This window comes from Eleutherodactylus coqui, chromosome 2 (genome assembly GCF_035609145.1).
Source record: "Eleutherodactylus coqui strain aEleCoq1 chromosome 2, aEleCoq1.hap1, whole genome shotgun sequence".
NCBI lineage: Eukaryota > Metazoa > Chordata > Amphibia > Anura > Eleutherodactylidae > Eleutherodactylus > Eleutherodactylus coqui.
In genome coordinates, this window is record NC_089838.1 from 333,957,010 (window position 1) to 334,073,741 (window position 116,732).

General features: G+C 45.6%; 2 protein-coding genes across 2 annotated transcripts; one reads left to right on the forward strand and one right to left on the reverse strand.

The window, feature by feature from the left end:
- Positions 1 to 48,893: 48,893 nt before the first annotated feature.
- Positions 48,894 to 65,154, reverse strand: LOC136610375 (olfactory receptor 1468-like). The gene is made up of 3 exons (XM_066589606.1): positions 65,092 to 65,154; positions 49,861 to 50,611; positions 48,894 to 48,931 (listed from the first exon to the last, which is right to left on the reverse strand). The coding sequence occupies exons 1-3, from the start codon at positions 65,152 to 65,154 to the stop codon at positions 48,894 to 48,896; spliced, it is 852 nt and encodes a 283-aa protein (XP_066445703.1).
- Positions 65,155 to 78,854: 13,700 nt separating this feature from the next.
- On the forward strand, positions 78,855 to 94,285 carry LOC136610376 (olfactory receptor 1468-like). Its single transcript, XM_066589607.1, has 2 exons — positions 78,855 to 79,205; positions 93,353 to 94,285. The coding sequence occupies exons 1-2, from the start codon at positions 78,855 to 78,857 to the stop codon at positions 94,283 to 94,285; spliced, it is 1,284 nt and encodes a 427-aa protein (XP_066445704.1).
- Positions 94,286 to 116,732: the final 22,447 nt, after the last annotated feature.

Below are 116,732 nucleotides of genomic sequence, written 5' to 3' on the forward strand. Positions count from 1 at the left end.
TTCATATCAAAGTCCAAGTTTATATCAAAGTCCAAGTTTATATCAAAGTCCAAGTTTAGTCAAAGTCCAAAGTTATTGTCAAATTCTTCTTTTCTTCTTTCTTCCACGGCTTAAGGGCCGCTGCTTTTGCTGTGTGGTCTGTGATGGCGTTGCTTCTTGCGTCTCCGGTGTAGGAATTGGTGTGAGCTTTCCACCTTGTCAGGTAGAAGTAGGGCCTCCATGAGACTGCACCGCTGCATCATTCTTAATTGGCTGTCCTGCTGAGGTAAAAAACTGTCTGGCCTGTGGCCACTCTACACGCCTCCGTGAGTGCTTTTAGTTCCGCTTCTTGTACTGCGACATGCGGAGGCATTCTGCTTTTACCATGTCATGTTGTGTTACGACTGCATAACCGGAGTGGAGTTGTCAATCACCCTGGGTACCATCTATAAAAAACAACTCAAAATATGCATTATTAACAAGGGCTTTCAGTAACTTTTTAAAACTTAAATTTTCTTGTTGCATCAATGCTAGACAATCAGGCTGATATTTTATTTGAAATAGATTAGAACCTTGTTTCAAAAAAATTAAAAAATTAAAAAATGACTTGCAAAAAATTTTTCTTTTTTTTTTTTTTTTAAATGGCTGACTTGCAAAAAATAAAAAATGGCTGATTTGCAATAAATTTAAAAATGGCTGATTTGCAATACTTAGATCACCTATGCCTTCTCCTCCCCCCCTTTAAACCAGGGTACTCAATTGGAAGAATAGTAGCCGGGTTTAAGTTAGTACAACATTGTAAAAAGATTTGATGGATGCAGATAAGGCCTGTAAGATGTTAGCACCAATAGCAGAAACATGAGTTACATCGGGGCAGAATAATCTACAAAACATCTATTAATATTTGAAATGTGATATCCCTTTAAGTGAATTCATTATTAGTCTGTTCCTGCCTGCAATTTCTTATCAAATCTAAGACAGGAGAAAAAAAACAAAACAAAAAACTTTTACTAGCTGCTCAAGCTCCTCACCCCCTCCCTCGTCGAGAAGAGGGATGAAACATTACTACGTACTATTACATCATCTAGCTCCACCCCCTCGATATTGGCACATTGCGTCCGTCTTCTCAGCTCAATTTCAGCTTAACAGTCCACACGTCCACATCTCAACCAAGCAAAGTCCCATGCATGGGGAGGACTTTTATCCCCAGTCATTACCTGCATCACACATTCCACACTCACCGCAGCTTGAACACGGGTCACTAACTCTCATCCATCCATGCTCTCAAGTCTGCTCCGTCACCCCCTATGAAGGTGTACCAGTACATACAGATGCACAGACAAAAAAAGTTTGACAAACATACATACATCAGTTGAAAAACACTGAGGTAAGTGCTATCTTCTTATAAAGTACATAATTCTATTGAGATGAGATTGTGAATGAGCGCTATTTATGACAAATTATGTGAAAAAAGTTTTGCTGAGTGACTAAGACATTCTATATTTCTTATTTACTGAAGCTATTATATGCTGTATTAAACGCTGAAGTATTTAGTTTCTGTGACCCTGAATTTGGAGTGAATTCTGAAAGCCCCCACCTTTTCAAAATAAATCTCTGAATATGCATTCACTGACTGAACAGCCCTGCATTTGAACTCATAAATACAGCACAACATGTTCTTCATTTTCAACCCCTGTATAAGTAAGAATATAAATTGCTATATTTCCTGCCTAGTAAGACAGTATAATTAATTAAATTCATTTCAAGCCTTCATTCCTTTACAGCAAGCAGAGATATTATCCAGGGTTATTATTGCATTCTCTCTCGCTTCGTTATCTTCTGACCTTGGAAAGCTTACACAGACTCTGCAGCTACATGTCAACAATCTTTCTCATCTAAAAGCAAGCTCAGTTAACTATTTGCACATACAGTATATATATATATATATATATATATATATATATATATATATATATATATATCCATATCTAGTATGGATTATACATATTATCTATTATCTATCTTGTATTATACACATTTTCATCTCTCTTTGCCAACAAATCACATGCATTGTAACTTTCTTATCGACTTTTGCTTCTTCCCCATACTTCTCTCCCCTACCTAACTGCCAATATAACCTTCAATAGACACTCTCCTGACGCCCTCTTGATCACTTACTGTACTTTTCAACATTTCACTTACGGATACTTTCTTAAACAAATAATGTGTATATACTTAACTTACTCTGACTGTCTCTCTCTCACTCTCCAGCACTTTCTAGAAAACCTTGATCTTCCAAGGCACCTCTCGGTCCTAAAGACCTCCCTCCCAGACACCATTTTGTAATCTGCCGTGCGGGTCGGTGTCACACATTTTCATAAGTTTTCTTACAGTTTACAGATTGGAACTTTCCTCCACCAATTGATCCGCACGGCGGCAGCCCTTGAGGGGCTCTGTCTTCTTTAATAAGATCTTACGCATATTACAACAACAATAATAATAATAATATTAACACGCTCCATAGAATGCATCCCTCTTAATTCCAAATTGTCAGCCCCTTATATACCGGCAAGACAACCGAGGGTCCCTTCTCCTTATGGAACCAGCCCCATAAAATGCATCTCTCTGAAATCAAATCGCTAGCCCCATATATAAGGCAAACCGACCGAGAGTCCCTTCTCTTATGAAGCCTGTCTCACAAAATGCATCCCTCTCTGCTAAACCATTAACAACTAACTAAACTAAACTGAGGGTCCCTTCTCTTGTGAGACTAAATGAAAAGAAAGAGAAAAAAAAAACTTCTGCAGATACAACAATCTCCACTATTATTAAAACGTTCAAACTTCAAAGTACAAATAAACTACAGACTAGTTTCCGGGGTGACTGATTGGTGCGCATATCACGGTCAGTGGTCCATGACGGCAAACCCGGAGCCCACACGAGTTACCGTGTAGAACTCTTAACCCAACCCGTCCGGTCACAAACCACAGATAGTCAGTCCCGCTGCAAGACTCGCAGTGTAAAACACAACATAAATATATGCTGGCCTTACCTGGAGTTCTAAGTGAGTTGATCAGGCTCGGTTTGCAGCAGGACGGCTTCTCAGTGGCGTGGATCCGGGTGGAATGCGTTGTAGGCTCTGGCTTTGTCGCCCCAGTTGTTTGCGCCATTTATCAGGGTAATATTCTCTAAGTACAGCACCAATCAGGCCCACCCCACTTGCCCCGTTGCCGGCGGTAAGAATAGACACCACACAGAGGTCTAGTATAGTTTCTCACACGGGACATGGCTCTCGGCTGACGTCGACGACGTGCTTTATTACAGATTACATGAGATCTTATACCCTTTGTCCCATCATCAGCATGGGGTGATGGGCTCATAACCATATATGGGAAGTCCGGATTTGCGGACTGAGACAGTGAAAATCATATAACAGTCATTATCTTGATACTGGCGCCTCTGGCTTACGTACAGAAAATCACGTATTCAATTAACTCCAGTGCAAAGAATCACCCACTCAATTCTAAGAAAACGGTCAAGCATGCATTCTCCATATATGGGAAGTCCGGATTTCCGGCCTGAGACCGTGAAAGTTCAGAAAATCTTGATATGGGCTTCTGGGAAAACGGCCAAGTACACGCGTCCTTGTGTCTGGTTCGGTATCTTCTCTGAATTTCTAGAACATCTCTTGCAAAGCCTTGGAATATCTGATGTAAGGCGACATATAAGTTTTTTCTCTCATTTGGAATTGAATAAAACTTGCATACAGGTATAAAAGCATAAAAAAAACATATGGCAATATATATATGTACCCTCACACAAGGGCCCGCTCATATACTTCCCACACAGGCTACAGTTGGTCCTGGTCCTGGTTTCTTGGCCATGTAAGGCAACCTCCTCCTCCTGCTTGGGGTCAGGGGATCAGCACTGGGTATCAAGTATTTTCTCTCGTGTTACCACAGTTATCAGAGAAACTCGTTTGGGACAAACAAGAGGAGCGATACAGCGCTAATGAGATTTTCACAGCTGCGCTAGCACCGGAGTCCGCTTCATGCCCGCGATTGTGAGGGTGTGGGTCGAGGCCTATGTCCCGGGGGAACTGCAACTGCGCCAGGTTGGGCCTTTGGAACTTTTTCCTGGCTAATCCAGTCTTTGGAGCAGTGAAAGAAAACGTAACTGATTTAATGAGACCTTCACAGGTGTACTAGCATCGAAGTCCGCTTCATGCCCGCGATTGCTGAGGGTGTGGGCCAAGGCCTATGTCCCGGGGGAACTGCAACTGCGCCAGTTTGTGCCTGTGGAACTTTTTTATGGCTAATCCAGTCTTTGGAGCGGTGAAAGAAAACGTAACTGATTTAATGAGACCTTCACAGGTGTACTAGCATCGGAGTCCGCTCTATGCCCGTGATTGCTGAGGATTTGTGCAGAGGCCTATGTACTCGGTGCAGTGAAAGTCTGCCATGTTTGGGCACTCTGATTTCTTCATGATTCATTTCTTGGGTTGCCTAGGACCCACATATGCTGTGGGTGCACACAGACTTCCCATAGCGGTGTTTGACCTGTCTGGCACAAAGACACTGACTGACTTGGGTAGGGGGCAGAGTGCAGATGGCTTTCCCCTTGCATTGTCGATGAGGTATCCAACACCCAAACACAATGAGTAGTGTGTGGACACATGGATTCCACATTGCTATGTCACTCGCAGCAACTTGGGTCACACAAGATGGAGGCTGGGACCGAGCCTGACCTTGGGCCTGCTCACATACTTCCCACACAGAGTGTTACTGCATTCTGGAGATGTGTAGAAGTGCTGGGCTGGCACCTGAGTCCCCTTTATGCCCACGTTTGCGGCTCATGACATTTTTGCGACAGAGGTTGCACAGGATTGGAATGATGATCGCACGTCAAATTATCAGCGATTCTCTACAGCATTGTGGGCTATCGCCCCCCCCCCTTTTGAAGAGGGTCGCTGCCTGGCCCTGCCAACCCTCAGCAGTGTGTGCCTCCGGTTCATCCTCATCGCAGACGCACAGAGAAATAGACATGAGGGTGGTGTAGCTATGAAGCGAGCGTGTGGCATGAGGGCAGCTGAAGTCTGTGCTGGGACACTTTTGTTTGCCCTGTGGACTAAGGGTCATGCGTGGGAGGGGAGGGGGTTGGGCAGCATGTAACCCAGGAAAAGAGGCAGCGGTGTGACCCGCTGGCAGGGATTGTGCTTGGTTGCAGGTAGTGTGGTGCTTAGCAAAGGTGTGCCTTGCTAATGAGGGTTTATCCGAAGAAAAAATTGTTAGGGGAGCAGACTCTAGCCCCTATTGTGGCTTAATAGTGAGACCTGGGAGCCTGAAATGCAGCCCTGCATGCTGCCCCTGCCCTCCCCTATCCGTTTCTGTGGTGTTTCCATGACTTTCGGATGTTTTCTGGTTTTTCACAAGTGAAGACCTATGCGGGCCATCGGTCATATACAAAAATGCTCGAGTCGCCCATTGACTCCAATAGGGTTATTTACTCGAAACGAGCTCTCGAGCATCGCGAAAAGTTCGACTCGAGCAACGAGCACCCGAGCATTTTGGTGTTCCCTCATCTCTAATCTTTATCTCTCCACAAAAAAACACCACATTTCGACCTATAGCGGAAGTCTTTATAGGTCTATGGATGGATTGGTTAGTAGTAGAACTTGGTATAAAAGAGAGGGGAGGAGTTAGAGGGTAGAGGTAGTCTGAGAAATTACCAAGGAGAGTCTAAGAGAGAGAAGTCTATGAGACAGAGTTCCAGAGTAGAAAAAAAGCTACTGACCAGTGCAGTGGGGAGGAGGACAGAAAGTGTGCATACTCAAAGTTGTGTAATGCTCACTAGGAAAGAAAAGAAAGAAAAGTAATTGATACACATCAGCAAGCTAGAGGAGGAAAAAGTCTAAAACCAGGAAAAACAGAGAGGAAAGAAGGAAATTGCGATGTACCAGTAAAAGAAGCTTGTAACTAAAGCAACCAAGGAAATATAATGCTTGAGAAAATAAAGGAAACAGAAAATAGAGAAAAGCAGGAGGGCAAAGCATGGAGGAGAGAAATAAATCCTGTGTTTATTTTCTATTAGAGAGAGCTCATAGTGTCAAGATCAAAATGTCTGCATTTATGCCTGCATATGTTTCCATCGTACTGAGAATGGTCTATAGAAAATGCACCTTAAAGTAACTCTGAACCTGCACTATGTAAGGTAACCCCGAACTTGCACTGAGAAAACTAAAGTCTGTTGTTGTTATAAGGAAATAAACTGTTCCATGTTTTTACTGTTGATTCTGCCTACTGGAGTCTCTTCCCACCATTTAACATCTGCACTGAGGGACCACAATACACTTCAGGGGAAAGGTAGGTTTTACTTTATTTTTCCCATTTTTGTATTACTATTTTGTCCGGCAAAGGCCTTGGCATGAATACGGACTGACGTCACAAACTGGACAACTATCATTTACCCCTGTGTATAACCACACGAGAACCACATATTTTCCTTGGAGAGGAGCAGCGGTGCCACCATGACCAGCTTCGTTTCCCCTGCTCCCCCTCCTAGGTCTGATCTGGCTCGCCGCAATTACAAAGCATTGATGTTGTGTTTCCACAACTAATTCTATGTGGATTTTTATATTACTGTATCTTAGCCTCTTAATGAACTGTGATATATATATATATATATATATATATATATATATATATATATATATATATATACACATCGTTCACTAGTAGAAGCTGGCTGTAATTGACAAAGTTACTGTGACACGTAAGAGATAAAAAAAAATGGGTGAGAGAACTCTTTTTTGTAACCAAATAGCACAATGCCTCTGCAGTTCCATTTAGTGAAAGGTAGCTTTCCTAAACGTCAATGCACGACCTTGTAAGATAACTGGGAATACAAAACAAACTAAAATCTTCAAGATTTGCAAACAATATGTATATATAGTACTGCTGTTTTGGGCTACTTGCTTATCATTAGTGTACAGTAGGTACAGTTGGTGAAGTGAGAGGCAGTATCAAAGGTCTCTCACCTAATCAACCAGAAACGTTTTGTACACTGATGAGCGCCAATTACCGCAATACACTTGTTTGTAACTTCTAACAGGTGGAGAGGTAAAAGCTTTATACCATCTCCCATTTGCATGCCAAATTTCCCAGAAGATCATTGAACAGCCTATAGGTCTTCAGATGACTACTAGTTGCTCTATGTAGACCTTTGCAGTAAAATAATGTTATATATTTATTAGTTTTATTATAGCCTTTCTTATCTCATTATTTCTTAGACTGTATATAAGGGGGTTGATGAAAGGAGTAAATACAGTATAGAGTAATGAGAGGAGCTTTTTAGTATTGAAGATTTGCTCTTGTGTTGGAAAAATGTAAGCACCGAGCAGAGTCCAGTAGAATATAAAGACCACAATGAGGTGGGAGCTACAGGTGGAGAAGGCTTTATGTCTACTAGTACTGGATCGAATCCTTAATATGGCGACAATAATCTTGACATAAGATGTAATTATTACTGTGGGTGGGATGATTATTATAGGGGAACCTAGTAACATGATTTGCAGGTGAAGAATGAAGGTATCAGAGCAGGCCAGGTCCAGTAGAGGACTTACGTCACAGTAAAAATGATCAATAACATTCAGTCCACAAAATTTTAACATTGCTGTTGTTACAGTAGTCATGATTGGATAGGAAAAACCAAAACACCAAGCGATGACGGCCATATTCATACAATATGTCCTTGTCATGATAGAAGAATAATGGAGGGGATTACAGATAGCCACATATCTGTCATAAGACATTACTGTGAGGAGAAAACATTCAAAAGCTTCTGACGCTGCAAAGAAATAAAATTGGGTAATGCAACCAATAAAAGTAATGGCCCTTCCATTATTCAGTAGGATGTGGAAATTGTTGGGCACAATATCTGAAGATAACAAGATGTCACTGATGGACAGTTGTGAGATGAAGAAGTACATTGGAGTGTGGAGGTCCTTGCTGGTGGACACTAGGGTGATGATCAGGAGGTTCCCACATATTGTGCCACAGTAAACCACCAGGAGGAGACAGAACAGGGAAATGCGTAACCATTTACTAGCTTGAAATCCTAGGAGGAAAAATTCTGTGACCGCTGTAAGATTCCTTCCCTGTGTTTAGAAGGAAGAAAAACCAATGAGAACATTCAGTATCTATCAACATCTAGTCATACAAATACAGTATACGGAATGCACCACTATATAGATGTTTGCTCTAACTGGCCAGGTAAGCTCTTTCCAGGATATAGATACAACCTGAGAGAACTGCTCATAAGAGGAGGACCATATATATGTGTAGAAATCTTTTGGTGTCACTAGAGAAAATCTGATGACCATTTGAGGTGGTGTGCCAAGATAGTCAAGATGTCCTGAATTAGTCAAGCTGAGAGATGTTACCAGCCCAGATATAGACCTGGGGGCAGGGTTGTACTTCATCTGCAAGATGGGGAAATTACTCAACATGTTGCAGGATAATTATGGGCCGTTATGTGGAAGATCCTACGAGACGTGAAGTTCATCTGCTAATTTCTAGCAATGCAGGGTTTGTTGCAATGTCACTTTTTAGGAAAATCTTAGTTATATTCTACCAGAACTGTCAAAATCAAACAGGCTGGGAGGACAAAAACATAAGTTTAAAAAGCAAATTTTCCCAATTTAGGAGCTGCACTACAGAATATAGACTAGGAATTATGTCAACAATTCATAATTGTACTACAAAATTCATCTCTATAGTCAACAAGTCAAACATCTAAAAGCTCAATGGCTTACAACTAGAGATGAGCGAACGTACTCGTTACGAGTACATACGCACCCGAGCACCGCCATTTTCGAATATACAGCAGTACTCGCGCGTAAAGATTCGGGGGGCGCCGTGGCGGCACGGGGGGTAGCAGTGGGGAGTGGGGGGGAGAGGGAGAGAGAGAGGGCTCCCCCCTGTTCCCCGCTGCTCCCCCCCGCACCGCCGCGCCTCTCCCCGCCCCACGGCGCACCCCGAATCTTTACGCGCGAGTACTGAAGTACTCGAAAATGGCGGTACTCGGGTGCGTAAGTACTCATTACGAGTACGTTCGCTCATCTCTACTTACAACTAGAGATGAGCGAACGTACTCGTTTCGAGTAATTACTCGATCGAGCACCGCGATTTTTGAGTACTTCAGTACTCGGGTGAAAAGATCCGGGGGGCGGGGGGAGGCGTGGCAGAGCGGGGGTAGCAGCGGGGAACAGGGGGGAGCCCTCCCTCTCTCCCTCTCCCCCCCACTCCCCGCTGCAACCCCCCACTCACCCACGGAGCCCCCCGAATCTTTTTGCCCGAGTATGGAAGTACTCGAAAATCGCGGTACTCGGGCGAAAAAGGGGCGTGGCCGAGTAGGTTCGCTCATCTCTACTTACAACTAATATTAAAAGGGCAATGCATGACAAAAAGGGCATGTAAGAAATATAAACCCGAGAAGTCAACTGTGGACTTTGAAACATACAAAAAACTTAATAGAATCTGTAAAAAGGGAATAACATCAGCTAAAATGCATAATAAAAGATAGGAGCCAAAGGAAGCAGAATAAATCACCCCAAATCCTTTAAGTATTGTGGCAATGTCTGCCTGGGGGTGGGAGTGAGCGAGGACACAGAGGCTCACTCAGTCCATGTAAAAGTACAAATTACTTTTATTTTCTTCAATATTCAGTGGTAGCAAGGATATCCAGAGAAAACACATCCGCCACTGGCAGCACATGAACTCAGTGCTGTGAAAAATAATAAAGGCTTGCCCTTCAAGGCGAAAATTAAATAGTAGTTCTCTCACTACTAACACAGTGTGCAAGCACCACTACACGCACCAAACAGGGTGTCAGTCTGGAGGCGTCCTTCGCTGTCAGACCTGTGGCCTGGTCTCATAGCCTGGTCCCCCACAGATGTCAGGCTTTCAGCCTCTCTCTCTTAAAGCCTGGCCAATGCTCTGACATTGAGCTCTGCTCTCTCAGCAGCAGCTCTGGCTTCGAGCTATCCAGTTTGCAACAAGGAAATAATTGTGTCTGGAGACTTTAGCTCCTCCAGACACACCTACACAGCTATCCCTGCTGATTAGCATGCCTTCAGTATACAAAAGGCCTGGTTACAGCCCCCTTGCAGGCCATTCTGTGCATAGTTTTGCCACAGTGTATACAACTACCGTGTAAACAAAAGGTAAGACTCAAATAATGCTGATGGGGAGTTGGTCATTGAGGAACAAGAAGGCAGCTACTAAATGCTTTTTATTGGTGCTATATATATAATAGAAGCAAGATGAACTAATGTATGCGGTGCAAGAATGGGGGAGATGGTGCATGCAATTTTAGTACCAAGGCGCTGATGTATGCATTGCAAGTACTGGTGATGTGATGCATGCGGTGCCAGTACTGAGGAGCTAACACATGCGTTGCAAGTACTGGTCAGGTGATGCATACGGTGCCAGTACTGAGGAGCTAATGCATGCATTGCGAGTACTGGTGAGGTGATGCATGCAGTGCCAGTACTGAGGAGCTGATGCATGTGTTGCTCGTACTGGGGAGGTAATGCATGTTGTGCCAGCACCAAGGAGCTGATATATGCAGTGCACGTACTGCAGAGTTGATGAATGCGGTGCTGGTGCACAGAAGCTTAAATATGCAGTGTCAGTACTGGAGAGTTGATGCCAATGCCAAGAAGCCGATGTATGCAATGCCAGTGATGGAGAATTGATGGATGTGGTGCAAAGGAACTGATGGATGTGGTACCAGTACCAAGAAGCTGATGCATGGGTTTCCAGTACTTCACAGCTGATGCATGCGGTGCTAGTACTGAGGCGATGCTGAGGCCTTAGTCAGACGGGCGTTTTTTCTCTCGCGATTTGCGGATCACATGACGGATGCGCATCCGCAAATCGCGTGACCGGTGCGCGCAAGTCGCCCGAAAATCTGCTCCTAGCCGCGTTTTATTAGAAACGGGCCGGAGCTGTCCAGCGCATTCCATTCAATGGAGACGGCAATAGAGCCGACTCCATTTAAAGCAATGCGCTGCGGGCGAGCCCGGGATGAATTGTCGGTAAGGGCTTAAATATATAAGCCCTTCCCTGCACTGCATCCTAAAATGTGTTAAAATAAAAAAAATTGTATACTCACCTTCTCCCGGCAGCCGGAGCTCCGCGCGGCCGTCCTGCAGTGGGTGTGAAGGGGGTGTGAGTCAGACCTGCCTCCTGATTGGCTCAGCGCTGAGCCAATCAGAGGCATGCCTCACTCACAGCCATTCATGAATTCATGAATGGATGTGAGTCAGACCTGCGCCTGATTGGCTCAGCGCTGAGAGGCAGCAGTCACTCACCCATTCATGAATTCATGAATGGGTGTGTGAGTGAAACCTGCCTCTGATTGGTCAGGGCTGTGACCAATCAGAGGCAGATCATTCAGCAGGTGGGGATTTTAAAGCCCCGCCGGCTGAATAGTGCCAAGAAGCAGTTCAGGAGAACTGACAACGGCCGCGGCTGGACTCCGGCTGCAGCGGAAAGGTGAGTATACAATTTTTTTTTATTTTAACACATTTTAGGATGAATTGCAGGGAAGGGTTTATATATTTAACCCCTTCCCGACAATTCACCCCACGCACGCCGGCAGCCCATTGCTTTCAATGGAGCGGCTGTATTGCCGCTCCATTGAATTCAATGGGCAAACATCGTTCTTCTCTGCCACAGCTGTTACAGCTGTGGCAGAGAAGAATGATTTGTCTTCTATATGTTCTCAATGGGGTCGGCGCTGCTGCCGCCGGCCCCATTGAGCGCATATAGAGAAGAGAACAGGAATCGCAGATCGCAGATAGGTGCGATCTGCGAATTTTTTGTTCTATAATTTATCGGACGAGCGCATAAAAAGCGCTCATGTGTCCGATACCATTGCAAAGCAATGGTTTTATAAAATCGCCGGACGCATGCGCATGCGCAAATCGCGGCTAAAAACGCCCGTCTGACTAAGGCCTAATGGTGTAAATAACATACTTAATTGGCTGAGGGTAGATTTGGTCCAAACCAAGTTATATAAAGTAAATCTGAACAAGGCTCAGGCCCGAGGTAGATTATGCAAAATAGTAATTAAAGAACTTCGTTCAGTTTTGGATATATACTTGTTCATAATATTTAGAAGTTCTCTAGTGACTGGCATCGTGACAAGGAACTGATGCAAAAGAATTGTGGTGTCCTTTTTCAAAGGGTTCTAGGTTTTCCCAGGTAATTTTTGATATACAACCATTGTGAAAAAAATAGTTTGAGTGGGTTTAGGGTTACATATACAGGGGTCTGTTTCAGAAAACAATATCTACAGCCACTCCTCTGGCTTGGCTCCCACTCACCGCTTCATGGAAACCAATAAGGTCAGTTTGACAATGTCTGTGTTTAGTAAAAGAATGTAGGCTATCATATATAATAGTATGGTCTGTCATATACACCTGTATACAACCCATTTTATTGTCCCTTAAATATTTCTTACCATTGAAGTATTACCAGCCCTGGCACTGCTTACATCAGATCCTTGGTCCTGCTAGCTTCTACATAAGTTCCTCAGTAGTGGTACTGTACCTACTACCAGAGGCGTAACTTAAAGCTCCTGGGCCCCAGTGCCAAATGTGTAGCAGTGCCCCTAATTATAATGTTTTATTAATAGTATCGGGCTCCCTATATGGAGAAGAGAGGCCTTATGGGCCCCCTAAAGCTCCTGGGCCCGGGTGCGACCGCTTCCCCTGCACCCATTATAGTTACGCCCCTGCCTACTCCATCAGCTCCTTGGTACTGTAACTGCTTTCATAAGCTCCCTGATACTGTTACCTCCTACATTAGCTTCTCAGTACTGGCACTGCCTACATCACCCCTTGGCACTTGTACTGCACATTTTATCAGCTGAGCAGTACTCATACCTCTTACACCAGCTCCTGGGTACTGGTATTTTCTACATGAGCTCCTCAGTACTGGTACTGTAGCTCTTACATCAGTAGTTCGGTACACATACCTCCTACATTAGCTCCTCCGTATTGGCACTGCCTACATCAGCACCTCCATACTGGTACTGTACCTCCTACATAAGTTGCTCATAACTGGTATCTCCTTCATCAGCTCATCCAGCCATGATCCAGCCACGATAAGTGCAGTGGGAACAAAGCTGTCCGTTCTCTACAGAAATGACTTAAGTACATGAGCACATCAATCCAGTGAACAGGTGATCAGTGGGGGCTCTGGGTAATGTTGATGAAATAAAGATGAAATAATCCTGTTTTATTAAAAATAATTGTGAATCGGAGCAGCTGATTCTGAATCTTATTGAAATCTATGGGGATAAAAATCAGCTTCACTAATATACATGTTTGTCTTTCGTGAATGAGGCTTAGTTGTTAGCACTGTTGCCTTTCAGTGCTGAGGTCCTAGGCTTTAATTAAGGATACCATCTGTGTGGACTTCAGGAAGAGGGATGAATTGCCAGCATCTTCACACAACTTCTTTCTTTATTATAAATTTATGCTCAGAACACAAGACACATAGATAAAACGCCCTGTCCGCAGCGACCCATTTCAACAGCGACTTCTGCCTTTCTCAAACCCGACTAAAACAAGGAAATACAATACTTTTAGAATAATAGCACACCTGAATGCCTTTAGTTCTTGACACTGAGCAGCCGTGTCAGTCACTTCCCTCTCCACAAGGAGACACCTCTTATGCATCAGCATCTACGTGACACAGCCTACAACCTGCTATATTCTTGAATAAGTATAGAAAGTTTATTTACCCTATTTAGAACAATGTAAGAAAGACATCATTGGTGTAAGAGGCTAGTCCACACAATCCTACCCCCATAAGGAGAAAATCAGATCATAATACCACTGCGAAAATGCAGCAAAAAATGTTGTTTTCTTCATTCTCTTCTCCCCTTTTCCCTCCCCCTTCTCTCCTTTCCTTTCCCCTCTCTCTTTTTTCCTCCTCCTTTCCTTTCTCTTTCTTTTTTCTTCCCCCCCCCCTCTTTTCCTTTCTTCTCCCCTTTATTCTCCTTTCTTCTTTAATATATACAATAGATCAGTTTTATAGTTCATTCCTCCAGGATACCTCGTGTCTAACTTGAGGATCCAGAATGCTTCTCTCTTTAGGACTTCCTTCTTCATATTACCTCCTCTGTTTATACCGTTCACTTCTTCTATGCCTTGGTACATGAATGAATCAAGATTACCATTATGGCAATCCAGAAAGTGTTTGACCACGCCCGAACTGTTATTAGTTTTATTATTGATATCCCTAATATGTTCCATAGTCCTGGTTTTTAGTTTCCTCGTGGTACAGCCTGTATTAACATTGGCGCTCAGCGTGCATACAATGTTGTAGACAACATTCTTAGTATCACAGATAATGAAGGAATTTATTTTATATTCCATTTTTCCATCTGTTCCAAAAAGCATTTTGTTTTGTTAGCAAACTTACATGCTCCGCACCGCCTCCCCCACCCCCAACTCTGAAGAAGCCCTTTTGTGATAGCCAGCACCGTGAGCTACTGGTCTTTTCTAAATGACTGTGTGACAGTTTATTTGCTAGATTATTATTACGCTGTGGTACGCATTGTACACCCCTTCCAAAATAGATTTCAATGACTTATCCTGTTTCAAGATGGGAAGGTATGAAAAAAAAAATGTTTTACATTTTACTGAACTCTCAGCTGTATGCCGTAGGAAAAAACTGTCTATTCTGCTATTGTTTATCAGCCAGTTTGTCCCTTAACAGATCGAGTCTATCTCACTAGCTCCTTTACAGGTATTGCTCTGATTGTTTGCCTGATATGGCAACTGTAGACGCGTAAGATGGTATTATCCAAATAGGCTTTTCCATATAGAGATATTATTTTATTCCCCATCCCTTTCTCCCCTTTCAATCTCAAGTCTAAAAATCAAATCTCACTATTATTTATGCTACTCAGAAAATGCTGAATATATTAGTTATCATTAAGATATGCAACAAAATTAGTTAATGACAATCTCATTAATATAGCATGCGTACTATACCAACTGATCCACATATTGATTGTCATGAGAAAAGATATATCTTTCTTCCCACAATGCCATAAACAAGTTAGCCAGGGAGGGTGAGAATTTAGACCCCATAGGGGCTCCAGTAATCTGTGGATGGACTTTGACAAACTCCATTCAAATGTTGCTCTTAGTCACACTTGAACTTACAGATTCAGCCCTGCTAAGAACTGAGCAACTGCACTTTTCTATTTTGCTTTAGAGAGGAAGAACAAGATTAAACACAAGAGAACATTAAAAACTCATCCAGATGTTGCCCTCGGACAGGTTTGGACCTACAGCTCCAGATCTGCAAATCAGCCGTTCTAACAAGTGAGCCACCACACTGGAAAAGAGCAGCAAGAGATTTCCTTCTTACGCCTCCTGCTTCTTCTACTCTGGAGGAGGAAAAGGAGAAAACGAAGTATAAGGGGAACAAGGAAAGATCTTCTTCTTCTCCTTCTTTTTCTTCCCTTTCTACTCCCCATTCTCCTACTTCTGCTTTTCAAACTTCCTCTCCTTTTCTTAATTCTTCTTCTCCTTTACATTCACTGTAGGAGGAAGAAGAAATTGGTAGAAGGAGAAAAAGGAAGAACAAGAATAGTGGCTCAGACGTTCACACTGTTTCCTTGCAGTGCTGGGTTCTAGGTTGAAATCTCTCCAAGGAAAACATCTGCATTGACTTTGTATGATTCTCTAGATAAAAATCACACCAACGGCACAGAAGTATCCCTGTAAGGGCAGGATCCAGTAAAAGATGCAGCAGCGCCACTGGGATCAAGACCAAATCCCTCACCGCAGACAATAATAAAGCTGCAGTGGCAGCATCAAGCTCGAGCTTGACAAAGACCTGTCAGTAGGTCGAAACGTCGTTATTTTTATATTTTCATGGGAGAATAAAACCATCTTGATCTTTGCACCAATTGATGCTGCCGCTTCATCTTTATTTTTGCATGATTCTCTGTCTTTTTCCCTCACAGAAAAGACCAAGCATGGCGGCTCAGTTGTTAGCACTGCTGCTTAGCTGTGCTGGAGTTATGATTTCAAATCTGACCAAGGGCAACATCTGGATAGGTTTTTTCAAAGTCCATGCAGATATTATGCTTAAGACCCCCGCAGTAAATGGCAACAGTACTAACAGCTGAGCCTCATTCATAGAAGAATTCACACCTCTTTTATTTGTAAAATGATTTTCTGGCGATTTTTCACGATTCAATTTTGCAAATATTGGCATGATTTTATCACAGGCCTAATCACAATGAACAGTACCAGTTCCAGGGAGACAGAGCTCCACTGATCTACTATTGATCACCTATCCACAGAATAGGCAATCAATAGTTTCCAACGGCACAACCCCTTTAAGATTCTTTTTGTATGCAGATCCCCGATGTGGCTGCTCGTTATCCTAATACATCACATTGCACATATTTACTAACAACATCTTTTATATATCTACAGTTACTAAGCCCAGTAATCGGCCTTAACTCCACTGAACTGAAGATATGGTAACTTAGACCCCTCTGCTCCGGCATCCCTGAACCTCTCAGCTCTTGTTTTACAATCTGTAAAGCTGAGCTGTTTAACCCTCTAGCTGCCTCAGTACACTAACTGAACATTCAGCCACAAGCTGAAGCACAACATACATGTCATAAAACATGAAACAGTGTTCATGCAAACTAAAACATACATTTAACAGCATTTCACATGTAATCAGGTGGGCTCAACTCTGGGGGACCAAATGCATGTTTCTGGGTTCCACGTGAATAGTTTGCTGTTAAGTGAAGGGTTTGCAGGTACTGAAGTAGTTTCAGGGATGAGCAAGAAATAGAGATTGCTGAAGAACATTTTTTGGTCTAATAATCAGCTGCACTTAGAAGTTTTCAGAAGGAGAAGCAGAAAATGTTGGGAGTTTTGGAATTCCCCTTCAGTTCACTTCTGGCACAATTTCAGTATAATGCTGATGACACTTAAGAGCTGCACTTACATGGAGCCGGACAGAAAAGACCAAGGGGTAACTGAGAATACTGACGATTGATGTCCTCAATGCCAGTAAGGGGCTGTGACAGTACTTACAGTTGATGCTTCCATGTATTTCTACTGATGAGAATCAACATACGTTGTTGTTGTTTTTTTTCTTAATCCATTTAGAATATAATGAAAATCTTCCCAAATGAATCAGCGTGTGAGATGATATGCAGATATCACCATATAATGCAGGATGAGCACCTCTATATATACACAGATAAATGGAGGCCACTTGAGGATATTTTTGCTTCTCACGTCTCCTGCGTCTCCCTCCACCGAGAAAATAAAGCAGAAATTATCTAATTGTCCCCTGGATCACTCGGGTGATTATCTCCAAGAAAACATAAAACAAGAGAGAAATTGCATAAGACTGACATCAGTGTAGGAAAAGAAGCTTAAAAGCTGTAAGAAAAAGTTGAGGACAAAGTTAAGTAAACTCTAAAATTACTTTTACGCTCTTAGGCTGGGTTCATATGGGGCGTAATTGCCGCAGAATTTCACTGCAGACTTTCTGCACCAAAATTCTGCCTGCAACTTTTTATCTCGGGATTAGCCAGCAAAATTGACGAGATTTGCAAAAATCTCATCCACACGCTGAGGCCGATCCGTTGCGGCCAAGCTGCGCTGAAATTGACATGCCGGGCAGAATTCAAAGACATGGCGTGTCAATACTTTCCCCGTGTCCACGGTGGCCTCTTTCGTCTCTATGGGGAGAGTTGGCTGCAGCGGAATACAGGCAGCAAAGCTGCTCCAAAACCCGCGACAAAAGGCCTGCAGAAATCTTGAGGTATTTCTGTGCGGTCATTCAGCGAGGTTTCCGTGGGATTTCGGTCTCGTGTAAACCCAGCCTTAGTGTTTTCAATAAGACCTTTTATAATTGCCCAAATTGCTAACTGCAGATACTGTATCTCACCTCAGAAGAAATGGAACAAAGCAAGATCCACAAACTGGTATCAAGAAAAATTACAGCTTGATCTGCAAAAAGTGAACAATTGTGAAATTGAAATTGTATCAATGAAAGTTGCTGCTTATTCTTCAAAAACAACCATTCATATAGCTATTAATGGGAAAAAATAATGTTATGGCTGTCACTGATCAGATTGACAAACACAGGAAGATGAAGAAAGTCTGGTACATCCATTCCATAAAAACTCCTTGCTTTAATACACCATGTTAAAATCTATACAAGAGAGGTGCCATGTTACAGTCATCAATGCTTAAGTGTTTTGGACCAACAGGGTCCTTGTTCACAGCATAAGTGACCATAGAAACAGTAAAATATTTTAAAACATAACTGACCAATCACAATGTAATTATTTACATATCAAACAAATGCATATTAATTAGCAAAGTATTTAGAATCTTGTTCTTAAATTGAGTATCCAAAATGCTTCACTACTGAAAGCATTTAACAATACAAAATTTAGTATAGTATGTAATTGGTTGGAAACAAAAGGCCGTGAGGGTGATACATGAGGTACAGGGCAGGGGATGGAGCAAGGAGGAACACAACAGTGTGAAGATAACTTGTAGTATACACTTTTCAGGAAAAAGACGAGGTGTGGGTAGTACAGGAGGTACTGGGCAGGAAATGTACATGAAAGGCAAAAGTGAAAGGCCATAGGGAGGGGGTAGGGGCATATTATGGAGGCGGGGGACTAGATCAGGAGATTTGGTATGCTTCTTTGAAGAGGTGAGGCTTTAAGGCGTGTCTGAAATTCCATGCATTAGGGATTGTTCGGGTGTCTGGGCAGAGTGTTCCTCATTATCAGTTCTGCTCGGATGAAGTCCTGGAGGCGAACATGTGAGGTTAATATTAAAGGGGCATTCAGTCTGAGTGTGTTAGCGGATCTGAGTGACATATGGACAGGAGGGAAGCAATGTATGGTAGCGTGATGTCATGGAGAGCTTTGTGGGTGAGGGTGATGAGTTTAAATTGTGTTATGTAATGGATGGGCCGCCAGTGTAGCTACTGACATAGTGCAGAGGCATCTGAGAAGTGGCTATATAGTAAGACTAGCTGATATACCTGGCTTTGCCCGAGTTAATTTGGTACTGGTGTTCATACAGTGTTCACACGGAAAATCTCATGAGGTCGTGGTTACTTTAGAGATACCGGAAAAACATAAGTTCACCATTTTGCATTGTTCTCTGCGTTACCCAGGAAACACCACGGGGAGGTAACCATGCGACGTTTCCTTTATATAAAAGGACATCAGGAAGTGAGAGAATTAGATTCTGTACGTAAAATTTGGACGCTAATTCTTTTGCACTTAGAAAATAATAAGCGAGTTGGGACCCATTAGCTTTTCCTATTTATGACATAATCAATGCCCGTGCCAAATTTCAAGTTTCTATGACATCGGGAAGTGAGAGAATTAGATTTCGTATGTAAAATGTGGACGCTAATTCTTTTGCGCTTAGAATTGAACAATCGAGGTGGGACCCATTACCTTTTCCTATTTATGACATAATCAATGCCCATTCCAAATTTCATGTTTCTATGACACCAAGAAGTGAGAGAATTAGATTCCGTGCGTAAAATTTGGACGCTAGTTCTTTTGCGCTAAAATTGAATAATCGAGTTGGGACCCATTAACTTTTCCTATTTATGACATATTCAATGCTTATGGCAAATTTCATGTTTCTATAACTTTGGGAAGTGAGAGATTTAGACTATGTACGTAAAATTTCGACGCGAATTCTTTTGCACATAGAATTGAATAATCGAGTTGGGACCCATTAGTTTTTCCTATTTATGACATAATCAATGCTCGTGCCAAATTTCATGTTTCCATGACATCGGGAAGTGAGAAAATTACATTCCGTATGTAAAATTTGGACGCTAATTCTTTTGCGCATAGAATTGAATAATCGAGTTGGGACCCATTAACTTTTTCTATTTATGACATAATCAATGCTCGTGCCAAATTTCATGTTTCCATGACATCGGGAAGTGAGAAAATTACATTCCGTACCTAAAATTTGGACGCTAATTCTTTTGTGCATAGAATTGAATAATCGAGTTGGGACCCATTAGCTTTTCCTATTTATGACATAATCAATGCTCGTGCCAAATTTCACGTTTCTATGACACCGGAAAGTGAGAAAATTACATTCCGTACCTAAAATTTGGACGCTAATTCTTTTGTGCATAGAATTAAATAATCGAGTTGGGACCCATTCGCTTTTCCTATTTATGACATAATCAATGCTCGTGCCAAATTTCACGTTTCTATGACACCGGAAAGTGAGAAAAAACATTCCGTACGTAAAATTTGGACGTTAATTCTTTTGCGCATAGAATTGAATAATCGAGTTGGGACCCATTAACTTTTCCTATTTATGACATATTCAATGCGCGTGCCAAATTTCCCGTTTCTATGACATTGGGAAGTGAGAGATTTAGATTATGTACGTTAAATTTCGACGCCAATTCTTTTGCGCTAGAATTGAATAATCGAGTTGGGACCCAATTACTTTTCCTATTTTGGAGATAATCTATGCTTGTGCCAAAATTCATGTTTCTATGACATCGGGAAGTTGGAGAACGTTTGGCGAGTCAGTCAGTCAGTGAGTTAGTCAGTCAGTGAATCAGTCAGTGAGTCAGTCAGTCAGTCAGTGAGTCAGTCAGTCAGTCAGTGAGTCAGTCAGTGAGTCAGTGAGTCAGTGAGTCAGTCAGTCAGTCAGTCAGTCAGTCAGTCAGTCAGTCAGTCAGTCAGTCAGTCAGTCAGTCAGTCAGTCAGTGAGGGCTTTCGTCTTTATATAAATAGATGTGACTACCCACTAGCGTTTTTTTTACTGCAAAATTCGCAGTGTTTTTTTTTTTCTGCAGGGGTCTTTGGGCTATGGGACATGTAAAGCTAAAATAGCGATCGCGCAAAATCGCGATTTTAACATTACAGGTCCCATAGACCCCCTGCAGAAAAAAAAATGCTGCGAATTTCGCAGTGAAAAAAAACGCTAGTGGGTAATCACCCTTAGAATGGATTGCAAAGGGAAGAGTCTTGTGCAGGGAAGGCCGATGAGCAGCGAGTTGCAGTAATCAAGTCGTGAGTGGATAAGGGCAACAACAAGTGTTTTTAGTGTGTCTGTGGTCAGGAATGGTCAGATTTTAGCCATGTTCCTGAGGTGCAGGTGGCATGTTTGGGCCAAAGATTGGATTTGAGGTTGGAGGAGAGGTCAGAATCCAGTGTGACCCCAAGGCAGCGGGCATGCTGTCTGGGGGTTATGGTGGTGCCAGATATTGATATGGAGATGTTGGGTGGATTTCGGCTGGCAGAGGGCGGAAAGATGAAAAGGTTAGTTTTTGAGAGTTTAAGTTTATAGCGGACAGACAGTTGGTGGTGCATTGGCGCAAAGCTGCAGACATGTCACAGGAAGAGGTGTATAGTTCAGTGTCGTCAGCGTAGAGGTGGTATTGTAAGCCAAATCTTCAGATGGTTTGTCTGATCGAAGCTGTGTGAATAGGTGTAGATCGGGAAGAGAAGGGGGCCAAGAACCAAGCCCTGGGGCACCCCAACAGCATGGGCGAGTAGAGAGGAGATAGAGCTAGCGAAGGAGACACTAAGTTAGCAGTCAGAGAGGTAGGAGGAGAACCATGAAAGAGCAGGTCCTTTAGGCCAATAGAGCAAACCATAGCAAGGAGAAGGTTATGATTGACAGTGTCAAATGCAGCAGAGAGGTCAAGGAGGATGATTAGGAAGTAGTCACCCCTCGACTTGGCCGCCACCAGATCATTTGATACTTTAATTAGGGCAGATTTGGTTGAATGTAAGGGGCTTTAGCCAGACTGAGGGGAGTTGAGAGGAGACTTATCAGAGAGAAATCGTGGGATTCAGGAATAAAGCAGGCATTCAAGTAGTTTGGAGATGAAGGGGAGGTTGGAAAATGGTCGGTAGTTGGCAGCGTTGGTCGGGTCAAGGGTCGGTTTCTTTAGCAGAGGGGGTATGATGGAATGTTTAAATGAGGAGGGGAAGATTCCAGAGGTTGACAGGTAATGACAGGCGAGGAGAGGGACCAGCGGGGATGTGAGAGGAGAGGGTCGCTGGTGCAGGTGGAGGGGCAAGCTGAGAAAAGCAGTCTAAAGACTTTTTCCTCTGTCATTGCTTCTGGTATGGATAGTGAGTGATTGGTGGATGCAGGGCTGAAGAGACCAGGATCAAGGCTAGCCATGCAGTGTTTGGAGATTTCTTTGCGGTCATTGTCAAATGTTTTCTTTGAACTGTGCGGCTATCTTTCCAGCGTGAGATCTGTCATGGGGGCCTGTTCTAAGGGCCTGAGGAGAGAGTGGAAGGTGTCGAAGAGTTTGGAGTTGTGGGATAGTGAGAAGACGAGGGAGGTGAAATAAACTTATTGGCATGGTGGGGGGCGAGGTTGTAGGTTTTGAGCATATATTTCTACTCCAATTACCTTCTCTTGATGTTTTTTTTTAACTATTTTTACATTCTGATTGGTCAGCCTTGTTTGTAAATGTTGTACTGTATTCAAGGTCATTTTATGCTGTGAAAAAGCACTCCGTTGGTCCGAAACATGTAAGCATTAATGACTGCACCATGGTACCTCTCTTGTACAGATTTTAACCTGGTATAATAAAGCAAAAAGTTTTTTATGCAGTTTTAGATGTGCCAGACATTCATCACCTAAAAGGGAAAGACATCTGGCACTGTTCTTCATAAGCTACTAATGGGTAAATTAGTATTGATTAGCTTAGAAAATATAATTTGTAATTGAATTGAAAACTGTGTGAAAGATCACATTTAGGGCGAGCACCCACTGGCGTTTTTTTACCTGCGTTTTGCGTTTTGCGTTTTTCCTGCAGAGACATAGAGATTAAAGGGGTTGTCCCGCGCCGAAACGGGTTTTTTTTTTTTTCAACCCCCCCCCCGTTCGGCGCGAGACATCCCCGATGCAGGGAAGCAAAGAAAGTTTACCGGAGCGCTTACCTTAATCCCCGCGCTCCGGTGACTTCAATACTTACCGCTGAAGATGGCCGCCGGGATCCTCTGTCTCCGTGGACCGCAGCTCTTCTGTGCGGTCCATTGCCGATTCCAGCCTCCTGATTGGCTGGAATCGGCACGTGACGGGGCGGAGCTACACGGAGCCGCTCTCTGGCACGAGCGGCTCCATAGAAGACTGCAGAAGACCCGGACTGCGCAAGCGCGGCTAATTTGGCCATCGGAGGGCGAAAATTAGTCGGCTCCATGGGAACGAGGACGCTAGCAACGGAGCAGGTAAGTAAAAAACTTTTTATAACTTCTGTATGGCTCATAATTAATGCACAATGTATATTACAAAGTGCATTATTATGGCCATACAGAAGAGTATAACCCCACTTGCTGCCGCGGGACAACCCCTTTAAGTGTGCTCATGTCCACTGGCGTTTTTAAAATCGCCCCGCCCCGCAAAATCGCCTCGCTGCTGTCCTTTCACTCTGGCTCCTTTTTTTAATCTAACTTCTCCCATGGTTTTCAATGCTCCCGGAAAAAACGCAACGCCACGCAATTCGCGCGCGTGGCGTGGCGTTTTTGCAGACAACAGTAATGAAGACTGTGGAAGGGCGGGCATTCTTCACAGGTGCTGTTGGGTGTGCCTGGTTCAGGGGATTTCCCAGCAGCGTGGAGGCGGGAAGGCACAGACACTTAAACAGGGTGTGTCATTCCAGGAGCAGCAGGCATTACAGCTTCATCTTCCCTGCAGCATGAGTGTACCCCTGATAGAGAAAGCACGTCTCATAGCCCTGGTGCAGGAGCACCCCTGCATCTGGGACACCAGAACGGAGGCATTTCATGTGCGCTCACTGCGGGACGATGCTTTGGACGAAATAGCCGAGGAAATTTTCGGGGTCCAGTGGCTACGCACTCGGGCCCAAGGACGGCTAAAAATGTGTAAGTGCCCATGTGTGTTTGTAATTCTTTTGCATGAATGTTTTGTATGTATAGTACCTTTCAGTCTTCACATTGTGCAGTGCTTGTGTAGCGTAGTGTGTGGAGGCGTGCGTCCTTGTTGCGCTGGGGTGTGTGCTGTTTGCGGTACACGGCTTGCCCTGTTTGTCTGCAATGCCTTTATGTTTGTGGTCGGCTTTTGTGGCTAGGGACCCCCACTGCCAAACTGCTGCTGAGTTCATTTTAAACGGTTGTTTGGCCATGCATCTTGCAAAACGGGCGCGGCTGCTAGGCATGCAGATATTGCCGCCACATTGCTTGCACATGTTTTTCCCTTTCTAACTTTTTGGGTCTTCTGGTATCATGTATTAGGACGTGCAGTGTTAGCCATGCGCAATGTCCTATTCATTTATTCTGTCCTTTCTTATTTTCCTTCATCACTAATGGGCCACATAGAGAGGTAATGTGTGTGTGTGTTTAGGCCCCCCTTGCTGTCCCTGTTATTTGTCCTCATAAAGCCCACCAACTTCTTCTAGGTGTGTTTTTCTGGCCAGCCCGTGTTTGAACAAGGGCCTTGTCATGGCTAGGAAAAACGTTGTCTACGATTTCATAGTCACATGTGCGATATTTGGTTTTCCAAAGACGCATTTCTTTGAGAATAGTGCATTACAGGCACGGCATGAGCGTCCGCAGATACGCTGTTTACCTACAAAGTAGACAGGGTCTTATATGATGTGTAGCCTGGTGAATGTATAAGTGACATGTATATCTGCCTACACGTCAGCACACATTAATGCAATCACTAACTGTAAGGGTTTGTTTAGCTTGGAGGGAAGCATTGTTTCCTTTTTTTATGTGCAATTAATAAGGCGTACGCCAGTCTGTGATGCTGGGTCATGTATGTAATGCACAATGCATGTATGTCTTTTCATATGTATGTCTAGGCTAAAGTTATAAAGTAGCTCTTGGAGACTGGGATGTTGTGTTTATTAAAACTACCACTGTCCTGCTGGAGCTGCATGCTGCCTTGGAGTTAGAGGGCAGCTGAAATAACGCTTGTCCCTGCAGTCAGTGGCAGAGCTGCCCATATAAAAGTAAGACACAGCAGTTCGGCTGTATGTTGGAACTTCGGCGGTGCACATGGCCACACCCCTCCCCCAATTGTGTGTAACTTGGCCAAGTGGATGTTGCTTTCTCTTTTCTGCCACAGGTCTCAAGCACTGATGTGTATGAGTCAACCAGATGCCATGAATGCTTAAATCGGGCTTGGGCTTATGTCTTCTTATCGGGGTCAACAGCACTCACAAACTGTTATTTCCTGCTTCCACCCACTAATAGATTCTCCCAAACAGCCTTTTATTAGCTCTGCAGCTATCACACTTTGCCTGCTGCTAGTAACGGCCACTACACACCTTGTAAACGAAATGCCAGTACGCCCACAAGAAACTGGTAAAGCGCCTTTGCATCACCATACAGGGTTTGCCCATAGCGTAAGATTTGAATGGTCACATTACACTGTCATGTTATGTGCTTACCTTGCCTGCTACTTTCATATGTTTCTCTTTTCCTTGTCATAGTACAAGAACTTCACAGGAAGTGGCGCAGTGTCCGGGACACGTACAGAAAAGAGGTGGGACAGCAACAGCCCAGCGGCTCCGCGCGGCGCCGCAAAAGGCCATACTATTTGGCCCCATCGCTCGCCTTCCTAAGGCCTATAATGGAACCCAGACCGTAAGTGGTTTAATTCTTACATGGCACTCAGGTTAGCGGTTGGGTGTGTAACAGCTCGTAAATTAATCAAACGAGGGCTGTAAAAACTGGCATATAGCCTTAGAAATGTGGCTGTTAAATATCTAGCTACACTGACCCAGACTCACAGCATTTTGTGTGCTGCTACCCATTGTAACATGGAGGCAACATGGCATCTTTCTGTTTTGTAGGAAAGGCCTGCCAAGTTATGGTTGGTTACCAATAATTGCCTGCAGATGTCAAGTGCATGTTGGACCGGGGTTTACCTGGCAAATTACTTTGAGACACCCTTGTAATGGTTTTCTAGGCTCTAACGTATTTAACATTATAATGTTACAGGAGATATGTTACATTGATGCACTTGTTAGTAATGTTTGCCTTCCCTTCCTTGAAACACCAGCCTTGACACTATTGTTGTACTCACTTGTTGCCCTCTCTTTTAGAACGGCCGATAATCTGGAGGAGGACCCGTCAGCAGATGACGGGAGTGACACAGAGGATAGCTCGCCAACGGTATCCCTGCATAGCCAGGAACCCGAAGCCCCTGAGCCACCACCTGCTCCGCCAGCTCGGGCCGAGGAGACTCCCCCACCAGCTGGGCCGAGGCAAACGAATGCTAGGGCCCGAGGCGGCCGAAGAGGCTACACCAGGCCACAGATGGCCTTTTCGGGGCGGCTCGTGGACGAGGAGGTTCTCGACTATTTGCGCCGGCAAAGGCGCCTGGACTGGGCCGACACCATGGGCCAGTGCATAGCAGCTTGTGGCAGGCGCATCGACCCAGATGTGCAAATAGAGCTACTGAGTGCTATAATTGCACTCATTAATGTGTCACAAGATGCTGTGCGCGGGAGGGCCCTGTTTGCGGGGATTTGGCAGTTTGCCACCACAAACACTTTCCCGCAAACAGGGTCCTCTGCCCCCAGGGCCCATACTCCTGAACCTCCTCGCCCACAGCCGCCGCACCACGCTGGGACCTGCGTGGGGGCACACCGCCATGGGCCCTACAGGCAGTTGTAGGAGTGTGAGGCAGGGCCCATGGATGTGCCTCCCGCAGGTCACAGGCAGTCTGCAGAACCAAGGGTCCCAGCAGAAGGCCCGTCAGTTTACAATGATCCCTGCGAAGGGACCTCGTCGGGCACGTGCCCGACGTATTGCCAGTTGTAACTGGGGCCGGAGCTCTGTGTTGTAACAGACGTTTGGCCAAGCATGTTGACTTCGTAAGTTGTTTCTTTAAAAAGATTGTGTGAGACACACATCCATACATGTTAGTTTACCGCAGAAGTATTGGGCAAAATGCCCCCCTTATTTGCCTCGTGTTCAAAGAGGCAGAGTTTTGTTTACCATGTTGCCTTGCCATGCAAGACGCCCTTTTTTCCTGAATAAATATTTTTGAGAGTTAAAAGTGTGGTGTGGTGAGAACATCTAGACCCTCATGCTATACAATTGAGTGCGGGTCGCTAGGGATTACGTGTGAAGCAGTATTTTCAAGCTGCTGCAACCCTTTTGCATGTAAACATTTACTCCACCAGCCTTAACATCACAGTAATAGATCTGACACGGTAACATATGAATTCCCACACACTGATAGGTAGGATGTGGTTTAGTCAGCGAGCAGCAACGTCACACTGTACCAGCTCGGCCACAATGGTTCCCTAAGGCCTAAGTGCCGAGCAAGGCGTCAAGCACTGGCGACGTTTGGCCCTGAGGGAACACTTGATAATGCTCACAAAGGGAGTTTGTGCGCTGGTTGGGTGCATACAGTCTTGGCCTCTATTAGTAAGAAAGACGTGTACGCTGCAGTGCGCACACATTACTAGGTTGCACCCTGTGTATGCCTAAACAGCACACAAGCGCTTTACATGCTTCAGCAACATGTGGCATTAACCCCATATTTGTGGACCACAGGACACGTTGGGTAAACACTTATGACCAGCCCCTACAAAAGATGTAGTCAAGTTGGTAAACATCGGGATGCCGCCGCAGGAGACCTACCATGGCCAATTGGATGGCCATTATGGCTCGCTTTAGGCCCCCAACTTTGACGTGTGCAAAATCCACACATTGGGCAGCTTGCCAAGGCAAAGGACGGTGGGTAAGCTGTTAACACAAGGGCCAAAGTACAGCTATTTCTAATGCTGATGGTATTTCACGACCTCACAACACTTTTTGCCCCAATGTGTGTGAGCGTAAAATGGGTTTGTGCCGCCATAAAGACTGCCTCACCGTACTTCTGTTTGCCCAATACAATGCTCTTTGTAATATACATTGGGCATTGTGACTTTGGCCCCCGGAAGTGATTGACCTCGCTTTTGGTGTTCCCCCCCCCCCCCCCCCCCCGGGTTGCTCCTAGTTTGCCATTGGTTCCCAAAAGTCGCTTGTCCCGATATAGTTGGGCCAGCTGCAGGTGTTCTCTGCCCGTGGACGAGCTTCTTCTACTGCGCACATGCGCCGTTGATCTGCGTCCCCCGCCAGCTTCTGGAAGCTATGGTCTGCCTGCAGGGGCCGCGCACCCAAGGGATCTTCAGTTGACACGTAAGGTGAGTGGAGGAGGGGGAGGGGAGTGGCCGCCTCTCATGCGGGAGGGGTGCTGCGAGCTGTCAGTAGTCGGGGGGGGGGGGATGTGTGGTGGTGACAGACCTGTCAGTCAGTAGTCACATGATGGGGGTGAGGGTGAAGGTGTGTGAGCTTATGGTCGGAGCTGTCAGCCAGTGGGGGGGGGGGGGGGGCTGGAGGGTGACGCTGGGGAGCATGTCTGTGTCAGCCGTGTGGAGGGCTCACAGTGTATGGAGACTGTCAGGGGGGTGTTTGTGTCTGTAGGGCCTGTTTGGGGCCACGAGAACTTTCCAGAGCAGAGGATCGTGATTGTCTGCTCTTCAAAGTTCTTTAAGAGCTCGCGATCTGCTCCTACAGGCCAGACAGCTGTAGCAGTAGATTCCTTCATCTCCTCAGCATGGCGCCGCCTTACTGGACACTGTTACTGGGCTGCCCCAGTGTCCAGTGATGATGGGACATGCTGAGGAGATGAAGGAATCTATTGCTACAGCTGTCACAGCTCGTGCAGCTGATCGCACTGCTCTTCCTGCCCTCTCATTGCTCTAAATGGGGCCGGCCGGTTGCTGGGTCCAGGCACCGCACTGTAGCGTGCGGCTGCATTAGGACGCTGGTACTCCAGCCTTGTCGCCGGGGTCATCTGCAGTGGCCACGCTAAGGAGAGCGAGGCTGCAGTGCATCATGCAAACTACACAGCAACACGATGTTTGCCTTACTCTTCAGCCAGGCATCATAAATGGGAGAAAAGGAATGAAAAGGTGAGCAGAGTAGTGTTTGTCATGCAAAAGCCTGTGGTGTGTGATGCTTCTACTCTACAGGGCAGTCATGTGTGAAAAAATACATCCGCCTAGCCGGCGGCAAAACCCTTTATAAACATTCTGACCACAAAACAGTAAAGTAACTCACAGGTATGTCCATGGGCAACCACATGATCCCACCACTTCCTCGGATGTATGAAGTATAACGCCCGCTTTGGTATGTACGGGTAATTCCCGGGCCAGAGCGGGTTCTGGGTTCAAGAGAGCCCCCGGATGGCATGACACCAACCCAATGCCGTTGTTTCAAAAGACCGGCAGATACTGCTAACCAGAATCCCCACGCTCCGGTGACTTGTTACTTACCTGGTGAAGATGGCCGCCGTGAGCGTCACCTTCGCTGCGCCGCAGGTCTTCTGTCCCTTCCATTGCCAATTCCAGCCTCCTGATTGGGTGTAATCGGCGCGTGACGGGGCAGAGGTACGAGGAGCCGCTCAGCGGCACGAGGGGCCCCATTCAGAAGGGAGAAGACTGGACTGCGCAAGCGCGTCTAATCCGACAAGGGGACGCTGCAAATTAGACTGCTCCATGGAGACGGTGACGCGAGCAAAGGAACATGTAAGTGAATAACTTCTGTCTGGGTCATAAGTAATGCACAATGTACATTACAAAGTGCATTAATATGGCCATACAGAAGTGCGGAACGCCACTTGCTGCCGCGAGACAACCCCAGGAATGCTGCGTCATATGCTGCAAGAGCCTATGCGGCTGAAGGTACACATTGAGAGAGCTAAAGCCTTTGATGGACACGTGATATGTGTATGGGAAAGGACGCTGGTGAAAATCGTGTACACAAAATGTTTGCCGAAGCATGGTGGAGTAGGATTTGCATCTGCCTCCAATTACAAGTACTTTCGCAGGCACAGACGCAGGGCTGGCTGGAATATCACAATGACCATTTTTAAAGACAGAGGTTGTTTAGTTTAGCCAAACGCCTAACTCTTTGTAGAGCATGAGACACCAGGGCTATCTGGTTTGTTCAGGGGCGGAATACTTGGGGTGAGATAGTGCTTAGCCAACACAAGCAGAAAGGCGGGAAATATACAGAAAGAGCAACCCAAAGGATGGCTAACAGCAGCAGCAGCAGCAGCGCTGAGACTCAATGGCTCATGTCTTCCCAAGGCGCCCATTGCAAGGGAAGGGGGTGATCTAAATACTATGTTTTCCTCTGCCGACAAATTAACACAACAACCAGATAGCTGAACACCGTACTTTATATCAGCACATTTCACTGTGCCCACCAAAACATCAAGGTCCAAAAAAAAAAGGACAAACAGGGTACATACAGATCACAACTCAAAATTGGCGCACGCCTTTACAACACTGGAATGTTTGGATGCCCTCTGCCCCTGACCCCAAAATTTTGGGACACACATGATGCAATAAATCTCTTACTGTGGGTCACGCCTTCTTAGTACGCTGTCTTGCCATGGTACAGAGCCCTGTGGGGTACTGAAATAATGTGTCAAATTGTCCCTAATGCGGACCCCAATTGTTTGGGGATGCGGGGGCTCATTACCAAAAGGCAAGGCATCAAGGTTGGGGACTAGACTTGTTAGCTCTTCAGACAGCGATCCCTCTTCATGGCGTACAAAATTGTGCAACACTACACAGGCCTTGATCACTCCAACAGCAGCATCTGGAGCGAAGGGAAGGGTCCGTTCTAACACGCGCCAACGTGAGACAAGGACACCAAAGGTGCATTCCACATATCGTCGCCCACGGGACAGGCGGTAGTTGAAGATCCGTCGCTCAGGTGTTAATTGGCTGCGGGCAAATGGTCGCATGATGTGTTTGTTTAGGGGAAATCCCTCATCAGCAATGAAACAATATGGCATTAGAGGGCCAGCTGTCCCCGGCAAGTTTCGGAGCGGGGGGAGATACAAAGTACCTTGATGCAGTCTCTGGCCAATGCGGGAGCAGGAAAAAGCTCGCGAATCAGCGGTACTTCCATATGCCCCAATGTCTACTAAAACAAACTTAAAGTCCGTGTCTGCTACTGCCAGAAGCAATACGGAAAAATAATGCTTATAATTAAAGTAGCGTGACCCCGAGTGGGGAGGCTTTCTTATACGCACATGTTTCCCATCTAATGCACCTACACATAATGGAAACTGTGCATTGGTGTTAAAACCATTTGCTATCGCAAGCCAATGTCCCACTGTTGGCTGGGGAAGATATAGGGGCTGCAGTCGGCGCCAAAGGACTTCACAGGTATGATGGATAATTCGGGTAGTCGTCGTTGCGCCCCAGAGAAATTGGAATTGTATGGTAGCAAAGGAATCACCGGTTGCCAGAAACCTGTGGTGGAAAATGGTGTTGAAGACATTATTATCTGTTGACACATAACAAACAAGCACAAACGGAGCTGACTACATGAGTCTACGTGCAGTGAAGTCATTCGGATAAAACAAACAACATATAAGCAAACCACGAACACTATCCTTGGACAAGGGTGGATTAGTTTTGGGAAGATGTGCAGTAGCACATTACAGCACTCGATGCACCAAAGTAGTACTTGTACGGAGGCTTGGCTAAAGGTAGTGGCAGATGTGGGGCTAATGCTACCATGGCTGACCAACGTGAGCCCAATGGTAATTCCAGAAAGAAAATGAGGTAATGCTGGGGCAGGCAAAGGCATTGGCCATTCACGGATGCTACTGGCGGTTGCATTAATTAGCGACCATCCCTGCAGAACTCCAAAATGGAGATTCACACACATAAAAGATGTAGATAAGCAGCTTTCACAAATAGCACAGACATTATTACAATCAACACTCCTAAAGGGAAGGGGGAGGAGGTGGTTGGCTTGTCAGCCATTTCCACCGTAATATTGCATTTATAGTAGCTAAAATGAAGCGCACATCCTCCTCAGAATATATACATGTTGTGCAACAGTAATAAAGGGTCCGACTGGGAGTGTATATAGATGCTGGCCAAAGGCTACATGGCCTTAAGCTTGCTAGAGGCTTGTAGAATGTTTGATTTTTAACACATCATCGCGTAAGTAATTAGTCACAATGCTGTTAGGCAGCAAGCGTGGAAAAAGGTGTGCAAAAGCATTGGGTATGCAATGAAAAATACATTCTGTCCGCTAAGTGACACTTTACACTAAATGGGGCATTGCCCACTAAGCTAGGCATCTAGACTGGCAAATAATTGCTTCTGGGAAGTTACACACATATAGGGGGGGGGGGGGGGCAAAGGTCCAAACCGGGAACTTGAGTTGGCAAACACGTGTATAGGGTACTTATACGTAATACAGTTGGTAAACATGAATCAAACAAACCTGAGCGTAGCTAACAAACGCTCCTCTGCACATATACACTTGCGCAATCGCGTGTCCTGGAATGTCAAGTCAGCCCGGAGAAGGGAAAGCAAAAGATCAAACATAGTGACCGACATTCTTGCGTATTCCTCAAATTTGTGAGGGTGGCGCCGAAGATCAGGGTACAGCACACGAAAGTGCCCTTTAAGTGGCCGCCATTGGAGGAGAGGGTGCACCCACATTCTTCTGGGCGTTAGCATGTCACTGCTCCAAATAAATCGTCGTTCCCCAAAACGCCGTGATATCAGCCAATTTATAAGGACGGCGTTGGTTGAAAACTCCATTGTAACAAGGCCAGCACAAAAGCTTTTTAGCGACAGACTCCTTCCAACTGCATAAACTGCCTCAACTCTGCTGTGCGCACTATGCACTAAGTAACGAGGGGGCAGGTCTACAGCAATTACAATTTGTATGCAGCACTTGTGCAGGGTGTGTTTGTATAGAAACGCTATGCAACGTTTTAGGATGAGACATTCGCCGCGTTTTGCGTTAAAAAAACGCTGCGAAAAACGCAAACGCGTAGATGCGAAAACGCTGCGTTTTTCACGCACTAGCAACGCAAACGCCAGTGGGTGCTCGCCCTTAGAGTTATGATTACTACTTGGAATGCTCCCTAGTAGTAAGCAGTGCCCCCCTCGGTACATTCTTGGGTTTTCTACTGTATCACTTTTTTTGAATGATATGGAAGATGAGATGAATTCCTATTTGGGCAGATGACACCATGCTGTGTAGCATAGTGCAGCCTATGGTAGGTGTTCATAAGTTACAAGGCCTCTAAGGTGACCTGAGGTTCCATATAGATAAATGTAAAGTTATGCATCTCCATAATAATAATATGTACATACTGTATGTATTAAGTGGAGTAAAACCAGGAGTGGCACATTTAGAGAAGGATTTGGGATACCAGTAAATCATAGACTAAGTAATAGCTTAATGCCAACCAGCTGCTTCTAAGGCCTGCAGGATTTTGTTGTATATTACAAGAAGCATGGACAGGAACACATTATTACTACTCTACAAAGTATTGGTACTGCATCACTTGTAATATGCAGTTCTGTTCTCGTCACCAGTTCACAGAAAGGATGCCTGGAGTTAGAAAAGATACAAAGAAGAGCAAATAAAATGACAAGAGTCAAGGAGGATCTTAAGGCCCTTTTCATTGAATTATATAATCATTCAAAATATTGTGTAGATGAACGAAAATGAACAATATCGTTCAGCATAATTGTGGCCAACAATTGAATAATGAATGGAGGTCCATTGTGAGTGGCCAAAAAGGAAAGTTAGCAATAGGAGCCTGGAGGCAGTTGAATAGTATGTGTCAATGGAGATGTTGAATCAACTCTCAGTTAAAAAGAAGTATAGGAGCCAGATAGCAAAACAGTCAACCAAGGTGGTTACAGAGAGGGAGAGTACATGTGAGTGTTCTTCCAAAAAAAGAAAGGTGAAGAAGGGCAGACGTAGAGTTGGGATGAAGATGCAGCTATTGATAAAAGAAGCTTGACTCCTATACCGTGTTTGTTGCCAGAGCAGGGAGTGTGGATAAATCGAAAGCAATCATAAGAAGGTGCTGCGGCGAAGGCTGTGTTGGAGGGGGTCAGACAGATTGTGAGAAATAAAAGGTTCATGAATGTAGGTACGTTTTTTGCAAACAGAATGTGCATTCCTCAATGCTTCAGAGATAGTGAATGGGCTTCGAGTCAAGTCAATGGTTTGGGGTTTAAAGGATTTCAAGAATTTGAAGTAGTTGGTCGGTAACATCTGTGTGATCCTGGAAAATTGGTGATGGGGCCCAGTATTGGGAGATATATCACCAGCGGTGAGGCGGAACTGACAGAGGGACAGGAGGTGTGAGTGGGGTAGGGTGGTTGTATGTGCTGTGTAGGACGTTTGTGATGTAGAAAAGAGGTTGGCAGAGGAAGTCAGATGAATTGGTAAAAGGGATGAAGAGGTCGTTGCTAGGTGGAGGGTGTTTTTTTGAGCAGTGAAGTAATTTCTGGTCTAATTAAGCAATTGTGATCAAAGAAATAACCATTTTACTTAAATAATCTAGTTAGAGGTTTTCAGAAGGAGAAAGCAGAGAATAATGTGCACTTTAATAGAGCTGGACAAAAAAGTCCAAGGTATTTGGCATTAAATGAAGCCGTTAAATAAAAAATATATATATTTTTACTCTGGGTCCCTATTTAGGGCCATAAAGCATTACCTGGTGACCTGAATGTTGAAAGCTGCCAAACTGTGACACCATCTTCCATTCAACAGTAATTTGCAAAAAATTGATCAACATTACAGGTTCAAAGATTTCATGGTCTGGGGAAATGGCGCCAGGGGCCAGTTTATCTACAGAACTGTGCAAAGTTTAAGGAAGAGCAGGAAAAATTGGTGCAAAGTGAGAATCCCATTAAGTAGTTTTTTGGTATAGAGGATGGGTAGTGATGAATCCATGCTCTATACACTAGGATTATTGTGACATTAATATCATTGCCACTACCTCTGTAATATTGATACCACTTATCTATTGTGGATCCAGACATCACGTTTATTGTCACTTTTATGATAATACTAGATTAGGCGTCGCCCATTGCTGTGAAGACATACATACATACATACATTCGTTTTTATATATATAGATAACAACCAATCACAGGTCAGCTTTCATGTTACCTCAGCTTTATAATATATAGCACCCAATCACAGTGCAGCTTTCATGTTACCTCAGCAGTATATTATATAACAACCAATCACAGCACAGCTTTAATTTAACCTCAGCAGTATAATATATAACAACTAGAGATAAGCGAGCACCAAAATGCTCGGGTGCTCGTTGCTCGAGTCGAACTTTCCGCTATGCTCGAGAATTAGTTTTGAGTAACGAACCCCATTGAAGTCAATGGGCGACTCGAGCATTTTTCTATATGACCGATGCTCCGCATAGGTTTTCACTTGTGAAAATCTGGAAAACCTAGGAAAGCGATGGAAACGCCACAGAAACCGATAGTTCAGGTGAGGGGCAGCATGCAGGGCTGCATCTCAGGCTCCAAGGTCTCACTATTCAGCCACAATAGCGGCAAGAGTGTCCCCCCACTAACAATTTTTACTTCGGACAAACCCTCATTAGTAAGGCACACCTTAGCTAAGCACCACACTACCTCCAACCAAGCACAATTGTTACGTGTGCTGCTGAGACATGTTGTACTATTGTGATTCCAGCAGCACAGCACTCTCAGGGTTAATGATTGAGCTGGCTGGGTGTGGTACTGTCTGCTAGCCAATCCCCTGGATCTGTGCTCACATATAAACCCAGCTCCTGGTCAGTCTGTATGGCCACTAAGGTGAGCAGTCATGAATGCTTGTCTGGTGAAGTTTGCAGTGTGACTTGGTTCATGTCCATTTGTACGTTTAAATTCTGTCAGTTTTGTGTTAGTTTGCTGTGTGTCCTGCAATCTGTGTTGTGTCCTGTTGCAGCGTGCAGTGTGAACTGTGTCCGGTTCTGCTGGACTCCTGGTTAGTGTAGGGACTAGCAGTATAACCAGGAGCCGTGAAGTGGCCTGCTAGCTTCCACATATTGTACAACATGTCAACCAATACCTAGTATTTATATTCAGCTTCCAATCTGTTACTAGTGGTTGCATGTTGTATGCAGTGTATTCTGGGTCTGTCATGTGGCATGTGAATGCATCCTGTTCTGGTGCGTGGCTCCTAGGATCAGCTAGGGCCCAGATCCGAAGACCGCTGGGCTGCCCTTATTGGGGCAATGTCCCCGCTCAGGTAGGGTCACTCTCATTCTTCCTTGTAGCACAGGGTCAGTTGCCTGAAACCGGTGTGAGTCCCGTGTGACCCTGGTGATACCCGTGTGCGTCCCCTTTGGTCATGGTCGTGTGGGTCCCGTGCTTTGCCTGCCCACACGATCGTAACAACAATCACTGCCTGCGGGACACACCGCTGCCTCTTCTCCTGGGTTACATGCTTCCCAACCCCTCCCCCCCCCCCCCCCCGCACGACCCTGCGTCCGCAGCGCACACAAAAGGGTCCCTGCGCAGCCTTCAGCTGCCCTTATGCCACACGCTCGCTTCATAGCCACACCACCCTCATGTCTATTTATAAGTGCGTCTGCCATGAGGAGGAACTGGAGGCACACACTGCAGAGGTTGGCAGGGCCAGGTAGCGACCTTCTTTAAAAGGGGGGCAATAGCCTACAATGCAGTTGAGAATCAATGAGAAATTGACGTTCGATCTTCATTCCAATAAAGTGCCAACCTCTGTCAGGAGCTGCAAACGTGGGCATGAGTTACATAGCTATGGGGAATCCATGTGCCCACACAGTATTCATTTTGTCTAGGTGTCGGATAGCTCAATCGACACCACAAGGGGAAAGCCATCTGCTCTCTGCCCCCTACCCAAGTCAATCAGTGTCTTTGTGCCAGACAGGTCAAACACCGCGATGGGAAGTCTGTGTGCACCCACAGCATAGGCGAGCAGAAGGAACTAAAAGAAAGTAATAAACATGAAGAAATTACAGTCCCCAAACATGGCAGACTTACACTGCGCCGAGGACATAGGCCTCGGCCAACAGGTTCAGCAATCGTAGGCATGAAGCGCACTTCGATGCTAGTACACCTCTGAAGGTCTCATTAAATCAGTTACGTTTTCTTTCACCGCGTCAAAGACTGGATTAGCCAGGAAAAAGTTCCACAGGCCCAACCTGGTGCAGTTGCTGTTCCCCCGGGACATTGCCCTCGGCCCACAGCCTCGGCAAACGCGGGCATGAAGCAGACTCCAATGCTGCTAGTACAGCAGTGAAAGTCTCATTAATGCAGTAACGCTCCGTCTTCTCCTTTGGCCCAAACGAGTTTCTTAGATAACTGTGAAAACACGAGAGAAAATACATGATGCACATTTCTGATCTCCTGACCCCAAGCAGGAGGAGGAGGTGGCCTTACAAGGCCAAGAAACCATGACCAGGACCCGTTGTAGCCTGTGCGGGAAGGATGTGAGCGAGCCCTTGGCCAGGCTCGGTCCCAGCAAACACCTTGTGAGACCCAAGGTGCCGCGACTGACATAGCAATGGGAAGTCCATGTGCCCACACAGTATTCATTCTGTCTAGGTGTCGGATAGCTCTATCGACACTGCAAGGGGAAAGCCATCTTCGCTATGCACCCTACCCAAGTCAGTCAGTGACTTTGTAACAGACAGGTAAATCACCGCTATGGGAAGTCTTTGTGCACCCACAGCATAGGCGAGCTGAAGGAACCCAAAGACAGTAATAAATATGAAGAAATGATAGTGCCCAAGCATGCCAGACTTTCACTGTGCCGAGGACATAGGCCTCTGCACACACCCTCAGCAATCGTGGGCATACAGCGGACTCTGATGCTAGTACAGCTGTGAAGGTCTCATCAATGCAGTAACGCACCTCTTCTTTGGCCCAAACCAGTGTCTCAGATAACTGTGGTAACACGGGAGAAAATACATGATGCCCAGTGCTGAGCCCCTGACCCCAAGTAGGAGGAGGAGGTGGCATTACAAGGCCAAGGCACCATGACCAGAACCCGCTATAGTCTGTGGGAAGCACGTTAGTGGGCCCAGGGTCAGGCTTGGTTCCGCGCCTCCACCTTGAATTTTGCCTCCATGGGCAAAATCAAACCTTCAGATACAAATATGAGCCAATGAACAAAAGTAAAGCCACAGAACAAAAGTGGAAGCGACAACAGCTATGTGGAAAAGCTACTATTATCTGAGACAAGAGGGGCATTTGATAGCAATGAAAAGGATATTCTAAGTACTAAAAATCAGAACTCCTCCTCATCTCAATCTGAAATATGGAAAGGCTTCATTCATATGTTTTCTATTAAGCATTTCAAAGTGTTTGCAATGCAAGTTTCTGGCTATACCACTTATCTTTGTCAGGAATTACCAAAGATTATTGCAAGTAAAGGCATCATCAGTCCAGAATCAGTCTGGGAATATGTGGAACTCATCTGGCCTGCTTCCACCAAGGATATGTGCCTGCTGTAACTCTGTCCCCAGACCTCCAGTGTTCTATAGTCGGCTCTATTCCTACCTCAGCTGTAAACTAAAATATGTAATTATAAGTACCAACAAGATGGAAGCCTTCATTATTCCACTGGCAGCATGCCAACCATTACCTTCTAAACTTCAACCCTTAGTGGGGCCAGGTCTTGATGATGATCATCCTAATGTTTTATTGGTCCTACTTCTTCCAAACCATCCATGTTGGTCTTCTTGTCCCAGAAAATTCCGCAAGATACAAAGAGAGAAGGAGCTGGATGTTCCCGATGACATATTCTTATCTATATTAGAAGATGTCCAAAGAGAGGAGAACCTGATGGCAGAACAAGGGCTTCCAGCTGTAGGGCAGCAGAGCACTGGGGTGGCAGAAGTGGGTATGCCAGAGCTGATAAACCTTCTGTGTTTACTGTCAAATAACCTGCAGGAGATTGCAATCCAGAGCAACAATAATCTTCATAGTGTGCCCCCAGCTAACCAGCCAAACCCCATACAAGGAACAGCCACTTTTTGGCCATCATATCCTTTGCAAGCTAGTTTTCAGGCTCTTGCCTCTTATGACAATAACCCAGCTGCCATGTTTGATCCATCGACCATTTATAATCCATCTGCTTTTAACCCTTATACGTTCTAAAACCAAAATACTTGTACCATTATGTTCTTAGTGAAGGGCATTCATATCTACAGTGATAAAAAAAGTAATAATAATAATCCAAAGTTCTTGATTTTAACAGTTGTTTTCCTTTTGCCGGAAGGCACCCATTTAAAATTTACATGTGTACATTTTTAAAGATTGTTTCTATATTTTTTCGTTAGTGTGCTTTTAAATACTGTTCAATGTTTTTATTGTTTATACGCAGACCCCTCTAACATTTCTGTAGCAGCAGTATAGGCAGACCTCTGTAACATTTATGTAGCAGAAGTATAGACCGATCCCAGTGCCATTTTTGTAGGTGCAGTATACGCAGACCCCATTACCATTTCTGTAAAAGTATAGGCAGACCCGAGTAACATTTTTGTAGAGGCAGTTTAGGCAGACCCCTGGAACATTTACGTGGCAGAAGTATAGGCAGACCCCAGTAACATTTTTGTAGCAGAAGTATACGCAGACCTCTGTAACATTTCTGTAGTAACAGTATAGATAGGTCCCAGTAACATTTCTGTATCAGAAGTATAGGTAGACCCCTTTAACATTTCTGTAGCAGCAGTATAAGCAGACCCCTGTAACATTTATGTAGCAGAAGCATAGGCTGACCCCTGTAACATGTCTGTAGTAGAAGTATAGGCAGACCCCTGTAACATTTCTGTAGCAGCAGTATAAGCAGACCCCTGTAACATTTATGTAGCAAAAGCATAGGCCAGACCCCAGTACCATTTTTGTAGCAGCAGTATATGCAGACTCCAGTACCATTTCTGTAGTAGAAGTATAGGCAGACCCCAGTAACATTTCTGTAGCAGCAGTATAAGCAGACCCCTGTAACATTTATGTAGCAGAAGTATAGGCAGACCCCTGTACTATTTTTGTAGCAGCAGTACAGGCAGACCCCAGTACCATTTCTGTAGCAGCAGTATAAGCAGACCCCTGTAACATTTATGTAGCAAAGCATAGGCCAGACCCCAGTACCATTTTTGTAGCAGCAGTATATGCAGACTCCAGTACCATTTCTGTAGTAGAAGTATAGGCAGACCCCAGTAACATTTCTGTAGCAGCAGTATAAGCAGACCCCTGTAACATTTATGTAGCAGAAGTATAGGCAGACCCCTGTAACATTTTTGTAGCAGCAGTATAGGCAGACCCCTGGAACATTTACATGGCAGAAGTATAGGCAGACCCCAGTATCATTCTTGTAGCAGCAGTATTGGCAGACCCCAGTAACATTGTTGTAGCAGCAGTAGAGGCAAACCCCTGTAACATTTACGTGGCAGAAGTATAGGCAGACCCCTGTAACATCCTTGTGGCAGCAGTATAGGCAGATCCCTTTAACATTCTTGTAGCAGAAGTATAGGCAGGCAGACCCCAGTAAAATTTCTGTAGTAACAGTATAGGCCAACCTCTGAAACATTGGGGTACCATGAGCATAGGCGAAGGCCGGAAAAATTAGTGGGATAAGAGTGTAGGCATGGGCCTGAAAAATAAGTGTACCAAGAGTACAGGTGTACCTCTGAAAAATGTATCAACCGAGAGGGCAGGTGAAACCCATAAATATTTTTTGAAAGATACCGCTCACTGTTATTTAATTTGTAACAGAGCTCGTAGGCAGCCCTGTTGAAAAAATTGGTTCATGTCATGTTAAAGTATCAATACTTTTGAAACTTTGAAAAATTGTAAAAACATTGGTAGATGTAGATGAGCCTTTTGGGCCGCAGAAAAATTGGCCGTTCAGGGCGATGACATGTTGTTTCTGGAGGAGGAGTATCAGGAGGAGGACTAATGTCAAAGACAGATTGACAAAGCTAAATGCCCCCTTTTACCGGTGATAGAGAAGAGTGCTTTTATCTGCGGTTGCAGCAAAAAGAATCTTTAGGTTCCGCTGCTCTCCCCCGGTGGAGAAGAGAAGTTTGGGGAAATCCAGGCTTTCTTCATCTTTATGAGTGTAAGCATGTCGGCACTGGCAGTTGACAGGTGGGTACGCTTATCTGTGATGATTCCCCCAGCTGCACTAAACACCCTCTCTGACAAGACTCTAGCGGCAGGGCAAGCCAGCACCTCCAGGGCATACAGCGCAAGTTCTTGCCACATGTCCAGCTTTGACACCAAATAGTTGTATGGAGCAGAGGCATCACAGAGGATGGTGGTACGATTGGCTACGTACTCCCTCACCATCTTTTTTACAGTGCTCCCTCCGACTCAGCCTTGACTGGGGAGTGGTGACGCAGTCTTGCTGGGGAGCCATGAAGCTGGCAAAGGCCTTGGAGAGTGTTCCCCTGCCTGCGCTGTTGCCTGATCTCTGTGCCTCCCCTACTACTTGGCCCTCGGAACTGCGCCTTCTGCCGCTAGCACTGTCAGATGGGAAGTTTAGCACCACTTTGTACACCAGGGCCCTGTGGTATTGCATCACTCTCGTACTCCTTTCCTCTCCGGGAATGAGAGTGGAAAGGTTCTCCTTGTACCATGGGTTGAGAAGGGTGTACACCCAGTAATCCGTGTTGGCCAGAATGCGTATAACGTGAGGGTCACGAGAAAGGTAGCCTAACATGAAGTCAGCCATGTGTGCCAGGGTGCCAGTACGCAATACATGACTGTCCTCACTAGCAAGATGACTTTCAGGATCCTCCTCCTCCACAGCCCATACATGCTGAACAGATGAGAGGCAAGCAGCATGGGTACCCTCTGCAGTGGGCCCAGCTGTCTCTTCCCCCTCCTCCTCCTGATGCTCCTCCCCCACCTCCTCCTCCAAAATGCGCTGAGATATAGACATAAGGGTGGTGTGGCTATCAAGCGACATACTGTCATCCCCCATCTCCTGTTCCAACCGCAAAGCGTCGGCCTTTATGCCTTGCAGCGAACTTCTCAGCAGGCATAGCAGCGGGATGGTAACGCTAGTGATTGCAGCATTGCCGCTCACCATCTGGGTAGACTCCTGCCATCCAGGCCCACTCCTCGGTAAAGAATTGGGGAGGCTGACTACCACTACGCCGCCCATGTTGGAGTTGGTATTCCACTATTGCTCTACGCTGCTCATAGAGCCTGGCCAACGTATGCAGCGTAGAATTCCACCATGTGGGTACGTCGCACAGCAGTCGGTGCTCTGGCAGATTAAACCGATGTTGCAGGGTCCTAAAGGTGGCAGCGACCGTGGTGGACTTGTGGAAATGTGCACAGACGCGGCGCACCTTGCCGAGCAGGTCAGACAAGTCAGGGTAGTTTTTCAGAAACCGCTAAATAACCAGATTGCAGACGTGGGCCAGGCATAGCACGTGTGTGAGGCTGCCGAGCTGCAGAGCCGCCACCAGGTTACGGCCATTGTCACACCCGACCATGCCCGGTTCGAGGCTCAGCGGCGAAAGCCAGAGGTCGGTCTGCTCTGTCAGACCCTGCAACAGTTATGGGGTCGTGTATCTCTTGTCACCTAAGCTCAGTAGTTTCAGCACGGCCTGCTGATGCTTGCCCACCGCTGTGCTGCCGCGCCACACCACACTGACTGCTGGCGACGCGCTGCTCACACTCCTTAATTGAGAGGTAGAGGTTGCGTAGGAGGAGGAGGAGGGGGGAGGGTTTAGAGGAGGAGGCATAAACCGCCGCAGATATCAGCACCGAGGTAGGACCTGCCATTCTAGGTGTGGGTAGGACGTGAGTGGTCCCAGGCTCTGACTCGGTCCCAGCCTCCGCCAAATTCACCCAATGTGCCGTCAGGGAGATATAGTGGCCATGCCCGCCAGTACTTGTTCACGTGTCCGTGGTTAAGTGGACCTTCCCAGTAACCGCGTTGGTAAGGGCACAATTTATGTTGCAGGAGACGTGCTGGTGTAGGGCTGGGACGGCACACCGGGGAAAAATAGTGGCGACTGGGGACCGAGTAGTGTGGGACCACCACCGCCATCATGTTTTTGAAAGCCTCCATTTCCACAATCCTGTACGGCAGCATCTCCAGGCTGATTAATTTGGCTATGTGCACGTTTAAAGCTTGTGCTTGCGAGTGCGTTGCGGCGTATTTGCGCTTTCGCTCCAACGCTTGTGCTAGCGAATGCTGAACGCTGTGCTGAGAGACATTGCTGGATGGGGTCGTGGACAGTGCAGGTGAGGGTGTGGGTGCTGGCCGGGAGGCACTCGTGACTGTGTTCTGAGAGGGGGGTTGGATCTGAGTGGCAGGTTGGGGCACAGGGGAAGAGGCAGTGGTGTGACCCGGAGGCGTTGAACGGCCTTCGTCCCACCGTGTGGGGTGCTTTGCCATCATATTCCTGCGCATGCTGGTGGTGGTGAGCCTGATAGTGATGGCTCCCCGGCTGATCTTGGTGCAACACAGGCTGCACACCACTGTTCGTCGGTCATCCACGCTATCACTGAAAAACATCCACACCTTTGAACACCTAGCCCTCTGTACAGAGGCTTGGCGCGAGGGGGTGCTTTGGGAAACAGTTGGGGGATTCTTCGCTCTGGCCCTGCCTCTAGTCCTGGCCACCGCACTGCCTCTTCCAACCTGTCCTGCTGCTGCACTTGCCTCGCCCTCTGAAGCCCTGTCCTCAGTAGGCTTAGCAAACCAGGTGGGGTCAGTCACCTCATTGTCCAGCTGCTCTTCCTCCGAATTCTCTGTGCGTTCCTCCCTCAGAATTATTGCCCTTACTACTTCCTCATTGATAGACAACTGTGTCTCATCATCATCATCCTCCTCACCCACTGAAAGCTCTTGAGACAGTTGCCGGAAGTTCCCAGCCTCATCACCCGGTCCCCGGGAACTTTCCAAAGGTTGGGCATCGGTCACGACAAACTCCTCAGGTGAGAGAGGAACCATTTTTTCCCATTCATGGCAGGGATCCGAGAATAGTTCCTGGGAGTCTGCCTGCTCATCAGAATATGTCATTTTCATGGAGTGAGGAGGCTGGGAGGAAGGAGGAGCAGCAGCCAGAGGATTCAGAGTTGTAGTCCCTAAGCTGGGAGTAGTGGACTGCGTAGAAGACTGGGTGGTCGATACATTGCTGGATGCATTTTCTGCCATCTACGACAGAACCTGCTCACACTGCTCTGTTTGTAATAAAGGTCTACCACGTGGACCCATAAATTGTGATATGAAGCTGGGGACCCCAGAAACTTGCCTCTCTCCTAATCCCGCAGCAGCCGGCTGTGATTCACCACGACCAGGAACTCGGCCTGTGCCCACACCCTCACTTGGACGTCCGCGTCCACGTCCTCGACCCTTACCCCTACTCCTCATCATGGCAGATTACGAATAGAGCAGGGCCCAAATAAATTACCCCACTGTACAGCACTGGCAACTGGGCCTTTATTCACCACACACAGAGACTTGTAGATAGCGGAGGCTCTATGCTGTGACTACTAAAAAATTAACCCGCTGTCTTGCGCTGATACCTAGGGGTAATTTACCGCTCGCAGAGACTTGTAGATTATAGAGGCTGTGTAGTAGGAGAAGACTGTAAAGCCAGTGGATGGTGCTGGTAACTGCGGCTATCTTAACCCCACTAACAGAAATGGTATTGTGAGACGGTCTGCACAGCGGCTGAGCTAAAATACTTTGCAGTGGCCCCGGTAATATTACTGTACTGTTTAGCAGTGAGACCGCTGTCTAATTCACTGCAGACAGAGAATGGTATAAATAAGTATGGAATTATTTGCGTCCACTTTCACGCTGAAAGCGGTATTTTAACGCAAACTCCAGCCGTAAAAAAAAAACCCAGAAGGCTGCAAACAGGCCTAGCTGCGCAGTAGTATAATGGAAGCACTACTTCTCCGAGCAGCCACCCAGTAAAATGCACACGGTCAGATGTAGCCCAACGAAGGAGCTTTGGCTTTTTTTGGACAGAGGATACAGGCTGTATAGTGTATATCACTTTTCCTCTAAAAGTGGCTGTGGTGGCCCTACGCTCTGTGTCTAATTCACTCCAGACAGAGAACGGTATAAATAGGTATGGAATTATTTGTGTACACTTTCGCGTTGAGAGCGGTATTGTAACGCAAACTCCAGCCAGAAAAAAATAATACTGAAGGCTGCAAACAGGCCTAGCTGCGTAATACTGAAGCACTACAACTCCCAGCAGCCACCCAGTAAAATGCACATGTTCAGATGTGGCCCTAAGAAGGACCGTTGGGGTTCTTGAAGACAGGATCCTACACTACCACTTTCCCTATCTCAGCAGCACTTTCCCTATACTCTGTATAATAGACTGCAGACTGAGAACGCTATAGCTGTAATGGCCTGCACAGCCCGAGATGAAAAAAAAAAATTGTGCAAAACTGCTCCCAGCAGCCACAACAGTACTGCACACGGTCAGATGTGGCCCTAAGAAGGACCGTTGGGGTTTTTGAGGACAGGATCCTACACTAACACTTTCCCTATCTCAGCAGCAGCACTTTCCCTATACTCTCCCAGTGTGTGTCTGAGGCGAGCCGCAGGCGGGACCACTTTAAGTACTCAGCCGTCACTTGATCTCGCAAGCCACTCACTGCAGGGGGGTGGGATAGGGCTGGCACGTCACAGGAGGAAGTGGTAATGCCTTCCCCGCATGTCTATTGGCTAGAAAATGGCGCTAAACATGCGGGGAAGGAAATGGAATTGACTCGAGTACCGCGTGGTGCTCGTCTCGAGTAACGAGCATCTTGAGCACCCTAATGCTCGAACAAGCATCAAGCTCGGATGAGTGTGCTCGCTCGTCTCTACTTTTTAATGATTTTTATTAAGGCTCTTCTTATGAAAAAAAATATATATACATATATATATATATATATATATATATATATTTTTTTTTTTTTTTTTCTTTTATGGTTATAGATATGAAATTTAGAGGTTAAATTATGGTTTTAACAATTATATATTAATACAGGGGCTCTATATTAATAATGTATTAATATGAAAAAGTAGTGGCCATATATATGTTATATATATATATATATATATATATATATATATATATATATATATATGAATAGTGTTATTCTTATTTTTATAATATAATACGTATGGGATGTTTGAGGTCTGTATCTCACCAGCAATTCATGTTTGTTATCTATGGTAATCCGCCCTACAATGTATTCCTCATCCACAGCACCTTCCCCTGGAGTGATTTTTTTTCCCTGACAGAGCGCAGGATATATATTTTATTATTCTTTTGGAGCATGCTTGTTTAGGAGGAGGAGGAGGAAGATCAGAGAAGGATAGACCAAGCTACTTCTACCCTTTTTTGGGGTGATATAGAGTGCATCGTTCTCCATGTCTGGCTTAAAGATACTTTATGTTAAGCTGCTTTCCACCAGTGGAGAAGAAAAGTCTGGGGAAATCCAGGCTTTGCTCATCTTAATAAGTTTAAGCCTGTCGGCGCTGTCAGTTGACAGGCGGGCACGCTTATTCGTGATAATCCCCCAGCAGCACTAAACACCTTCTCTGATAACACACTAACGGCAGGGCAGGCCAGCCCCTCCAAGGCGTACAGCACAAGTTCGTGTCACATGTCCAGCTTTGACACCCAATAGTTGTATGCAGCAGATGACATTGGTATGGTTGTCTATGTACGCCCTCACCATCTTTTTACACTGTTCCCTCCTACTCAGCCTACACTTGGGAATGGTGACACAGTCTGGCTGGCGTGCCATAAAACTGGCAAAGGCCTTGGAGAGTGTTCCCCTGCCTGCGCTGGACATGCTGCCTGTTCCCCTCGTCTCCCCTCAGAGCTACCGACTGAAGGCGACGTGCTCACAGATGGTAATTGAGAGGTGGAGGAGGAGGTGGGAAGTTGGAGGAGGTGGCATAATAAGCTGGAAAAACCATGGCCGAGGTTGGACCCGCAATCCTCTCTGAGGGTAGCACGTATGCCTACCCAGGGTCAGACTCGATCCCAGCCTCCACCAGGTTAACCCAAAGTGCCATCAGGTTGATGTAGTGTTCCTGCCCGCCAGCACTTGTCCACGTGTCGGTGATTAAGTGGACCTTCCCAGTAACCGCATTGGTGAGGGCATGGTTGATATTCTGTGACACGTGCTCGTGTAGGGCGGGGATGGCACAGAGGGAAAAATAGTTGTGACTGGGGACCGAGTAGCGAAGGACGGTCACCGCCATGAGGTTGCGGAAAGCCTCAGTTTCTACCAACCTACATGTCAACATCTGCAAGCTCAGCAGTTTCTACCAACCTACATGGCAACATCTCCAATCTCAGCAGTTTGGAGATATGCACATTTAGCGATGTGCATGCGGGTGGGTGGCTGTATATTTGCGCTTGCGCTTTAATGCTTCTGTTATGGACAGCTAAATGCTGCACGGGGACACATTGGTGGATGCAGTTGAGGATCGTGCATCCGGAGAAGTGGATGCAGGGTGGAAGACACTCGTGCCTGCGTCCTGGGAAGGGGATTGCATCTCAGTGCCAGCATGAGACACAGGAGAAGATGCAGTGGTGTGACCCGCAGACGGTGAATGGCATTCGTTCCACCTCATCGGGTGCTTAGCTATCATATGCCTGGGCATGCTGGTTGGGGTCAGGCTGGTATTGGTGGCTCCCCTGCTGATCTTGGTGTGGAACAGGTTGTACACCACTTTTCGTCTGCCGTTCGCGCTCTTATTAAAAAACCTCCAGACCTTCGGACACCTAGCCCTCTGCACAGTAGCTTGCCACGAGGAGGTGCTGTGGGGAACAGTAAGGGGATTTTTTGCTCTGTCCCTGCTTCTCCCTCTGGCCACCCCACTGCCTCTTCCAACCTGTAGAAAAAATTGTAGAAAGCAGCACACTAACATACCATGTCCTTCAATGGTGGGAAGCCTTAAATTCCTGCACGCTTCACACCAGATCCCTACCACGGATCAATATCGTCAATTTGTACAGGAAAGTCCAGGAGCAGCAGATAGGTGCAAAACATTACATCCTCCAGTATCCAGGATGTTGCTTTATTGTGATCTACATACACAAGGAACAATGTTTTGGCTGGTGCCTCTTTCAAGTCCAGTCCTTTGCACGAGAGCTTGCCGCGAGGAGGTGCTGTGGGGAACAGTTGGGGGATTACCTGCTCTGGCCCTGCTTCTCCCTCTGGCCACCACACTGCCTCTTCCAACCTATTCTGGTGCTGCACTTGCCTTCGCCTCTGAAGCGCTGCCTTCAGAAGGCTTACCAACTGAGGTCGGGTCAGTCACCTCATCATCCACCAGCTCTTCCTTTGAATCCTCAGTCTGCTCTTCCCTCAGACTTACTGCCCTAACAACAATCTCACTGACAGACAGCTGTGTCTCATCATCATCATCAACAAATACCTCTTGAGACATTACTTTGAAGTCCCCACCCTCATCACCCTGAGACTGTGAAAGGTCCAAATTTTGGCCATCGGTCTTGACAAACCCCTCCGGTGGCTCATGAACCATTGTTTGCCACTCAGGGAAGGGACCTGAGAACAGTTCCTGTGAGTATGCCTGTTCTGAATCTCTCCTTTTCCTGGAGTGAGCAGGCTGGGAGGAAGGAGGATCAGCGTGAGGATTCAGAGGTCCAGTCCCTTGGCTAGCGTGAGTGAACTGCATGGAAGACTGGGTGGTGGATAAATTACTGTACGCGTTATCCGCTATCCATGTGATCACCTGATTGACTGTTGTGGTTTTAATATTGGTATACTACGCAGACCTGCAAACTGTGAGATGAAACTAGATAGCATAGATACGCGGCATTCTACTTCTCCCTCAGCAGCAGGCACTGTTTTACCCCACCCAGGACCTCGGCCTCTGCTCACATCCTCATTCGGAGGCCCACGTCCACGTCCACGTCCATGTCCTCGACCCTTACCCCTTGTGTTGATCATCTTGTATAATGCACTGCATCAAAATGCTAAGCAAACTGCAAGATATTTTTCATACACTGTAACAAAAAAAAGACTGTGAAAAACGCATACAGTCTGGTTATATAGTGTGGATCTACAGGACACACACTGTGTATTTTGCGTACACTAGAGCAAAAAAAAAGACCGTGAGAAACCCATACAGTCTGGTTATATAGTGTGGATCTACAGGACACACACTGGGTATTTTGCATACACTGAAGCAAAAAAAATGACCGTGAGAAATGCGTACAGTCTGCTTATATAGTTTGGATCAACAGGACACACACTGGGGTATTTTGTGTACACTATAGCAAAAAAAAACTAGCTGCAGCAGATAGCACAATGGGTGAAGGAACTCTTTTTTTTTTTTTTAATCCATCAGCACAATGCTTCTGCCATTCCATCAAGTGAAAGGTAGCTTTCCAATTAGTAAATCCTCTCTAACAAGCCTTATATCATGACTGGAAATGAAGACCAAACCAAAATGATCTCCATAAGCAAAAGATACCTATGTACATGTAGTGCTGCTGTTTTGGGGTACTCACTACTCATCTGTGTACAGAAGGTTTTGAGTTAGTGTGGGGGGGGGGGGGAGAAGTGACATTACAGGCCTCTCACCCAGCCAGCCAGAAACTTATTGTGGACTGTTGGGGGGCCAAATACTGCAATACAACCATTTGTGGAAACTAACATTCAATATGTGTATCTGCAAATGCTTTATACCATCCCTCATATACATGCCTATAGCCCTCCTGATGACTACTTGTTACTCCGTATAGACTTTTGCAGTGAAAAAAAGGTTACATATTTATGTGTTTCATTACTACTTTTCTAATATTGCTATTTCTTAGACTATATATAATGGGGTTGATGAAAGGAGTAAATACAGTATAGAGTAATGACAAGAGCTTTCTAGTATTGAAGGTTTGCTCTTGTATTGGAAAAATGTAAGCACCGAGCAGAGTACAGAAAAATATGGAGACCACAATGAGGTGGGAGCTACAGGTGGAGAAGGCTTTATGTCTACCGGTACTGGATGGAATTCTTAATATGGCGACAATAATCTTGACATAAGATACAATTATTACTGTGGGTGGGATGATTATTATAGGAGAACCTAGTAACATTATTTGCAGGTGAAGAATTAAGGTATCAGAGCAGGCCAGGTCCAGTAGAGGATTTATGTCACAGAAAAAATGGTCAATAACATTCAGTCCACAAAATTTTAACATTGCTGTTGTGATAGAAGTAATGAATGGAATGGAAAAACTGAAACAGCAAGCGATGACGGCCAAATTCACGCAACATGTCCTTGTCATGATAGAAGAATAATGGAGGGGATTACAGATGGCCACATACCTATCATAAGACATTTCTGTGAGGATAAAACATTCAAATACTTCTGAGGCTACGAAGAAATAATATTGGGTAAAGCAACCAATAAAAGTAATGGTCCCCCCATTATTCAGTAGGATGTGGAACATGTTGGGCACAATATCTGAAGATAACAAGATGTCACTGATGGACAGTTGTGAGATGAAGAAGTACATTGGAGTGTGGAGGTCCTTGCTGGTGGACACTAGGGTGATGATCAGGAGGTTCCCACATATCGTGCCGCAGTAAACCACCAGAAGGAGACAGAAGAGGAAAACACGTACACATTTGCTAGATTGAAATCCTAAAAGGAAAAATTCTGTTACCGCTGTAAGATTCCTTCCCTGTGTTTAGAAGGGAAAAAATGCTATGAGAACATTATTCAGTATCTACCAATATCTAGTCATACAAATACAGTTTAATGAATGCACCACTGAAAAGATGTTTTACGTATCTGGCCCAGGAAGCCCTTTCCAGGATATAGATGCATCCTGAGAGAGCTGCTAAGAGGAGGCTCATACACATATGTAGAGATTAGCTGAGATACCCAGCTTTGTCCAAGTTAATTTGGTACAGGTGCTACCTGTTGTTCGCATTGAAAATGTAATGGGATCATGGTTACTTCAGAGGAACTGAGGAATAAAATATGGATACACATACAGGAGTGTAAGATTCTCCTCAGACTGCATGTACTGATGTCCCTATGCACAATGTGCCATCCCTCCCACTTTCGTCACTTTTTACCTTTAAAGGTATCACCCCTTTTTATTCAAATTAAACACAGAAGAGAGGTTGCAGTCCCTTCTTAGCCTTTAAAGGCATGCTTCATCCCTGCAGTCCATGGCAGCTTCATTATGTACTTTACAGCCTTTCAGTATATTTTCCTCAGTATATACACATAGAGGTGAGGTAGATTCTCCTCAGTATATGCACACAAAGGTCAGTTAGATTCTCCTTATATATACACATAGAGGTGCGTTAGATTCTACTCAGTATATGCACATTGATGTGAGGTAGTTTCTCCTCAGCATGCAAATCATTTCCCTAGGCTTTATGGTTTCTAAGAAATGAACTAGGTCATGTATTGCAGATTTTCACAACTTTTCAAACTTAAAATTGAATTTTGAAGTTGAAGCCCTTTTACTTTCGTATTAGGATGTAAGGAATGGTCAATGCAAATTTTACGTTCGTACAACACCGGGTAGTTACATTACATAGGGGTGCACTTACTTTTGCACCTAACATTGAATAATCAAATTGTGTCCCCTTTACTTTTCCTATTTGGACTTAAGGAATGGTGATGCAAAATTTCAAGTTTGTACGACAGCGGAAAGTTAGAGAATTAGATTAGGTACATTACAAAGGGGTGCACTTACTTTTGGACTTAGCGTAGAATAATCAAGTTGTGATCCCTTTAATCCCTTAGTGATTAAGCTTGTTTGCGCCTTAATGACCAAGCCAAATTTTGGAAATCTGACATGCGTCAATTTAACATAGAATAACTCAGTTAAGGTTTTACATATCCAAGTGATTCTGACATTTTTGCCACATATTGTACTTCATTTAGGTGTTAAAAATAGACCAATAGAATTTGTGTATATTTATTAAAAGGGCCAAAATTGGGAACATTTTTTTTTTCAATAATTTTTTCACAATTTAGTTAGTTAATCTGTTTTCAGACGGTCAGTTTAGTGTAGTTTCAGTTGGCTGCCCGATACCATCTGTCGGGCAGCTACACCGATGCTGATCTAGTCAGTTGTACATCACAGCGGTTAGTGCTGTGAGAGGGAACAGGGACCTTCATGTAATTATAAATGATACTTCTTCATTGAGGGGATTAGTACTGGATCTCTGACCTTAAAGGGGTTGTCCCGCGAAAGCAAGTGGGTCTATACACTTCTGTATGGCCATATTAATGCACTTTGTAATGTACATTGTGCATTAATTATGAGCCATACAGAAGTTATCAGAAGTTATTTACTTACCTGTTCCGTTGCTAGCGTCCTCGTCTCCATGGTGCCGTCTAATTTTTAGCGTCTAATCGCCAGATTAGACGCGCTTGCGCAGTCCGGGTCTTCTTCTTTGCTGAATGGGGCCGCTCGTGCCGGAGAGCGGCTCCGCGTAGCTCCGCCTCGTCACGTGCCGATTCCAGCCAATCAGGAGGCTGGAATCGGCAATGGACCGCACAGAAGCCCTGCGGTCCACCGAGGGAGAAGATCCCGGCGGCCATCTTCAGCAGGTAAGTAAGAAGTCACCGGAGCGCAGGGATTCAGGTAAGCACTGTGCGGTTTTTATTTTTAACCCCTGCATCGGGGTTGTCTCGCGCCGAACGGGGGGGCTGTTGAAAAAAAAACAAAAAACGTTTCAGCGCGGAACAACTCCTTTAAGGAAGGGTACCACCAGCACACTGGACCTTTCAGCATACGGGGAGAATTAACCCTTAATGTGCTGGGTCCCACAAAGCTGACATTGCCCAACTATCATGTGCTCATCAGCTTTTAATATGGAGCTTTGATTGGGCCAGAGATGTACTCTGTATAGGGGTCCAACAATTTATAATTAATAGAGATGAGCGAACACCAAAATGTTCGGGTGTTCGTTATTCGTAACGAACTTCCCGTGATGCTCGAGGGTTCGTTTCGAACAACGAACCCCATTGAAGTCAATGGGCGACCAGAACATTTTTGTATTTCGCCGATGCTCGCTAAGGTTTTCATGTGTGAAAATCTGGGCAATTCAGGAAAGTGATGGGAATGACACAGTGACGGATAGGGCAGGCGAGGGGCTACATGTTGGGCTGCATCCTAAGTTCACAGGTCCCACTATTAAGCCACAATAGCGGCAAGAGTGGGCCCCCCCCCTCCCAACAACTTTTACTTCTGAAAACCGCTCATTAGCATGGCATACCTTTGCTAAGCACCACACTACCTCCAACAAAGCACAATCACTGCCTGCATGACACTCCACTGCCACTTCTCCTGAGTTACATGCTGCCCAACCGCACCCCCTCCCCCCCACAGCGCACACCAAACTGTCCCTGCGCAGCCTTCAGCTGCCCTCATGCCACACCACCCTCATGTCTATTTAGAAGTGCGTCTGCCACGACGAGGGACCGCAGGCACACACTGCACAGGGTTGGCACGGCTAGGTAGCGACCCTCTTTAATAGGGGCGGGGCGATAGCCCACAATGCTGTACAGAAGCAATGAGAAATAGAATCCTGTGCCACCGCCATCAGGAGCTGCACACGTGGGCATAGCAATGGGGAACCTATGTGCCACACACTATTCATTCTGTCAAGGTGTCTGCATGCCCCAGTCAGACTGGTTATATGCACCTTAACAGTAACCGCGTTGGTGGTAATGTGGTGGTGACTGCGGACCTAGTACCACGGTTGTATTTTGTTGGTTTTCGGAATGTGGCCAGGATTAAGTGGGCCGTGGCGGGGGGATGGTGGGGGGGCTCTCTTGTAGTGTCGGTAAAGGTGAAATTCTTGGACTGCCGCCAGACGAACCAATGCAAAGGCATTTGCCAACAATGTTTTCCCTGTTGGAGGAGGAGGGGGATGTTTTTGAGGCACTACGTGTCCTCTCCACGTGTCCGTGGTTATATGCACCTTAACAGTAACCGCGTTGGTGGTAATGTGGTGGTGACTGCGGACCTAGTACCACGGTTGTATTTTGTTGGTTTTCGGAATGTGGCCAGGATTAAGTGGGCCGTGGCGGGGGGATGGTGGGGGGGCTCTCTTGTAGTGTTGGTAAAGGTGAAATTCTTGGACTGCCGCCAGACGAACCAATGCAAAGGCATTTGCCAACAATGTTTTCCCTGTTGGAGGAGGAGGGGGATGTTTTTGAGGCACTACGTGTCCTCTCCACGTGTCCGTTCCATGTAAGCAATAGTAGCACTCAAGACAGGCCCCAGTAACAATTCTGAAGCAGCAGTATAGCGGGAGCGCAGTCTTCGTTCCATGTAAGCAATAGTAGCACTCAAGACAGGCCCCAGTAACAATTCTGAAGCAGCAGTATAGCGGGAGCGCAGTCTTCGTTCCATGTAAGCAATAGTAGCACTCAAGACAGGCCCCAGTAACAATTCTGAAGCAGCAGTATAGCGGGAGCGCAGTCTTCGTTCCATGTAAGCAATAGTAGCACTCAAGACAGGCCCCAGTAACAATTCTGAAGCAGCAGTATAGCGGGAGCGCAGTCTTCGTTCCATGTAAGCAATAGTAGCACTCAAGACAGGCCCCAGTAACAATTCTGAAGCAGCAGTATAGCGGGAGCGCAGTCTTCGTTCCATGTAAGCAATAGTAGCACTCAAGACAGGCCCCAGTAACAATTCTGAAGCAGCAGTATAGCGGGAGCGCAGTCTTCGTTCCATGTAAGCAATAGTAGCACTCAAGACAGGCCCCAGTAACAATTCTGAAGCAGCAGTATAGCGGGAGCGCAGTCTTCGTTCCATTTCAGTAGCCTTAGTATAGCCAAGGCACAAGTGACATTTATGTAGCTAAACTGTAGGCCAACCCCACACACCTTTCTGTACCATGAGTGCAGGCGAAGAACATAGAAATTACTATGATTACACTGTAGGTGAGGGCCCCAAAAAATTGGTGTACCAACAGTACTAATGTACCTCAGTAAAAATTGGCCATGCCCAACCAAGATGGCAGGTGAATCGCTTTGGTTAATGTGGCTTAAGTGGTAACTAGGCCTGGAGGCAGCCCAGTGTAACGAAAAATTGGTTCAAGTTAAAGTTCCAACGCTTTTAAGCTAATTGAAACTTATAAAAATTGTTCTGAAAAATTATTTGAGTGAGCCTTGTGGCCCTAAGAAAAATTGCCCGTTCAGCGTGATTACGTGAGGTTTCAGGAGGAGGAGCAGGAGGAGGAGGAGGAGGAATATTAGACACAGATTGATGAAGCACAAATGTCCCCGTTTTGGATGGTGAGAGAGAACGTAGCTTCCATCCGCGGGTGCAGCCTACGTATTGCTTACGTATCGCTGCTGTCCGCTGGTGGAGAACAGAAGTCTGGCGAAATCCAGCCTTTGTTCATCTTGATGAGTGTTAGCCTGTCGGCACTGTCGGTTGACAAGCGGCTACGCTTATCGGTGATGATTCCCCCAGCCGCACTAAACACCCTCTCCGACAACACGCTAGCCGCAGGACAAGCAAGCACCTCAAGGGCATACAGGGCTAGTTCAGGCCACGTGTCCAGCTTCGACACCCAGTAGTTGTAGGGGGCAGAGGCGTCACCAAGGATGGTCGTGCGATCCGCTACGTACTCCCTCACCATCCTTTTGCAGTGCTCCCGCCGACTCAGCCGTGACTGGGGAGCGGTGACACAGTCTTGGTGGGGAGCCATAAAGCTGGCCAGGCCCTTAAAGACTGTTGCACTGCCTGGGATGTACATGCTGCTCGATCTACGCACATCCCCTGCAACATGGCCCTCGGAACTGCGCCTTCTGCCACTAGCGCTGTCGGCTGGGAATTTTACCATCAGCTTGTCCGCAAGGGTCCTGTGGTATAGCAACACTCTCGAACCCCTTTCCTCTTCGGGAATCAGAGTGGGCAGGTTCTCCTTATACCGTGGATCGAGCAGTGTGTACACCCAGTAATCCGTAGTGGCCAGAATGCGTGCAACGCGAGGGTCACGAGAAAGGCATCCTAACATGAAGTCAGCCATGTGTGCCAGGGTACCTGTACGCAACACATGGCTGTCTTCACTAGGAAGATCACTTTCAGGATCCTCCTCCTCCTCCTCCTCCTCAGGCCATACACGCTGAAAGGATGACAGGCAATCAGCCGGTGTACCGTCAGCAGCGGGCCAAGCTGTCTCTTCCCCCTCCTCCTCATCCTCCTCATGCTCCTCCTCCTCCTCCTGTACGCGCTGAGAAATAGACAGGAGGGTGCCCTGACTATCCAGCGGCATACTGTCTTCCCCCGCCCCCGTTTCCGAGCGCAAAGCAGCTGCCTTTATGGTTTGCAGGGAATTTCTCAAGATGCATAGCAGAGGAATGGTGACGCTAATGATTGTAGCATCGCCGCTCACCACCTGGGTAGACTCCTCAAAATTACCAAGGACATGGCAGATGTCTGCCAACCAGGCCCACTCTTCTGAAAGGAATTGAGGAGGCTGACTCCCACTGCGCCACCCATGTTAGAGTTGGTATTCGACTATAGCTCTACGCTGTTCATAGAGCCTGGCCAACATGTGGAGCGTAGAGTTCCACCGTGTGGGCACGTCGCACAGCAGTCGGTGCACTGGCAGCTTAAAGTGATGTTGCAGGGTGCGCAGGGTGGCAGCGTCCGTGTGGGACTTGCGGAAATGTGCGCAGAGCCGGCGCGCCTTTACGAGCAGGTCTGACAAGCGTGGGTAGCTTTTCAGAAACCGCTGAACCACCAAATTAAAGACGTGGGCCAGGCATGGCACGTGCGTGAGGCTGCCGAGCTGCAGAGCCGCCACCAGGTTACGGCCGTTGTCACACACGACCATGCCCGGTTGGAGGCTCAGCGGCGCAAGCCAGCGGTCGGTCTGCTGTGTCAGACCCTGCAGCAGTTCGTGGGCCGTGTGCCTCTTATCGCCTAAGCTGAGTAGTTTCAGCACGGCCTGCTGACGCTTGCCCACCGCTGTGCTGCCACACCGCGCGACACCGACTGCTGGCGACATGCTGCTGCTAACACATCTTGATTGTGAGACAGAGGAGGAGGAGGAGGAGGAGGGTGCTTTAGTGGAGGAAGCATACACCTCCGCAGATACCACCACCGAGCTGGGGCCCGCAATTCTGGGGGTGGGTAGGACGTGAGCGGTCCCAGGCTCTGACTCTGTCCCAGCCTCCACTAAATTCACCCAATGTGCCGTCAGGGAGATGTAGTGGCCCTGCCCGCCTGTGCTTGTCCACGTGTCCGTAGTTAAGTGGACCGTGGCAGTAACCGCGTTGGTGAGGGCGCGCACAATGTTGCGGGAGACGTGGTCGTGCAGGGCTGGGACGGCACATCGGGAAAAGTAGTGGCGACTGGGAACTGAGTAGCGCGGGGCCGCCGCCTCCATGATACTTTTGAAGGACTCCGTTTCCACAACCCTATACGGCAGCATCTCAAGGCTGATGAATTTTGCGATGCGGACGGTTAACGTTTGAGCGTGCGGGTGCGTGGCGGCGTACTTGCGCTTGCGCTCGAACACTTGCGCAAGCGACGGCTGAACGGTGCGCTGAACTACACTGCTGGATGGGGCCGAGGACAGCGGAGATGAGGGTGTGGGTGCAGGCCATGAGGCGGTAGTGCCTGTGTCCTGAGAGGGGGGTTGCATCTCAGTGGCAGGTTGGGGCACAGGGGGAGAGGCAGGGGTGCAAACCGGAGGCGGTGAACGGCCTTTGTCCCACCTTGCGGGGTGCTTGGCCATCATATGTCTTTCGAATGGTTGGGCATCAGTGACGATAAACTCCTCTGGTGGGAGAGGAACCGCTGCTGCCCAATCTAAGCAGGGGCCCGAGAACAGTTCCTGGGAGTGTTCCCGCTCCTGAGCAGGTGTCATTGTAGTGGAGTGAGGAGGCTGGGAGGAAGGAGGAGCAGCAGACAGAGGATTCGGATTGGCAGCAGTGGACGGCGCAGAACTGCGGGTAGACGATAGGTTGCTCGAAGCACTTTCTGCCATCCAGGACAGGACCTGCTCACACTGCTCATTTTCTAATAACCGTCTCCCGCGTGGACCCATTAATTGGGCGATGAATGTGGGGACGCCAGAAACGTGCCTCTCTCCTAATCGCGCAGCAGACAGCTGCGACACACCTGGATCAGGAGCTTGGCCTGTGCCCACACCCTCACTTGGCCCTCCGCGTCCTCGGCCACGTCCACGTCCACGTCCTCTAGGCTTACCCCTACCCCTCAGCATGCTGTATTACCAGTGATTAGATTTCCCAGGCAGGAAATAAATTGGCGCAAGACTGCAGGCCAAATATAATTTTTGCCCTTTTTGGAAAACGAAAGGCCCCACTGCCTCTAGTGAATGAATTATCTAAGTTTAATAACTGTGCTGTGTCCCTGCTTATGTGTCACAGAACGTGAGGGTAGCAGAGTTATTAACTGTGGCAGAGCAGGTATTTTTTTTTCCCAATTAAGGAAAGCAAATGGCGAAGCCAGCAGTAAAGCGTAGCTGGGTGCGTATGATTTAGCAATGTTTTTCACGCAGCTCACACGTCTCCACAGGCGTAAGGACGGACACAGGCTGGACAAATAGATTTCTTTTCAGTTTTTTCCCACCAACAGGCAGCACTGCGTATATTCAATGAACCTGAGAAGTTTAATAACTGTGCTGTGTCCCTGCTTATGTGTCACAGAACGTGAGGGTAGCAGAGTTATTATAACTCTTGGAGAGCAGGTATTTTTTTTCCCAATTAAGGAAAGCAAATGGCGAACCCAGCAGTAAAGCGTAGCTGGCTGCGTATGATTTAGCAATGTTTTTCACGCAGCTCACACGTGTCCACCGCCCGTAAGGACGGACAGAGGCTGGACAAATAGATTTGTTTTCAGTTTTTTCCCACCAACAGGCAGCACTGCGTATATTCTATGAACCTGAGAAGTTTAATAACTGTGCTGTGTCCCTGCTTATGTGTCACAGAACGTGAGGGTAGCAGAGTTATTATAACTCTTGGAGAGCAGGTATTTTTTTTCCCAATTAAGGAAAGCAAATGGCGAAGCCAGCAGTAAAGCGTAGCTGGCTGCGTATGATTTAGCAATGTTTTTCACGCAGCTCACACGTCTCCACAGGCGTAAGGACGGACAGAGGCTGGACAAATAGATTTCTTTTCAGTTTTTTCCCACCAACAGGCAGCACTGCGTATATTCAATGAACCTGAGAAGTTTAATAACTGTGCTGTGTCCCTGCTTATGTGTCACAGAACGTGAGGGTAGCAGAGTTATTATAACTCTTGGAGAGCAGGTATTTTTTTTCCCAATTAAGGAAAGCAAATGGCGAACCCAGCAGTAAAGCGTAGCTGGCTGCGTATGATTTAGCAATGTTTTTCACGCAGCTCACACGTGTCCACCGCCCGTAAGGACGGACAGAGGCTGGACAAATAGATTTGTTTTCAGTTTTTTCCCACCAACAGGCAGCACTGCGTATATTCTATGAACCTGAGAAGTTTAATAACTGTGCTGTGTCCCTGCTTATGTGTCACAGAACGTGAGGGTAGCAGAGTTATTATAACTCTTGGAGAGCAGGTATTTTTTTTCCCAATTAAGGAAAGCAAATGGCGAAGCCAGCAGTAAAGCGTAGCTGGCTGCGTATGATTTAGCAATGTTTTTCACGCAGCTCACACGTCTCCACAGGCGTAAGGACGGACAGAGGCTGGACAAATAGATTTCTTTTCAGTTTTTTCCCACCAACAGGCAGCACTGCGTATATTCAATGAACCTGAGAAGTTTAATAACTGTGCTGTGTCCCTGCTTATGTGTCACAGAACGTGAGGGTAGCAGAGTTATTATAACTCTTGGAGAGCAGGTATTTTTTTTCCCAATTAAGGAAAGCAAATGGCGAACCCAGCAGTAAAGCGTAGCTGGCTGCGTATGATTTAGCAATGTTTTTCACGCAGCTCACACGTGTCCACCGCCCGTAAGGACGGACAGAGGCTGGACAAATAGATTTGTTTTCAGTTTTTTCCCACCAACAGGCAGCACTGCGTATATTCAATGAATAATAACTGTGTTGTGGCCCTGCCTATACAATTCTTTCCCTGCAGTATCAATGGAGGGTGGAATGCTCTGCAGAGGCGATTTTGAGAAGCCCAAAAAAAATGCAGCACAGCCAACAGCAGCCTGGACAGTACTGCACACGGATAAATATGGCCCTAGAAAGGACCGTTGAGGTTCTTGAAGGCTACACTCACTCCTAACACTCTCCCTGCCTATGCAGCACTTCTGTCCCTAATGCCAGGTGCAACGGTCTGCAGAGGCGATTTTGAGAAAAAAAAAATCCCACTGCTAACAGCAGCCAACACACAGCTATCAGTGGCCCTAATAAGGACCTTTGGGGGGTCTTGAAGCCTACACTAACTACCAATTCTTTCCCTACAGCAGCTCCGGTATAAACAGCACTGTCCCTCATCTAACTCACACCGCATCTGAGGCGAGCCGCGGGAGGGGCCGACTTTTATATTAGGCGAACACCTGATCTCGCCAGCCACTCACAGCAGGGGGGTGGTATAGGGCTTAAACGTTGCAGGGGGAAGTTGTAATGCCTTCCCTGTCTTTCAATTGGCCAGAAAAGCGCGCTAACGTCTCAGGGAAGGAAGTGAAAGTAACCAGAACACCGCATGGTGTTCGTCACGAATAACGAACATCCCGAACACCCTAATATTCGCACGAATATCAAGCTCGGACGAACGCGTTCGCTCATCTCTAATAATTAACCCTTTCCTCTAACTCCTGGGGCTTTTTAGTACCTGAGTGAAAGGAGGAAAACCTAATAATATTTTTTAGAAACCAGCTTTTTTTCACCAATATTGCTGGCTTTTATTTTCACCTAAATCACATGGGGACTATTTAACCCTTTGCATACTGGACCTTACGAAGGGTTAATTACGCCTCCTTTGGATACACAATATTATGGCCTTTTGAGCAATATTGGCTGTACTACAAGAGTGCCAATCCTCATATCCATACTAGCGGCTCTGACCTTCCTTTAACCCTCTCCTCACCAATGCGCCCGCCTAGGATTGGGGGCTATCTTTAGCGCTAGATATTTACAAAGTGTGTTTATTTTTCCTTAGAAGCATCATACAATAAAGTAATTGAACCCAAGGAATGAACACCATGCACCAGGCTCTCCTTCTAAAGATCGTGGAAAGGAAACTCTGATTAGACCAAGAAAGTGCAGTATTGTGATAAGTGGAACACATACAATACACTACCTTCTGACTCTCTGAAAACTTTTTATTAGTCCTGGAGTCTCTAACCAAGGGGAATTCCTTGAGACTATAAATAAAAGGCTTTGCCTTACCCGACCCTATGACCCTACTGGATTAATGGCTGGAGGTTATCACTCCGCATACGGTATAAACACTCTTTAAGTGGTTTTGATACCCAGTATCCACTCAATAGCAAGGTCACAGAAAAACGGGTTAGCTGATTGGGGAGCTAAGGAATTTCTTCTCATCATAAAAAAATCTCTTTCCGAAGGCTCTCACATTTCACTATATATGTTTTGTTCTGTCCAATTAATATTTTAGATTTCATTAATAAAGTTAGTAAATTTTAATAGGTTCTTCGTCGGTGACTAATTTAATTAGTTTTGAGGGAATCACTAGGGCTTTTGTTCCAGAAGATAGCTACCGTGGCCTTTAGACTTGCCAACGGGTCAAACTGACATGTTCACATATGTTCCCAAACATTCTATGTAAACAATTTATTGTGTTTAATTATTGTACTCACATATTAAGAGAAGTTAACCCTTTCCAATCCACTGTCTGACCTGTGAAGACATTATGATTTAAGGCTGTACAGCTCCGATGTTACTAGAATTCCGTCGGGGGTTCTCTTACTGTATATTGCCAGGCTCTCTTCTGTCGGAGCCTATCCAACGTGTCACCTCATGCAGTACTGACTTTAGCCAGCATATAGCGCCGTTGTATAATGGCAGAAAAAGAGTAAGCTCCCTAGGAAAACCAGAATACAAATTGGAAAGGGTTAATCATATGTGACTCGTCTGCGCTTGCATGCGTTTGGTTGGAATTTTAGATGTTAAATCCTTTAACTTGTATATTTTATATTGTATGTTATTTGACCGATGGTAACAAATAAATTATAACAGATTTGAATTATTGTAATTGAACATGTGACTCTATAAAAAAGTGTTGCTTGTCACTCAAATAAACAGATGGATCACATACTTTGGATCACATACTCTGTTGTGTGATTTAATGTTAGTCTCCTGAGCTCAGCTTACCTGTGTGATTTAATGTTAGTCTCCTGAGCTCAGCTTACCTCTATCAAACTAAGAAATTTGGACCCCAATAGCATATTGTATAGCAAATATTATTTTGCACTTACATTTTGGTGCTCAACGTGGGGTATTGGATCAACTCCGGACCCTAGCGAAGAGTTTAGTGACTTTCATGCCACCGGGAAAAATCACAGAGTTCACTATACAAAAAAAAGCATGATTTCTTATAAAAGTGTCTTTTTTTTCCTGAGGCTGTGATTGTCCATCTGTGCTAGGGGACAGAGGGCACACCTGTCGTGTTTTTGATCCATGCAAAGAACCAGCCCCCCCCCCCGCCTTCTTCTTCAACCTCTGACTGAAATTCTTGATAAGACAGTGAACTTCTAATATCTAATATGCAGCTACTATGCTGTAAATTTACGGACAATTGTGACGATTTAACACTGTGTAGGGAAAAACAATGCAGGGTTTGCTGGAAATATCACTGTTCAGGATAATCTTATGACACTGGCTGCAATATGATTAGATTCTACAAGAAATGTAAAAAAACAAACAGGCTGAAAGAGGAAAATCACACAGTGCTTACACATATGGTTTTCTCCCATTATATCGCCGTGATAAGTTCAGTGGTTTCGTTGTTACTGTTGGGATTTCTCGGCTGTGAAAACTATGGCCAAGAAAAGATAGGACCTGCCCCATATTTCTCCCACATACTGAATACATTGTACGGGGTAATGGGGCAGCAGCCATCTTCCCGCAGTTATTTTCAAACTTTGGTGCTCCAGTGCGGAGTTCAAATTGCCGGCGAGAGGGAAAAAAATTACCTAATTCAGGCGCAGCTGCGCTCCATAATGCCGAGCAAAGTTGTGCCTTAAGGCAAAGTGTGTCAATCCTTAGGCTAATTTCACATGGGCAAGTGCGATACTGGGCTGTGAAACTTGGCCCATTATGTGCTAGTCAACATGCGATGTCCCCGCGGATGCGAGGCGGTTTTGAGTTAAAAACACCTCCAATCACAAAGGACTGGCAAGTGTTTCCCCTTACTTTCAATGGAAATCCTTGGATCACATCGCATGCACATTAAACGATGTGTGATATGTTTTCCGGACGCATTGAAAAGAATGGGTGAGGCGTTCCGAGGGAACACCCAAAGATAAGACATGACATGATTCTCCAAACAGTCATGCAAGATTTGTGTGTTTTGCAATGCATAAATCTTGCGTGATTTTTTTCGTCCGTGTGAACGTGGCCTTAAGTTTAAAAAGCCAATTTTCTCAAGTTGAGAGCTGCACTTCAGGACATAGACTGGGAACGATACTGATACAAATATAAGAAAGCAGAACAAATCCCCCTCCCCACAAAAAATCTTTAAAACATATATGACTAGCATATAAGCAAAAAAAGGTAAGACCTTTAAACAATAGTGATGAGGGAGATCGAAAAGGGCAGTTTTTTTTTGCTTTGAGTATACAAAAGAAGAGAGAGGAGCTGATGTATGTGGAGTCCATAAAATTCTGATCTATCAAAATATCACACTGTTTACCCCACATGGTGAATGTCAATTGGAAAAAAATAAATAGTAAAGCCAGACTTTTTGGTTGCCCCACGTCCAAGAAATAAAGTAATAAAAAAACAATCATTAATTGTATTTAGCCTAGAATGGTACCAATAGAAACTCCAGCTCGCCCGGCAATAAAAACAAACCCTCCCACAGCTGCACTGATTGAATAATAACAAACTATTAAAGTTATCATGCCATATTTGCTGCAGTGAGTTCACTCAACTGATAAATATTTTAACGTTTTTCTGTACATTAAACAGTAATCTAGAAAAATATAACTCGTCACACAAAAAAACAAGCCCTCATGTAGTGGGGTAGGCAGAAAAATGAAACAGCTATGATTTTTGAAAGTAGGGAGTAGAAAACAAAAATGAACAAAAAATGGTCATGTCCTCCGGGGGTTAGAGAAGGGACACTGTTTTATTTAAAGATTATACCGATCTTTATTTCATATATGAATGGTCTTTTTGTGTTAGTTTTTAGACAATAAGTATTCTAAAAGTAAGATCTTACAATGTTTTAGAGGTATTCTATATAATCAGGTGTCTTATATTTGATTTAAAGGAGGTTGTCCAGTTGGGAATTATTGATAGCCCAACCATCACTCAGGCAGTGAGTAGCAGATCGGCTGGGTTCTGCTGATTTTTATCTCCCCCTACTCCAGAAAAGCCAAGCATGGTGGCTCAGTTGTTAGCACTGTTGTTTTGTGGGTTCACATCTGATCAAGGGAAATATCTGAATGAGTTTTTTAAAGTCCATAAAGATTTTATCCTTGATGCGATTTAAACCTAGAACCCCAGCAATGCTTATAGCTGAGCCTCATTGATAGAAGAGCTCACACCTCTTTTGTTTGTAAAACAATTTTCTGGTGATTTAAAAAAAAAAAATGGCACAAAATCATAGCTTGGCAATGACAATCAATGACAAGGAGCAAAACTGGAATTGTGGGTTAAAATCTGACCAAGGACAACAGCTGAATGGAGTTTCACAAATAAAAGGGGTGTGAGTTGTTCTATGAATGAGGCTCAGCTTTAGCACTGTTGCTTTCACTGCTGGGGTCCCAGGTTTACATCACTTTGAGCATAAAATCTTTATGGACTTTCAAAAACTCCATGCAGATACCCGATGTAGCTGCTTGGTATTCTAATATATTACCTTGTTTTATATATCTTCAGTTACCCCCAATAACGGCCGGTGTAAAGGGACCTTAACTCCCCTGAACTGAAGATGTGGTAACATTGCTCCCCTCTGCTCCGGCATCCCTGTACCTCTCAGCTCCTGTTTTACACTGCGAAGCTGAGCTGTTTAACCCTCTATCTGCTGCAGTACACTAACCCAACATTCAGCCACCGGCTGAAGCACAACATACATTGTCATAAAACATGAAACAGTGTTCATGCACGTTTCTGGGTTCCACATAAACAGTTTGTTGCTAAGTGTAGGGTTTGTGGGTAGTGAAGTAGTTTCAGGGATGAGCAAGAAATAGAAATTGAGGAAGGAAATATTTTGGTTTAATAACCGGCTGCACTTAGAAGTTTTCAGAAGGAGAAGCAGAAAATGTTGATCCATTTTGGAATTTCCCTTCAGTTCTCTTCTGCTATAATTTCAGTATAATTTCGATTGCAATTAAGAGCTGCACTTACATGGAGCTGGACAGAAAAGACCGAGGGGTAACTGAGAATACTGACTATTCATGTTCCCAATGCCAGGAAGGACCCGTAACAGTACTTACATCAGATGCTTCCATGTATTTCAACTGATGAAAATCAACCACAATTAGGATATAATGAAAAGCGTTAAAGAGAATCTTCCCAAATGAATCATTGTGCGAGATAATGGGTGGATATGACCATATAATACAGTATAAGCACCTCTATATATACACAGATGAATGGAGGTGACTTGTGGATATTTTTGCTTCTTACGTCTCCTGCGTCTTACTCCACTAAGAAAATAAAATCTAGATAATTACTGTTAATTGTCCCCGAGATCTCTGCGGTGGTTTTCTCCAAGACAACAGAAAACAAGAAAGAAATTGTATTATTAAATCTGTAGAAAAATAAGGCCAATGTGTTTGTCTTGCTAACAGTCTTTTAGTTGCATGGATACATTCAAGATTTTTTTGGCCAGTGAGGACTATTGCAGGATGATTGGCACCTTCCAAAAAATGTTTCCATTCAGGATATATATGTATTTATAGTGTATAATATGTATATATAGTGTATGATGGAGGTATCATATATATGTATATATAGTGTATGATGTAGGTATGATATATATGTATATATCGTGTATGATGGAGGTGTGATATATATGTATTTATAGTGCATGATGGAGGTATGATATATATGTATATATAGTGTATGATGTAGGTATGATATATATGTATATATCGTGTATGATGGAGGTGTGATATATATGTATATATCGTGTATGATGGAGGTGTGATATATATGTATATATCGTGTATGATGGAGGTGTGATATATATGTATATATAGTGTATGATGTAGCTGGCAGTTCACTTACAGGTACTTTCTCAGGCAAATAATACATGTACATAGTAAACTTTCTCCGTCTGTCCCTCTACTCTTCTTCTACCCAAACTTCCTTAGCAATTAAAGCTGACATTTTTCCCCACATTTCTGCACTTTTTAGTAAACCTTTGTCTTTCAAAGCCCCCCTTTTGTTCCTAAGGACCTCCTCCCAGTCACCATACTGTAATCTACGGTGCGGATCCATGTCACACATTTTCATAAGGGTTTTCTTACATTATACAAACTGAGACCCTTGTCTCTTAGCCACTAATTCATCCACCCGGCGACGGCCCTTAAGGGGCTCCATCCTTTTTAATACAGACTTAAACATCCTAAAACAACACTAAAACTATACGTCTCACAGAGTACTTTCCTCTAGCCCAAATTATCTGCTCTCCGTGGCGAGGTAACTGAAGGTCCCTGCTTCTGTGAGACTAACAACCTCTGCAGATATAACAAACCTATTCCTGCTACTGCTAAAGCACTACAGACTTCAGAGTACAATTAGACTATAGACTAGTCCCTGGTGGGTGATTGGTGCGCTTATCACGGTCAGTGGTCCGTGACGGCAACTCTGAAGCCCACAAGTTATCAACCCAACCCGTCTGGTCACAAAGCACAGAGATCTGGTATAGTTCCTCACACGGGAGTAACTGCGCACTTTATTGCAGGTTACATGCTGTTTTATACCCATTGCTGTGTCACTAGGAATGTGTGACTGTCTTATTGGCTCAAATCCACCGCATATCCATATATGTAATGTCCGCAGTTCCGCCTGAGGCAGGGTTAATCATATAGGCAGTTAAGTTAAGGCACTTCCAGTTTCCAGTCTTTTTGCAAGGAGTCACGTAGTCAGGCATCCTGTTCTTCTGTTAGCTTCAGGTTACATCTCTCTGCCTTGCAAAACTCTGGTGTAATATCTACTTAATTATCATTAAGGTCCATATTAAGTCTTTTGCATTATAGTATTGCATAGTATTAGCACATGTATAAATAAGGAATATAAATATATATATATATATATATATATATATATATATATATATATCTCCATATCTTCTACCTGCATACACATATATTTCCCTCTCACTGTGACCTGATTAAAGATAGGGCCCACAGACTCACTGGGCCTAAATCCCTCCCTTCCCCCTAACTCGACCCCTCGGGACATCATAGCCCGCATGCACTTCTACCATATAAAAGAAGCATCTCCCAAGCCCTTTCTCTGATGTCCAACTCTTTACAGACCTGTCAAAAGCTACAATACAGTCCAGACGTCATTTCTACCAATAACCACGTCTCTCTGACAAATCAGCATTACAAACAAATGGGAATTTTCAACAAAGCTTATTATAAATAAAGATGACAAACTGCATTTTTTCCATAAAGTGTCATCCGGAGAAGAAACCGTCAAGGCTTGGGGGTACAAACCAAGAATATCCCAACTGCTAAGCCTGTAAAACAAAACCAAGGATGGATCCATAAGAATTCTGCCCACTGATTGTAAGATTTCCTACTTAATGGAGTGAGAGGTTGCCATGCTTTGAAAAAACTCCACCCCCCCCCCCCCCCCCCCCCCGGATCTGTGACAGGTGTCAGACCTGCCATGAATAAAAATCCTTAGTAGGACTCTGGGTTCCTGGGGTGCCCGGGTTTTCATGCAGGCTCTCCTGTCAGCGAATGTGCAAGGGATCAAGCTAATTTTTGAACTTTTAGTTGCACTTTATAATTCTATGCTCTCATCCTAAAGAATGCAGATGCTCTTTGGTTGCAGCTCCATATTCATGTTTCTCAATGATTGTAGATATTTTTCACTTAACATAAATGGTCTGAACTCCCCATTTAAGAGGAAAGCTGCTTGTAGTTTGCATACAGGAAACACACTATGCGGCCTCTGCACCTCCAAGAATGACTCATGCAAAATTCCCTACGATCTTCTCTGTCTGCGCTAGCACAAAGCAGGCCGGGGTTATGATTGCCATAAGAGATTACCTTAAATTTTCAGTGGTAGATCAGATATTGTATCCTAAAGGCTGCTTTATTATCTTGGTATGTGCCGTCAACTCTATCCTGGTGATGCTAGTTAATGTCTATGCATCAAACTCTTCACAGATCCATTTTAAAAAATGTGCTAGATAAGGTGCAAAGACTGTAAAGAGGAACTTAATCATTTCAATGGATTTCAACATGATACCAGACAGAGAGCTTTACACTACCTTTCAACCTACTAAAAAAAATATCGACAATGTTTTACAGCTGGTTTCCCTACTGACTATATCAAAGACTGAGGATTCGGCATCAGGAGCTCCATTGTCTTCGGTGAAGATAGTGGAGACAATAGCAACTTGGAAACCCTTGATATCCCCAGGTCGAGATGGCTTCGCCAATGAATATTTTAAATTCTTTGTGAACCAATTAGCCCCATCTGATAGTGGCACTTAACACAGCAGTTCAGATTGGTAGGTTTCCTGAGCAACTTCTTCAAGCTACAATAGTAACCTTACCCAATCTCCTTACTGAATTCTGATGCTAACATTTATGCTAAAGCTATAGCCAGACACCTCCGTAAAAATCCTACCCAGTATGATTCACTCATATCAGGTGGGATTCACTAAGAGTAGGCAATCTTAGGACAATACTCATAGAATTATAAATCTCCTATATTCTGTGGAGCCCTCTCAGACCCCAACAATATTATTAACATTGGACACTGAAAAGGCCTTCAAAAGAATCTATTGGAAGTATATGTTTGAATTCCTTGAATTCCTGGAGAGGTTTGGTCTTGGAGAAAACTCCATTAAAGCTATTAGGGCTTTCTTTATTAACCCTACAGCAAGGGTATTGGTAAATGATACTCTGTCGAGGCCTTTCAGATTTACCCATCTCTTTCAGAGATGCCCATTTTCTCTGCTGCTCTTTACTATGGTCATCAAGCTGTTAGCTGAATTGTTCTGTAACAACCCGGAGATACGTGGAATAAATATAGGTCTCTGGCGACATAAACTGGGGCTCTTTGCTGATGACATTATTCTCACGCTAATGGATCCCCTGGTGTCTCTTTGTGTGGCCTACCGAACAATACAGTATTACGGCAAAGTTTCTTATAACTTAAATTCCAGTAAGACACAAATTTTAGGAGCCAATGTACCTGCGGATCTTAGGGAGGCTATACAGGGAGTTTACTTTCGGTAGGCAAACCGATAGTGTGCAATATCTGGTTATCACGCTAATGTACCCTTTAAAGCTACTGAAAAAAATGTCATTCCCCTACTAACATCTACACAACATGAACTTATTTCCTATAAGGAAAATCGCCTTTCCTGGTTGAGCAGAATCTCTATTTACAAGATGCTAATGTTACCTAAGGTTCTATATGTTTTTAGGGCCCTGCCGGTCTCAATACCGGAAAATATTTTAAATAAGCTCCAGAGCCAAATATTAGACTTCGTATAGGATGGCAAAAAACCCAGAGTGGTATCAAACATATTAGCACTAAGGTTGGGAAAGGCAGGAGCAGGGATACCAAAGTTGGAAGCGTACTACAGAGCATCTATTATCAATCAAACTAAATTATGGCTATCCATGGAGGGGAATTGAAAAAGCACTAGTAGATTTTAGGTCCTTGAGAGCACTACTGTGGGCGTCCCCTATAACATTTTCTGGCACTAGAAATCAACCTTCCAAGCTTGCCCCCAACTATTCAGGCTTCACTGGAGACTCGGCATGCTTTATCTCAGGCTTGGGACCTACCCCCCCAACTATGTAAACCAAATTTGCTCATACAAGTGTTGGATACTTTATCAGTGATTTATCGACAGGCATTTGGAAATCTAGAGTGGCGACGCGGGTTGACAGCATACTAAAAAGAGAGGCAATTAAATCCTTTGAAAATTTACAGCTTGAAGGAAAAAAGATTACGCTATTTTCAAATCCGCTCCATCCTGGGCTCTTCAGATATGCACAGTATAGAGGTTCCAAAGGCAGTTCTCCAGTTCCTGGGGGAAGAGGTCCGTCTAATAGATCCTTCTAAAAACATCTACAACTGTCTGCAATTACTTGGTCTGAAAGAAAGTGCATATGATTAATTGGGAGAGGGAGTTAAAAGGCGTATTTTCTATAGAGGCTTGGGAAGCAGCATATAAATCGGCATCACAGGTGGTGCAGAGCACAGAGATTCTTGAAACATACACAAAAATTATAACGCGCTGGTACCTCATTCCCATGGCACTGAGGAATAGGGCTCTCTGAGACGATGATCAGTGCTAAAGAAGGTGTGGCCACCCGGGGACTTTGCTTCATATATTTTGGGAGTGCCCATGCTTAGGGCCATATTGGGACGAAGTATACTCTATGGCACATAAAGTTACAACTACCCATATTACTAAGTGACCTGAGTGTTGCCGTTCATTGAACTCAATGAATAGCTGAGCGCTGCCTGTTTAGATGTCCTATCTTTTCGAGGTGCGAGTATTTTGCTCCTGTAAAAGGCTGACATGCAAACACATCACAGGAAACCAATGATTCTATCAGACCCACTTTTTTTGCGCACATAGGCACACGAAAATCAACACTCGTCTGATTTTGCCCTTACTTTGCAACTTCTGCCTTGAACTTTTGTACAGCACTATGTATAATGCTGTGCAAATGTTTAGAATTTCAAAGCAGACTGGAGTTTCAAGATGTTCTGTCCAAGCTCTTTTGAAGAGGCAAAAAAATTGGCAAAGTAGAGGACCGTGTATGCAGTGGTCAGCCAAGGAAACAGTACAGCTAACTTCCCTTTAAAATCAGAAGATGTCCAGCAGTGCTATCAGCTCAAAACAGGCAGAAACTAGTGGACCCAAGTGCACTCGGCTACTTTTCAGATTACATATTTAGTGCTCCCAAGTTCAGGGTGAAAAAATTAAATTGTTAACTAGTGATCGTTTTAATTCCACTTTTAGGATTGACTTCAACCTACTGTCTAAATGAAAATGTACTCTTGCCCTAGAGTATACAGGAGCCACATAGAGTATGCATTAGAGGGTGATGGCTGGGAAAAGACATTTTTTTAAAGGGATTAAAAAATAAATATAAATATATATATATATATATATATATATATATATATATATATATATATATATACTTTTGATATTAGTGTCCACAGAGAACATGCTATTATTTGTACACGTGAAAAAAATAAAATAAAAACTACCCCCCTGCCGGGGCTCAACCGCGGCTTTTGCCACTGTCCCAGTCTCTGTAGTTCGGAACGATCAGCAGACGGGGATTTAAAATCCCCGCCTGCTGGTAGCTCTGGGTGTGGTTGACTGAAATGCTTCAGCCAATCACAATCAGAGCTTCCAGCAGCTTCATAAGCCCTTCCCTGAAAAGCCTTTTAAAATAGTGAAAGAAAGAAACAAAACACACCTGCCGGGGCTCAGCCACGGCTTCTGCAGCTGTACCCGGCTCTGTAGTTCTAAACTATCAGCAGCCGGGGATTTAAAATACCTACCTGCTGGTAGCTCTGATTGTGATTGGCTGGACTGCTCAGCCAATCATAATCAGAGCTACCAGCAAGTGAGGATTTTAAATTTCCGGCTGCTGATAGCTCGGTACTACAGATTCGGGGAGAGCAGCAGAAGTCGCCGCTGAGCCCCGGCAGCCATGAATGGCTTTTCAGGGAAGGGCTTCATAAGCTCTTCCCTGAAAAGCCAATTGAAAGTAGTGTAAAAAAAAAATGTACTTACTAGAGATGAGCGAGCACCAAAATGCTCAGGTGCTCGTTAGTCGAGTCGAACTTCCCCCGATGCTCGAGGGTTCGTTTCGAGTAACGAACCCCATTGAAGTCAATGGGCGACTCGAGCATTTTTGTATATTGCCGATGCTCGCTAAGGTTTTCATTTGTGAAAATCTGGGAAATTCAAGAAACTGATGGGAACGACACAGAAACGGATAGGGCAGGCGAGGGGCTACATGTTTGGCTGCATCTCAAGTTCCCAGGTCCCACTATTAAGCCACAATAGCGGCAAGAGTGGGCCCCTCCCCTCCCAACAATTTTTACTTCTTAAAAACCCTCATTAGCAAGGCATACCTTAGCATAGCACCACACTACCTCCAACAAAGCACAATCACTGCCTGCATGACACTCTGCTGCCACTTCCCCTGGGTAACATGCTGCCCAACCGCCCATTTAAGTAATAGTAGCAGTCAAGACAGGCCCCAGTAACCATTCCAAAGCAGCAGTATAGGGGAAGCACAGTATTAGTCCCATTTCAGTAGTAGTTGCAGTCTAGACAGGCCCCAGTAACATATCACTAGCAGCAGTATAGGGGGAGCACAGTATTAGTTCAATTTCAGTAGTAGTTGCAGTCTAGACAGGCCCCAGTAACATATCACTAGCAGCAGTATAGGGGGAGCAGAGTATTAGTTCCATTTCAGTAGTAGTTGCATTCTAGACAGGCCCCAGTAACATATCACTAGCAGCAGTATAGGGGGAGCACAGTATTAGTTCCATTTGAGTAGTAGTAGCAGTCTGGACAGGCCCCAGTAACATATCCCTAGAAGCAGTATAGGGGGAGCACAGTATTAGTTCTATTTGAGTAGTAGTAGCAGTCTGGACAGGCCCCAGTAACATATCACTAGCAGCAGTATACGGGGAGCACAGTATTAGTTCCATTTCAGTAGTAGTTGCAGTCTAGACAGGCCCCAGTAACAATTCAAAAGCAGCAGTATACAGGGGGCACAGTATTCGTTCCATTTCAGTAGTAGTTGCAGTCTAGACAGGCCCCAGTAACATATCACTAGCAGCAGTATAGGGGGAGCAGAGTATTAGTTCCATTTCAGTAGTAGTTGCAGTCTAGACAGGCCCCAGTAACATATCACTAGCAGCAGTATAGGGGGAGCACAGTATTAGTTCCATTTGAGTAGTAGTAGCAGTCTGGACAGGCCCCAGTAACATATCACTAGAAGCAGTATAGGGGGAGCACAGTATTAGTTCCATTTGAGTAGTAGTAGCAGTCTGGACAGGCCCCAGTAACATATCACTAGCAGCAGTATACGGGGAGCACAGTATTAGTTCCATTTCAGTAGTAGTTGCAGTCTAGACAGGCCCCAGTAACAATTCAAAAGCAGCAGTATACAGGGGGCACAGTATTCGTTCCATTTCAGTAGTAGTTGCAGTCTAGACAGGCCCCAGTAACATATCACTAGCCGCAGTATAGGGGGAGCACAGTATTAGTTCCATTTCAGTAGTAGTAGCAGTCTGGACAGGCCCCAGTAACATATCCAAAGCAGCAGTATAGGGGGAGCACAGTATTAGTTCCATTTGAGTAGTAGTAGCAGTCTGGACAGGCCCCAGTAACATATCACTAGCAGCAGTATAGGGGGAGCACAGTATTAGTTTCATTTGAGTAGTAGTAGCAGTCTGGACAGGCCCCAGTAACATATCACTAGCAGCAGTATAGGGGGAGCACAGTCTTAGTTCCATTTCAGTAGTAGCAGCAGTCAAGACAGGCCACAGTAACATTCCTGTTGCAGCAGTTTAGGGAGATAACAGTCTCTTTCACATTTCAGTAGTTGCAGTATAGACAAGGCCCCAGTTACATTGATGTAGCAAAAGTGTAGGCCAACCCCACACACCTTGCTGTACCATGAGTGCAGGCGAAGAACATAGAAATTACTAGGATTACACTGTAGGTGAGGGCCCAAAAAAATTGGTGTACCAACAGTACTAATGTACCTCAGAAAAATTGCCCATGCCCAATCAAGAGGGCAGGTGAAACCCATTAATCGCTTAGCGTACTGTGGCTTAATTTGTAACTAGGCCTGGAGGCAGCCCAGTTAAAATAAAAATTGGTTGAGGTGCAAGTTTCAACGCTTTAATGAGAATTGAAACGTATAAACATTGTTTACAAAAGTAATATGACTGAGTCTTGTGGGCCTAAGAAAAATTGCTCGTTCGGCGTGATTACATGAGGTTTCAGGAGGAGGAGCAGGAGGAGGAGGATAAATATAATACACAGATTGACGAAGCTAAAAGGTCCCCCTTTTTTATGGTGATAGAGAACAATGCTTCCATCCACGGGTGCCGCCTACGTATTGTTTAGGTACCGCTGCTGTCCGCTGGTAGAGAAGAGAAGTCAGGGGAAATCCAGGATTTGTTCATCTGTATGAGTGTAAGCCTGTCGGCACTGTCGGTTGACAGGCGGGTACGCTTATCCGTGATGATTCCCCCAGCCGCACTAAACACCCTCTCTGACAAGACGCTAGCCGCAGGGCAAGCAAGCACCTCCAGGGCATACAGCGCGAGTTCAGGCCATGTGTCCAGCTTCGACACCCAGTAGTTGTACGGAGCAGAGGCGTCACGGACGACGGTGATATAGACATGAGGGTGCTCTGACTATCCAGCGACATACTGTCTTCCCCCGCCTCCGTTTCCGAGCGCAAAGCGTCTGCCTTTATGCTTTGCAGGGAACTTCTCAAGAGGCATAGCAGAGGAATGGTGACGCTAATGATTGCAGCATCGCCGCTCACCATCTGGGTAGACTCCTCAAAGTTTCCAAGGACCTGGCAGATGTCTGCCAACCAGGCCCACTCTTCTGTAAAGAATTGAGGAGGCTGACTCCCACTACGCCGCCCATGTTGGAGTTGGTATTCCACTATAGCTCTACGCTGCTCATAGAGCCTGGCCAACATGTGGAGCGTAGAGTTCCACCGTGTGGGCACGTCGTTACGGCCGTTGTCACACACGACTATGCCCGGTTGGAGGCTCAGCGGCGAAAGCCAGCGGTCAGTCTGCTCTGTCAGACCCTGCAGCAGTTCGTGGGCCGTGTGCCTCTTCTCTCCTAAGCTGAGTAGTTTCAGCATGACCTGCTGACGCTTGGCCACCACTGTGCTGCCACGCCGTGCGACACCGACTGCTGGCAACGTGCTGCTGCTGACACATCTTGATTGCGAGACAGAGGTTGCGTAGGAGGAGGAGGAGGAGGGTGGTTTAGTGGAGGAAGCATACACCACCGCAGATACCAGCACCGAGCTGGGGCCCGCAATTCTGGGGGTGGGTAGGACGTGAGCGGTCCCAGGCTCTGACTCGGTCCCAGCCTCCACTAAATTCACCCAATGTGCCGTCAGGGAGATATAGTGGCCCTGCCCGCCTGTGCTTGTCCCCGTGTCCGTTGTTAAGTGGACCTTGGCAGTAACAGCGTTTGGTGAGGGAGACGTGGTTGTGCAGGGACGACACATCGGGAAAAGTAGTGGCGACTGGGAACCGAGTAGCGCAGGGCTGCCGCCGTCATCATGTTTTTGAAAGCCTCCGTTTCTACAAGCCTATACGGCAGCATCTCCAGGTTGATCAATTTGGCTATGTGCACGTTTAACGCTTGAGCGTGCGGGTGCGCAGCGGCGTACTTGAGCTTGCGCTCAAACAGTTGCGCTAGTGATGGCTTGACGCTGTGCTGAGAGACATTGCTGGATGAGGCCGAGGACAGCGGAGGTGAACGTGTGGGTGCAGGCTAGGAGACGGTCGTGCCTGTGTCCTGAGAGGGGGGTGGATCTCATTGGCAGGTTGGGGCACAGGGGGAGAGGCAGTGGTGCAAACCGGAGGCGGTGAACGGCCTTCGTCCCACCTTGTGGGGTGCTTGGCCATCAAATGCCTGCGCATGCTGGTGGTGGTGGCTCCCCGGCTAATCTTGGCGCGACAAACCTTGCACACCACAGTTCGTCGGTCGTCTGCACTCTCAGTGAAAACTGCCACACCTTTGAGCACCTAGGTCTCTGCAGGGTGGCATGGCGCGAGGGGGCGCTTTGGGAAACAGTTGGTGGATTATTCGGTCTGGCTCTGCTTCTACCCCTGGCCACCGCACTGCCTCTTCCAACCTACCCTGCTGCTGCACTTGCCTCCCCCTCTGAAGACCTTTCCTCAGTAAGCTTAGCAAACCAGGTGGGGTCAGTCACCTCATCGTCCAGCTGCTCTTCCTCCGAGTCCTCTGTGCGCTCCTCCCTCGGACTTACTGAAATTACTACTACCTCACTGATAGACAACTGTGTCTCATCGTCATCGTCCTCCTCACACACTGAAAGCTCTTGAGACAGTTGCTGGAAGTCCCCAGCCCCAGACCCCGGGAACTTTCCAAAGGTTGGGCATCGGTCACGACAAACTCCTCCGGTGGGAGTGGAACCATTGCTGCCCAATCTCGGCAGGGGCCCGAGAACAGTTCCTGGGAGTCTGCCTGCTCCTCAGAATGTGTCATTTTCATGGAGTGAGGAGGCTGGGAGGAAGGAGGAGCAGCAGCCAGAGGATTCAGAGTTGCAGCTGTGGACGGCGTAGAAGACTGGGTGGTCGATAGATTGCTGGATGCACTTTCTGCCATCCACGACAGGACCTGCTCACACTGCTCTGTTTCTAATAAAGGTCTACCGCGTGGACCCATTTATTGTGAGATGAATCTGGGGACCCCAGAAACTTGCCTCTCTCCTAATCCCGCAGCAGTCGGCTGCGATACACCTGGACCAGGAACTCGGCCTGTACCCACACCCTGACTTGGGCCTCCGCGTCCTCGCCCCAGTCCACGTTCTCTAGGCCTACCCCTACCCCTCAGCATGGTGTATTACGAGTAGAGCAGAAACAGAACGCTGTAATTAAATGTGCCGTTTATTGGCCTGTGGTTGGAGGCTGACTTCGCTTACGGAACGCACAGCAGAGCCAGGAAACAATTATGCGCAAGGCTGGGTATTAATCACCGACTATTACCCCCAGCACACACGCCGTAAACTGAAGACGGTCACTGCCAGGCCAAATATAGTATTTTTTTCCACTTTTTGGGAAAAAGCCCACTGGCTCTGATATACCCTGTATTTGGATTTCCCTGTTGGAGGATGACTGTGGTTACTGAAAGCCCAGTGCAGCCAGCAAACAATTATGCGCAAGGCTGGGTATTAATCAGCGACTTCTACCCCCAGCACACATGCCGTAAACTGAAGACGGTCTTCGCCAGGCCAAATATGTATATTTTTCCACTTTTTGGGAAAAAGCCCACTGCCTCTGATATACACTGTATTTGGATTTTTCCTGTTGGAGGATGACTGTGGTTACTGAAAGCCCAGTGCAGCCAGGAAACAATTATGTGCAAGGCTGGGTATTAATCACCGACTATTACCCCCAGCACACACACCGTAAACTGAAGACGGTCACTGCCAGGCCAAATATAGTATATTTTTCCACTTTTTGGGAAAAAGCTCACTGCCTCTGATATACACTGTATTTGGATTTCCCTGTTGGAGGATGACTGTGGTTACTGAAAGCCCAGTGCAGCCAGGAAACAATTATGCGCAAGGCTGGGTATTAAGCACCGACTACTACCCCCAGTACACACACCGTAAACTGAAGACGGTCACTGCCAGGCCAAATATAGTATTTTTTTCAACTTTTTGGGAAAAAGCCCACTGCCTATATAGCCAGTATACCTCTTTCCCTGTACCACTGTCCCTGCCTCACCAGTACTGCCCCTATACTCAGTAAAATGACTGCAGACTGAGGACACTATGGTCTGCACGCCCGATATACAAGAAAAAAAAAAAGTGCAACACTGCTAAAAGCAGCCTCAACAGTACTGCACACGGTCAGATGTGGCCCTAAGATCCTACGGCCATTTGTACAGTCACTTCTGTCCTTTGTCCAGGACACCCCGGACGTTTTGCGGCATATAGAGGGCATACACGTTGAAGAAGGGGTGTACTTGGCCTCCCTGGATATCGAGGCTTTATACAGTTCGATTTTGCATGACATAGGCCTGAGGGCGGTACACCATTTCCTTAAGCAGCGAGGCTGTGATCACATTAGACATAACCAGTTTGTATTGGATCTCCTCGGCTACATACTCACCCACAATTACTTTTTGTTCGACGGCAAGATCCTCCACCAGATCAGGGGCACCGCGATGGGGAGTCCAGCTGCCCCATCTTACGCGAATCTGTTCCTGGGCTGGTGGGAGGAGTGTCTTCGTATTTTCCGAGAATAATAGCATGTGGACTGAAAACATATTAATTTGGCACCGCTACATCGACGACGTTTTCTTACTCTGGTCGGGAACGAAAGTTGACTTTCAGAATTTTGTTCAACACTTGAACACGAATAACATCAACCTCAAAGTCACTTCCGAAATACAAGAACAGTCCTTAGCATTCTTGGATATCTGTGTATCGAAAACTCCACAGGGGTATCTATCCACCTCCCTTTACAGGAAAAAGATGGCTACCAATAGCCTCTTAGCCTGGCAAAGTTTTCATCCCTTCCCCCTACGTTGGGGGATTCCAAAGGGACAGTTTTTGAGGCTAAAAAGGAATTGTTCATCAGAAACCACATTCCTTAATGAAGGTACTAAGCTAAAGGAGAGATTTCTCCATAGGGGATACCCCCCCAAGATATTGGACCAAGCCTTCAATTTCGCCAAAAAGCAAGATCGAGCTACTATTCTCAAACCAAGAACAAAAACGTTGGATAATACATTACGGGTGATTGGTACCTACGACGATGGAGTACCATTCATGCAAAACCTTCTGCGGAAGTACTGGCATATTTTGAAAAATGACCCCGGATATTAAGGATATCATCCCGGATGTACCTCTATTTACATTCAGAAGGGGTAGGAATCTTAGAGATCACATTATCAAGAGTCATCTGGATGCTACTCCGAGGAAACTAACGTGGCTAGGGTCTTCCCGTCCCAATGGTACCTTTCCATGCAATGGATCTGAAGCATGCCCTTTCATCAAGAAAGGAAAAGAATTCCAGTGTGCTATCACTGGTTCCTCGTACGAGATCAGGGACTTCATCAACTGTAGGTCATCACACCTAGTATACATTGCCACCTGCCCGTGCCCCAAGAACTACGTCGGCAAGACTATTCAAGAGTTTCGCAGATGCATCTTGGGGCACGTAGGTAATATTAGAAGGGGGGAGAGCACCCCTGTGGCTAATCACGTGTCTTGTGCATGCTAACGATATGTTCAACATCAAGTTCCAAGGGGTTGAATGCATTCGCTCTTTTGGTAGAAGAGGTGATACCAACCGAAGGGTCCTGCAAAAGGAATCTCAGTGGATATTTCAGATGGATTCAGTCTCCCCGAAGGGTCTCAATGAGGTCCTTCCGTTTGGATGTTTTCTTTGACTCTATAATGTTCCACCTGTGGGATGTTTCTTATGTCGTCCTTTTCTCATGCAAATTTCTATCGTGTGACTCATTATCTTACATCTTGTTCTTATCCGTCATTTTACCCTATTACCCATGCATTAATTTACTGTAATGCGTCGCATTACTTACCAGCCTACATGTTTTCATCTTGTCAAACTAAGACAGGGATTGCGTATTTTCACCCACCCCTAAAGGGGCATTCTATTCTTAACAACAGCCCCTTCATTGGGGCTCTCCATACCCTATTATGGGCTATCATGCATCCCTCTGGTATACCCAGGTCTCATACCATGGGGTTTTCCATGTCATCTGTATACCTTTTATTACTATGTAATACACCATTTTCTAAACAAGCGGCCACTATCCTATATCAATCACGGCCACCCTTAACTGTTCTATTCTTCCTAAACGATAGTCCTATGTAGGCTTGTATCATACATTATACATATGCACACATTCTCTACCACATCATCGTGGCGAGTACGGCCTGGTCCGGTATTGTCACATGTCTATTCCGTATCCTGGCGGTCTGTTGGGCATGTTTCCGCCCTCATAGCATCTTTTGTTGCCATGGTGAGGAGGCACTTGAGCCGACATCACGCTCCCCGCGGGGCGTGTGTCCGCCTTTGGCTCCTCCCCCTCGCGTTGCTATGTCTATCTTTGTATGTGCATCCTTCTTTTGCGCGGTCCGTTGGGCAGGTCTCTGCCCTCTGAACTTCCTTGCTGCCATACGAACGAGGACACAGGCCAGCACCATTTTCCATAGCGGGGCATCGATCCGCACTGGCTCCTCCCCCATGCGTCATCACGTCGTCACGTGACCACGCACATACGGGATGTCGTGTCTGGCTGTCATCGGCTCCCCGTACCTACACTAACACCAATCGGGCACTCTTGGTAGATATGGTATGTTCTACTAGCCTGTTCTGATTGTCTTTTACATGGGCCAGGACTTAAGCATTATGATTAGCGGCAAAGCGTCCCTTACACTAACATAAGTACGTATGGGGGCAGTTATCCACACTTGGCTCCTCCCCCACACGTCACTGCATCGTCATGTGACCATACAGGGACGCAATTACTCTATCATCGGACTGCTATCAATATGGTATGTTCTACTAGCCCGTTCTGATTGTTTTTTTGCATGGGCCAGGACTTAAGCATTATGATCAGCGGCAAAGTGTCCCTTACACTCACATAACCACGGAGGGGGGCAGTTATCCACACTAGGCTCCTCCCCCACGCGTCACTGCATCGTCATGTGACCATACAGGGACGCAATTACTTTATCATCGGACTGCTATATATTACCCGGACCGGCACGAATGCCAATCGGGCGCTTTATACATTCTGTTGTTTTGCAATTTTTACCCACAGCATGTATTAGTTTTTTTGTACTGTTACAGGCTGCTGGCTGTCTCGCATATTAACATTCACCAGGTATCCTCCCATGTGGGCGTATACTTTACCTTTACGTGCATAGACATTGGCTAATAGGGACACACCCTCACAGGGGGTGTGAATCATCAGCCTCGTTTAAGTAGACACCCATAGGTCACCCATAGACCACATTATCCTCCAGTCTACCATCCAGGCTGGAGGTGCTGCTGCATCTCTCTCTCTCTCTCTCCTTTCTCATTCCATTTGGAATTGGGGTTACTCCTCTACTATCATCAGTATAGGATTAGACAGCAGATTGGGTACTAGACTTGCCTAGACCATTCGTTCTACTGCTTTTATTTCTACCTATTAGGGTTTATTTCTCCTAGCAGTACTTCTTTTTGAGTGTTCGGGTCACCATTTGTCCGTACTACTCAGTGTTCTAAGCGCTTGGTCTTGATACCTACCTGCCACCACGTAGGAAAGAGAAGGCAAGGGTGCACATTCCTAGGATCTAACGGTCATTATCCGGCCACTGGTTTTGGGACTGCTGCATGCCTCCTATCTGTTAGATACGGCAGCTTTTTCTTACACTGTTGTATGGGCGTTCATGCCCATCCTTTAGATGACAATTTTATTAGGTTCCTGATGAGTCTTTTGACAGAAACGTGTTGAACCTACTAGCATTTGTGAACCGATTTAATCTGTGGTCCGTTTTTTTCTGGATACACACCTCTCTTTTTGGTCATCTGCCTTATTCTTAACTGGGCTTGTTTCCCAGTATCACGAGTTTTATTTATCTGAGATATCTATGAGTTGTTGACCATCTATGGGCCACTAGCCCTTAACCACGACCGGTTTAGACTTAATACATTAAGCGGCATCTAGTATTCAGCACTGCCTCCTTTATCGGTAATCATCTAACATAAGCCAATACCTTCCCGTGGGTTACTGCGCAGTAGAGGGCCTGTCTCATAGTGTCTTTATCGTTTGCTCCCATGCTGAGCTTATATTAGTTTTGTGTGTTCGTCTCTTTACGTGATGTCGTGTCAGTGAGGCACTCAAAGTTTTTAAGTTTTGTTTATTAAAGGTTATATTTTAAAGGAATACACACAGTGAATATTGTAAATTGTTACAATTAAATTCATAGGAAGAAAAGAAGAAGGAAAAAAATTATAAATATAAGCCTCCAAATAAATGGATTCTGAATAAAATGTCATAAAATTTTCTCCAATCCCCTTATTTAAACCATAAGGTGTTGGTGTGTTTAAACGATATCTCTTTTCTACGAAGCTGGCCAATCGAATGGGAGGGAAGGTGTTCCAGTGGAGTTACTTTAAGGAATTTGGTCTGATGTTTATGAGTCTCTGAAAAGTGTCGGGATACATTGTGTATTGTGAATTCTCTCCTGATATTAACCCTTTGCAATCCAATTTTGGATTCAGGGTTTCCTAGGGGGTGTTCTCTTTCTGACATTATACAATGGCGCCATCTGCTGGCTAGAGCCCATACTGCGGTATGTGACATGCTGGAGAGGCCCCCGACAGAGAGCGGCCAGTAATCTACAGTAAGAATACTCTGCTGGACGTCTTCCGACATCGGAGCTGTACAGCCTTTCAATCAGAATGTCTTTAGACGTCAGACAGTGGATTGGAAAGGGTTAAACATACGGCTGGAGACTCGACTTCTCGATGCGTTTTTTGTTCTTCCTACATATTTGAGGCCACATGGGCACTCCAATAAGTATACGACAAATTGTGTTTTACAACTAAGTTCATATCTTCCTAATTGAATCTCAATAGGGTTTTCTCCCTCTCCCATATCTCTAAATGTTCTGCCATGCATAATGTGCGGACAACATCTACAATTGGAAAGCCCTAGTTCAGAAGTCGCTGTGAAATTTTTATTTTTAATTTTGGCGTAGTTGATTCCATTCTTCTTTTTTATCTCATGTCCTTTCCCTCTCCTTCTCTTTATTGATTTCTCTTTGTTTTCTTGCTTGACTCTTTTCTTATTTCTTATGTCTTCATAATTAGTTTTTTCTTCATTCTAAGGCCTTAGTCAGACGGGCGATTTTTCGCGCGATTTGCGGATCGCATGACGGATGCGCATCCGCAAATCGCGTGACCGGTGCGCGCAAGTCGCCCGCAAATCGCCCGAAAATCTGCTCCTAGCCGCGTTTCATTAGAAACGGGCCGGAGCTGTCCAGCGCATTGCATTCAATGGAGACGGCAATACAGCCGTCTCCATTGAAAGCAATGCGCTGCGGGCGAGCCCAGGATGAATTGTCGGGAAGGGCTTAACCCCTTAGTGACGAAGCCTGTTTGCGCCTTAGTGACGGAGCCAAATTTTGGAAATCTGACATGCGTTGTTCAACGTGGCATAACTCCGTAAAGGCTTTACATATCCAAGTGATTCTGACATTGTTTTTTCGCCACATGCTGTACTTCATTTAGATTGTAAAAAGAGACCGATATAATTTGTGTATATTTATTAAAAGTACCAATATTGGAAAAATTTTGAAAAAATTGTCATTTTTTCACATTTTCAACCGTAATATCTCAAATATGTCCAAACATACTGTACAAAATTTTGATAAGATATGTATTTCCATCTGTTTACTTTATTCTGAATGCACACTTGAAAAACTTTTGTGTTTTTTTTAACCATTTAGAGGACGTACAAATTTAACATTACTTTTCAGCATTTTGAGGAGCACTTTGTTTTCCTGCACCAAGCCAAGTTTGCAGAGGCTCATAAGTGTCAGAATAATAGATACACCCACAAATGACCCCATTTTAAAAACTACACCCCTTAGTGTATTCACTGAGGGGTGTCATGAGTATTTTGACCCCACCAGTTCTTTTCAGGAATTAGTTCAATTTAGGGGACAAAAAATAAAGTTTCATATTTTTGCAAATATGTCATTTTAAAGACATATTTTTTTCCTATAGAGACCATGAAAATGAGGATTTACACACCAAAATGGATACCCCCGTTTCTCCCGTGTTCAGAAACATACCCATTGTGGCCCTAATCTTATGTCTGGATGCATAACGGGAGCCAAAATGAAAGGAGTAGTCGGTGTCTTTCAGAACATAAATTTTGCTTGAAGGCGTTTTAGGCCCCATAGCACTTTTGTAGAGCTCTTGAGTGGCCAAAACCAAAGAGAACCCCCACAAGTGACCCCATTTTGAAAACTAGACCCCTTAACGAATTTATATAGGGGTGTACTGACCATTTTGACTCCACAGTTTTTGAATGAATTCAAGCCAAGCAAAAGGAAAAAATTGTGATTTTCATTTTTTTGTCAATTCTGTCATTTTAAAAACAGCTTTTTTTGTACAGCACACGCATGAATGAAGACTTGCACCCCAAAGTGGATACCCCTGTTTGTCCCGTGCTCAGAGACATACCCATTGTGGCCCTAATCTTTTGTCTGGATGCACAACGGGGCCCAAAATGAAAGGAGTAGTCGGTGGCTTTAAGAACAGAAATTTAGCATGAAGGTGATTTAGACCCCATTGCACACTTGTAGAGCCCTTGAGCGGCCAAAACGACAGAGAACCCCCACAAATGATCCCATTTTGAAAACTAGACCCCCTAACGAATTTATCTAGGGGTGTACTGCGTATTTTTACCCTACAATTTTTGAAGAAATCTAAGCAAAGCAGTAGGAAAAAAATTACAATTTTCATTTTGTTGGCAGTTGTATCAATTTAAAAATTGTTTTTTTTGTACAGCACACATAAGAATGAAGACTTTCACCCCAAAATGGATACCCCTGTTTGTCCCGTGTTCAGAACCATACCCCTTGTGGCCCTAATCTACTTAAAGGACGCATGGCTAGGCCTATAATGGAAGGAGCACCCGTTGGATTTTAGGGTACAACGGAATAAATTCCAGGCCCCATTGCCCACTTATAGAGTCATTGAGCGTCCAAAACTATAAAGACCACCACAAATATCCCCATTTTAAAAACTAGACCCCTTAATGAATTCATCTAGGGGTGTACTGCGTATTTTGACCACACAGTATTTGAATAAATTTCAGCAAAGCAGAAGAAAAAAATTACAATTTTCATTTTTTTGGCAATTTTGTCAATTTAAAAACTTTTTTTTTTGTACAGTTTACATAGGAATGAAGACGTTCACCCCAAAATGGATACCCCCGTTTGTCCCGTGTTCAAAAACATACCCCTTGTGGCCCTAATCTACTTACAAGAAACATGGCAAGGCCTGTAATGGAGGGAACACCAGTTGGATTGCAGGGCATAACTGAATACATTCCAGGCCCCATTGCTCATTTGTGCGGAATAAAAATTGACTCCCTAAAATCCCCCCCTCCCCCTCCATGCCCTTTTCGGCGTTCCCCAAATCTTAGATAAAAGTAATAATGTGAACTGTGTAGTATTTCCAAAGACGGGTAATTATGGAGGCTGGTTGGGATGGGCACATGGGGCAATAAAACCGGGTATCCCCCCTCCTCTCATGCTTTTTGGGAGTCATTTTTTGACCTCAGTGGCGGGGATGGGGTGTAAAAAGTGGCGCTCTGTGAGTCTCCGTAAGCTTGATGAGGTGCGGCGGTCTCACACAGAAGGCGCTCAACAAGCTGCTCCTGGAACTGCAGGAAGGCGAGCGTTCCCGGGGCTTCTTGTAAATTGCGTATTACAGGTAGCGGTCTGAATAACGCCGGGCTCACACAGCCGTAGGTGGATCCCGGCTGTGAGCCCGGCTGTGACCCTGCGTACGGCCGCGTAATGTACTGCGCATAACTGCCAACTTACACGGGCGGTCATGCGCAGTACACTTTTTTTGTTGTTGTTTGTATTTCCCGCACCGTCGCTTAGCGATGACCCGGGTACCCGCAGCCCGTATACAAGGTAGTTGCGTATGGGCAGCGGGTATATCCATGACCACGGAGCACAATGGGCTCTATGTTGCGGATATCCGCGGTAAAATAGAACCTGCTGCGTTCTCTTTTCTGCGAGTGAATTACGCAATTCCAACCCGCTAATGTGAGCGGAATTGTGTAATCCAATGCGATTGATCTGCGTAATACCGCTAATCAAACGCATGCGGAATCCGTAATTCCTATCCGGTCATGTGAGACCGGCCAAAGGTAGATCGCTACCATTTTTCACGTGACCGGGGACCGCTCAACGAGGCCACCCGTCACTGCTCCAGGCTCTCGGTGACCGTTGGTCGCCGAGAGCAAGGAGATATTAAGTTTCCTGGGCTCCCCGACTCCTGCGCATGTGTCCGGTGTTTTGCCAGCGGTTGCATGCGCAGAATACGGGAAAGTTCACGGAAGAAGATTGCGTCGGGGTGCAAATATGGAGGCCTCCGTTAAAAAATTTTATCTCCTCTCACCGATCGCATCAGTGAGGGGAGATGAAGCTTCACCTTTTTTTAACTTTTACGTGATCGCCATTATTCTTTGGATAACGGTGAACACGTGATCAGAAACCGCTCACCGCGGCCCCCCGTGAAATCTCCAGGCTCTCGGCTAAGTTTTGTAGCCAGGAGCAGGGAGATTTAAAAAAAACACGGCTTTTGCGCATGCGCCTGCCACATTGGTGACGGGCGCGTGCGCAGAAGCTGGGTTGAGGTCCGCGGATAAATCCGCAGGCCTTAGGTACGTCATTTCATCCTCCCTCACGGATATGATCCGTGGGGGGAGATGAAACGCAAGCTTTTTTTAACTTTTTAAAACTTTTTTTTTACTTTTTGCACTTTTTTTTTTTTTTACCTTTTACCCCTTTTTTTATTTTTATTTTTTTTACTTTTTGCACTTTTTTTTACTTTACATGATCACTGTCATCCATTGGATGACAGTGATCATGTCCCTGCTGACATCCCTCTGCTCTTGGCTACACATGGCAGCCAGGAGCAGAGCAATTTTGAATTTCCCGGGGCTCGAGCCCCTCTGTGCACGCGCCCGATGTCAATCATCGGGCGCGCATGCGCAGACGGGGATTTCGGGTCCCGGGACATCGGGACATCGCAGAGGACCGGGGGTGAGTATCTTCACCTCCCCTCATGGATCGGATCCATGAGGGGAGGTGAAACTTTACTTTTGTTTTACTTTTTAAACTTTTTCGCGATCACCGCTATCGCAATGGATAGCGGTGATCGCGGGCCCGGGGACCGCTCACAGTGGTCCCCGGTAACACCTCCTGGTTCCCGGCTACCTTCAGGAGCCGGGAGCCAGGAGATTTTAAATTTGCCGGGGACACCCGGGCTTCTGCGCGTGCGCGTGACGTCATCGTCAGGCGCGCATGCGCAGAAGGCCGCCGGCGGGTCCGGGAGGACCAGATCTCCGGGGGACACCGCCGACAAGCCGTGTGAGTATTTTCAGCTGCCGTGATGGATCCGATCCATCATAGCAGCTGAATTACTACTTTTTTACACTTTTTTATTTACTTTTTTGCGATCGGCGCTATTCATTTTATAGCGCCGATCGCAATGCCGGGGGGGACTGCCCGCATCCTGGGATGACAGCTCCATGCTGTCGGCTACCTGCGGGCACCGACAGCATGGAGCTGTCACGTCCTCAGGCCAGTGGGCATCAATCCAAAGAGGATGCATAAAACTACGTCCTCTAGGATTAAGGCCCACTTTCTGAGGACGTAGTTTCCCGATGGGGCCGTCGTTAAGGGGTTAAATATATAAGCCCTTACCTGCAATTCATCCTAAAATGTGTTAAAATAAAAAAAAATTGTATACTCACCTTCTGCCGGCAGCCGGAGCTCCGCACGGCTGTCCTGCAGTGGGTGTGAAGGGGGTGTGAGTCAGACCTGCCCCCTGATTGGCTCAGCGCTGAGCCAATCAGAGGCATGCCTCACTCACACCCATTCATGAATTCATGAATGGATGTGAGTCAGACCTGCCCCTGATTGGCTCAGCGCTGAGAGGCAGCAGTCACTCACCCATTCATGAATTCATGAATGGGTGTGTGAGTGTTTTCAGCCTCTGATTGGTCAGGGCTGTGACCAATCAGAGGCAGATCATTCAGCAGGTGGGGATTTTAATGCCCCGCCGGCTGAATAGTGCCAAGAAGCAGTTCAGGAGAACTGACAGCGGCCGCGGCTGGACTCCGGCTGCAGCGGAAAGGTGAGTATACAATTTTTTTTATTTTAACACATTTTAGGATGAATTGCAGGGAAGGGCTTATATATTTAACCCCTTCCCGACAATTCACCCCGCGCACGCCGGCAGCCCATTGCTTTCAATGGAGCGGCTGTATTGCCGCTCCATTGAATTCAATGGGCAAACATCGTTCTTCTCTGCCACAGCTGTTACAGCTGTGGCAGAGAAGAATGATTTGTCTTCTATATTTTCTCAATGGGGTCGGCGCTGCTGCCGCCGGCCCCATTGAGCGCATATACAGAAGAGAACAGGAATCGCAGATCGCAGATAGGTGCGATCTGCGATTTTTTGTTCTATAATTTATCGGACGAGCGCATAAAAAGCGCTCATGTGTCCGATACCATTGCAAAGCAATGGTTTTATAAAATCGCCGGCCGCATGCGCATGCGCAAATCGCGGCTAAAAACGCCCGTCTGACTAAGGCCTTATCTACATCATTTTGTTCTCTTTCCTCTTCTTCTAATATTCGTCTATATGAATCAAATAATCACATAATTTTTCAGGATACTTTTTTTTCTATTAAAAACGCTTTTTTGAAACGCGTTTCTATAAAACGCTCATCTCTTGTGGCAAGGAGGCCATTGCAGGGCCACTGCAGCAGTTGGGGAGCTGCCCAGAAAAAAAAAGGGAGACAAGAAAGAGCCCTGCAGTCGAAGAAGGCCAAAGTTTGACGACGGGCCATATCCTTGGGTTGAAGCGCCGCACTGCATGCAGGAGGAGAGGGAGACTCTCTCTTCAGATTGCCAGTCACCGCAGTACAGAAGATCCCCCACAAATGATGCTGCCGGAGAGTGAACTACAAATTCTGGCATTGAATTGGGTAAAATGACTGGCCAGAGGAAGCGGACACATGGGACTGTAACAGCTATACCATTTTTCCTGTGAGTTGGGAATGGTTTGAGTTGACCTTCTGCCAGGATAGGGGATATGTATCTTAAATTTCCATCTATGAAAACCCTCCAAACTGGGCAATTAGAACAGCCAGGCGCATCTCTGGATACCAATCATATCCGGCACCTTCCATCATATCTTATCTATGATCACTTGGAATGAATGAATAAAAGTAATTTTAGAGAACATTTTACTTTGTGTCCAACTTTTTCTACTGCTTTTAAGCTTTTGTTTGCTACACTGATGTCAGACTAATTTCTTTCTTGTTTTCTGTTTTCTTGGAGGAAATCTTGTGATCTTGGGGACAATTAGTTACATATTACTAGATTTTAATTTCTCAGTGGATGGAGACGCAGGAGACGTGAGAAGCAAGAATATCCACAAGTGGCCTTCATTCATCTGTATACATAGAGGTGCTCATCCTGCATTATGTGGTGATATCCGCCCATCATCTCACATGCTGATTCATTTGGGAAGATTTGCAATTGCATTGTAAATGGATTAAGAAAAAGCCCAACAACAACATCTGTTGATTCTCATCAGCAGAAGTACATGGATGTACCTGACGTAAGTGCTGTACAGCCCCTTACTGGCATTGAGAACATTAATTGTCAATACTTTGCCTAATCTGTATAAACTTGTGAGGTCTAAAGAAATCTTTCCTGGCCTCTGCTAGTTTTCGATATTTTTGCCTTATTCCTTACTGCTGCCCCTGGCTGTATGTAATCCAGATAATAATCTACCCGATAACAAACACAAAGTTAAGGCCGGATTTACACAAACTTATTGCGTGCACACTTGCACAAGGAAAAGTTGCGCAAGCGATACGCAGAAAATAGAGCCAATTGATTTCAGAGGGTTCATGTACATGCACGTAGTTTGTCTGCACATTTCGGTTGCGTAAAACAATACGCAGCATACTTTATCTTCCTTTGCATTAGCGCCGGGTGAGAGAACATTTCAATGGCTGACAGCATGGGGTTTTTTGTGTATGACTTGTGTGTGCAAAAACTACAGTAAAATAAGCAGATGTGTGCAGAAATATGGAAGGCCTATTTTGCAAAAATGTGGTGAAAATAAGCCCGCAAAAAGCATACGCTCATGTGATCCGGCCAACGTCCTGGGATTTGCAGATTCCTAAACCCATTAGGAGGTTTCTGATAAAGGCATGCGATAGCAATAGTGTGCAGACTGGCTTGTTACATAGACACATGAATACATTTGGGGCCAAATCTAACACTGTACTAAGTAACCTCAGACTTACATTCCCATTTATAACCCTCCTTGTGGATGCCTGCTATTACTTCAGAGTCCGTAGGTCCATCAAGTTCAACTAAACAATGGGAAAGAAACAGACCTTTCCATAAACAGGGATGGTATTTGTTGGAAAATCATCTTGGCCAATCAGATCAAACCTCTGTTTAGTGGCGTGTCAGAACATTTATATGGCTTGTTACATTTTATATGAAGGCTTTCATATGTACAAAACCAATAAAAACCTCCCAGAGAAGTCATAGTAATACACATTGTATCTGATCCTTAGCTAATACCCCACCCAACCCGGGCCACACAGCTAGAACGTCAACTTCTTGTCTCTCACAGCTATGTAAAGGGCAATGCGAAAAGCAAATACGCATACGCTGATGTGAATCTGGCCTTAATGTCAAAAGCCTTGTAGACTGTGAAAAGTATTCACCAGAGGATCTCTCTTAACCCCTTAGTGACAAGCCTATTTTTGCCTCAAGGACCAAGGAATTTTAATTGTCGCAGAGCCTTAACTCGTTGACATAGCCAATGATGGGTATTCTTAGATTTTTTTTTCACTACTATTTGCACAAAAAATATGTTTTTGAAGAAATATAATTGAATCTGCACAATCAAATTCTAAGACTCATAACATTTTTACTTTTTCTTATAAAGCATCTATGAGAGTTCTTGTTTTTCGCAGGATTCGTTGCAGCTTTATTGGCACAATTTTGAAGAACATGCAACTTCTGGATTGCCTTTTATTGCTTTTTTGGTAGGCAAGCAAAAGAAAAATAACTATTTCAGCATTGTTTTTCAAATTATTTCTATGGCATTCATCATGCTAGATAAATAACAAAATACTTTCAATGTCTGTGTCATTACCAATGTGGTTGTATCTATTAAGTGCTGCTTTTTAAAGTTTTTTGGGCCTTTTTTTATTAAGAGTTTTTTTAAACTGGATTTTTTTGCTTTAAAATAAACTTTATTGAATTTTTTACATAATTTTCAGTCCCTCGAGGGAACTTGACGATGTGATCATTCGATTGCTAGGATAGTACACTGCATTACTTATGTAGTGCATTCTACTAAGCTTATAAGTGCAGCCTATCAGACTCTGCTGCAGGTGAAGTTTAATAGACTGCATTAAATGGCAGACATGGAGGCAATTTTTCATGCTTTTGTCTGCCATGGAAATCCATTGACATTGTGGAGTGCCAATGGGTGACAGAACTAGCCCCCTACCTCTGTCATCTGCTTACATCCTGCCGATGCTGTTGACTGTGGCATGCAAGGGGTTAAACTGCCAAGATTTGAGGCTTCTCCACTCCTGGCAGTTAGAGCAGGAGCCTGTTTGTCAGTAGTCAGCCAAGCCACCATCTTATAAAATATGTATGTGCAGGTTTAAAGCCCATTAGTAAGGTCAGTAAAAAGTCTTACTGGCCTTCATTAAGGTGTTAAAGGGATTTCCAGGTAAAATACTATTGACGACCTCTCCATATTATAGGTCATCAATTGTTGATTGGTAGGGATCTGCCGCTCAACTCCCAGCTGATTAGCTGAGTGGGCAACTGCTATCAGCACCACTGCACACAGGGATTTGAGCTGCTCCGACCCCTGTTTAGTGGCCGAAGCTTGTAACTGCACACTAGGGTCTCAATGAAGCCAGCAGCTTCCTCTCCTACCCCTTTGTGTAATGGTGCTGACAGAAGGCACCCAATTAGCTGTTCCGCTGGGATGGGAAGCAACGGACTCTGGCCAATCAATTATTGAATAACTATGCTGAAAACCCAGTTAACAACTTGAATTTAATGACAGAATAAATGGTACTGCATCCCATCCCTTTAGTATTTTCTTTTCCATATCATTATTATCTAAATGAGATATTTGTTCTAATTCTCTTATCCATTTGCTGTAACAAGAGGAACCTAATTGTGTTGAGTTTATTTTCTTGTGATAAGTTTTTGCCTTCCTGAGGAACCACTTTGCAGAAATCCACGGATTTTCATCTCCGTTTTTCAAAAACCATAGCTTTTTAATTTTTTTTCTTGACGTATGAGGGTTGTTTTTTACGTTGCCAACTGTAGTTTCTATTGGTGCCATTTTTGGGTACATTAGACTATATTGTAAAACTTTTATAATTTTTTAATTAAGATAGCAGGGAGAGAAAACAAATCAATTCTGCCATCCATTTATGAGGTTCTTTTACAGCATTAATCATGCAGCATAAATGACACAATACATTTTTTCTACGAGTTGATATGATTACAATGATACTACAATTATTATTTTTTTTTTTTTCCTAATCTCTGCATTCAAAGTCCTATAACTTTTTTTTTATATTTCCATGGATGAAGCTCTGTGAGGGCTTATTTTTTGCGAGACAAGCTCTAGTTTTTATTGGTACAATTTTTAGGCACATACAACTATTTTGATCACTTTTATTGTGTTTTTGGGGAGGCAAAATAAGCAGTTTGCCTCAGTTTTTTATAGGTCTTTTTATCACTTTTTGCTGTGCAAGATAAAAAGCATGTTCAATTTATTGGACATATTGTTATGGATAAGATGATACCAAATATGTAGGATTTAAAAAATAGGCTAAAATGGGAAAAAGCACAAAAAAGTTTTTTTTTTTTTTTACATTTTTCTTCTTATTTTTATCTTTTCTTTACACTTGTTATGTCCCTGTAGGTGACTTATACAATAGTACCTATGATTGCTATGATAAACCAGGACTTCTGTTCTACAATGTTTTATCGCTTGTATTAGCAATTGTAGGCACTGGCAAAGCAGGGCGGCTGTATCTGGCGTCCTGTTGCTATGGCAACCCACCTGGCTCTCTGCGATTACATCACAAGAGTACGATGATGTCACAGAGGGAGTGTGCTCCCTCTGTGAACCCTTTACATGCCGCCATCTACATAGAGTACAGCAGGGGAGGGATTAACATCAGCGGTCCCTGTCCCGATGCACTCCGGCTGTTGCAGGGAGAGGCCGGCTATTGGTGACAGCCGACTCCCGCTACTGGAAAGCGCAGATCTCTTGGGATACTTGGCTATTTGTACGTCCTGTTGCGCTAAGTACCTCCCTGCCAGGACGTACAGTTACGCCCTGTGGCGGAAAGGGATACATTTTTTCTAATTATAATTCTCATATTTCCAGGACTTGCTGTTTGTAGATGCTGAAGAATGCTCTGATGGCATCTTTTCTACTTTTAAACACAGGGAAGGAATCTAACCGAAGTCACACAGTTCTTCATCTTGGGATTTCAAGCTGACAAATATGTAAGAATTATCTTGTTCTGTCTGTTCCTGGTGGTTTACTGTGGAACATTATGTGGGAACCTCCTGATTATCACCCTGGTGCCTACCAGCAAGACCCTCCACACTCCAATGTACTTCTTCATCTCACAACTGTCCATCAGTGACATCCTGTTATCCACAGATATTGTCCCCAACTTGCTCCACATCCTACTGAATAATGGGGGGACCATTACGTTTATTGGATGCATGACTCAATATTATTTCTTCTGTGCCTCAGAACTTTTTGAATGTTTTCTCCTCACAGTGATGTCTTATGACAGATATGTGGCCATATGTATTCCTCTCCGTTATGCTTCTATAATGACAAGGACTTGTTGTGTGACATTTGCCATCATTGCTTGGTGCTTCAGTTTTTCCAGTGCAATGATTTTTTATGTCACAATATCAATGTTAAAATTTTGTGGGCCGAATGTTATTGACCATTTTTTCTGTGACATAAATCCTCTGCTGGACATTGCCTGCTCTGATACCTTCATTGTTCACCTCGAAATCAGATTAATAGGTTCCCCTCTAGTAATCATCCCAACCATATTAATAATTACATCTTATGTCAAAATTATTGTTGCCATTTTAAGGATCCCATCCAGTACCGGTAGACATAAAGCCTTCTCCACCTGTAGCTCCCACCTCATTGTGGTCTCCATATTTTACTGGACTATATTCAGTGTTTACATTATTCCAAAACAAGAGCAAACTTTGAATATTCACAAGATTCTATCATTACTCTATACCGTATTTACTCCTTTCCTCAACCCCCTTATATACAGTCTAAGAAATAACTCTATAAAGAAAGCTGCCAAAAAATTAATAAAATGTAATTTGTTTCTATTATAAAGATCTATAGAAAAATTGATCTTGTTACATCTAATGGACCCAATTTACTCCTTCTCTATGTGCACCTTAGTCACATGTTGGGTGTCATCGTATAGAATGGACTTGGGAGCTGAATACATCATGGGTGTTGGCTGTTTCTGATCGCAGATCGCAACAAATAATGTCGACTATTAGCAAAGGTTAATAACTTTCCACTTCTGTCTGTTCCTCATGGTTTACTGTGGGACATTATGTGAGAATCTCCTGATCATCACCCTGGTGTCCACCAGCAAGAACCTCCACATGCCAATGTATCTATTCATCTCACAGCTGTGACATGTTATTATCTACAGATATTGCCCCCAACATGTTCCACATCCTACTGAACAATGGAGGTACCATTACTTTTATTGGCTACATTACCCAATTTTATTTATTTAGTTTCTCAGAGATAGTTGAATGCCTTCATTTCACAGTGTTGTCTTATGACAGACATGTTGCCACCTGTAATCCCCTTCGTTCTGCTTTTATAATAACAAGGACTAGTTGTATGAAATTTGCCATTATTTGTCATGTTTTAGTTTTTCCATTTCCTTGATTACTTCATTCACAATGGAAATGTTGAAACTTTAGGGGCCGTATGTTATGGACCATTTTTCTGTGGACATTGCCTGCTCTGATATCTTTATTGTTGATCTTGAAATCCCATTAATACTTATAGCTATAGTTTTCATCCCAATCATAATAATAATTACATCTTATGTCATGATTATTCTTGCTCTATGAATGAGTCAATGTGGTAGACAAAAAAAGCCTTCCCCACTTGTAGCTCCCACCTTACTGTGGTCTCTATATTTTTTGGACTATATTCAGTGTTTATGATTTCCCAATGAAAGAACAAGCCTTTAATATTTGTAAGTTCCTCTCATTACTCTATACTACATGTGTCAAGCACAAGGCCCGCTGCCTCATGTTCTGTGGTATGCGGCATGCCGACGGCGGCTCACCAATGTAGCGATTACCAGCAGGGGTGCCACAGCTCCCCGCTGGTAATCGCACTGCTACCGCTGATCCCACCACACACTCTGTGTGCAGCTGGGATCCTCCTCCCCTGAGTCTACTGCTCTTCAGTTCCGCAAGAGATGACTCAGGGAGGAAGTGTTCCGGGCTACACACTGACGTCAGTGTGCACCCGGGCGTATATGAACTTTTTCCACAAGACTTCTGCACTATTTAGCAATTCCAGCAACCTGATTGGTTGTCTGGGTTGGTTGATTCACAGTGATTGGTTGTTTGGGTTGGCTGATTCACCAAACAACCAATCAGATTGCTGGAATTGCTCAATAGTGCAGAAGTCTTGTGGAAAAAGTTATTATGCCACCCGGGCTCAGCATGGTCCGAGGAGGAGCGGCGCTGACAGCAAGGAGGAGGTAAGTATATGGCTGGGGAAGGGGGAAGTTAATATTGCTGCTGGGGGGTGGGGGGTTAATATTGTTGTTCCTGGGCGGAGGTTAATATTGCTGATTGCTGCCGGGGGGGGGGGGGGGGGGGGAGTTAATAGAGTTAATATTGCTGCTGGGTGGGTGGGGGTTAATATTGCTGGTGGGTTGGGGGGGATTAATATTGCTGCTGGGGGGTTAATATTGCTGCTGGGAGGGGTTATTATTGTTGCTGGAAGGGAGTTAATATTGTTGCTGGCAGGGGGTTAATATTGTTGCTGACAGGGGGTTAATATTGTTGCTGACAGGGGGTTAATATTGCTGCTGGGTGGGTGGGGGTTAATATTCCTGCTTGGAGGGGGTTAATATTGCTGCTGGGTGGGGGTTAATATTGCTGCGGGGGGAGGGATTAATATTGCTGGTGGGAGTGGGGGTTAATATTGCTGCTGGGAGGGGGTAATATTGCTGCTGGGAAGGGCTTATATTGCTGCTGGGAGGGGGTTATTATTGCTGCTGGGAGGGGTTTAATATTACTGTGGGGGTCGCTATTACTACTGGGGCCACTGTGGGGTACCCTGTTACTACTGGAGCCACTGTGGGGTACCCTGTTACTACTAGGGCCGCTGTGGGGATCGCTATTACTAATTGGCCCACTGTGCGGGTCAATATTTTTACTGGGGCCACTATGAGAGTCACTATTATTACTGCGACCACTATAGGGGTCATTATTAGGGCTCGTTCACATGGGCGTAATTGCATTTCGGTCGCACAAATATGCTACGTATTTGGGCAATCGAAAATCCCTTATGCCTATGTATTTGGGCACGCAGAAAAGAACGCAGATAGGCCCACTGAGATGGTGCGCAAATGTGCACTGAATACACAGGTTTCCTGCGCATTCACCACGTATTTGCGTGGCCCATTCACTTCAATTGCCTATTGGGGTGCGTAGTACGCAACAAAATAGGTCATGCTGTATGAAAAAATACATCATGTGAATGACTCATTGAAATCAATGGCTTCTATTCACTGCATATATTTTGTACGCAAATACGCTTGTGTGAACGAGCCCTTGCTGTACTGTCTTACAATCAGCCCTTTGAAGGTCACCAAAAACCTGATGTGGCCCTTGGTGAAAATGAGTTTGACACCCCTGCTTTATACTGTATTTACTCCTTTCATCAACCTCATTATATACAGAGTAAGTATGGGCTCACTTCCACTGGCGATACGACATCCCTGCAATGCGAGATGACTGAGCATGATAATGAAACCAATGGTTTTATTCTCATTAGTGATGTTTTCACTGTAATATTGCATATCAAAGAAGAATCTGCAATATCGCCCATTGTCTCCAGTGGGGCCGGCAGTAGCAGCGCCTGCCCCATTGAAAACATAGGAAGTACATTGTGCTCTCCTGACACAGCTGTGGCAGAGGTCCATGATGCTTTCCCATCTTCTGTCTTCTGTTGGTCGGGGATTGAAAAATTTTGCCTCCAGAAACCGCTGCCTCTGATTGACTGAGCACTGTCGCCAATCAGAGGCAGCACCCAGCCATCATTGAATGACAGCTGAGCACTGCCTGTGATTGCTCACAGCATTCAGCCAATCACAGGCAGCGCTCAGCTGTCATTCAGTGACAGCTGGGAGCTGCCTTTAATTGTCCACAGTGCTCAGCCAATCTGAGGCAGCGCTTCCTGGAGGTAGGATTTTTCAATTCCCGGCCACCAGAAAACAGAAGAAGATGGGAAAGCATCATGAACCTCTGCCACAGCTGTCAAAGCTGTCAAAAGGCCTTCCTGCGGTCCCTGCGGGGATGAAGGAATCCCCTGCCATAGCTGTCACACCTGTGTCAGGGGAGAGCAAAGTACTCCCTATGTTTCCCTATGCTGGTGGGAGCCCCATTGAAAACAATGGGCGATATTGCAGATTCTTCTTTGCGATGCGAGGTTACAGTGAAAACATCACTAATGAGAATGAAACCATTGAAAATCATTGGTTTTATTCTCATGCGGTTTCACTCACTCTCACATCCCAGGGAAGTCATATCGCCAGTGGGTGTGAGCCCTTACTTAAAATGCATATAACGAGGTTGATGAAAGGAATAAATACAATATAGAGTAATGAGAGGAACTTACAAATATTTAAGGCTTGTGTTTTCATTGGGAAATCATAAACACTGAATCAATAAAATATGGAGACCACAAGGAGGTGGGAGCTACAAGTTGAGCAGTTTTTTTTTTGTCTACCAAGACCACATTGAGTCATTAATATAGCAAGTATAATTATGACCCATTGAATGCAATGAGATAGCATTGTGGACCTCTGCCACAGCTGTCACAGGGCCTTCCTCTATTCCCATAGTCCCCGCGGGGATGAATGAATCCCCTGCCACAGCTGTCACACGTGTCACATCTGTGTAAGGGGAGCGCAATGTACTCCCTAGGTTTTCAATGGGGCTGACTCTGCTGCCACCAGCCCCATTGAAAACAATGGGCGATATTGCAGATTGTTCTTTGCGATGTGAGGTTACAGTGAAAACATTGCTAATAGAGATGAGCAAGCAGGCTCGGATAAAGCAGTTACTCAAGCGAGCATCGGTCTACTCGAGTAACTGCATTCTTGTCTGAGCAGGCTTGGGGGGGGGGGCGGCGGGGGTCAGCGGGGGGGGGGGGGGGAGAGTGATATCTAAATCTTTATGACTTTATCTGTTTCTGACATCGTTCTGGATACATTTTGTCCCACTCTTCTTTACAGCATTGTTTCATTTCATTGAGGTTTGTGGGCATTCGTTTATGCACTTATCTCTTAAGGTCCCACTTAAGCATTCATGTGGGTTGAGGTCTGGGCTGTAACCGTGGCATTGCAAACCTTGATTATTTTCTTTTCTAGCCATTCTGATGTAGACTTGTGGTTGTGCTTGGGATTGTTCTCCAGTTGAATGACCCAGTTTCGGACAAGCTTAAGATTTCGGTTTGATGACTCTAGAATATATTACTATACAAAAGAGTTCATGGTCAACTCAAGTACAGTAAGGTGCCCAAGTCCTGTGGCTGCACAACAAAGCCAAATCCTCACCCCTCTATCAGCATGCTTAACAGTTGATATCACATATTTGCGCTTATCTGCTGTGTTTCTTTTTTGTCAAACATGGTGCTGGGAATAATGGTGGTAACTGAGCGGTTTAAATGCTGTCAGAGCTCCCACCCCAGCAGCTGATTGGGGCGGAGCACCTGAAAGCAGCAGGATAATCAGAGAGTGCTGGAAGAACCTCCTTCAGCGCTAGCAGACCAACCTAGGTCAAAGGGCAGCAGCAGCCTCCACGTTCCTAGCACTCCTGTGGTGTATATGAGCCGCACAGCCAGGAGTGGTGACCGGCGCCGGAGTCCCCCTGCACCGCACACCCACCGCCGGAGCAACGATGTCAGCAGTGCGGGCACGGCGACCCCGATAGCCGCCAATCCTGACAAATGGCCAAACATTTGGCCTCATATTTTGACTCTAGAATACTTTTATTATATAGATGAGTTCATGGTCGACTCAATGACTGAGTTGGCATGAGGTGTTTGTGCTGATATGTTGTGTTTAGGTTTTCACCAATGTGGTGCTGGGTATTCTGCCCAAACACCTCCACTTTGCTCTTATCTGTCCTAAGGACATTGTTGCAGAAGTCTTGTGGTTTGTTCAGATACAACTTTGCAAACCTTAGCTGTGCTGCCATGTTCTTTTTTTTAGAAAAAGAGAATCCTCAGATGACAACTAACTCATGGAACCGACTAGAAGAGGACAAACAGACTGAAACAAAATAACACGTGAAGGTGGGAACGGAGGGATAAATGGGGGTAAGGGATTACTAATAGAGATGAGCGAGCACCAAAATGCTTGGGTGCTCGTTACTCGAGTCGAACTTCCCGCGATGCTCGAGGGTTCGTTTCGAGTAACGAACCCCATTGAAGTCAATGGGCGACTCGAGCATTTTTGTATATCGCCGATGCTCGCTAAGGTTTTCATTTGTGAAAATCTGGGAAATTCAAGAAAGTGATGGGATCGACACAGAAACGGATAGGGCAGGCGAGGGGCTACATGTTGGGCTGCATCTCAAGTTCCCAGATCCCACTATTAAGCCACAATAGCGGCAAGAGTGCCCCCCTCCCCCCAACAATTTGTACTTCTGAAAAACCCTCATTAGCAAGGCACCCCTTAGCTAAGCACCACACTACCTCCAACAAAGCACAAGCACTGCCTGCATGACACTCCGCTGCCACTTCTCCTGGGTTACATGCTGCCCAACCCTCCCGCACGACCCAGTGTCCACAGCGCACACCAAAGTGTCCCTGCGCAGCCTTTAGCTGCCCTCATGCCACACGCTGGCCTCATAGCCACACCACCATCATGTCTATTTATAAGTGCGTCTGCCATGAGGAGGAACCGGAGGCACACACTGCAGAGGGTTGGCAGGGCCAGGCAGCGACCCTCTTTAAAAGGGGCGGGGCGATAGCCCACAATGCTGTACAGAAGCAATGAGAACTCCAATCCTGTGCCACCTCCGTCAGGTGGCCACACCTGACGGAATCCATGTGCCACACAGTATTCATTCTGTCAAGGTGTCGCATAGCTCAATCCACACTGCAAGGGGAAAGTCGTCAGCGCTCTGCCCCCTACCCAAGTCAGTCAGTGCCTTTGTGCCATACAGGTCAAACACCGCAATGGGAACTAAGTTTGCACCAACAGCATAGGTGGGTCCTAGGAAACCCAAGACATGAACAAAAAATTGATCGGAGCGGCCAAACATGGCAGACTTGCACCGCGCCCACGGCATAGGTCTCGGCCCACAGATTCAGCAATCCTAGGCTGGAAGTGGACTTTCACTGCACCTAGGACATAGGCCTCTGCACAAACCCTCAGCAATCACGTGCCTACAGCGGACTCCAATGCTAGCGTAGCTGTGCATGTCTCATTAGCGCTGTATTTTTCCTGTAGTTTGTCCAAATGCAGTGCCCCGGATAGTAGAGCTAATGTCAGATTAAATACAGCTGGGCTTTGGCCCACACTGCATGCCCCAGTCAGACTGGGGTTCTTTATAAGTAGACACAGGCAAGTACAACTCCATGTGGACCGACAGCATGGGTGGGTCCCAGGAAGCCACCGGCGTTACATAAATAAATGCAATAATAAGCAGTATAGAGGGAGCACAGTATTAGTTCCATTTGAGTAGTAGTAGCAGTCTGGACAGGCCCCAGTTACATATCACTAGCAGCAGTATAGGGGGAGCACAGTCTTAGTTCCATTTCAGTAGTAGTTGCAGTCTAGACAGGCCCCAGTAACAATTCTGAAGCAGCAGTATAGGGGGAGCACAGTCTTAGTTCCATTTCAGTAATAGTAGCAGTCTGGACAGGCCCCAGTAACATATCACTAGCAGCAGTATAGGGGGAGCACAGTATTAGTTCCATTTCAGTAGTAGTTGCAGTCTAGACAGGCCCCAGTAACAATTCTGAAGCAGCAGTATAGGGGGAGCACAGTCTTAGTTCCATTTCAGTAATAGTAGCAGTCTGGACAGGCCCCAGTAACATATCACTAGCAGCAGTATAGGGGGAGCACAGTATTAGTTCCATTTCAGTAGTAGTAGCAGTCTGGACAGGCCCCAGTAACATATCCAAAGCAGCAGTATAGGGGGAGCATAGTATTAGTTCCATTTCAGTAGTAGTAGCAGTCTGGACAGGCCCCAGTAACATATCACTAGCAGCAGTATAGGGGGAGCACAGTATTAGTTCCATTTCAGTAGTAGTAGCAGTCTGGACAGGCCCCAGTAACATATCCAAAGCAGCAGTATAGGGGGAGCACAGTATTAGTTCCATTTGAGTAGTAGTAGCAGTCTGGACAGGCCCCAGTAACATATCACTAGCAGCAGTATAGGGGGAGCACAGTATTAGTTCCATTTCAGTAGTAGTTGCAGTCTAGACAGGCCCCAGTAACAATTCTGAAGCAGCAGTATAGGGGGAGCACAGTCTTAGCTCCATTTCAGTAATAGTAGCAGTCTGGACAGGCCCCAGTAACATATCACTAGCAGCAGTATAGGGGGAGCACAGTATTAGTTCCATTTCAGTAGTAGTAGCAGTCTGGACAGGCCCCAGTAACATATCCAAAGCAGCAGTATAGGGGGAGCACAGTATTAGTTCCATTTGAGTAGTAGTAGCAGTCTGGACAGGCCCCAGTAACATATCACTAGCAGCAGTATAGGGGGAGCACAGTATTAGTTTCATTTGAGTAGTAGTAGCAGTCTGGACAGGCCCCAGTAACATATCACTAGCAGCAGTATAGGGGGAGCACAGTCTTAGTTCCATTTCAGTAGTAGCAGCAGTCAAGACAGGCCACAGTAACATTCCCGCAGCAGCAGTTTAGGGAGATAACAGTCTCTTTCACATTTCAGTAGTTGCAGTATAGACAAGGCCCCAGTAACATTTATGTAGCAAAAGTGTAGGCCAACCCCACACACCTTGCTGTAGCATGAGTGCAGGCGAAGCCCATAAAAATTACTAGGATTGCACTGTAGGTGAGGGCCCAAAAAAATTGGTGTACCAACAGTACTAATGTACCTCAGAAAAATTGCCCATGCCCAACCAAGAGGGCAGGTGAAACCCATTAATCGCTAAGCTTAATATGGCTTAATTTGTAACTATGCCTGGAGGCAGCCCAGTTAAAATAAAAATTGGTTCAGGTGCAAGTTTCAACGTTTTAATGAGAATTGAAACGTATAAACATTGTTTACAAAAGTTATATGACTGAGCCTTGTGGGTCTAAGAAAAATTGCCCGTTCGGCGTCATTACATGAGGTTTCAGGAGGAGGAGCAGGAGGAGGAGGATGAATATAATACACAGATTGATGAAGCTAAAAGGTCCCCTTTTTTATGGTGATAGAGAACGATGCTTCTATCCGCGGGTGCAGCCTACGTATTGTTTAGGTACCGCTGCTGTCCGCTGGTGGAGAAGACAAGTCTGGGGAAATCCAGGCTTTGTTCATCTTTATGAGTGTAAGCCTGTCGGCACTGTCAGTTGACAGGCGGGTACACTTATCCGTGATGATTCCCCCAGCCGCACTAAACACCCTCTCTGACAAGACGCTAGCCGCAGGACAAGCAAGCACCTCCAGGGCATACAGCGTGAGTTCAGGCCACGTGTCCAGCTTCGACACCCAGTAGTTGTACGGAGCAGAGGCGTCACGGAGGACGGTTGTGCGATCGGCTACATACTCCCTCACCATCCTTCTACAGTGCTCCCGCCAACTCAGCCTTGACTGGGGAGCGGTGACACAGTCTTGCTGGGGAGCCATAAAGCTGGCAAAGGCCTTGGAGAGTGTTCCCCTGCCTGCGCTGTACATGCTGCCTGATCTCCGCGCCTCCCCTGCTACCTGGCCCTCAAAACTGCGCCTTCTGCCACTAGCGCTGTCGGATGGGAATTTTACCATCAGTTTGTCCGCCAGGGTCCTGTGGTATAGCATCACTCTCGAACCCCTTTCCTCTTCGGGTATGAGAGTGGAAAGGTGCTCCTTATACCGTGGGTCGAGCAGTGGGTACACCCAGTAATCCATAGTGGCCAGAATGCGTGTAACGCGAGGGTCACGAGAAAGGCATCCTAACATGAAGTCAGCCATGTGTGCCAGGGTACCTGTACGCAACACATGGCTGTCCTCACTAGGAAGATCACTTTCAGGATCCTCCTCCTCCTCCTCCTCCTCAGGCCATACACGCTGAAAGGATGAAAGGCAAGCAGCATGGGTACCCTCAGCAGTGGGCCAAGCTGTCTCTTCCCCCTCCTCCTCATGCTCCTCCCCCTCCTCCTCCTCCTCTAAAACGCGCTGAGATATAGACATGAGGGTGATCTGACTATCCAGTGACATACTGTCTTCCCCCGCCTCCGTTTCCTAGCGCAAAGCGTCTGCCTTTATGCTTTGCAGGGAACTTCTCAAGAGGCATAGCAGAGGAATGGTGACGCTAATGATTGCAGCATCGCCACTCACCATCTGGGTAGACTCCTCAAAGTTTCCAAGGACCTGGCAGATGTCTGCTAACCAGGCCCACTCTTCTGTAAAGAATTGAGGAAGCTGACTCCCTCCACGCCGCCCATGTTGGAGTTGGTATTCCACTATAGCTCTACGCTGCTCATAGAGCCTGGCCAACATGTGGAGCATAGAGTTCCACCGTGTGGGCACGTCGCACAGCAGTCGGTGCACTGGCAGATTAAACCGATGTTGCAGGGTCCGCAGGGTGGCAGCGTCCGTGTTGGACTTGCGGAAATGTGCGCTGAGCCAGCGCACCTTTCCGAGCAGGTCTGACAAGTGTGGGTAGCTTTTCAGAAACCGCTGAGCCACCAAATTAAAGACGTGGGCCAGGCATGGCACGTGCGTGAGGCTGCCGAGCTGCAGAGCCGCCACCAGGTTACGGCCGTTGTCACACACGACCATGCCAGGTTGGAGGCTCAGCGGCGAAAGACAGCGGTCGGTCTGCTCGGTCAGACCCTGCAGTAGTTCGTGGGCCGTGTGCCTCTTCTCTCCTAAGCTGAGTAGTTTCAGCATGGCCTGCTGACGCTTGGCCACCGCTGTGCTGCCACGCCACGCAACACCGACTGCTGGCGACGTGCTGCTGCTGACACATCTTGATTGCGAGACAGAGGTTGCGTAGGAGGAGGAGGAGGAGGAGGTTGGTTTTGTAGAGGAAGCATACACCGCCGCAGATACCAGCACCGAGCTGGGGCCCGCAATTCAGGGGGTGGGTAAGACGTGAGCGGTCCCAGGCTCTGACTCGGTCCCAGCCTCCACTAAATTCACCCAATGTGCTGTCAGGCAGATATAGTGACCCTGCCCGCAGTAAGGTTGTTGTTAGGGCAGTAACTCTGAGGGAGCAGCAGACTGAGGATTCAGAGAAAGAGCAGGTGGATGATGAGGTGACTGACCCGACCTAGGTTGGTAAGCCTACTGAAGACAGCACTTCAGAGGGGGAGGCAAGTGCAGCACCAGAACAGGTTGGAAGAGGCAGTGGGGTGGCCAGAGCAAGTAATTCCCCAACTGTTCCTCCTAGCACCTCCTCGCGGCAAGCTCCCGTGCAGAAGGCTAGGTGTTTGAGGGTCTGGAGGTTATTTAATGAGAGTGCAGATGACCGACGAACAGTGTGCAACCTGTGCCCACACCAAGATCAGCAGGGGAGCCACTACTACCAGCCTGACCACCACCAGCATGCGCAGACGTATGATAGCTAAGAACCTGACGAGGTGGAAGGAAGGCATTCACAGCCTGTGGGTCACACCACTGCCTCTTCCCCTGTGACACATATTGGCACTGAGATGCAATCCCTCTCCCAGGACGTAGGCTCGAGCGTTTCCCACCCTGCATTCACCCCTTCGGCTGCACGGTCCTCTACTGCCTCCACCAATGTGTTCAGCTGTCCATAACAGAAGCATTAGAATGCAAGCGGAAATATGCGGCCACCCACCTGCATGCACAATCGCTAAACGTTCATATCTCCAAACTGCTGAGCCTAGAGATGCTGTCATATAGGCTGGTAGAAACTGAGGCTTTCCGCAACCTCATGGCAGTGGCTGTCCCTCGATACTCGGTCCCCAGTCGCCACTATTTTTCCCACTGTGCCGTCCTTGGTCTACACCAGCCTGTGTCACAGAATATCAACCGTGCCCTCACCAGTGTGGGTACTGGGAAGGTCCACTTAACCACTGACATGTGGACAAGTGCTGGCAGGCAGGAACACTACATCTCCCTGACGGCACATTGAATTACCCTGGTGGAGGCTGGGACCGAGTCTGACCCTGGGTCCACTCACGTGCTACCCACACCAAGGATTGCGGGTCGTACCTCAGTGATGGCTTCTCTGGCTTATTATGCCACCTTTTCCAACCCCCCACCTCCTCCTCCACCTCTCAATTACCATCTGTGAGCACATCGCCTACAGTCAGTTGCTCGAGGCGCTGCAGCACTGCCGTGGGGAAGAGTCAACAGGCCATGTTGAAACTCCTGAGCTTAGGTGACAAATTTCTTCTTTTTAAAATGGGTTGTTTTCTTCATTAAAAATGTAGAAGTACTGGCCTCTGAGTACCCCTTATGTTGGCATTTGTGGCTAATGAAATGCTGCGATGGAGGTGGCATGGGATGGTACTTACAATCATACATTACTTTGTCTGCGATTTGTCAGCTATGAAGCACAATTTCAAAAGCGTCACACGGCGTATGGAAACGTATCCCAGCGCGGTGTCCATCTTTGGCCACTAGTTTCTTTACAGTTCATGCTGTCCTTCCCTGGGGCACTGGTTAACAAGCCCCTCAGGGAGAGGCAGGGGCTGAGACAGGCGGTAGCTTGCCTGTTGGTGGACTGCCACCTGAATCCCATTAAGCAAGTATGAGCTGTCGCTCAAAAAATCTTTCAGGTTTTTACCTGCACTCTTGGTTAACAAATCTTTCAAGGGGTTACCTATGCTCTTGGTAAACAAATCCTTTTAGGGGTTCACCTATACTTTTAGTAAACAAATCCTTTTAGGGGTTCACCTATACTTTTGATAAACAAGTCTTTCAAGGGTTCACCTATACTCTTGGTAAACAAATCTTTCAGGGGTTCACCTGCACTCTGGGTAAAAAAATCTTTTGTTTTAGACTGGGTTGTTGAATTGTGGAGATGTGTAGAAGTACTGGCATCTGAGTCGCCTTAATGCCCTTGTTTGTGGCTTATGAAATTTTGTGATGGAGGTGGCACGGGTTTAGAATTATGATCATATGTTAATTTATCAGCAATTGTCATTATCATTGTGGGCTATTGCCCACAATTTCAAAGAGAGTCACTGCCAGGCCCTGCCAACCCTCTGCAGTGTGTGTCTCCTGGTCCTCCTCATCCAATAAGCATTTATAAATAGACATGAGGGTGGTGTGGCTATCAAGTGACCGTGTGGTATGAGGACAGCTCAACACTGTGCGAGGAAAAATTTCTTGTACTCTGTGGACTACTGAGTAGGTGAAGGAGTGCGCCTTACCCCATCTGGGATGGGGACAGCTGGACGCTGCGCTGGACAAAATTTCAGTATGAATTTTTTTCTCGAGCATTGATTATTTAATTAATAGAAAAAGTTAATGGGTCCCAACTCGATGATTGAATTCTAAGTGCAAAAGAATTAGCGTCAAAATTTTATGTACCATGTCATTTTATATAAAGGAAACATTGCATGGTTACCTCCACGTGGTGTTTCCTGGGTAACGCAGAGAACTATGCAAAATGGTGAACATATTTTTTCCTCGGTATCTCTAAAGTAACCACGACTTCATAAGATTTTCCGTGTGAAAACCAGATAAACACCAGTACCAAATTAACTCGGGCGAAGCCGGGTATATCAGCTAGTCTACTATTAACTCGTAGTAGCAGGTTTCTGATTCCCAGATACTATCTGCCCATAAAGATTTATCAATTCTTTTTCTCTAATAATTGCTAATTCCAAATTCTAGATTCAATGTTTGTATAGAGGAGGCCAAGATAGCCAATCTATTTTTTCAACAGCCAGGAACATTAGCAGCAAAAATTAAAATAAAATGGAGAGAGGAGCAGCAAGCCAACAGCCTTGATGGTAGGCTATTGGTATCAATGAGTTTAGTCAAAGTAGTTCTCTTAAATAGGGTTCATAGTAGCCGCCCCCCAGGGAGTGCGAATCAGTGAGCTCCAATCAGCATACATTGCTTCTCTGATATAGAGAGCATTGCCAGGGATACCCGCAGAAGCTGTCTTGGACATTTACTTAATATTGACGATCAAGAACATTTTCCATCACGATCGTCCACTGCACGGATCCTTTATTGTATAAAATATAACTCTATATCCTCCGATCGCATCACAGTAGATATGGCACACTTACACAGAGATAATCTTGCAGAGACTCCCAGATTCAGCGTTAATCTCCGCCTCTAGTGCATAATCAGTGACGTTGATTGCGCTCCGCCATGCATCCACGGCTGATGTCATCATTACGTCTGTGATGTCGTCATCGCTTTCGGCGGCGTCATTGTCACGTTCGCACATACGCATTTGTGTTTCAGGTCCGATCGCCTGCATAACTACGCACATGCGCACAGTTGCTGAGGCATCATAGGCCCGATGATAGCCGAGTTTTCAGCGCATGCGTAGGAAGATTCTAAGTCACTACCCCATGTATCAGTGGCACATAAAATAGGATATAGTATCCATGCCCAAATGGTATACATTAAGGGTAGAGAAGTATGGGCTCCTGTGTGATCAATAGTAAGTGTCTTCTTTCACATATCAGTGTGCCATTTTATTATTAAAACGGTACACTGATGAGTTCTGTTACAATATCATTTGAGGATCCACAGTATCAGACTATGGTGTGTCGTATGTTTTAGAATAGCTAGTTGCAGATTCATGATAATCCCAAACTTATTACACTGAGCGATCAATGATCAGCTCATCGTCCATAATTTATGCAGCATAGATGATGGACAATGAGCTGATCGCTCAGTGTAAATAGCAGCCATGCAATACTGAATGGCCGCTATGTTATGTCAATGGAGAGGTGCAAGGGAACACGAGGAGAGAAATCTCCTGCAGCTGCCCTGCTCCCCTGCTAGCCGCTCTGTGAGCGAGCCAGCTCTACTAGCTCCCATGCGAGAGCACGGGAGCGAGGACACACAAGGACATCGGGCATCGTTTGCCTGACATCCGTCCTGTCTAAATGGACCTTTGGGAATATTCATATCTTAGAAAAGGTGTAGACAGCATTGGCAGAAACATAACAAAAACAAGATTGTCAATGGGATTTCCCAGGGCAGAGTAAGACCCTTTTGTCCACCTGTTGATGCAGATCTACCATAAGTTGGGACCAAAGAAAGTCTTTGCGTGTTCAATTCAATTGATTCCCTCAACTCTCTCCAGGTGTAACTAGGAGACTTCTTGTAGAATGGAGGTATACATTTTTGCACAAGGTCTCCACTCTAGGGAGTTCCTTGTAATTATAAATTCCTGAAATTGAGCTGTTAACCTCCATTCCAAAAGAAGGATGTAAATTATTAACACAAAGATTAACCCCGTCACCTATTGTTTATTTCTGGTATGAATAAACACTAATTAGCCCCTTTAAAAGTCAGATGTTCAGTCAGATTGAGCAGTTGTTTTTGTTGGTTAACTCAGTTGACGGTACGTAGTATTACCCCATTTAGTTCCATATTCTAGAGGAGCACATTGCCGACCCAGTTCTAACAGTGGATCAAAGGACTCGCACACACTTGCGTTTTTTTAACGCTGCAATATCGCTGTGTTTTTTTAACGCTATTGTCAATGGGACTTTCTAATGTTAAAAACGCATCCCAAGTTTGTGCTTTGCAATTTTTGTGTGATGCGTTTTTAACATTAGAAAGTCCCATTGACAATTGTGTTTAAAAAAACAGCGATATCACAGCATTAAAGAAAACGCAAGTGTGTAGGAGACCTAACATGAAGTTCTTTTAGACTCACAATCGACATTGGTTACTGAGCATCAACACAGCACTTTGACAAAAATACGAACCGAAAGTGTAACTCAAAAAGGAAAACAAACATTATCAACGAGGAGGTTGTCTAAGTATCTAAGTGAGCATTTATCAGTGGGTATTTTTAAAGCATCACTGTGGTGGGAGTATATTTGTTGAGTTTATAGAGGTTGCTCCTTAATAAATGTTGTCCATGGCAACCAGATTGCCAGAAAGTTAGATCTCGAACCAGATTCCCATACAGCAATCTCCTCAAATCTGTATAATTGTAATACCGTATCTCTCCAGTGGGACAAGGTAGGTATTTATTTTCCTTTCCAGGAGAGTGTAATAAGAAGTTTCAAGAACACGATGGTAGGTAAATATTTTTTTGAGGGTGTCAACTGTTGTGAGGGTTTTCATAGCAACACCTCTTTGGTGAGAATAAAGAGGAGGACCCACAGATTTTGATTATGTGTTCCGTGATAAGTTACAAATAGCGTTTAATCTTTGGGCAATGCCATCATATGTGTAGCACGTTTCCTATGTCTGATTCACACCTCCAACATGTCCGTTTGTGAAAGTTGAGATTTAAATAGTGAGTCCGAGTTTTTTTTACCATCTTGTGAGTAGTTTATAGAAATTTTCTTGTATGCGAACGCAGTTGTAAAATCCATGTGAATTAGCTACAATTCTTTTGGTTTCTTCTCTATTGAAGGGGACGTCCAATTCTTTTTTCCAAACTCTGAGAGACCATGGTTTATCAGAGGAAGGAACAGACTCCCAAAGAGATGTGTCATAATCTTAAGTGGCCTTTCAGGAAGGCAAGAATATGTTTCGAACCACATTGGGTCTCTCAATCCGTCCCAGTACATCATCTGAAGTTTTTTTTAGTGAACAGTAGAGATGAGTGAGCATGCTCGGATAAAGCAGTTACTCGAGCGAGCATCGCTCTTCTCTCTTCATCCAGCCTGAAGAAGTAGGGGCCTACGATGATGGGGCTGCTAAACTCTAATACAGAGGACCTGCTCACTGGGCCTCATAATAGCCAGCTGCAGACCTCAGATCAGCTTTCCACAAAGAAGCAGGGGAGGACGATGGGACTCCTGAACTCTGATTCAGAGGACCTGCTGACTGGGGATCACATCAGACAGCTCTGAGCCTCTGATCAGCCTGCCACAGAGAGTTTCATTAAATGAATAGTCATGACAATGAGAGATTCTTTACAAGCTGATATTAGAAGCATATCTGCTACAGTTAACACTTCCATTTGGGGCTGGGGAGCAGAGTGGACCATGCTGAATCAAAAATGAGTGGGTCCGCCAAATTTCGCAATGATTTAATTGACTCTCACTATTTTCTGGAGGAAGAAGTAGAATGTTTAAAAGCTAAACAAGCCGACATTGAGGATCACAGCAAGTGGAATAATATAAAGATCTGCGGGATCCCTGAAGTTGTCCCTACGTTGGATCTCCAAGACTTCATTAATTGCCTAATTTTAAAAAAATTCTGCAGAAACTGCATCCTCTTGTCAAGGTAAAACTGGGTACAGCACCAATCAGGCCCACCCCAATGCCCCATAGCCGTCTGTAAAGGAAAACACCACACATGGAGGTCTGGTATAGTTCCTCACACATAAGTCACTGCGCGCTTTATTGCAGGTTACATGCTGTTTTATAACCCTTGCTGTGTCAGTAGGAATGTGTGACTGTCTTAGTGGCTCAAATCCACCACATATCCATATATGTATTGTCCACAGTTCCGCCTGAGGCAGGGTTAATCATATGGGCAGTTAAGTTAATCATTATGCAGATAGGGCACTTCCAGTTTCTAGTCTTTTTGCAAAAAGTCACATAGTTAGGCGTCCTATTCTTCTGTTAGCTTCAGGTTACATCTCTCTGCCTTGCAAAACTCTGGTGTAATATCTACTCAATTATCATTAAGGTCCATTTTAAGTTTTTTACATTATAGTATTGCTTTGTATTAGCACACGTATAAAAAAGGAAAGACATACAGCAATATATACATATATCCATATCTTCCGCTCTCAACCCCCCTAAAAACAATATGGAGATCAAGCACCAAGCCTCGCACTCTCCCTCGGTCACTCCTCTTTTCCGTCAGGGCTTCTCTACTGCCAGGAAGGCCCTACACCTAGGAGGGGAGTTCCCTACCTCACCCAGAAGGAGGCTATGGATTCCCTGGGCTTGTCTTCCGGGCATCCATACCCTCCATCTGTACAAGCTGACACACCGCAGAGTGCCCCCTCGCCGGAACCTATGGCCTTCTTTACTGTCCCTGGGCAGGTGGAAAATCCGCTGACAATCCATCTAGGAGATCAGGGCAGGAGCAGTCCTAGTCCATCTCTCCATTTCTTTGGTAACGTACTGTAGTTGGCGTTATCGAGACTGGCTCTTCATCTTATTTAAACAAGGGAAACATTGGTGTCACATTGTCCAGTCCCTTACTCGTACTCTTTTTAATCAAAGGGATAATACAAGCACAGGAAATCAGCAGAACTAACAAAAGATGCCCAGGATTATACACACTTGGATCAGGACTTTCTGACATCCCTTCAGCCATGAAAAGTATTGGTCCCAGGGGTCTGTGATCCCTGAATTCGTCTTAAGTTCCTCAGACAGGCTGGTCAATTTTTCAATGGCGATAGTCACTTTACCTGTTGATCCAGTGTCAGAAATGTACGTGTAGCAAGTTTCACAATCATCCTACATACTCCATCTCTTTCTGCTAAAATCATATCCAAGGCCATTCTATTCTGGAACAGCATAGATGCGGTGGGCCCTAACTGGTCAGCTAACCCTTGTAAAGCATCCCTGGTGTAAATTACAAACCTCTGCTGATTGTAATAGATATCATTTATCCAGTCTACATTCTTGGTAACAGTGATAATAGCAAATACGGATTCAAAGTTTGCCTTAACCTGATCTCTGGACCTGAATTCATCTGGCACCCGCCTTAGCACTCCTATTGCATCTATGTATACATGAGGATCAAAACTGCCACCTGGAGCGTCAGTTTCTCTCTTAGTATGGTGTAGTGTGGGATTCTCACCCTCAGTGTAATCTGCTCATAATATGTGCAAGGGCATTAAGGCTTTGGCTATGGTACACTCCCCAGTCCAGTCTCCATCAAGCCTGGTACGTATCTTGCCGTCTCCATATATACAGAAAACATCTCCCAAAGACTGAACCTGTCTCCATGCCCATGCACCATCTTTCCTGCCTGCGCAATACCCATCAGTAAAATTTCCCAAAAATCTGCCAATACAATAATTAACAAAACAAGTGTAATTTCCAGGGTATATTGTAATACCTTCCCTGGATCAGGGCACCTTAGTGATGATGGGATATTCCTTCTTCCACCTCTCACATTCTGTCTTATTGGTGGTGGTGTTGGTATATAGACTAATAAAACAAGTCTCATGATTTTCAGGTAACTTAAGGTGGACCATGCCCAGAAGGGGCCTAGCACTACCGTAGACATAACAGGTAGTCTGATTATGGGTGTCTGCATTGTATTTCATCCATTCCAGCCACAGATTGTGGTCAGGAAAACCTGCATCTTCAGATGCGAAATTATCTATAGCAAAGACCCCGTCTATTGTCTTCAGTTTAGGTGCAAGATGATTGGCTGGAGGCGATGCCCGCATCACCTTCCACTCGGTGTTGTTATACAAGTCTGCCAATCGGAACTTACAGATGTTCCCAGTGCCAAGACCTGCTGCCCATGTTCCCATGATGTATATCCCCTGGTCTTGGGGTCCAGGGTTTTTGATAGTCAGAGTGAATGGCATGGTTGGTCCCTCGTTCGTACACAAACCTGTCTTTGCGAGAGTCATACGACTAATGAAGGACTTCCCATTTTTATATTTTCTATTTAAGGCACTTTGTGGTTTGTACCCCCAGTCATTACCCGTGTTCCACCCTACAGCACCCCATGACCCGCAGTCGGACCCCCACATATCGTCAGTCACACATATATATGTACTTCTAAAGTCTGGTGTGTCCCTGTACAGGTTACACTGCCATGCACCCTTGGGACAGGTAACTATCTGACAATAATCAAAAGCATAAGTTACTACATGGGCATCAGAAGAGTTGTACCAGAATGTAGTCACCCCTTGACTCTGTGTTACAGCTACTTGCGTCCCTAAGCCCCTTATAGTGTTTGGTGAGGAGGGTTCTCCCTTCTTCACCAACCCCCCTAAAAACAAAAGGATATGCAGGATCATTGGTCTTTGGTGTTGGCTCTGGAGGCCTGTTTGCAGTGTGAGGTGTGGATCAACGTGGGCTTTCCTTCGAGCTTGACTGCAGTCGGAGTGGTGAGCAACACCTGGTAGGGACCTTCAAATTGGGGCTTTAGTCCTTCTCTCTCAAACTTTTTCAGATAAACCCGGTCACCTGGTTTCAGATCATAACCTTCGTCTCTGGGACCTGGGGGAGAAGCAGAGACTGCAGAATCTGTTACTGACAATACCTTTGTGAGGCCTACGACAAAATTAACGAGAGAATCATTCCGCAAGCTCAGCTGCTGTTGCATGTACCCTCCCACCCTCGGGGGGCCCCCAAACTGAATCTCATAAGGGGACAGTTTGGCCAGACCCAGACCACCTGGAGTGGTCCTAACAGAGTAGAGGGTGATTGGAAGGATCTTTGTCCAGGGTAATTTCAGCTCTTGTGAGGTCCTCAGGATCTTGTTCTTCAGGGTGTCGTTGAGTCTCTCAACCTTACCACTGCTCTGAGGATGGCATGGGGTATGAAGTCACTTTCAATGACTTCCGGGACTCCAAATCTACAAACAAGTTCAGTAAGGAGTTTCTTAACCGTGGTGGTAGCTGTCATATTAGTCACTGGGTAAGCCTTTGGCCACCCCGAGAACATATGAACCACCACCAAAGCGTAGCGGTACCTTCCTGCCTTAGAAAGCTGGATGTGGTCTATCTGGATCCTCTGGAATGGGTATATGGGCTTTGCGAGGTGCTGGGGAGGCACCTTGACAGTCTGTCCTGGGTTGCACCTCCACAGGTCCTGGTAAAGTTGGTTATCAAAGTGGTGATCCCTGGACCATGATAGATTTGTTTGATGGCAGCATGCATCTGTTGTTTCCCTCGGTGTGTCAGTCCATGGGCCCACTGTACGACGGGAGTGTATATTGCTCTGGACAAACAAAGGAGTCCTTGTACTTTGATCAGCTTGGTTTTTGAATCTTCTTCTGCTCCATTTTCTTCCCAGGAGGTTCTTTCTTCTGGTGAAGCCATGTGTTGGAAATACCTCAATACATCCATTGGGGTAGGTCTTTTCCTCTCTTCTTCTTCTGTTTCCTTGTTGATCTTGGTGATGGCTCTGATGTGAACCATCATCAGCTGCTCTCCTTCCTCTTACACTGAGGCAGCCTTCGCAGCCTGGTCAGCCAGGTGGTTTCCTTGTGCTTCTTCCTATGGGCCTTGACCTTTATGATAGCCACCAGCCGTGGGAGTGTGAGGGCTTGTAGTAGCTCTTCAATAGCTTCAGCATTCTTCACAGGGCTCCCATTGGCCGTCTTAAAACCCCTTACTTTCCAAATCTGTCTAAAGTCAGTAGCTACTCCAAAGGCATACTGCGAATCTGTGTGTAGATATTTGCTGTTTTCCCTCCTGCCAGTCGACAGGCTACCATTAAGGCTTGCAGCTTGGCTTCTTGTACTGATATTGACGGTGGTAGTGCTCCAGATGCTTGGACCGCGGTCTGTGAGGTGACAGCCCATCTGGTTTGGAAATGTCCCATATCATCAGCAAACCTGGAGCAATGTGGAGTTGGAGGCAAAATCCGGGTTGGACAAACAGGCATAAAGCGGGGCCATGATGCGAGAGGCCTCTGGGATCCATTGACGGCAGTAAGTGATCAGTCCCAGGAAAGATTGGAGCTGTTTGACAGTCGTAGGGCTTGGCATAGAGGAGATAGCGGTCTGGCGTTCGGGCGTAAGATGTTTAACCCCCGTAGAGATGCAGTGTTCCAGAAAAAGGTCTCAGGGAGACCTTGCAATTTTAAACTGAAAGCATGTGAAGCAGCTTGATTTACCAGGATTCATATTCCCTAAAAGAGGGGCAACAAAGAAGCAAGTCATCCACATATTGAAGCAGGCAGATATCTGGAGAAAGTGTGGAGATGAATGGTAGAAGGCACGACTGTAGGGCCTGAGAAAACTGGCTTGGAGAGTTCTGAGCGCCTTGGGGCATCCTGGTCCAGGTGTATTGAGCACCCTCAAAGGTGAAGGCAAAAAGGTATTGGGAGTCCCGTTCCAATGGGACACTGAAAAACGCATTGGAAGATCCACCAGGGTGAAACAGTTTGAGGTAGCAGGCACCTGAGATAACAAAGTATTGGGATTGGGAACCACAGGTGTTTCCAAGATTGTGACAGCGTTTACCGCTCGTAGATCTTGCACAAGTCTGTATGAATCTGGTTGGCCCTTTGGGGTCTTCTTCTTGACTGGGAACAGGGGTGTATTAGCAGGTGAGGTACAGTGGATAAGCACCCCAGCCTTTAGCAGGTTTGGAGGTTTTTAAAGAATATATTTATGGCTAATAAGATATATATTCTTATTCTAATGAAAAAGCACGTATAGCAGATAGAAACGTTTGTATATGCATTTTTTATATGTATGCATTGTAGAAATTTTAGATTGTAGCATAATCGCTTAGAGTCAGAATAGTTTTATATGTAAAAGGAAGTGAGAGAGAATCACTTTTAAAATAATGTAGTTAAAATGAATGTGAATAGTATATGCGAAAGAAGTAAAAGGTCAAATAGAATGGAATGCCGGTTTTTATGAATGGGCAGAACATAGTAGAACGGAAAGTATCACATGATTTGTGAATGACGCATGGGACACATGATTATGACGTGTGATCCCACGTGATGCAAAGATGGCCCCGACCAGCGGCGTCCGTGGGTTAATCTGAGTTCTAATAATTTGGATAAATGTATGTTTGTGACAGTTTATTTTTATGCTTGAAGAGGGGGGCTTAACCCGCCGAAACGCGTAGCAACCAAATAAATAATTTAACTTAATTCACGGACCGTGTGTCCCTCAATGTTCCTGGACCCCATGAGCGCGGGGGTAATTTTTGGATAGTACACAAGGTGAATACGTAAACAGCCCACTTACGGCTGTAACCCCAGTGATCGCTCTCCGGAGATCGGATTCGGGATTCCAGGAACCGTTACAAGCCAGCAAGGATACAAGGTGCCAGTGGACCTTCCTGGCAGGGGGTCCAGCCGAGCACCAGGTGAGTGCTAAAAGTATCTGACATTTTTGAAATTTGTTATGAGTGAGCAGGCGCTGATTTCTGTTGTTTTGAAGTATTGGGATTGGGAACCACAGGTGTTTCCAAGATTGTGACAGCATTTACCGCTCGTAGATCTTGCACAAGTCTGTATGAATCTGGCTGGCCCTTTGGGGTCTTCTTCTTGACTGGGAACAGGGGTGTATTAGCAGGTGAGGTACAGCGGATAAGCACCCCAGCCTT

Coding starts and splice junctions, on each gene's coding strand:
- LOC136610376 (XM_066589607.1), top strand. CDS start 78,855: ATGACCCCGGATATTAAGGATATCATCCCGGATGTACCTCTATTTACA. Junction 79,206..93,352: donor GCAGATGCATCTTGGGGCAC/GTAGGTAATATT, acceptor TTTTAAACACAG/GGAAGGAATCTAACCGAAGT.
- LOC136610375 (XM_066589606.1), bottom strand. CDS start 65,154: ATGAACACTGTTTCATGTTTTATGACAATGTATGTTGTGCTTCAGCCG. Junction 50,612..65,091: donor AGCCGGTGGCTGAATGTTGG/GTTAGTGTACTG, acceptor TTCTAAACACAG/GGAAGGAATCTTACAGCGGT. Junction 48,932..49,860: donor TGTGGTCTCCATATTTTTCT/GTACTCTGCTCG, acceptor TTTTTGTTACAG/TGTATGAAAAATATCTTGCA.